The sequence below is a fragment of the Mchenga conophoros genome, linkage group LG2, assembly GCF_057382185.1.
Source record: "Mchenga conophoros isolate Kocher_MC1m ecotype Shallow Benthic linkage group LG2, M_conophoros_male_GT1.1, whole genome shotgun sequence".
Lineage (NCBI taxonomy): Eukaryota > Metazoa > Chordata > Actinopteri > Cichliformes > Cichlidae > Mchenga > Mchenga conophoros.
The window spans coordinates 8,253,767-8,397,945 of NC_140527.1; the positions used below are offsets into that span (position 1 = coordinate 8,253,767).

General features: G+C 39.2%; 3 protein-coding genes and 1 long non-coding RNA gene across 5 annotated transcripts; 1 reads left to right on the plus strand and 3 right to left on the minus strand.

Moving 5' to 3' along the window:
- Nucleotides 1-2,134: 2,134 nt before the first annotated feature.
- On the minus strand, nt 2,135-43,142 carry ankrd50 (ankyrin repeat domain 50). The gene is made up of 5 exons (XM_085285457.1): nt 42,846-43,142; nt 40,445-41,558; nt 23,614-23,846; nt 4,166-7,710; nt 2,135-3,877 (listed from the first exon to the last, which is right to left on the minus strand). Exons 2-4 carry the CDS (start codon nt 40,948-40,950, stop codon nt 4,169-4,171), a joined length of 4,281 nt encoding a protein of 1,426 aa, XP_085141583.1. The 5' UTR covers nt 40,951-41,558; nt 42,846-43,142; the 3' UTR covers nt 2,135-3,877; nt 4,166-4,168.
- A 1,882-nt stretch (nt 43,143-45,024) lies between these two features.
- On the minus strand, nt 45,025-48,828 carry LOC146581642 (uncharacterized). Of its 2 annotated transcripts, XR_014893685.1 has the most exons (5): nt 48,563-48,828; nt 48,078-48,141; nt 47,570-47,720; nt 47,113-47,198; nt 45,025-46,511 (listed from the first exon to the last, which is right to left on the minus strand). It is a non-coding gene; the product is annotated as an uncharacterized LOC146581642 (long non-coding RNA). The 2 variants fall into 2 exon arrangements; XR_014893683.1 differs by having other exon boundaries at nt 48,078-48,828.
- A 31,306-nt stretch (nt 48,829-80,134) lies between these two features.
- On the plus strand, nt 80,135-82,178 carry LOC146581643 (zinc finger MYM-type protein 1-like). Its single transcript, XM_085246969.1, has one exon. It carries the CDS (start codon nt 80,515-80,517, stop codon nt 82,045-82,047), a length of 1,533 nt encoding a protein of 510 aa, XP_085103095.1. The 5' UTR covers nt 80,135-80,514; the 3' UTR covers nt 82,048-82,178.
- Nucleotides 82,179-127,606: 45,428 nt separating this feature from the next.
- LOC146581644 (uncharacterized) lies at nt 127,607-130,566 on the minus strand. The gene is made up of 6 exons (XM_085249213.1): nt 130,515-130,566; nt 130,024-130,125; nt 129,163-129,906; nt 128,924-129,066; nt 128,423-128,538; nt 127,607-128,069 (listed from the first exon to the last, which is right to left on the minus strand). The coding sequence occupies exons 1-6, from the start codon at nt 130,564-130,566 to the stop codon at nt 127,943-127,945; spliced, it is 1,284 nt and encodes a 427-aa protein (XP_085105339.1). The 3' UTR covers nt 127,607-127,942.
- Between the last annotated feature and the right edge of the window lie 13,613 nt (nt 130,567-144,179).

Sequence of the window (144,179 nt, forward strand, 5' to 3'; positions counted from 1 at the left end):
AAATTCACCTTTATTTCAGGTCACAGTTTTAACAAAGCTCGCAGGCTAGTAGTTCCAGTCAATCTAATTTGAACGCCACTGAGATGAATGGCTCTGCATGGCTGCACTCGTGTCATTATAAAACTGGAGGGACATATTTAAATACCCCATTGTAAAATTTCTCCACAAGTCTGCCACTTGGCTGCTTCTTCACCAAATCATTTCTGGTACTCATCCCAAGATGCTGACTATTTATACTTGTACAGATGCCAGTTTCCCAGAACAACAGTTAACATTTGGAGAATAAAACTGGTCTGACATGATGTAGAGTCGTGCTTGAAGTCTGATTTAAATTGTTCAGCTATAGATTTGAACTTACACATTCTGTCCAAGAGTCAACGCAAATTCTTCGATGTGTTTACTCAAGTTAATTGATTAGTAAGAATGACTGTTTGGTGATGTTTACAAATTGTAATTTAGCATGTAATTAGTAATGTAATCCACGAAGCAAAATCTGGCACATACTCATTCATCTCTGCACAAAAAGAGGATTTGTTGAATGCATACAGTATTTTCTTTTCCAACAAAGCTTTGCTCTGGCTAAAGTCTCATAATCGAGAATACATCTGAAAATGCAGCCTTTATTTGTTTTGTCTCACTAAGCTTCGATCAACTGAAAAGGCTTTATCTTGAAAACCCTCTTCAAAGTGTATATTTTTGAAAATTGTATGCAGAAGTTGGAAAATACACAGATTAAAGCTCAACATATGTGATCACAAAGAAACTTGGAAGTAAGACACCAGCCGCACACACACACACACACACACACACACACACACACACACACACACACACCTGCCAAAAAGAAATCTTTTCAGTGTTTGCATTCTTGTGAGGATTGCTGATCTCAAGACAAGCTGGGAAATATGTTCCCCACAAGGACACGAGAATTAACAGCATTTTGTGATTCGACAGTCACCTTGAGCCAGCTTAGATCGAAGTACACGCAGGTTTCTGTGAAGCCAAACAAGAAAGCTTGTAGCTAAAGTGCTAAACAGAGATCACATTTACTTAAATGTGAATTCAGCACACACGTGGCTCTCAAAGGCATGCACTAGTTGAAGGCCATTGGGTTTAAAATACCTCTGGAACAAGCCAGCCACAACTGTCTCCATGTTGTGTATATTGTGAGGGAACTTGTTAGCGCTGTATCCAAAACAAGGGCATGGGTGGAGAGCAACCAGATGTGGCCACTGGCAGACGGTTCATGAGGAGATCCTCCAAGCTTGGACAGTGCACACTGCATGACATCAGTACCAGATGGTTCATTCATTAACACCCACCCTCTCAAAACATACAGAGAAGCCTGTGCTGAAGGTCCAAAAGTCTAAATGGCACTTGAACGGCTATTTGGTGCATTTTTTCATGACATTTTGGGTGGTGGCAGTTAAACCTAATTATTCAATAGAACCACTTTGTTCAGATTTAACTCTTTGGTTCAAAGTTAAGTCTTTTTGAAACACAGCTGAATGTTTTCACTGTATACTTTGCATCGATTTGGAATTTGAATAGGAGATAATTCACAATCACAGCCAAAATCCAGTAAAAGCACCCAGTTTCTTTATTGTGAAACTGCGTAAGATTAAATAAAAATGCTATTAAATCAAATCTTTCAGCTACTTCTGTTAGAGCTCTCTTTCAGTTTGCTTTTAACTCAAATGAACAGAGTGAAATGCAGGAGAGGGGGAGGCCGCGATAGCACTTGGCACACTTGTCTGCTCCACTTCAGCGTGATCCATGTGTTGCGATGCCTGCAGTGTCCTGGTTTGGCCCTCTATATCAAATGACCAACAGTGAAGTAGGTATTAACAGCACATGCTGTAGTTTCACAGCTCCAATACAAGAGAGAGAGAGAAAGGGAGAGAGGAAAAAGCTGTCAAAAGAATACAAGTACAAAAATATACGCATGGTGCAGATTTTTCAGGTTTTGGTACATCCCCATAAATCAAATCTCTTTCCTTTGGTGGCTTTTTTATTATCCATCTTGTTTTGGACCATTAACGGCCAACACAATCATTTCTGTCAGCATACTGGCCTCAACTATCTGGCACTGTTACTATAAAAGGATGCGAAATGAAATAAGCAAAAATGTCTGTTTCAGCAGTAAAGCAAATATGTTTATTAAGCACTTTAATATACATCAGAAAATTCCACTTCATAGAATACAGGAATTCTTTTTAAATGAAAGTTGAATGTACATTGGAAGCTATTTACAATCCAATCACTGACAGTCAAATCAAAGATGGCAGACAAAACACAGTCAAGACAAACAAGATAACTGCTTAATAAGACTATACAGTATGTTTTTCCAACACTGTTTCTAAACCCGGTCCTGCTTAGAATCCTTCTACCGTCCCTTCATGGCATACATTTGAGCTACTGTAGTACTGAAGAGCTGAGAGCTTTCACTAGGGCTTATAAGTGTTCGTGCATGCGATAGGCTTCTACTCCTCGATCCCAGTTCTTGGCAATATATCTCACCGTTAACATTATGAAAAGCCTGCAAAAAAATATGACACAGCCTGTAAACACTAACGCAGCTCTATAGAATTCATAAGAAACAGATGTTTCAGTTCCCTCAGTGTCACAGCTGAGCACCTCCTCCCCTCAGTCTCCCACAGGGGTAAGTCGTGTCCAACTGATCCTCAGTGTCTCACAGGGAGGAGGCGGGTTAGAATATACCCATTCAACTTTGGCTTTACAACTTTGCATTACAGACAATGTCACTAACAGCTAGTAGTTGTCTTAATGGCTGAAGCCTTTCTGAGTCTGTGTCATGCCCCTGAAAAATCCAGCCAGGAATTAACTGAAAATGAACCACATGACGATACGGAAACAAAGCTTGGATTTTGTTTCTTGCGATGCAGTAGGTTATACATGTAACTGTGCTGACAAATGTATTTTTAATCACTTGACATTGCTGCTTTTAGCACCAAAATGGATTATTTAAATATTTTTTTTAAATGCACACAAAACAGGACTCACAACAACAACAACCAAAAAAAAAAAAAAATCCCATAGGGACAAAATTATTATTATTTTTGTTTACATTTTCGATGAACCTCCCTCTTTCTTAGATATTTTAATAATGCACAAACTTACATAGCCAACAAATTGGGAGTTCAAAATGACTGCAGGCAACGTCTGAAAACACAGCACCATGATAGAATGTAATGCAAAACCAAAAAGTGGCTTTTTTTCCCCCAAAAATAAATACACTTTTATATACTTGTGATGAAAATAGCTATTGACACATCACACACAAAGTAAGTTTAACACGCTGCTCAAAGTTAACACAGATTATTTGGGGTCTCTAGAAAGGCAGACTATCAATGCGCTTACTTCATACCATGGCATCAGTTACTGTTATGTCCTCTGGTTTGTTACATTGTACTCGCAGTACATTGTTGTCAGTGTTTAAAAAGTAGAACAAACATTAATATAAAATAACAGGAAAAAGCATTGGTACGTTTTCTCAAACAGTTACTTAGATAAAACATGGATGGGATACGAGTGACTAGAACAAATGCATGTCTGTCATTTTACTCTTAAAAGTGCATACACTGTTTATTAAATAGCATTACATTAAATTAAGATGATAGTTTGCATGGATACATGGAGAAGGCTGTAACAGATGTAGGCACATTGAAGTATCAGTTCACATAAGCCTTAGGCAGAAAACAATCTTCCCTAGGTAACATTTTGAGGTCTCCCACTGATGAAAAGTTTAAAAAAAAAAGTTGTTTTTTTTTTTTTTTTTTTTTTTTAAATGCAGATGAAAACAGTTGCTTTGGCACATTCCCTCCGCCGTCTGCATGACGAATGGCATTCAAGACATCTGAAATGGCACAGGAATGATTTGGGTTAATGTTTTGCTTGGGAGGCTTTCTTCACGCAAGTCTGATTAAATAAAACTAATGGTGGTTCTATTCAGTGCATTCCGGTATCATCTATGTGCCCATTTTTTGCTCCTTTATTAGTCCTTAGACAAGCCAAAAGCATGTGTTGTTTGCTATGTGCCCTCACCTTTTCTTGATTTCAACATATAAACACATGGTTGCTGTATTACATTAAAATCACATGCTGGAATATTAAAAAAACAAAACAAAAACAAACTCTCTCTTACCAGCTATAATGGAGTCTCCTTTTTGTAGTTAAACCCATGGTCTGATCCTTCAATCTGCAGTTTCAGGGCTTGTTTAAGGCTTAGCTCCGTTTCCCCTATGGGATAGTTCTCTAGAACATCCTGGTGGCCCCTGTTTTGAACAGTCCGTGGAACTGATACCCTACCCAAGAAAACCTGATTACCCTGTAGATGATAGTTGGGGTTTGTCATTATCCCATTCCTCTTCTTCTCAGAACAGCTTTGCTGCTGTATGAAAAACTGATCCTGGCACTGTCCCCTTTCCTGCTGAACTGAACCACCAATCATGATCTTACAATGAGGATCTTTCACTGCGATGTTAGCTACCGATTTATTAATGGCAATTCTCTTGTCAAACTGGGTCATCTCATACTCCAGAACCTGACCTTGGGTTGAGCCACTGTTCTTGATTTTCTTCTTGTCTCCCAGTGTTGTTTTGCTGTTTGCTGTGCTATTTCCAGTTTTAGTTCCCTTTGTTGATTTAAGACCGGATTTCAGCTGAGACCAGTCAAAGTCACTGGATGGGGATGATGGCTGCTGACTAATGGACTTTGTCGTAGAGGACGGAGATACAATAGACTGTCTGCTCCGGCTGCGGGGCAGTGAGTGCTGCTGAATCTGTTCTGTAAATGTCAGTCCGTGAAAACTGTCAATGGGCACTGTCTGTGCTGTGGCTGTAGATGATGTGGTTCTCAAAGAGGAGTTTTTTGAACTCTTGAGAGAATTATTTGACAGGGAGGATTTCTGTCTATCTACAGTGGAATCAGGAGACTCTGACGGTGAACTGAAGGCATGAACAGGCCCGTTCTGTAGACCTCGTCCAGATGACTGCACATCTCCTGCCCCAGTGCTGCCAGAACTACTTGATTTGATGGTGAGGGACTGCATTTTACCAGTCACTGCCAATGGTGTTTTTTCTTCCATGGTATGCACTGGGGAGGGGTTGCAGCCATTTAGAGTTGTAGCTCCATATTTTTCTAGAAGTTTTATAATCATTGAATGGCCACCTTTTGCTGCTACTCTCATTGCCGTTCTTCCAAACTGATCAGCGTGGTTGGGGTCAGCACCGTTTTCAAGAAGTATTTGTACAACATCGATGTGACCCTCCTGGGCAGCTATGCCTAGTGCCGTTGCTCCCTGATTGCATGTGTGATCTACATGTGTGCCATTCTCTATCAAAAACTGCACGACTTTTGTATGGCCTTGCCATGCAGCAGACTGGAGGGCAGATCTTTTTTCATTGTCACAGGCATTCACATCAGCATGGTAGTTAATCAGCAGCCTCACCATTTCAATATGCCCTTGCCAGCAGGATACATGCAGGGCCGTTCTGCCCTCAGTGTCACAAGCTTCCACATTTGCGCCATTTTCAAGGAAATATTCTGTCATGGCCAGCTGATTTTCAAGTGCTAGTATGTAAAGCGTCGGGCGTCCGTCTGCATCTTTGTAATCTATATCAGCACCGTGGCTCAGCAGCAGTTCAACAATCTCCCTGTGACCTTCTAATGCAGCTACCCTGAGAGCATTCCTCCCATCATATCCCCTCTGGTCACTGCATGACTTGTGTTCCAGAAGAATTTGCACACAGTCATAATGTCCCTCTTGTGCAGCTAATATCAGCGGTATTCGACCATCATTATCTACCTCTGTGCAACGAGCACCTTGTTCAATAAGGGCATCGCAAACTTGCCGGTGGCCCTCAAATGAAGCCATGTGAAGCGGGGTCCAGCCTGCATCATCCCTGTGATTCTCATCAAGACCTCTGTCCAGCAGAGTTCTGACCACCTCCACATTACCCTGAGCAGATGCAATGCTCAGCACAGTCCTTCCCTCACTGTCAATACTATCAACAGCAGCCCCCCAAAAAAGTAGTGTGTTGACTACAGATGCATGGCCCATTGATGCAGCAGCCAGAAGAGGGGTGCGGCCATTGTTGTCTGTATGATCCACATCAGCCCCGCCTTCTAAAAGCAAGTCAACTACATCTACATGTCCTTCATAGCCAGCCACGAGGAGAGGAGTCATGCAGTCTTTGTCACAGTGGTCGACCTCTGCACCCCTGTCGATCAAAAGGCTCACAACAGATGCATGGCCTTTACTTGCAGGAACACAGAGAGCAGCGACTGAAAGGGCAGTCCTTCCATCAACGTCTTCATGATTAACTTCAGCTCCATGGTCCAACAGGTGCTCAACAATTTCTCTGTGTCCCATATAGGCTGCAGCAATAAGAGCTGTTCTTCCTTCATTGTCTGCTTTGTTGACCTCAGCGCCATGTTGAAGAAGGTTCAACACAATGTCTTCATGACCTCCCCAAGCAGCAGCTCTTAAAGCAGTTCTGCCATCGGCATCAGCACAGTCCACTTTGGCACCAGCATAAAGCAGAGCAGACACAACTTCTGAATGTCCACCCCATGCTGCTGAACGGAGAGCAGTCCACCCATCGTGATCTGTATGGTTTATGTTGGCCTCACAGCCAATAAGGCAGTTGACCACTTTAGTATGGCCCTGCCTTGCAGCAAGGGTAAGTGCCGTCTGTCCATTGTTATCTTCTAGCTCCATGTTTGCCCCTCTAGATATAAGCAAGTTGACAACATCAAGGTTTCCGCTGTATGCAGCATTACTCAGCAGAGTTTTTCCACCGGAGTCACACTGGTTTACAGATGCCCCATTGTCAAGTAGTGTCCTTATCGAATCCTCTCTTTCTAGGGCCTGTTGTACAATACATGAAGCATGATCATCCTCATTGTTTACGTGTGCACCAGCTTTGACCAGTAGCTGCAGAACCTCCTGTTCCTTTGGTATGGAGGTGCTCAAAGAGTCTTTAGCAGGAGTTCCATTCCAAACCATCCAAAGAGCCAGATTAAATGCTTCAATCTGTAGATTGGAGTTCACAAGATGCAATGCAAATTCCTGCACCTCAAGCGGCTTGAGCTGCTTTGCCCGGCAAGTATAACTCATTGCCAACATCCTATGTCCCTCTGCTGCATTGCACAAGTACTTTTGGGTGCAGTGCTTAACATCTAGTAGCCACTCTGCAAAACTGTAGTGAAAGAGGATTTTAGTGCTCCCAAGGCCATCGACCAATAATTTGGAGAGAATGTCCATCTTTTTCTGAAACTCTTCCATGGTCAGTGTCATGTTTTTGGTCCAGACTGCATGGTACAGTTCTTTGACTGTGAGTGGCCTACAAGTTGCAAGGATTACATTAAGAATTGGTTGTACTTTGGCAAACTGTTTTCTGACAAACAGTCTCTGGCAGAGCCACAGGTAGAGGCCATTAAGAGTGCCCGGGATGTCGCGGATCTCACGAAGCATGATAAAGTTTTCCACCACACCATCCAGGACACGTTCCAGGTAAAGGAAACAACCACTGCTCTTGATGTGAAGTTGGTTAAGCATCTCAGCTGTCTCCTTGGTTAGATGCTGCCTCAGGGCCTCCTCCTGATCCAGCCTGTGAAGGATGTACTGTTGCACGTCCTTGACGATGTAGGCCTTACGCAGATCATCAAGGCTGATTTTGCGGAATCCTGAAACAGAAGGGAAGGACATAAGATGAGACTGATGGCAAATTGAGCTAATAACTTACTCAGTATATTAAAAGATCCAAAAGATTAATTCAAGAATGACCTTTGCTGCATTATTTGCTAATGATGAGTAGAGTTATTCTCCCCACACTGGTCATGTCTGACCTTGAGATCCTGCCCTGTACTTAGTCACTGATCATGTACCTTTGGATAATTAGGTTAAGTCAATCTTATTTCCCAAGGTTCTTAAGATAATTAATAGTAAAGCCAGGTTGTTAAAGAAAATCCTTTCAGAGGAATTGAGAGCATAACCCCTCTAACTGCTGGAAACGGAGACAATCAGTGAGTGTCCACTCTCAGCTTAGCCCATGAAATACCAACAAAAACAAAATCATGTCAATTAGTGGCTTTAGTGTATTGGCTAAAACAGCTATTTCAGCTTAGATAGAGAGTGCCAGCATTAGGGAAAAATGTATAATAATTTAAGTATAAACATGGCTGAAACAATGAATACAGCGTAATAATAATAATAATAAAAAAAAAAAACAAGCTAGAAAGCCTTGAAGTAACAATGCAGATAACCATTTAAGAAACAAATCTCACATCCTGAGAGAAAACATAATTTATTTCAACACTGGAATCCACTACATTGGTGATTCAGCCCATTCATTAATTGCAGAGACTAATCAGCTAAAGCATATCTGCTGTAAAATGGAAGAGAGCAAGGGACACGTTATTTGCATGACTGTAACACATCAATGGTCTGTAAAACATTTCTCCAATGCCTTACTTATCATGCAACATGCTCCCACATTGACCTTTAGAAATCCTACTGGGGGGAAAAATAATCACAATCACTTAATGAATGATCTTTAATGGGAAATCCTCTCTGAGATGTGGAAAAATGGCTCCATAATGGCCTCTGCTAATGGGCATAAAGTGAACTTTCCTTCATGCTTAAACAATCTGTTCATGGTCTGTGTAGTCTGCAGCCTTGAGGGCAGTAGGAGCATTTTTGCATACTTTTATTTACAGTTCCCATGCTTCTCAGGGTTACTAGGACAGGAAAGAAAGTCACCAGGGTCTGTCTCAGTGTTGTTGACATACTGTTTTTTCCCCAACATCTAACAAGCCTCCTACTATGGGAACAACTATCTGGCACTTTCGCTCCCTAAACTGATGTGCTTCTTTGCCAGCCTGAGCATCAATTCATTAAAATAAAGATATTTTATCTTCAGATAAAACAGCTTAAAAGAAGAGAGCATTTAGAAAGGTTTACTAACAAGTTCAAAACTTTTATTCTCCATAGTGAAATGTGATTGCTTTGGTTATATAACATCTCTCCTCAGTATGAATCAGATTCTGTCACCAGGCCTGGAGCAGTCCTCTCTTCATCCGACTGCTATTGTGTGGGTAGAAAAGACAGTGAAATCTTATTCCACATAGGCCCAACGGTAACCACACACTTCCAGGCCAAATAGCAAACCTAATGACTTTAACAAGAATTCCCAAGCAGGCACTGATAGTTTGAACAGATCCTGGTAAACAGAAGGAGCAACAGGTTCCCTTTATCGCTGGCTTCTGTGTTGGTTTAAGATAAGCAGGTTCCTTCAAACAGTATCTCACAATAATTCCCTTTTACTCTGTCCTTGAGGCCCTTCGTCACATTTCAGCCTGTGAAAAACTGGTTACTTGGTGAAATTAAAACACTCACTTCGGATAATGGTTACACTTTATTGTAAGGTCTTTACTGTACAACCTAAAGCCCACTGAGAAGAGTGTTTTAATCAGTACTGTATAAATAAAACTGAATGAAAGAATTTAATCTATGATACAAGACAAATATTTACTTTGTATTTACTTTTTAAAAGGCACTACTTAAGTGTCATGAAACATCTTATGACTGAGATGCTAAGGAGTGAACAGTTACTGGGATTAAGACAGGACAGGATGAAATAGGATTCATGTAAGATTTCACCCAGAGATCTATTATACAAAAAAATCACGTTCCATTGTTCTTTACATTTGTCTGTATCGTTTTATTTCTTTAGTGATGTGGTGGCCTGTGGTAGATCTAAATGAAAAAGAGGAGACTAAGAATGCTTCTTAACTACAACAAAAATATATATATATACATCTAAGAGACTCAACAGCCAATCACACACTCCCCACATCTGTCTGCATACAGCATTATGTAGTATTAAGTCTACAATCTGGGACAGAATGAAAACCTGAGTAAGGAAAAAACCAAACTCCCATATAAAAAAATAATAAATATTATGAAAATATTAAATATGAACATGTAAACACAGGTTTATGTATGGGGCGGTTATGGGAATTCTTTACACTTTAACAAGCTTTAAAGTAATATTCCCCATCATTACAGCCACTGAAAGGCCCTAACCCACTTCTAGTATGCCACTGTTTTCAGTAACTGTGCACATTTTCCACACTCCCTTCAGCCTCTTCTCTCCAGCTCCATGACCTCCCGTATCAACTACCACTACTTCAGTCCTGGAGGAGTCACTGACATTACAAGAGCCAAATTCATGGCAAGCATGTGATGTAGCCATGTAAAAATCACTTCTGTTTCTGAGTACTTAGAGCAGTTGTGATGTCTTTATTTCATTCTTTGTTTACAAACCTTGGCTAAGTACTCATTTAAAAAGGCCTTTGTTATCATGACTCTGGGGTTACTTCAGGGTTTATATCAAAAAGATACAGACTTGACTGAAGGCACCACACGATCCTAATTCGCATTCCTGGTCTCTCTGTGTGCTCACAACTCCCCTGGCTGAAACTTCAAGCAGTAAAGATCAAATTTCAGCCCATCATGTTATCATCAGAGGCTCTCTCACTCATCCTTATATCTCATTTTGTCTAGCCTCTTGTTTCATGTCAGGTGTCCAGTGTGTGGGGGGTTTGTTTTCTTTTCCCCTCAGCTTGAAAGCTAATCTAACTGGTGTACATGCTTCCTTTCTCTTCTACTGTTCTGCTTTGCAGGCCAGTGCACAATCACAAGTGCTCCACTTGACACAAGCACAGTTTCAAATTTACATTTACAGTCTCTCTCGCTAACGACAGAGAGCTTATGTCTTGCGACTTTCTGATGCTCGGATGTCAGTGATGGGTCCTCCTACTTCTTCTGGACCAAATCCTTCTTTGGGCATTCTGGGTTTGCTCCAGCTGGAACAGGAAACCCACTAGCTTGGAAGGGGGAAAGAGGCCATGAAAGGGAAAAATAAGACAAAAAATGCTTCATGCTTTAAGAGACCTCAAAATGCATTTGTTTTTTTAGTTTTTTTATATCCATCGATATATCTCTATATCTATAGATAGATAGATAATAGATATAGAGATATATCTCTATCTATCTCTCTCCTCCCCGTGATGATTTCTTCTATTCACAGTGGGACTAAGAAAAACATTCAGTATGCATTACAGCCCAATTCTGGAGATGCTGCTCTATCATGAATATTTTCTCTGGGGAACAGAAGAAAAATGCTTCTGTGCCGTAGTTTATGATAAACTGTTTCTTCTACATTCCACGGTCGCTGACACACCAATTATGAAGATACAGTGAATAGGAAAGCTGGAGGAGGGAAGAGATCGAAATTTGACTGCAGCCACCATGAAATAAAGCACTTGCTCAGATAAGACAAAAAAACCTACAACAAGAAATAAAACAATAGACCTACTTAAGTGCCTTTGCTCACCAAAATTACATCTCCCTTCAGTCACATACTGAAAGATAGCCTACAGCTTCTACTTAAGTCATCAGCAGACATCACTTCAACTGTGAAGTCATGGCAATATTATTGCCCTACTCCTGCCGATAAAGCAATAAAACAACCGCAGGGGGAATGTCATCCAACCTGCATTTGATGACTGCGGTGTAACAGGAACTACTATTAAGTACTACACAAGAATGCATGAACTCTCATTGGCTACAAATACCCAGACGCCTTCCAAGAACCATTTTCTTTCTTTCCAAAACCCAGCAGTCATGAAGGCCTAGATTTTGCACCATTTTAAGTAGGTTACACAAACTGTAGCTGAGCATTGTGTGTGTGTGTGTGTTCAGTGTGTGTGTGTTCAGTGTGTGTGTGTTCAGTGTGTTCAGTGTGTGTGTGTGTGTGTTCAGTGTGTGTGTGTGTGTGTGTGTGTGTGTGTGTGTGTGTGTGTGTGTGTGTGTGTGTGTTCAGTGTGTGTGTGTGTGTGTGTTCAGTGTGTGTGTGTGTGTGTGTGTGTGTGTGTGTGTGTGTGTGTGTGTGTGTGTGGATGGTTCAGACCCAGAACAAAAGCGACTGCTAAACAAGCAACAAATGACACATTCATCAGGGTGAGGGATGCAGCTCCTGAGTGCAGGCCTCTGAGCCAGCTGCTGCTCGTTACAGAGCTGGATACCAGCCACAAGAGACAGGGTCTCGCGTACAAAAGAGTGACTGTTTGCTTTCTAGATTAATTTTTCAAATGACGAATGAGCCAGCGTGTGTGCGCGCATGTCTGTCAAAAAAACTTGAGGTCTAAGCTCATCAACTGGGACTGTGGAACGGCAGCTTCTCAGATTCAGCACGATCTTTCGCGAGACCCCATCTTAAGTCACTGGATCCATAAAGAAAACAGAAATCCAAGCCTCACTGCCCTCTCCTCAGGCTCTCCAGTAAACCCGCGCTCAACCAAACGTCTGTTCAACAGCTGCAGCGTTCCCAGCTCCAAAAAACACGAGAGAGCCAACCTCCTAAACACAAGTATGTGGAAGAGAGTGAGCTCCAATGGTCTGCAAACTCGAGTCCTATGCAAGTGTGCTACTCTTCAATCTTTGAAAAATACTGCTGAATTCTTTGTTTGATTGTTTACAGACTCCAATTTGGAGTTTAACAGTCAAAAGGCAACAACTCTTTCTGTTTTATTTTGGATAAATGTGGCTTATTCACAAGTGAGAACAGACTGAGGAGCTGAGATCTGAGAGGTTTCGGCTCAAATCTGGAGCTGATTTAACAGCGCAAAGATGCAAACAGTTGCCATGCTACGCGACCACCAGGCGAGACGCAGAAATGATTACACTTAACAATTAATTTAGGTTTGCTTGAGGCGAGGCACATGAAAACACTCCCGCCCGAACATGCCTCTGCTGACTTTCAAACGGGATGTGAAAGAGTTCCAGTCAAACCTGTTGTAGGGCAGCTGAAGAGGGCTGATGTGTTGGGGGTTGGGTTAACAGGAACATATTCACAACAAGGCCACCTGTGCAAAGAATACTACATCAATCATATAAAAATCTATGCAAAACACAGTAGAAATACTAGGTTTTTTTCCACTAACTCACAAAGAGCTTAGTTATTATTTTGAATGGCAGAAGCTCATTAAGATGGTGACAAGAGGCTGACTCAAAGCAGAGCACCTGTCTACCCCATATGAGATATCTACTCTAAGAGACTTGTCACTGCTATTACAGCTAGCTTCTTGCAGCTGCACAGATGGCTGCAAATTTCATTCATGCCAAAGATTCTAACAGAAACCCCAAACAACAGACATAAATCATAAAAAGTAGCATGACATTTGTTCCAAGTGCACATTTATCCATTACTCCATTAAACGTTCAGACTGTCACAGTGTCCACTGTGAGTCAAATGCTAGTGTTTTCGAGTTTTAGGGAATAGGGTGATGATCGGAGCACATCAGACAATATGAGCGAGGTGTAAACTAACTGTGGGAATTCTTTACTAGTTTTGGATGTCATACAATTCTCTCAAATATTTAAAAATTTTAAAATAAGTTGCCAAGTATACATTGGCGGTTATGAATATACCTTGGCCCCCAACCTAAATAAGGGCTGTTTGGAAGTGGATATGGAATTCCCATGGAATCTGTTCCAGACTAACTGTCACTGAATCATCAAATAGAACTGATTCTTTCTGAAGATGCAACGTTGTAGCTTTGCAATAATGGTAAGCTTCTGCAACTGACCTTCTGACCATGTTTTTGTTCATCATTACACGGGTTGACCTATGAGTAACCTCATTTGGCTCTACCGCCACATGTTTCCATTCACCTGCATAAAAACTGCTCAGACTAGCTTGACAGCAATCAAGTCAAATAATCCATTATCTAAGATCAACAAGTGTTGCCAGGTAGGCCTGGAAGCATTTTGGGAAGACTTCGCATGTACAGATTACAGATTCAGCATGAGGAAAGCTTTGACGGCTTGCTGCGGAATCAGGCACTTGCAAAGTCATTCTTGGCACACAAGTGAAGAGACAGTGTGGTATATTTAAAAGATAAAATATGTCTTTAGTTGCAGCAACACACTGAAAACCATCCCAGGAATTCTTGAAGGGTATTTTAATTAAGGCTTAATGTAAAAACCCTTCAATTAAATCAAAAACCAACAAGTCTTGCTCTGTGCCACCAAAAGAAATGTGAAAAAATGAAATAAAATCACAGGTTCATTAAAATCTGGCAGAGGCATGCCACATACCAAAGGGCATCACCTCAGGTAGGAAGAGGCCAGCCAGTTTTGTTCGCCGTGCTCACAGTCATGTGACTGCACTGCAGCACCCAAGGTGTTATAGATACAGACATGGTAGACCTGTAATTTGCCCGGCTGACAGACGGCATGGTGGTAAAATTACAGTATTCAACAGGGATTATGGTCTCCAGCTCATCCAAAGTGAGGCTCAACATGCAGCCTCACAGACGACAACTTAAACATGAATACGGACATAAATCAGTTTGTCCGTGTAAGCCAACTAAAGAAGAAGAAAAAAAAAAAAAGAGGGGTAAGCTTATTAATAGCATCTTGCTTGCTTTTGTTAGCCATGGTGACAGAGAATCTATAACGAAAACTAAAAAGAGAACAGAGTGAACTTTGTGTTTTAATAGTAGGAGGCATTTGCTGAACGTGATTTTGGTTTAGTGTTGAGCAATTTAGTCTCTGGTGAAGGCCGCAGCATGACCATAATATGTTGGAATCAATTATTAAATTCTTTTGACTATTAACTGTGGAAGTGCTTCTTCTTTCACTGCTGAAAAGTCTTGGCATTGTTAAGCTCCAAATTCATCTGTTGTTTGTGCAACCATATATCCAGTTGTCCAAACTGTGCCACAAAATGGCATTTTACTGTGGAGTCAGTAAGCAAAGCCGTTTTTGCCTCTCTTCGGGGAGCATTCCACAGCAGAAAAGAAATAAACTGTCCTCGCTGCTTTATGACTGTGTTTGTCTTGTCAGTTGGCCAGTAAGATCTTGCGGTCCCTCCAGAGAGGTCTTACATTTGACCAAAAAGAAACCTTACCAAAAAAAAACACATCTAGTGCGATGTTAAGAGTTTTGCTGACCTTTCTGTGAAGGGATTCAACCATAGGCCTCCAGACAAAGGGCTTCTTGAAGAAGTGCATGCACTTTAAAACAGAGCTGCTCTTTTCTTTTGTGGTCACTAGTGGTAAATTAGTTCAGCTTCTTGGCATGTTGGGTTAAGAAAGCTCCATTCATGGTGGACAGAACGAAGGTGGAAGATGTGGTTCAAGCCCTTGCTAGGGTGGTCTACCCTCACCCGAAAAAGACACAAATACAGGAAACAGAAACACAGTCCCACCCCAGAGTAGCACAATTTCCTGAAAGTGTAGCTTTTACTACACAATAGCTGTGAAATCTAATGACTTATCTATATGCAAGCAGTCCTGCAAATTACTCTTGGTTTTTTTTAAAACAAAAATCCTCACGAGCATGAGCAAATGTGTCACGTTGGGAAGGAAATGAGTAAACCCACCATCAAAATGTCTCAAAGGATGAGTGTCTTTTTAAAGCAGCCACACACTCCTGTAACATTCCTAAGACTAAGCTGGGGTATAACCGTATTAATTAAAGCTGTGATTCATAACCAAGACAAGCTTTTATGTGAAGTTTTGTGGTGGCTACTTTCCAAGTTTTGACTGGTAGGCCCCCCTTAACGCTGGCAACGTTGCTCCTTTTCACCCACTTGAAGAAGTAAAATCGGGAAAGGAGTTAAAATAATTATGTATTTTATTACAGTGGAAATCAATCTAATTGAAGTTGCTGTAACACTCCTGAGCAGGAATGTGCTTGTTTAAGGGGAGTCATTATGTTTCACAGCTTCAGGAGCACACTGATACTATATTATTATAACTACTGGCACTCCATGCCTTCTCCATCCTTCCTCATCCCTCGCTCATGTTGGCTTTTCACTCAAAATCCTAAATACAGCTTGCACGAGGTTTTGTTTTGCGTTTCCTTTAAAACAGGCTCTATCACAGTTACCTTCCTCCTTCTGTACTCGAGGATTATTCAGAAGATGCTTGCAGACAGAAGAAAAGATTTCGGTAGCAATTCTCTCCTCACTCTGATTATCTCAGATCTTAAAAACACATGCCTTGAGCTCTCCATAAGGTTGGCTGTTAGCCGGTAATACTTGAATTAAATAAAAAAAATAAGCTAAAATATGGACATTAGGTAGGAGTTATGATTTTTGAGTGCAGAAGCTTCAGCAGTAATCATCAGCAAATGAAATATTCAGCGTACAGCTCGAACATTGCACAGCCCTTTCTGGATGCTAATTGGTGGAGAGGTTTGCCTCACTGTTCCAGTGGGAGTCTTGCAGGACAGCAAGACTTCCATCCACAAGTACTGCCCATATATGTTTGTGCCAAGGTTGGCAAAAGAAAGGTAAACAGAGTGAATTGAAGTGACAGTATACAGGACCCAGATACACATGTATCTGAGACGCTGTGGCCTGTTAATCTTAAAAATTTTTGTTTGGTTCTTAACCAAAAATGTTTTATCTAAATTTTTTAAAGTTATTAGCAAAAAGTTAATGATGCAGTTCATTTCTGATAAATTATAAAACATAATTTTAAGCACTTTGTACCTAGAGAACAAACCAAGACTTTAGATTATCAGACTGAGGCAAAGTGTCTGCTAAAAATACCCCCCCATATCGTTTACAAGTAAGAGATGGCAGTGATTATTACCTTAGTCCAGTTGTATATATTTTTTCTATTTATAGCACCAGACTGGATTTACACTTTGATCTGATGAGTCAACCCTGTCTGCATTTTTGTGTCACTGTCAGGAATGTCGTCACCGTGCTACAACTGTGACCTTAAATGACTTGTTGGCTGGATGTCACACTTTCTGACTGGGAAGAAGAAGGGATTTTTACTTAAAGAAATGAAAAATGAAGCCTTGCTTTTCCAGAAGTAAATGTCAATATGAGCCATTCCCTAATATAAAAAAAAAAAAAAAAAAAATATTCATCAGCTGATCAGACACCTTCATGTAGTCCGTGCAGTACTCTCTCGAGCCCCCACACATACATGCCTGTTGAGAAACAGTGACTTTAAAAAGTATGAATCAAACAGTATTGTTCGGATAGGAGCCCTTACAGTCCAGTGATGCTTTCATGTGACAGACGGGAAAAAAAAAAAAAAAAAAAAAAAAAAAAAAAAATCACATGAGTCTGATTCAAATGCTATGTTGGAACTAGAGCTGGGCGATAGAACGATAACGATATGTATCGCGATATAACTTTTACTCGATAGAGAAATTAAGCTATCGCGATAGACCTCGCCGCTCTTGTCCTCTTAAAAAAACAAAACAAACAAAAAAAAAAAAAAAAGGTCAGCCAATCCAAATTAAGTAGCGCAGAGCCGAACCAATCACAGCCGCAGCGTCACGTCGCGTGACTTGTTACGTACAGCACAAGTGCCAAGCCGCACGTGTGTTTGTTTGGGAAGCAGCCAGCGGGTAATGGAGCCAGCGCCTAATGGAGGAAATGAGTGTGCCGACTAGAAAAATCAACCGAGCGTGACCGAAGAGAAAACAGATGATGGTTCCAACGCCGGAGAGATTGTCGAACGGAAGAGCCATAGAAGCTCCATAGTGTGAAGGTATTTCAGCTATTTCAAGTCTGACAAAAAACAGAGTAGCGTGCACTGTAAATTGTGCCGAAAGCAAGTCTGGAAATACAATAAACTGGTGCATGCGTCACACTGTGCGCCACGTTATTGTTTCGGTGAAATTAACTTCTACAATACTGTTACTGTTAATTCTACTCTCTGCAGTGTTTAAATGCTTACATATACACACAGTTACTGTCCGTCCACACATACGATTCGGTTCTGCTTCTATGCTGCAGCTTTGTTTACTTTTTCCCACCGAGGCTTCTAGACTTCTGATTGGCCAACATTTCTGCACGGTTAGGAATCTAGCGCCACCTGCTGCTTTGGCATGTTCATAGCAGCGTTTTCTTTCATTTCTCCCTTTATGTGTGGACGGGATTATTTTTTAAAATGAAAACGGAAAATCTCCGTTTTCAAAAATACCCGTGTACGTGTGGACGTAGCCTCAGTCTCTGACTGGAAGCGCTAATTCGTCATTCGGCTTTTGTCAGACTAAAGTAACTGTTAAAACTGTTTGAAAAGCTCAGCTATACAACAAGGAGAGATTGAGAATTTCCTTTTAGTTCTCAGTTTATTGGATATTGACAAAAGTTAGTCAGTTTTGTCTGTTCTTCTGTAAAACAAACTAAGATTTATTTTTAGAATTAATATTTTGTTTCTAAGTGGAATTGACAATTTAGTAGTCTGTTTCGTTTGTTCTATTTTGAAACTTAGACGCTTTAGCGGCTGCCTTTTGTGTAGTTTGCAATATTTGCCTTTATCTATCTGAAAAAGTCTCATGTTCCTTAAGTACATCTACCCTGTTGAACTTATTATGGGAAATAAATATTTAAATAAAAACAAGCTGCTGATTATTTCACATTTTACTTGTGAGCAACGGCACATTTAAATCTTACAAATATAGTTATTTGGCTTATATCGTGATAGATATCGTTATCGCCAGAAATGAAAAAAACATATCGTGATATGAAAAAATCTCATATCGCCCAGCTCTAGTTGGAACTATGATTTAAAAATGGGCTGTAAGTATTTCGATGAGACCAATAGCAAAAAAGATGGCAAGAGATTGAGGTTTGAGCTGAAAAAAATAAATACACACACACGCACACACAACGGGGGGGGGGGGGGGGGGGGGGGGTATTTAAACAGCCAACCCCCACCTTGCACCTTCATACAGCCCTCTTTTCTCTGTCCCTGCTCCACCTTCTGCTGGATGGCCTTGATAAATTGGCACAGATTCTACCCGGCTCCCAACCAAAATCGCTGCCTAAGTGTTTCCACTGCACTACCGCTACAATGCCCTTACAGTAGCACAGCTCAAAGAGAAGGTAAAGTCAGAAAAAGCAGGATTTTTTTTCGCTACAATTTGCATCTCAAGAGTGAAATTTTAGTCCAAGTCAAAGGTAACAAGTCCGACGCTTATTCGAATCGGAATGATCACATAACACGGGTCTGCCAGAGGGATACTGTGCAAAATTCTTGTACTCCTCACAAACTGACCACTCTTTGTTTGTGAGGCATTAGCCAAGCGGATGTGAGTGAGGCATTCTGCAGCAGAAGTCAGTATGCCTCCTTCCTGTTCGGTCTCTGAGGTGCTGAAAACTTCCCAAAGCACATTCCACTCAGAGATAGACACAAGGAATAACAGTTGAGCAAGAGACAAGGAACTCTGAGTTTTGCTCCTGGGGAATAAAGTCATCTCCTTAAAAAAAATTAAATGAGAAATTCCAGCTGAATGCACTTGCTGTGAGTCAGACTGAAGCAAATTTTGCAAAAATCAAAGGTAACAGAAAGCTTTGAGTTACTCACATAAAAGGAGTCTGAATTCTTTTAGTCATTTTAGAAATACAGGACCAAAATTCAGGTCCAGTGAGCTCCCTTCAAAACCTTGTGGTTAAAGGTCATTCCTCAAACTTTATCAGCACTGTATTTACAAAACCACAAAGTTCGCATTACCACAAACCAGAGTATACTGGGAAACTGACAACCTCCACTGCGACTAAAACGGACGCTCATATAAAATAGTAGTTTGCTTTGCAGCAAGCATGAAAGTGGACGCTTTTGGCAGGTCACTGCCATCTCTAAATTGTAAACAATATGCAAGATATTTTTAGGGGACACTTGGCCTCAGTCTGATACTCTAAAGTTCTTTGGTCTATTTTCAGTCCACTGCTGCATGAATAAGGAGCATTCATAGTGCCATATTAATAATAAGGTACAAAAGGCAATAGAATACACTGTGAGTGAGTGTGTGTGTGCAAGTCCACATCCGTCTAAGTGTGATGGGAAAAAAAGAAAAAGTCAGTCTTGTAGAAGAATTTCCAGCACTGGACTAAAAGCGGAAGACTGGATCCAGACAAAACAAAGACACTGCTAAAAGCATTAGATCAAGGCTTACTGTAGTTCTGCAGGAGGATTTCAGTGCATAGACTAGATAATACCTTTTATTTCAGTTCTTTAACTGTGGAATATGTTCATAGAAATAAAAAGACATCAGCAAGTCTAAACGGAAAGGAAAAACAAAACCAAATATGTCCTTCACTCCCTTCAAGCAGGGACATCACATCTCATATGTGAGGTTGGCACTCTTTTCAAAAGTAGATTAATCTTTTTGAACCAATTGCTTGGCAATTGGAGTAATAGCTCAACAAAAGCTTGGCCATCATCAAAGAGGCAGTAAAGAGAGAATGAGCTTCAAAAATGGAGAAAAAGAAGATAACTGCCACTTATCAGATTGTTCCACGATGAAACTCACCTCAAACCATATATTAAAAAAAAAACAAAACCAAAAACAACAGACAAGTACAAACAAAAGAGGTGCAACAAGCAGAAATAGAACAAACAAGTAAAAAACAAAACAAAATAAAAAAAAAAACATATACCAAAGACGAAAATGTTTTTTAAGACTATGTTCCCCTGCTGAGTCCGCTCTGAACATGAAGTGCACACCAGATAAAATCTCACTATTGAAATTAATGATTTGGGCCAGACACAAACTGCTGCCGAAAGAAAATCAAATATAAAACTTCTTCCATCTGTGTTGTCTGTGGACACAAAGTTTTGGAAAACGCTTTAAACTAAACTGATACCAATCCACACGGGTTCCTACACAGAACCTTTTAAGTTAGAGGAAAGCGTGGGTGGGCGTGTCTTTGAAATTATGAAGTGGGCAGCCTGCATCACGGTTGGTTTGTTGAATTACATGCACGATGCCCACGAACGACTCAAAGTGAGACTCTAGTGTCCTGAATTCCTGTTTCCACTCTTATACAAACAATGACTAAGAAACAAACTCACAATGGAGAAACTAGACCCATGGAGTGGTTGGAACTTTTGCACGGAAATAATGATCAAAATAGCTGACAATTCATTTTCTTGCAGGAGACCTACAGCGGGTTAAATAAGTACTAAATGTGTTACCAGTTTTCTAAGTTAATACAAAATGTGCTATTGAGATGAAATTCTCACCAGATGTCCCATCCAAGCCCCACAAGCAAAGAAATCAAACCATAGATGTCCATAAAATTAAGTGTAATAATGAGAAATGACAGTATTGAACACACTTACTGAAATGTATTTAATACTTTGTACAGAAGCCTTTGGTGATGCCTCCTGTATAGAGAAATTCTTCTCATGCATTGCTCAGGGGTGATTTTGGCCCATTCTTACACACATACCTGAAGGTTTCCTTGACCCCTTCTATGAACTTTTGTTCTTTCCATAGATTTTCAATTGGATTGAGAGCAGGTGTTTGACTCGGCCATTCTAGCAGCTTTATTGTCTTTCTCTGAAACCAACACAGTTTCCTCAGCTGTGTTTGGGATCATTGTTTTGGTGAAACATCCATCCTCGTTTAGTCTTCACCCTCCTGACGACAGCAGTTTCCTATTAGGAATGTCTCTGTATATGTTTTCTATTTATCCTTCCTTTAATTATATGACGCGTGCCATTGTCGTATGCTGGAAAACAGCCCCACACCATGATGGTCCCACCTCCAAACTTATTTACTTTTGGGATGTTATGCAGTGCCTTTTGAGCTTCTCAGCAAACTTTAAACTTGCTCCAACATGCTTTTTCTTTAGCAACAGTCTTGTGTAGCGAGCGTGCATACAGGCCATGGTGGTTGACTGCATTTCTTATTGTTTTCTTTAAAACAATTGTTCCTGCTGATTCCAACTCTTTGTGTAGCTCTCCACAAGTGGTCCTTGGCTCCTGGAAAGCTCATCTGATAATTCTTTTCACTCCTCTGTCTGAAATCATGCTGGGAGAACCTGGTCGTGGCCAGTTTATGGTGAAATGATATTCTTTCCACTCCTGGATTATGGCTCCAGCAGCGCTCACTGGAATCTTCAAGTGGTTTTGAAATTCTTCTGCAACCAATGCCATCAGTATCTGTTGCAAAAATAAGGTTGCAAGGTCTTGCAAGAGCTCACTGGTTTTACCCATCATGGGTTGTATATCTTTGGTAATGAGATACCTTTTTATAGGGACTGAACCAGCTGTTATTCATTAGCATTAAGTGGCAGGATTGCTTTCCAATTACTGATAGATTTCAGCTGCTGTCATGACTTTCTAGGTCTTTTTGCACCTCCATTTCTTCATATGTTCAACAGCTTTTCCCTGTGTCATGTCTCATTATTGCAAACAACTTAAAATATGGACAGTTATAGTTTGATTACTTTGCATGTGTGAATTGGATTGAGGGGTTACCAACATCTGGTGAAAATTTCATGTCAATAGCACCTTTAGAAATATAGTTACTAAGAAAACTGGTGACGCGTTCATGATTTACTTTACCTGCTGTATATATGAAAAGCATATTTTAAGAGTCCTGAAAACAACTTTGAGCGTGACCTCTTAATTCTAATTACACTGTTGCATTTAATTTGGAATATATACAGGAATACTATTTGTATTATCTAAAATGATAAGAGGCAAGCAACATAATCCACTGAAGACAAGCCAGAACATGAACAGACTGCCAAGCAAATTAATTTGCTGCTGGGACTAGATATTAAAGAAGGATGCTTGTTACCTGTCCTATTAATTTTATAGGATTTTAGGCGCACATTATATTGTTACCATGCATTTCTGTACATACTATGCACAGAGACCTAATCGCGATCATACCCGATCCAATATAAAATCAATAGAAATATCAGCACTACAAATAGAACTGCTTTTGGAGAATTTGATCATACAAACATAGGCATTTCATAATTTATGCAGGAACAAAAGGAAGAACGCATGTAGCTTGTTCATCCCCAAATCTGACCGCAAGCACCTCCTGAGGAGGGAGCAGCACAACTATTCAGACTGCTGGGATGTTGTGTAACAGTAAAAAAGGTAAAGTGAGGGCACTAGAAGCTCCCACATTCAATGGCTTTGGAAAGGTAGACGGGGGACACGCAGCAATGTGAGTCTGCAGAGGCAACTTCCTCCCACACAGTTAGGTTTTTGATTAATGTTATGCCAGCTCATCGCCACAGAGTAGGCTGCTGGCCTGACAAGGAGATAATAGCAGTGGGTATGGTACAGTGTCACAAGACAAGGAAAAGCTGCATCTCTTACAGAAGTCTGCAGTGGTGACTAATCCCTTCAGGCATGTCATAATGTTAGAAAGCATTCGAAGCAGTGACAAAAAAAAAAAAAAAAAAAAAAAAAAAAAAAAAAGAATGATGCTGCAGGCTTTGTTTGTAACTGCTGTATTTTTTTTGTCAAAATGTGTATTATTAAATCTGAAAAATGGTTGCCATCAAGCGGAACAAGCATACAGCAGTACTGACAATTGCAAGTACTTTCTCATACATCAAACTGTCTCTTTTCAGCAGCTCAGCTCAGTTGTAATAATGGTATCATAGTGATTTTGACAATGATGTATTGATTTTTAAAAAACTACATGTAACACCCTAAAGCTTTTGGAAAATTGCCTCTACACTTGGAGAACAGTTATCTTAACTGAGCAACGAGAAAAGTTGAACCATTTACCTGTGAACAGTTTGGTAATGGCTTTGTTCTGTCGTCGTGCGGAGCAGATGAGCAGCAGCCAAGGAGGCAGAAACTCATGGTGACTGGCCAGGAGCTCTGCAATGGTCCTGGGAGAACCTGGGGAGGACCTCTGTTCCCCCTCACCCAGCTGACTGCCTTCATCAATGGAGTCCACAAGCAGGAAGAGTGCCTGCTGAGGAGGCTTCACACTCAAGAGAGGCAGGAGTACACACCTGATGAAAAAGGATGAGACATGGAAGGAGAAAGAAAAAAAAAAAATCTGTTACAATGTTTTCATCTTTTTGATTTTGTTCAATTGATGACATAAATCATCTTCTTTCAGGGGTTGCCACTGCAGATTCTGGTCTCTAGCATACTCATCTGCATGTTCCCTTTCACTACTTCCATGAATCTTCTAATTTTCTGCTTCTTCTCCTGCCTAGCAGCTTCATATCAAACAGCCTTGGTACTCTACATATGTCCAAACCATGTTAAGCTTGCGTCTTTACCAGCTCCACCTGTGGTGTCCCTCCAATGTACACTAATGTAATGTTGTTGGCCACTCCCAGTAAAAGTCTTAAAATCTTCAGTTCTGCCACCTCCAGTTCGGCCTCCTGTCTTTTTGTAGCATGTATTTAAAGTCATGTACCTCCACTCTTTGCATCTTCCCTGTTACAACTGTCTCCCTCTCATTCACACACACATATTCTGTCTTGCCTCCACCGGCTTTCATTCCACTTCTCACTAGAGCATACCTCCAACACTCCAGACCATCTTCCACCTGCTCCCTACTCTGACTGCAGATCAGGGTCATCTACAAACATCCTAATCCATGTAGACTCTGTCCTGACATCATCTGTCAACCTATCTTGACATAAAGAGTAAAAAAAAACCCCCCCAAAAAAAAAAAAAAAAACTACCTAAACCTTGATAGGTCAGTGCATTGTCACTTTTATTTTTTTATGTTGGTTTAGCTAGCTAAATTCTATATTCACTCTTATTTACCCAGAAAGTGATGCATGTTTTTATTTCCCCTTCTAATGAGCTCAGATATTCATGCTTATGAAATAAAAACTGTTAGTAATAGTAATAAACATACTATTGACATTCTCTGCACAGCAAGTGCTTCGCTTCAAGATGAATACAAACAGTTGGTCTAATACAGTGAAACAGTGGCTTTACAAGGACACAAGAGTCACAACACAACCAATTTCAGTTAAACTGTTTAAATAGGGAGAGCAAAGGTGTTTAAGTACATCTCCATCCAGCTCAAATTGGATCCATTAACAGGCCTGCTACCGATGATCTGCGCTCAAAGAGAGATTTACAGATGATACAATCACTATAATTCGTCCGCCTACCACCCCCCCCAGTGAAAAAACGTTGCCCGACAACTAGATTTTCAGCTTTGAGATTATGCCAAAGATGCGGAAGGAGAAAAGTGTTTTGCAACTTTAACCACAACTAAACATGGATATTTTCTTCAAGTCGAATCTCAACTGCTCTCCCAATAACATTAAAATTGATGCCTGAACATTAACATCCATTAAAAAAAAAAAAAACAAAAACTGTAGCATTCAGTAAGAAAGCAAATGTGTATTTTAAGCATATGCCACATTAACCGTTTATGAAAGTCCAAATGTAAGTGAGGCATGATTCTGCTTCAAGGCTAATATGCAGATCACACGTAAATGTACACTGAACTAATTTTTGTTCGCAGGACTTCTGTTCCACTGTGACTGCAACTAGTTTGAATCCCCCATAAGATGTCTGCCTGGGGAAAATGTCATCTCCTAATACTCACAAAATTGCTTCCAGCTCAGCTGGCTGTGATAAAGGATCTGAGGATTTCATATTAGTGACATTTTACTCTGGGTCTAGGTTAATTAAACATTTAAAGGAGGTTGAACAAATTGATTACTCAACATAAAAACTTGACTCAAGAGTAGACGTGGCTGCGGGGCATTTGAGGATCTTTTAGGGTAGCTGCCGCGCAGATAAAAATCAGTCACCTTCCGGATGATGGGATGGTCTCTTTAACTACCACTCTTCTTTAATGGAACTGACATTGCTTGTAAGCGTTGTCATAAAACACCAAGACGCAATTTTAACAAGATGTTTTTTGGATGTTCAACAGCCTGTTACTAACCCTGCGGCTGCAAAGACATTCCCTTTTTGAGGTTCTACCATTCAAGACCTAAATTTTACTTCAATTTATTGTCCGTAATGAACATGAGTGCAGGAAAAGCCATGTTATTTGGGATGCAATTTCAGTCTAAAATACAAAAGACGCCACTTCTACAATTAATTCTTCTTGAATACTAAAAGAACTTCGACTAAAAAAAAAAAAATCCCCAAAACTCTGATAGAATAAAATAAATACCGTATTTCCCGGACTACAAAGCGCACCTGAATATTAGCCGCACAAGCTAAAATCAGGGGAAAATCCTGTTTTGTACATACATTAGCCGCACCTGACTAAAAGCCGCAGGTGTTTCAATGTTGACTTATCATATGTAAGAGAATATGCACAAAGGGAATTGTCAGGAAAGAGATGGCTGTTTGGAGACACACCCCTTTTATTAATATTTTGAAAAACAAGTTATGGGTACATATTTGCACATGTAGTACATAACAGTAACCTACAGCACACCAGAAAAATAGATTCGGACTACCTTTTAGGCTCAGGTGCAGTGACACGGCTTTAACAAGAAGAAAAGTCAGTCATTCACCATCTTTCTCTTCTTCCTGCGCTCTAAAACCACCAAAGTCCTCTTCTCCAATGTCGGAAACGAACTGGCTCAGGATGGCTTCGTCATCCACTCTCCGCTTCTCTCCTTCGTTGTCACTTTCAAAACCAAAGAAATCCTCGTTGTCAGTGTCAGAGTCGAACACCCTCAGAAGGGCCGTGGCGGTGTCCTCCTCTCCATCATGCAGCAGTCCAGCCCTTCAAAATCCATTGGTGATCGTGGATGTTTTCGCACTTTTCCACGCTGTCAGAATCCACCGGTGGAGTTGGGCATAACTTGCTTTTCGCAAGTTTATCGCCGCTCGTCATCCACGCCTCCCGCTGAATGCGTAGCGCTACTTTGAAGTTTGTTTTTCGTGCTACTTCGTACGGCACTACGTTGCCTGGCGGACGGATATGTGACTAACATACCACTCTTGAACCCCGATCCTTCCGCCAGGCAACGTAGTGCCGTACAACAGCGGAACAAACAAAACAAATCGTCTTACGATATCACAAAAATCATGGAAAATCCATAGAAAAGCCGCACCTGACTAAAAGCCGCAGGGTTCAAAGCTTGTGCAAAAAGTAGCGGCTTATAGCCCGACAATTACGGTACTTTTATGTTATACAGAAATCTGACAATATGGGACTCGTATAACACCCTAACTTCTAGTATTCAGGAAATTAAAAGCAAATCCAATGTCTATTCTATTCTATTGTTGTTTCGATAGCCCAAGGCAATCTCTTCAAAATATGTTCTTTTTTCTAAACAGACATAACCTCCAAATTACTGATGTTATAATTGGAAAAGTAGCAATCAATCATAATTAAAAAGCTGGAATTAAAAGTAATTTCTCTTTTAATTGGTCATTTCAGTACCAGATGAAATCCGTCCAAAGTCAACAATCAATAGTTATACATGTTTCTGTGAATCTTCAACTTTTGTTGAAGACTTTACAGAGAAATCTGAACTCTCAACAGCAAAAAACAAAAAAACGACAAAAAACAAAAAACAAAAAAACAAAACAAAACAGAGTTATGGTTTTATAACCTTCACACTCCAGTGTGATGCTGCTCAGCCTTTGAGAAACACAGTCAATCACTCCTTCTTATGGTCGCAGCCCGCACAGAACCTGCAGTGCCATCTGGGAGCCCTGCCAAAAGGAATGTCCATCCACAGGGGTGACTGTGTGTGTCAGTGTGTGAATAGTCATGTTTGAGGCCATGTTGCCTACTGAGACAATCAAATCCACAGCGACAGCAAGCGGTCGAAACAAAGAGCCATTCTTCTCTCACTATTCAGCTACTTTCGGGCTGTCAAAGAGTCAAAAGACAAGGACTGCAGACAAAGGAAACTTAGCGGGATGTGGGACATGGAGAGAAAATGAGCTCAGGAAAAGCTGATTTAGTTTGCCAGACAAACCTGCAGCATACCTGGACCAGAAAACCAAAAGTATTTAAGCTTCACATGGTGGTCTCTGACTTTTTTACCAACCTTTTAGTTCTTGTTCAAATCCTTAACATATGCCCAACCCAATGCCAATTGCCATTTAAGTCTAGAGCAAAAAGGAAAAGAAAAAGTAGAAGAGGGGGATGTGAAATGCACCTAACACAGTCACCATCTGTCATGTTGTATTCGCGACTGCGGCAGCCGTCACTCCCACCACAATGGTCAAAGCGAAGCTTCCAGTGAAGATGTCTGGGGCGACAAGGCAGCGCTGGGCACCGAGCCAGTGCCTTGTAAATTTACGCAGCTCATTTTAGAGAGCTAGCCCATACCCACACACTGTATGCACACCAAAACTATGATTAGAAAATAAGATCCATGCATGGCCTTGACACTGCTCTGTTAATTGAAGAATAACCAGCAGCGGAGTTTAGCTCTTAGCTTCAGACAGATCACAACACGGAGAGATACCGACAAAGCTTTCCTCCATAATGGCTTAAAAAGACAAAAGTTGAAGCGAGGCCTTTGCTTTTAAAAAACAAAGCAAAAAAAAACCCCTCTCTCTCTTCATTTAGTATTGAGTCAATTTGGAGGAAGCCTGCTTAGCATCTTTGCAAAGTCAAGACAATTTAATACCACAGAGCTCAATGACATCAGCTGACTCATACACCGGCTCATCCAAACTGAAAGGGACGACTATCTTGCAGATCGTTTGCTCACAGTTTCCTTTGCGATTCGTACATTATGAATTATATTACTGCAATCATCCCGTCGAAAGTAATCACACTGACAAGAACAATAAGAGTGACTGGTGCTGTGGGCAAAATGTTCTGAACAAAGAGGCTCACACACTTTAACTGTATTCTTCCCATTATGTTGGGATCGACCATATGGTCTTGTTTCCTGCTCAATCTGTTATCATCCAACTCCAGTTTCATCTGATTGGACATAAATTGCAATTCTATGGGTTTATTACAGACTTGGGGAAAACATTTATGCACTGAAAAAAGCTGGACTTTTAAGCTTTAACAAAAACAAAAAAATGTGGTCTGATCCAGAGTGGTTACACAGGAGCAGAACAGCACTTACGTAAGCTTTGGACTGGCATATTTACATTAATTTGAGTTGAGTTATTAGACAGATAATCCTCTGAGGATGTCAACCTTGCAGCAGAAAACTAGTTGCTTTTCAAAAATACTGAAATGGGCATGATAATCATTTGTTCAAAATGACTGAGCGGAGAATTAGGTGATGTTAAAAAAAAAATCCCTATTAAACTCAAACAACTGTATTTTGTTGGAGTGGAATATGAGCTTAAAACATGTCATGACATTTTTCTGATTAACGGCACCATTTTATTAACATCCCCCCTGACATAAAGCTACTCTGCACACACTTCTCGTTCTCTATGTGAGCTTGTAAGAAGCAAGTACGGCCCATGATTCAATAGCTTGCAGAACCTCATTTCGCATCAATAACTTATTCTCCTCATTTTCTGAATGACTTATCAGTCTCTTATGTCGTGGTGGATGAATTCTCTTCATTTCAACATTACTTCTGTCCGTTGAGGTTCACAGGCATTTAATCATAGTTCTTTTTAGCTACGAGACAGTTCATGATCAACTCCGCAAAAAAGCCCATCACCAATTTCGCTGCCCCTCGGCCACCTTGCTTGACAGGTGGTATGAGAAGTTTAAGCCAATAATGATGACATGAGGTAGCCTTTGTCAGTTGCAGTTGCCAACAACCGAGATGACAGTAAGCGTTTGGTTTTTGCCAAAGTGGTGCTTTGCCTTAAATTCAGACATCTCCACTTTGGTCTCATCTCTCCAAAGGACACAGCGGTCTATTAGTTTATTCAGATCCAGGTTGGCAAGCCTTAAAATGTGCTGCTATGCTGTTTTTTGAGAAAAGAGGCCTTCGCTTGACAACCTTTACAAGCAAGCCATCCTTGTTGACTCAATTTTTAATTGTGCCGTGATCAACTTTTAATATGCCAATTGAGGCCTGTAGTCTGTGAGACCCGATGCTTTTGGGGTTTACCTAAAGTTTGGACTGCATAGTCCAACCTTTAGATAAATCTGTTGGGGACATCCCCTCTTGGGAAGATTGTGGAATTGTGTTAAGACACATCTGAACTCTCCTGACCTGTAAATGGCACAATATCACACACGCTGATGATCAAGTAATCAAGTCCATTTGATTATCAGCACATGGCTACTACTTACTGATTCTATAGGAATTAAGAGAGTAAGGATATATTTAGTTTTCACAAGACTCTGCAGGACTGTATGTTGTTTCATGGACAGGGCTGAATTATAATAGATTTATAATTTCGATTTAAAAAAAAAAATTATGACAATTTATTATTTATCCCACCACTTTACTCCTGACTTGGGTATTTAAATTACTTCTTGATGGATTGCCATTCCAGGTCCCCAAAGGACACAGTCTGTTGACTTCGGTGATCCCTTCACTTTTATTCCAACACCACTTTGAGGTTGACATTTCCCGTTTGGAGTAAAAAGCCAACTAAGATGGCTGCTATTAACTTCGGTGATCCTTTGACTTTTCAAATAATGTCATCGTGAACCACATTAGCACACCCACACAAACATTTTGCTTAAAACGCACCACTCTGTTCATGTCTAGCCTGACAAAGCCACCAGTATGTTGCACTAAGTGCACCAGTATGGTACATTTAGTGCTGCCTAATCAGCAAAAAGACATTCGAGTTGTCTCTTAGAAAAAACAGTAAACGTGTAATCTAAATAGAGATACCCAACTGTAAAGCCTCTAAGATTGTGTTTACATCCTGTAAATATATTAAACAGATTTCTTACAAAATATCAATGTGTTCAGGACTAATTTATCTAAAATAGAAAAAAATACCACATCAAATAACAGAAACTGAAATTTTACACTCATCAGCCACAGCAAATAAACCACTGTCAAGAAAAGCAAACAACCTTATCGCCTCACAATCCAGTATTCAGCTAGAAAACCTTGGCATTCATGTGAATTCACTCATCCCAACAAATTCTTAGTGAGCATTCAATTTCCAGTGTTACTTTCAGAAGGAAAAAGGTGAGAGTTCAACAGCCTTTCAGAAGAGAGACATTATTTTTGTCAGGTGGAGGAATGAGCTAACTGTGGAAGTGTGACCTTGTCTAAATCTAAGGGTAACTAGCATCTTAACTGAAAACCCCAATCCACAAAGGCTCCAACCATCACAACTAAAAGGGATCAACTTCTGACAAATATTTCCATCCACAACCAGACAGACATATGACTACTGCCAGAACTGCAGGTAGACCTGGGGCTGGGTGACCAAATAATTTAAGTATCAGTTCTGCTTTGAATGATTATGGAAGTGGGAATAATGCGAAAATTATTACTGTCTTGCATTAAATTTTGCTATGAAGCACTTGCAGCAAATCAAGCGCACACCTTTCCTTTACAGCAGAGAAATTCAAACCCACACTAAACTCACTTGCTGCTTAGAGCAGCTTCAGCCAGGATGACGGAAAGCCTTCGGTCAACAAGACGCATCTACAGGACGTAAATCTCTCAAAGTTTCACAGTTAAAGCTGTAGGTGGGTTATTGGTTCCTTAGTGTCTCCAAACTGTTCAGGGTCTCTTACCCAATCCAACTTTCAGATGTCTGCACCAGCTCTCTAATATTCACCCACTGGCTGCTGAGCATGTCTCAAGCAGGCATCTGAGTCCACTGCCTCCTGGGGCTCTCTCTTCGCCTCATCTGCCCCCGCAGACATTCCCAGGTGGAAGCAGGCTGCCAACGACCGGCGGCTGCCCTTGCGAGGCAGACTTTAGAGTCAAAACAAAGCCTAGTTAGGGCCCAACTCCTCTTCTTGATGAACTTGTGTCCACCACCACCCTTTACATCTTAATTTATTAATTTTTCAATTGAATTATATATTTTTTAAAAGATTCCCTATAAAAAAAGATTTTTTAAAGGCAGTTTATGGACAACCATAAAACAATAACAGAAAAAGTATGACAAAATATGTGAGTATCATTTTTGACAGCTTAATGACAACTCTAAGACCGTAGCTGATCTGGTGTATTTCTTCTTTTATTTAGAGTAATTTGAGACAGCATTATTTTTTGAACATTGTATAGTGTTCACCACATTTGCAATAGGTGGGGGTTTATGTCAGGCTATAATGTGGGCATACAGCATGAAAAGCTGCACCTACTTGTGCCATTGGTAGAAAAATGAATTACTATATTGACGTCTTAAGTATCCGAGGATTTGGGAAAAGGGCTCCGACATCTCAGCCATGCTCCACTTCAGGCCACGCTTTAGCCTGTGGCATCAAAACAGGTGTATAAACCTTGAAGGCAGATTATCTGACATAACACAAAAGTAACAAAACAAAAATCATTTTAGAAAAGCCCTGTAAGTATTTGAAAAGTGTTCTCTTCAGCGGTTCTTTAAACCTGCTGGACAATGCAAGAATCTGATCTCTTCTTAATGGATTTGCACGATCAATTCTGCGCTGAATCCCTCAGCAGACAAATGCCTCCTGCTTGACCGAGAAATGGTGTGTTGGAGACTGCTTGGTCAGGGGGAAGTGAGAAGCATATGAAAAGAGATCCAAGTTGCTTTCATGCAAAAACAGCTACAGCTTTCAAAGGCAAGTCCGAAAAGAATCTTCTTAATAGACCATTGCTAAAGTGATAAAGATTAGATTAACTAAAATGTGAGTCTTATGACTTTTATTTTTTTATTTGAAAGCATCTCACGAGACTGATCACACACAATGACTACACTGTTCACTGTGTGAGAGTATTATAGTCAACTTATTACCCAAAGTAATTCCAATTGTAGTTGTTCAAAATGGACCAATTTCTTGGTAAATTATAATAAAACGGGATCTCCTCATTCAACGTTATGCATCTATATAATGATGCTCTTTAATGATTTGACAAAGTGTAAACACACTTCTTTCATTGCCACCATGCATACCTCCTCATACCATAACTATTCCAAATCCCCCCGAGCTCTTCCCAACCCAGACGAGGTGTGCATTCCTGGCCAGCTATCCAATACCGTCAAAGGAATCTGAAATTTTATCCTTTTTGGGCCCCCCTCCCCTCCCTCTTGTCCTCATCCAGTACTCTGCTGTGCTCCTGCTCTCTTCACACACAGATGTACACAGACCCACAGCTGGGTCCATGCAGCTTAAGCACACAAATACACACAATGGGAAGGATTTCAGCACTGACAGGTAAACCTTCAAGCAGAGGTTTTACCTGGATTCACAGATTTCTGGTAACAAAGGGCAGCAGAGTGATGCTGAAGCTTTCTGCTTTCTAAAAATAATCTCAATATTCGATTAAAGCCCCCGAGAAGTGCTCCAATGAGCAAAATTTGTCTTTGTTTTTGGTCCTTAGTTGTTTCGATGGGTTGAAAGTGGGTGTCCGTCAAGGTCATCGTAAGCTAAGGAGCTTGGAAAGACAAGCATCTGGACTTCTTTAAGTTTCTCGAATACACTTCAATAGAATAGAATAATCCTTTAATTGTCCCACAAGGGGAAATTTGGTTGTAACAGCAGCCAAAAAGACACATATACAAACAAACAGTACACAGGACACAGAACAGAAAGATACACAATTTTTCTTACATATTTACATTAAGGACAATGGTTACTATATACAGAGAGTACTGTACAGTTATTAAATTAAATAAAGATAACTACAGATAAGAGGTAAACCAGGTTGTAGTCCGAATCGGTTAATTAACTTATTGCAGTTTCAGCACAGATGTAAACATCTATGTTTGTTGGGAGCAGTTCTGATTGTACAGTCTGACAGCTGCAGGGAGGAAGGACCTGCGGAAACACTCCTTCATGCATCGAGGATGCAGCAGTCTGTCACTGAAGCAGCTCTGCAGTTCAGCAACATTTACATGCATGGGGTGGGAGACTCTGTCCATCAGAGATGTTATTTTGGCCAGAGTCCATCTGTCTCCCACCACCTGCACTGGGTCCAGGGTGCATCCCAGAACAGAGCTGGCCTTCCTGATGAGTTTATCCAACCTCTTCCTCTCAGCTGCCGATAAACCGCTGCTCCAACATACAACACTGTAAAAAAATGACAGATGCCACCACAGAGTCATAGAAGGTCTTTAAAAGCGCTCCCTGTACTCCAAATGACCTGAGCCGCCTCAGCATGTGGAGTCTGCTCTGACCCTTCCTGTAAAGAGCATCAGTGTTGTGGCTCCAGTCCAGTTTATTATTCAGGTGAACACCCAGGTACCTATAAGAGTCCACTATCTCAATGTCCACTCCCTGGATGTTCACCAGTGTCAGTGTGGTGGGTCTGCGTCTCCAGAGGTCCACCACCAACTCCTTGGTTTTCCCGGCGTTGATCAGCAGGTGGTTCTGCTGATACCAGTCAACAAAGTCCAGAGTCCACTGTCTGTACTCTGAGTCGTCCTCACCTGTGATGAGGCAGACTATGGCAGAGTCGTCAGAGAACTTCTGTAGGTGGCAGCGTGGGGAGTTGATGGAGAAGTGTGCAGTGTAGAGGGTGAAGAGGAACGGTGCCAGCACAGTTCCCTGTGGGGCCCCAGTACTGCAGACCAGCATGTCAGAGACACAGCCCTGTGTCCTCACATACTGTGGACGTTCTGTGAGGTAGTCCAGTATCCACTGGGACATGTGGTGGTCCCACATGTGGTAGGGCTTAAAAACTGGGACTCTCCACCAACTGCTCTTAGAACTGAAGAAGCTTCTCGGATGAGAGGTGAAACATCTTCAAGGAGACTTAAAGAAGTCCAGACACTTTTCTTCCAAGCTCCTTAGAATTCAAGTGGGTGGAACTCTGGTGGAAAAAGGTGATCTCATATTCATCTCTACCAATCAGGGTTCTGCAGCAAAATGCGATGACAGTTGTGGGATTGTTTGCTTAGGTTTCCAGACCATTATCAATCAAACGGGTTTAAAACACACCCACACAATCCGGATGAGCCACAGAAGACTTGTCCAGTTTGTTTTTAACCCTTTTCTTTAAACCATTCAAACACTAGAAAGTCTTAGAAGTTTGCTTGTATTGAATTTGAAAGTTTCAAATTGTAACTGACTCATCAAGTTTTCATCAAGTTTTCAGGGGCTTTAACCATTTAAGTAATATGTCAGGCAAACATTCAGCAAGTCTAGCTTTGAAAAAAGCTAGGATTTGCTGTTTTCCTCTGTTCCAAGCCCTAATAAATTAGAGACTTTTATTTAGACTGTGAGATCATATGGAGATTTAATCTTGGGTTCTACAAACATGATTTACATTTTCCACAATTATCCAATATTCTGTAGACTAAATGAACAATCAGAAAGGAGCTCCACTTCATGAATGAGTATAAACTTGCAGCAATGCTGACTGTGAGTGTGTGAGGGTAACAATTACATGAATCAGTTTTGTATATCCACATGCAGCATGTAGGCAGACATATCCACAAACAAATAAGCTCTAACAAAAAGTACACACATAGCCGGTGGTGTGGAGACAGACGTTGGCATTAGATTGCTGAGTCATCGGTGCAGCCACACCAGTGCTGCCATTTCTCCTCATCTGCTCTACTGGAGCTGATACGTCACACTGGGAGTCTTTTTTTGGTTTCTAAAATGTGGGCCTAATCTGCAGCGAGTTTTCCACAGCCGTGCACCACATGAAAGCCAGCGAGCTGCTTTCATTTAAGGTCCCTTAACCCCAATAAGCACGGCCGCCCAACGTGTAACAGTCAAAAAGTCAACACAAAGAGAAAAAAACACCGCAGAGCTCCCGCTTGGTTAGTTTTACTTCAGACTCGGGCAGCCAATATGGGTGAGGTCACAGTTTTACGTTAATTTTATATTATTTAAAGCTTTCTCTTGTTTAGGTAACAATCAGATCAGAGGCCTTCGCAAACGTCACTACATTTATCTCTCTGGCATAATCGGTCACATGTCAAGATGCTTAAAAAGGAAATCCCATTGTTGCAATACTGTCTAAAAAAAAATGACTAGGGAAAAAAAGGTTTAACAATATTCATGATCTCACCGGAGGCAAGAACAGCTGATCTAATTTTTCTTTAGCTTTGACTGATGTGACTATTTTTCCAGAGTATCAACAGTTGTTTGGAACAAAGCAACAAGCAAAATCTTTTACAAAGAACCGTCTGATGAAGCTGCCAGAAAATCAACATTTCTAACCATCTTTTAGGAAAATCTCAAAACTGCATCATCAATTTCTTCCACAGACAATTCTTCAGGGAATAAAACATTGCCAAGAAAGTTCAAATCTTTTTCACCAGTTAAAGCCACAGTCATTCATCATTTCTGAAGTCTGTGCCCTTTCTATAAAAATAGAAACTCATCCAGCTGCAATTCAAACTTAACTCCTGCTTACTGGATAATAGCCTTACAACAGATCCACATATAAGTCACACCTACACTAAAAGCCTGCTTTGTCCCATCAGGGAAAAAAAAAAAAAAAAAAAAAAAAGCAACTGTTGCCTGTCATTTGACCAACGCGACTGAGTTAATTCCACCTATTCGAAGCCAGCTCTTTTGTCCTGAAGGGAGAAAGTGACGCATGTTGGATGACAGGAGGCTGACTGGTTGTTTAAAAATCACAAACTGATTCAAACGGGAGGACTCCAGTCAAAACATGGCAGTGGCCTTTGATAGCGCTAAGACACAGACTACAGAAGAAGCGATAAAGACAGAGGAATGTGCTTTGGCTTTGTCTGGAAGTCGAATCTTTGATGATACACTGCAACTCAAGTGTCAAAGCCTTTAGATAGCTCTGACGGCAAGCAGTGAATGTACCAAAGTTTATTTTATGAAGTTTATTGTCTGAACAAGACACACGCTGGCACTGGCAGACTTGAAGCACACAAAGGGCAAATTAAAAGGTGAAACTGCCTTTTGATGCAGGCATGAATTAAAAAAGACTTTATAGAAAGTCTGGCTAAAAGAACTAAAGTCATGATAATAATCTATTAAAGGATTTTTTTGTTAATGTTACGATTAAGGCCACAGATTTTTCTTTTTTTTACTGACCTTCGGATTATTTCCTTTCTATTATTTTAGGCCAAAAAAACTCAGAAAAAGCATTTCAGATGTTTTTGTCTATCCAACATACAAAAAATTAAAAATAAAAAAACAGGATTTGAGAAACTTGAAAGCATAAATTCCCATGTAGATTTCTGAATTATTGCTTTTCTGTGCCTCTTTCCTGTATTGCCTCCACTGCTCTCTGTTTCACCACTTGCTCCTTTGCAAACTTTACAGAGCAGTTGACAGACAGGTTAACTCATTCACTGCCAGCCATTTTCAAATCAGGTAACTCCCCACTGCCAGGGTTTTTGAGCATTTTTACTCATTTTTGAAGAGCCACAGAAAACTGTGTGTTATGATCATATAAACGCTGAACCTACCAAAATGAAGAACAGACTCTCTTCTTTCATCCAAAAAAAAAAAAAAAGCTTGTTTCTACCATTTTCCATTCTTTAGTAATCAGCTGTAGAAGAGAGGTGGGTTCCACCAAAAATGCCTGTTTTGACCAAAAAAAGGGAGAAAACGTGCTTTTTGTGAAAAATACATTTCAAGCAGAAAAGTGCCTTTGACACTAATATTTCTTGCTTTGTGACACCTCTAACATATAAAATAGTTTTTCACTTCTATAAAACAGAAATAACACTGAGAAAGGTTATGTTTTATCAAAACAATTTATTTACAAATATATGAAAAAATAAAATGTACATACGTATTCTAGCCCCTCCCATTGAAAAACGTAATTGACGTCTATAGACGTCAATGGCAGTCAACGTAAGTTTTTCAATTGACGTCTATAGACGTCAATGGTAGTGAATGAGTTAAGATGGAAATTCATCCGATTGAGCAAATTGGACTTAAGAGCGGGGGAAACAAGGAAAACCTCCATCGACTGCTCTTTTCCGTCATCGTCGAATCACCGTTTGCTGTTGAATCGGTAAAGTTACAAACAACTGCAAAGAAATGAACAAAACTTGTTGTGTGCCAGCGTGAAATGCCTCCAAAGTCCTGACCTTTCGTCATTAGCACTCTCCGTGCTCCACACGCAGGTTTACGGATGCACTGCTGACATCTGATCTAGTAAACATGAACTAACATCAAAACTGAACTGATCTGTCCTTTAACAGAGATACTGGACCGACAGATAAGTATCCAATCAATGAATCAATGAGTAGATAATCAGGTAAATTTTAAGAACTTGCTTTAATTCTGTTTATTCACTTGATTGCCATTTATTGTTAATTTAATCATCATGTCCACAGGACCCATCTTAAAATGCAAGATTGTTCTAGTGATACTTAAAAATTAACTCTACTTTGAAGATATTCTTCATTTAAATAGTACATTTGCTTCTTATTATTAAAGTCACTGCTCATGCTACATCTGTTTGTAACCTGTCAGCAATAAAACACTGAAATTAAGGATTACAACATAAAAATGTGCAGGGATTTATTAAAATGTCCAAATTTTGGTTAGTTGTGGTATCGGAGTGGAAGTAAGTGGACGTAAACCCATGTAAACCCATTGTATTAACACAGTGCTGGTGATTACTACCAAAACTGACTTGTTTGTCTTTGACTAGGCCAAAGAATTTTGCAGGGCCTCTTGCACTCACTCACTAGGTAATGTTTAAAATCACAGCTGGAAGGCAGGGGAGGAGGAGGAGGGGGTCAACAGCTCCTCAAAAAAAAAAAAAAAAAAAAACGTGTTAAACAAGACCCTTAACTAAATGAAACTTGTGTGACTTTTATTGCAATAAATGTGAACCCAAAGGTAGTTGAATCAAAACAAGATGTGAATCCCTGTGTAAACGTTAGTCCTGATGTAAATTACTACTCATAGAATAACACTGTTCCACGTCCTTCTTTGTTTTGTACTTTTCTAAATGCCACTGCCAGATGCAATCTTGACTTCCTGAATCCAGATAGCATCTCGATCAGCAGGGGATCTGTTCAGATTTTTGTGTACAACAGCGCCTGGGATGCTTTTACACCTGAGATGGCGATAAGGCATTTACTCAACTGTTTATGTGGCTGATGAACACAACAGTCAGAGATAATAAGCCTTGTGCCTTTGTTGTCTGCAGATTTAAAGCCTGAGGTCTCGAGTGTTACAGAATATTTGCTTAACGAGGCTGGGTTCAGTGAAGTGTCCGCAAAAGGCCCTCAACATTCAGAGTGACACAGAGCAGAGCTGAAGTGAAAAATCTGTCCCTGTTGGGTTCAGTCTATTTTTCAATGTTTCTATGATAACCTGTGTTTTACCTCAGAGGGGCAAACTGAAGTCTGAATCATTGGTGGAAGCCTTGTGATTACAAGACGATGACAAGACAAGCATTCCCTTAGGAATGAGTGGGTTTAAAAAAAAAAAAAAAAAAAAAAGTGGGTTAGGTTGACTCTGGTGAGTAATTGAAAAATGATTTACCTTACTGAACATTTGACCTACTTTTCTTCCTGTGTGTGATGCTGAGATGGTACAATAAGCATCACCAGATGGCCAGATGAGAAACGTGAGCGTGTGTGTACAGTGCTGCATTCCAGCCTGTGTTGCATAGACGGCCTGACCTATACTGTGTAGACAAGTCGTGCAAGTAACGCACACACGCAGCTCCGTTTAAAGCCCCCGTCTGCAATAACAGTCCATCTTGATCGTATTACATGTCCGGGCAGGGTGCTCGAATCCCACAAGCCTACTGTACTTCAGCCTTACATGTGCACTTCATCATCTTGCACAGTGTTGGACTGACCCAGGTGAACCTAACAATCACAGTTCAGTTCACCCAGGTCAGTGAGTCAGTGCTACTTCAAAGCTTCTTTCTCATGAGTCTCTCACCTCGTGAGCTAAGCTACAACTTAAAAATATCTGACCTTTCCTGAATCCGAAGCCAAGCAGGGACAGTCCCACCCAGCATGTCGCACGGGGGGGACAGACAAAACCATGACAAGAAATAACTGGAGAGGCTACTGGGGCGGAGCTATGTCATGAGTGTGTGCAGGGAAAAAAAAAATAAACGGGGGGAGGTGCATCAGGGTCAGGAGGTGGAGAGGGTAGGTTTGGGGGGGATGGGCTGACTGCACTTTACATTTCTAGTCAAACCAAATTCCTAGATTTCCGTTACTACCTGAAACACCGTTTTTTTAACCATTTCTTTTTTTTTTAAACTTAAAGTTGCAAGAAGATATGAAGAAACACTTAATAGGCAGATTTATATTTTCCAAAAAGGAATCATAATTCAGGTAATTTTGTGCAGTGCTGCAATAGGTAGCTGTTTCAGTAAGATATATAACTGCATCAGTTTATTTTTTTTAATGAATCAACAGGAAAAAACTGATAGAGACTGAAAAACAGGATGGTGGTGTACATGTCTAATCATCCAGTATTTAACAATGAGATAAAAGCTGACAAAAACAGATAATAGTCACATTGGGCAAGCTGCAAAATTTGCTTTTATTATCAATGTTGACTAATTGATTAAGCAAAGAATGAGGTCCTGTCGACATGGATTAGTTATCCGTCTCACTATAAAGAGGTGCTAATCTGTGAAATCATCTGCTTGCAGTCATACTTTAACTGTGTGAGTGTGCGTGTCTTTACCTCTTGAAAGCCTCTGTGGGGTTCCTCTCGCACTCTCCAGGCTGCAAAGTGTTCTGCACAGCCGGATCGCGCACCTTTTCCTCATATCCTGGCAGTAGCCCACTGCGGCAAATCTGAGCCACCAGACCTCGGATGAAACCGCCGACGCACAGCGTGTCCGAGTCATCTGCCCGGCAGAAGTGGAAAGCCAGGCTTTGCTGGTGTAGACCGCGGTGGGTTCCCTGGGCTGATGTGGGCCATAACAGCTCTGTACACAGTGCAGTTTTCCCACTCCCTGGCCCTCCCACCAGCAACACACCCCAGGAGCTACCCGACTTTGCAGATCCTGCTGTGAGGGTGCCAGGGTTGGACGCACTACCACCAGGTGCCAACGGGGGCTGTTTACTGGGAGTGCTGATTACTCCACTGAGGTTGTTGGTTTTCTCCTGGAGGCAATGCTGGATCTTATGGAATACCCACTCCCGGCAGTAAAAGCGCTTCCCTTTCAGCAAACTGGTTTGGGCCATTTTGATCTAGTGCTGCTGTTCCACCTATTCCTCCTCTTCAGGTTCCCTTCATTACGCCCCTTCACATTTTCATCTCCAACAAAGGCTGGCTTTAAATTCGAACATCCATTTTGTCAGGTGCAAAAGAAGGATGCACTTTAGATGTCCTTGGTTTTAAGAAGCAGCGAGAGTGAAGGCAAGCTGGGTGAAAAGTAGAGAAAAAAGCAGAGTCGCTGTGGATGGCAGGAAAAGCAACTGAGCTATGAAGCGTTAGAGAAAATGTAGGTCAAACTGAAAAAAGGAAGTTTAAAATTGAGGTTTAAACCATAGATTTTCCACCAACTTTTTCCATAGCTTCCCCACTGGTTGAACTAAGTGCTCCTTGTTATTATGAATGTGTTGCCTTAGCATGGCGCTGGGCATGGCAGGGCACTCGGCTCTTGAGTGCATCCACTGGCAAACTCAAGCCACCGCTGCTTGATAGAATTAGCCATGGAAGTTACTGATATATTTCCACTGATGCATTTCAGATGCCACCGACCAAAAGGGTGTTTCCATTACATTAACATGGAATAGACTGCCAGTGCTGAATGGCTTTCTCCAATAACACACTAAGCCTGCCTCCTTCCCTGGAAAACAGAAACAAAATGAGAAGACACAAATTTAAAAAAAAATCATCAATATGTCCTAATTAGTCAAGTAAGCAGTTGATGAGACATAGTTTACTCTCCTAGAAGCAGGCAGTGGAAAACACAAGTGCGTAATTTATTTACACATCTACTGCCCTAAAGAGTCTCCATATAAGCTGAAGCAGTTTGACACCATTTATCATCATGCACAGTACTTTTACAGATATTTTCCAGCCTACAAAGAAGAGTGAACTCTATTTAGTGAGCTACAAGAGGTGGGCAAGCTGGTTTTTCGGTGCTTTCATCCTCCACATCCCACATCACTGCCTGCCTGCCCTGCAACTAAATTCTTGGCAGGGGTTCGTCCAGTTTCTCTAGTCTATCCACTGATCCCCTCTTCCTTCCTATGTGGCTTTAAATCCCAAACAGTCCACATCCGTCCTGAACTGTGAGGGGGAATAAAGTCCAAGTAACAGGACCCCCTTTCCTGCACGTACAAAGGTCGTTAACATGGGCGTAAATGTAACATAACCGCTTTTTTCTAAGGTTTTGCAGCAATGATTAAACTTTAGAGGGCAAAAAGGCCCATTGAAGCTCTCACCGAGAAGATTCTGGCACTTTGGTGGTCAGCTGCACTTTAACCATCTTCCTATTTAGTTGTTCATCATCGCTGTTGTTTCTATACTGGACCAAATGCAAATATTCCCCAGTCTCCCCAGCCAAGAAATCACACGCTTACACACACCCAGAGGCTTACACGCACACGTGCGCGCGCACACACGTAGTCTTGCTGGTTACTTTGTAACACTGCCAAATAACAAGGGTTTACACGGGCTGCTATGCATTTCCACATTTCTGTTTTTCTAAGGCGCTCCCCGCCGTCAACACAAAGCCTTCCAAATAAGTGTTCAATAAATCAAACCTTAGCTGTCTTAAGACGGAAGGCGACCAAAAAAACAAACAAAAAAATACATCCATCAGAGAAAACGACATAAATTCACTTCAGCTGACTGGAAAGGAAGCGCAAGTCTTTTGTATAGCAGACAAACCTCACCCATTTCTAATGGGATACAATTTACACCTATGGGGGCTTTTAAAAAATGACTAGACCGGCGAACAACTGCATTTATTAAGAAGGAAAAAATCATATAAAGGCTAACTGAAGACGGTCATGTTCCTACAGCCCACCAGAACTGTTCCTTCAACTTCAATTGAGCCAATTGTGGAGCGTTTCTCTGTCTTCGCTAGTTTTAAATGTCTCACAGTCCCAAACGGTTTTCCTCTCACCTCTTTCCGATTCCTCTCGCTGTTTTAGGGGGGGTAAAGGGGATTGCCGTGTCCGTAGTCTACACCCTTTCTGTCCAAACCAAAGGCTCCGAATAAACCACACGACCGTTGCTCCCGGCGTAATTCAAAGCCCAATTTTGTGCATTTGAGCAACGTTCACGTCTTTCTTTGAATCGCTCCTTTCTGTCGGTGTCGGCTCCTCCTGCTGCCCCTACACAGCTCCACAGTGAGCAGACTGACTCTCCGCCTCCTAACACTCTACATTTCTCCCCACTGCATGCAGAACACACGCTAATGAGTGGCGCAAAGCTTTTTGGGATTTGTAGTTTTCAACCTTTGGTCGCTCTTCATTGTGTACAAACAGGTGGTTCAATATAAAAGCGGAATAACAACTGCAGATGAATTATTTTCTCATGGAACAGTTATTTCGCTTTAAAGCCAGGGTGTCAAACATGTGGCCCGGGGGCCAAAACGAACGGTACAAACCGGTACAATAATGTCATTACAAAGACTGGTTCTGCTCATATCCAATCCAGTTTTTCAATATAATGTACTTCCTGTTGTGGAGATGCTAATTATACTAGACAGGTATGAACACTTTCATTTTATGACAGGTGAGCACACCTGTCAGGTTAAGATCCCAATGTTTTTCTTTGATTTATAGTTTATATCTTATTTGTTCATTCAATCTCCACTTATCTCTTCTCTTACACAATGTCAATCTTACATTTACTGTTTTTAACTAACTTTAGTGTTTACTTTTATTTGTTTTTAATCATTGTTTTAAATATAAAAAAAATCTCTCACATTGTATAAGGCCCTCACCGAGTGCCTGTGGTACTTTTATTTAACTGTGTTGATCACCAAGTTGTTTTAATTATAAAGAGATAAAATATGCACCTTACTTGAAAAAAATGAATAACTGAATTTTGTTTGTACATAGATAGATAGATAGATAGATAGATAGATAGATAGATAGATAGATAGATAGATAGATAGATAGATAGATAGATAGATGCATGGGATGGAGGAACTGTCAATCATGAATGACATAACATTGACTAAGATTTATAGTTTGCTTTTCACTCACACTATCGCCATTGCAACCGATAGCAGCAAAGTTGTACATGCACATGATGATGTCTGAAAATATTTCATTACTTGAACATGAGAAAAATGACCCTGCTTTGATTCTGCCTAAGGCTTTTTAATTAAGGACACTGCAACATTTGCATACTTTTTATGAATGAAGTGCAGCCACTGATGTTGAGCAGAAGATTAGCTGTGAACTCACAGTAAATCAACGATGCCTTATACCTGGCTGAATTATGGCTCCAAGGTCTTTATCTGGGGAGTATATGAGAATGTCTTTATAATTACATTATACCGTCTATATATAATCAATCTCAGGTTTTTCCTTTCATTAGAAAGCTATTAACTGTGATGTACTTCCTGCTTCATGGCTGACACACCAGATGCTGTCATTGTTAGAGAGCAGAAGGCAGGTGCGTGCTTTAGAATTAGGTCTTCCTTTTGACTCTGATGAGGCATCTAAATTTGGCAGCACCAGAGTAATGACAGGAAAAAAGACTGAGTGTGCTCACACCAAAGACAAAATATTCAGTCACTGCATGTGACAAAATGGAAAAGGGCTACACAATAAACAATTTAATGACTGAATTCTCCGATGATTAAATTGTAGTTCACCTGTGTGCAGACCTTCCCCATTTTAGTCTCTGAGTGATTGTTTTTGATTTGTGAACAAACCAACTAAATGGCTGCATGTGTTTTATAATTCATGAGAAATTCACTGATGAGCAACACCAGCTGATTTGTGTGTGTTTCGACCAAAGCTGCACAAAGAAATTCTGTTTGTTACATAAGCCACTTTAGAAATGAAATCCGTAAGCGATCAAGATGCAGCAGAAATGAGTTTCCCAAAAGTTTTTTTTCTTCCTTCCAGCAGGGATGCACACGGGGCTTTCACGCTGATACTTTTTCATCTAACTGGAGGCTGCTGATCTCACAACTTATTTATCACTCCCTGAAGAATAACTTCAGGGACTTTTACTGTGAGGTGTAGCTGCAGTAGGTTGTAATAGCTGACAGTGTGTTGCCGGCTGAAGCTGACTGTGCTCAAATGAAGATAATTCAGCACTGAAAAAAATATGTTGTTGGATTTACTTAATTCAATGGTGGACATTTGTTGCACACAGATGTTTTGCTTCGGCAGCAACTTAAACAATTGAGTTAAATTAACACAATTTATTCATGTTCAATAAACCTGTGCAATTTGTGTTGATAAAATGTGACTTAAACATGTTTTGATGAAGTAATTTGAGCTCTTGGAATATTTTAATCCTTCACAATTTTCTCACGTTATCCCAACACGATTCAATAACTTTTACCCAATACTACTTGGTCACTTAAATACTACATGTTATCTTCAAATTACATTTTGCTATTATATTCTAGTATCAAATACACAATTTTCAAATGGAGGCCTTATAACAGATTGTATTGTTCTCTTCCAAGATGGTTGCTGGCATCCACCAGTAACCTTTCAAAACAAAATGTCTAATTTCACTGCATTGACAGTAGGTAAAGAATTAAACTGACATTACTCCTCCACTGAATCTATATAAATCAACAGTTAAATAATGTCAGTTCTTCCGTGTTCTCTGGAATCAATCACAGTAAAGAAATTAGACTGTTTCTTTTGAAAAATGTTGGGAAAGAACAAATCAAAACATTCTATTTAAGGCCTCTGACATCAAGATTCAGTTAAACAACAATTATAACTAAACAATTTGAGGTAATGTTAGTTTCCATTAACATTAAATTAGGTTACTGAATTGGCAAACACCTTCCTATTAACACCTCCCATTTTACCCCAATAACTAAAGAAATTAGCACTTGCAGGTCAAAACCTTTATTCAAGAGACGCAAAAATAACATTGATACAGTGACTGTCAAAAATTACAGCACTGATCATACTGTGACATCTTGGTTCAAAACAGCACACTTAGAAATATTCAACGTTCTTTACTTCAACTGAATGAAATTGAAAATACCATTTCACACGACCCATATGGGATATTTAGACTGTATAACTGTTCACGCTACATCTCTTCACTAGTAAAAGAAAGAAAAAATACAAAGACAAATTTAAAAATGCTGCCAAACAGACAAACAGAACTTGTACAGAGCAAAAGGAAAAACAAACAACAAAAAAAACGGCTTGTCCTCATGGCAGTTGCAGAGTATATAAAAATGAACCCTGCGATCTGTTCCTGGAATTGAGCTTCAAAAATGCAGCAGAACAAGTGTGAGATTTAAATGTCCTCTCACCTAGAGCTGGTCACCTCACATGCATAACAGTGAGCTTCGTTGCAGGAGCAGTTTTGTCTTAGTTGTGAGCTTTTCTTGAGAGCTGAGTTGCATCCAACTCCATTACCACCCTTTGAATCACCTCAAAAGTGTAGCAGAGTTGTGATGGGTAACTCATGTTGAAGGAATAAAAAAGGTCCAAACAGCATGGCTACTGCAAAGGTCACATTATCCAGATCTTGAAGAACAACATCAGAAAAGTCATTGCCTGGCGCATCTCTGGAGACAGATGTTCATTGTGGTTTTCTCAATCTGTGCAGTGGCCTCAGTCAAGTCCTGGTTAAACACAAAACATTTCTTTAAGATTCCTTTTTAAACTCATCTCTTTTGAATCTACCAGTTCTAATGTTAGAGTAATTTAAACCAATGCAAGCAACATAGTAAATAGCTATAGCCAAAGAGTGGCCTGCCATGCTGCCATTCATGGTCTAACAGAGTTTCTAAGAGAGGGTGAAAAACATAATAATTTCAAATGCTTTACATTAGTTTTTGTTAGAAAGACACCGGCCCATCAGAAATCCAGGTTATGTCACTCAGAAGATGTTAGAATTTAGACTTTCAGCCCCACAATTTGGTTAGCTGTTGGTCAGTTGGTCTTTTTTTTTTTTTTCAAACAAAAGCTAATGTAAATATTGGGGGGATTTTTCTTTGTTCACTAGAATGACAAATTTAAAGTTTTTTCACACTGATGTGACCCCTAATACAGGGGTGGGGGTGGGGCCTCAAGGGCCGGCGGCCGAGTTCACTACCAGGCCTCATGTGAACTTCAAATTATTAAAGAGGACTACTGGTCCTAACCAGTCCAATGAGGATCAAGTGGATAACTAAATGCATTTTTAAATGTTGCAAAGCCACAATCTACTCATAAAACACTCACCATGAACTCCTGCACCAAGATGTTGCAATTGTCTTTCACACAGATGCGGAGCACTTTGATGAGGGACTCCGAGCATTAATGTCATCCTAAAGTATTATAACAAAGAAAACAGAGATTTGTGAACTTTTCAGTAGCACAGAAGAAAATGATCCCAGACAAAAACTCTTGACTTTTTAAACCAGTCAACATGCAACACCAGCATCTACAAAGCAATATCAAAAGTTCCTGTTTGACATCAACTTTATGGATATATCGTTTCCAGAACATTTATTTTTTAAAAAAGATAAATTTTTCTCAGTGGGCCAGTAAATGCATGACGAAAATTATGGCATCCTTTTAGTGGAATCAGTACTCACAGGTAATAGTTGACGGTTTCAATGGATGTAGCATAAAAATCTTTTACTGACCTAATGCAATACATATACACTTTGTAGTTAAAGAATTTTAAAGTTCTTACTGTCATAATGGCAGCTACATCCATTAGCTTTGTGCCCTGTTCCCCCGATCACTTTGCAAACACTTTCAGCAGACTGCCAGAGAGAAACTCAGCTCCGTCAGAAACCTTGACTGTATGCATGGTTGGGATGCACTGGAATGCTGCATTTCATCTGAAATGACATAAAATTATTTTGAAATAACAGCAGGCACTGTGCTTGGTTAATCAGTAATGTTTTGTTGAATAAAAACTGTGTTTCCAGATCTTATGGGATTAAAAAAATCCAAAGATGTTTATTTCTGATTTGCAACCCAACAACCCACAAGTTACAACCTCATTTCAGTTCAAGTGTGCATTAATGCGAGTCCAGTAATCACCTTTCTGGCAATACATACAGGTATAAGATAAACCTATGGCAGATTTTGGATCTCTCAGTTGTATTAATAGGGTGAGTATGCATGCACCTAATAATTATAAAAAACCTATTATAATTAAGTTACAGAAACGAAAATAGAATATACTTTCTTACCATAACACCTTGAACCCACAATCCATCAGCTGACTCCTGGTGAAATGCAGAATAGAGGTCGTCTCTCAATATGCAGCAAAAAAAAACAAAAACAAAAAGAAAAGGACAGCAGGTGAGGGCAGGAGGGGTAGGGATGTAAGCTAGCATAATGCCGCTGATGATATTAGCTAAAGCTGTTCAATGTCCAAAATCTCACTAACACCACGGTGCAGTAAATACACAATGTAACTGAAGAGTCAGTTGGCAAATCTATTCACACAGAAAACCAAATTATGTTATGAGTGCCTCGTAATTAGGTTTAATGTGATATTACGGCTCTTGTGCCAAAGACAAATTCAAATGAAAAAGCGCCAATTCTTTGACAACAGATAAAACAGCAAATAAGCTAACGGCTCTTTTTTAGCATGTTACATGGCGACACTCTAGACGTTTAACTACATTTGGCTGAAATATGGTAAAAATTAATTCAAAAAATCAAGACATACCAAAAACGTAGAGTTGGCTGCTCGACTTGACTGAGATGGATGCCTTTTTTAAACCAGGATCCAAAGCCCGCGAGATGAAATCACGCGTGGTTTCACGAGATTTAACGTTGCTATCTTATTAACTTACTTCACCTGAACATGATATGAACAATTTAATACACCCTTTCTGCATATCATGTAGTTTTTACACTATATAGTTACATTTAACTTTAAAACATGAGGCAATTGTGTTAAATACATGCAAGATGCTTACATAAATCCAAGAGATGGCCAGTCCCTTTTTTTCAGTGAGTCTTGTGCTAAAGTGAAGTTCCACTTCAGATCAAATTTTCTATACTCGCATAACAGCCTTTTTCTTCATGGTAAGGTATTACAGAAATGATTGCTTGGGGATAGGCTCAAGGCTGGGTTCAAGACAGACAGGAAGAAAAAGACAGGAGCTAGGATTGGTGGTTAAAATAAAGCAAAACAAGACATGATATAGATTCAGACACAAAACAAGTAAAAATTAAAAAAAAGTCTGAGGATACGCAATAATAGAAAAAGTTTGAAAGGTGTAACCTCTACACTGTCCCAAACCTTATATAATTAAATTAAGCAAAGTGTGATGATGTGGGTGGCACAGCAGCACAGTGGTTTGGTGGTCACCAGTGTTACCTGGTTCTAGGTAACCCAGTGTAACCCAGAAGTTCCTGGGTTTAAGTCCATCTGCCTGTGTGGAGTTAGCATGTTCTTCCTGTGCAGTTTCTCTCCGGAAATGCTGGTTTCCTCCTGCAGTCCAAAGACGTGCATTTTGGCTGACTTCTAGTGAATTAGGGCGACCTGTCTAAGCTATGCGCTGCCCAGTGGCAGCTAACATAGGCTCCAGCACCCTTGCAACCCTGAACCAGATAAGCAGAAGAGGACTGATGATTCGTGCGATGATGTCAAAACTGTAGACTCAATATGATGGGAAACTCCAAACGATGTTGGGGCAATCAAGTCAGGACATTGTTCACACTTGACAGTTTTCAAATGATGCGCAAAATAGGTAATAATTCTGTTGTCACTACTGGAAATACTGTACTCACTAGTGAATGCAGGAGGCATGACATTGTGAATCCACTGAGTATACCTGTGCTATTCTCACAGTGACACCGCTTGGGCTTTGCAGGTTCAAGGCTTTAATGTCTTAACAATTGCTTTCTCCCAACAAAAACCAAAAAAGTGAATGATTAACTAATAATTAATTAATCAGATGACTTAATGATTAATCTGAACAGACTACATTGCACACAAACAGAGTGATGAGATCATGATGCCATATGGATAGCATCTTAGAAGGTATACTATTAAAGAATAACTAAAAACATTAATAGGCTTAACTCTGAAAAGGTTCTCTAAAACTACAAAGCACAAAGTTCCACAAATACATTAGCTGCATCCACTGGAATATTGTTGGAAAATGATCTTTGTCATAGCTTTATCTCTTACACAAAATGATTATTCCATCCAGATAAAGGCAGTTTTGGAAAAAAATACTTAACAAGTATAGGAAATATCCCATCTTTAGAGAAACAAAACACTTTCTCTACATCTACCAGCTGCTTCAGTTTTTTGTTCTTTCAGATAGCCTGTTGTTGGTGTTACCACCCAGAGCAGGAAACATGGACGTGCCCCCTTTGGATGCAGAGAGGAGATAAGCAAATCCATATATTGAACTCCCCTCCAGAGTAATCACAAACACTCATCTACCTTACATGATACTCAGTCTGCTAATGCTGCCCCTCAGCAAATAAACAAGAAGAAGACAGGAGGCAGATAAATGACTCAGGTTTTCCATTTTACATCTTACTTTGGGCGATTATAGGGCTGAAACTAATGATGCTTTCCATTAATCTATAAACAACTTTTTTAAAAAAAAAATTGTTCATCACTGTCCAAAATTCAAAGGTAGTCACTTCAAACACAGTAATTAAATAAATATTTCATCAGAATTGTTCAGCACAACGGCTATAATCCATAGTAAAAACCTTTTTTGTTGTTGCATAACAGAAAAGCTGTATTTTTTCTGAACTCCGGCCCATTTATCTTTTTCTTTTAAGTCTTTTTGTTCACCGCTTCTTTTAAGTTGTTAATTCCAAGGAAAAATCATTTAACCCTTGTATGGTGTTCGGGTCTGTGAGACCCGTTTTCACTTTTTTTCAAAAGAAAAATGAAACAATTAATTATTTTTTCAACCTGAAATTCATTGGAATTGAAATTCAGCACTCAGTAAATCTCTGCTTTGGTTTTAATAACTCTGCATGTGGTTGCATTATAATGTACATGCAAAACTCTTGCATGACAATAATCAGCAGTTTAGCATGATTATAAAAAGTTTAATTACACACACTAAAGTAGGTTAAAGATATATCTTATATTTATGTATACTGAAGCACCAAACATTTGTCATATTCTTTAAGGTCACTTATATATTAAATGGATTCTTGTATAAAATACTGTACAGCAAAAGCAGGTGAACTGGATATTGTGAAACACCCTGTAGATTATAAAGCTGCAAATAAAGCCAAGCTGACTGGGACGTGTTCCACATCAACTCCTGTAATGTCATACTGAAAGATCTGATTCATCTCAGCTTGAGAGTGACAGTGGACAGGGGGCTCCTCTACGAGTCTGAAAAAACAAAGAAAAAAAACACAGCTTGGAAGAATAAAGTATATGAACAACTTGATGCCCTGAGAAAAACACAAAAGTACAATAGGTGCCAATTGTGCACAATCTACGCCTTTAATACTTTGACAGAATGATGAAGCCAACAACATCATGTTAGATAGTGACAATGGTTAACATTATGCACTAAATATCAACAGGACATTGTCATTGTGAATATTTTAGCATGCTAACTTTAGGATGTACCTCAAAGCTAGAGACTTGTTTGTGTCAAAATTTGGAATGCATATTGTCACCTGGCACTAGAATTTGTTACACACCTTAGATATTACAAAGTAAACCTTAGTCCTGAAGTAGCTTAGACATATTTTCTTATGCACAGTGAGTGTCAGGATAATGTGTGTAGTTCTAAGAGTGCAAAACACTAGTACTCTCCAATCTGCCTGCCATTCCAGGATCAGCAGGAGCCAAGTTACAAGCTCACTCCTCCCCTTAGGAAAACTGCAAAGCTGCATGCCGTTTATTCAGGTTTTTTTTCACACTGTGCTCCTATCCACACTCCCCAATCTGCCAAATTCAGATAATTACGGCTATTTTTTGTCTTTCTGTCAACTAAATATCAACCAGTCCAAGTCATAGTCCTCAGGAGGCCAGACCAACTTGAGCTGCCATAATTGTTCCCACTTTTGTGTATACTCACGATTATTCTCCACCTTGTTATTAAGAACACGATGACGCATGTTTGGTGATTGGGGCTTGGCTAGAGAGCGTTAGGTTTGCTTTAGAAAATTGAGTTGGAGTGGTCCGTTGATTTTCTGTTTTTGTGTCTTTTCCTCTCTGGAGAAACAACTTATCTATAAATTCTGGTTATTGTGGTGTTTTGCATGTTTGACCGAAATGGTGTCAGGGGGAGGATGTCAGGAGAATCTGGCCTAGATAATGTCAGAACCTGTCCTTTCTCATATGCGGTACACAACAGGAGATTATCCAATTCAAATGGGTTCTCACTAATGGAAATAGCAATGCTCTCTTTGGTTTAACCACTCACTAGCCCTGAATACACACAATTGGATTCTATACTAGGGAACAGGCAGGTTAAAGGCTATTTAATGATTCTTTAAATATTAAACAATGTTAAACAGAGAGAAAAACTCCACCAGATGTGCCTGAAAATGTAAGCATCACAATTACAAAATGTCTGCAGTGTAAAATATTTAAATACATCAGTACTACAGCAGAAAAATGCGAATGTGTGTGTGCATACATATGAGAGATAAATGTGTGTGCCCTGGCAGGGTATTTTGTTTGCTGACTTATAACTGACACCGCAATGAGGACAATAGAAATTACTACTGGGGCAGGGGGCCCTTTTTAAAAATGCCCGTACACGTCCCTGCAGAACAAATACTGTGTAATATTTATGGCCATGATTTCTACACAATGACAAGCAAAATCAATACTTCACCACCCAGAATGATAATGTGGCAATAATGAACAATGAGGATGCTGACCGTGATAACTCATGCAACAGCACTCCACTCAGTCTCTGAATAGAGGCTGAGTAAAACATAATTGGCAATCATGGAACCCGAAGCTACAGGCCTGTAAGCGCTAATTTGCAATCACAGGATGGGGCAACGCTGGTACTCCAAGAGTATTCGGGGTGTGTGCGTTTGTGTGTGTGTGCTCATGAGTCACAAACTGCTGAAATAATTTGAATGCATGATCAATTTCTGTTACTTTGAGCGATAATAAGCTGTACGAGGAAAGATTAAACCTGGCATGTACCTTGGTAGCATTCGCAGCCAATTAGTGTGTCCATTTATTTATAGAATAATATTTCATTTAAATGATTGGTGGTGGCACACACTCGATTCATAAAAGAGTGTTCATCTTTCCTTTTATACAATACGTCTTTGTGTAGCACCAGACAAGAAAATTCAGTGGGAAAAATCAATCTTACTTAAACCATTTTTGTTGGTAATACGAGTCCCTAAAATGGCTTATCGATAAAGAGTGAAAAGAAGAAAAGAAACAGCATTATTCTCAGCTCGCCTCAACTTTGACAAAAAAAGAATCCTTTGTCAGTCTTTGATATCGGCCCTCAGTGGCAATTTTATTTTTATAGTTCACGTAAACTGAATGTGCTTAACTTAAAAGATAAAAACATAAAAATGTGACTTAAATTAATATGAAGTACAAGATTAATTTGTACAAATAAATAAGTTAAGATACATACACACTAACAGGGCTATTAAGTGTAAGACTGTGGGTACAAAAAGGTTTTAGAATTGTTTTTGAATATAGACTTGCCTTACTGACCTCAGATCAGCAGGCTGTTTGGAGGAGAAATACAAATTCATCATACATTCACTGAAATGTGTTCTAAATGCATTTTGCAATTATTGCATGTCGGATTCTGTTTTTCACAAAGCTCCAGCATTGTGTTACATCTGGTTTGTGTTACATCCAAAAGTTGTTTCAACATGTGTTCACTGGATTGTTTTGCCAATTCCTGTTGATATCTTGTTTAGTTTGAGAAGATCACTCATTTGCTTGAAAATTCATCCAAAACACACCAAACTTATGAAAAGATGATGGAGTCCAAAGTTATCAGATAAACCGCTAGCGCTAACTAGCAGGGACAGTCCCTGCTAGTTAGCGCCAAGCAAAATGCTACAGATACAAAATATTACACCAAGCTAAAAAAAACCCCAAATGATACTCTTCAAAATGCAGCTTTCAGAATAAAAAACTGCACAGTAACCTGTGTTATTTGTCAAATAATGTTATTACAAATGCTGTACCAACATCACAATTGGGTTGAGAGGTTTACTTCAGTCACTTGAATTACCTGATGCAGCATCTAGCAAACAGCATTTGATATCAGTCTGTTACCATCTTCCCTCTGCAGGTCAAAGACAAGGAACATCCTTCAAAGCTGGAAAATGAAGCTGACACGTATGTGAAAATACCTGCAGTTCCTCTATTGTACACTTGGGTTGGCTCCAAAAGTGAATCAGTCCACGTAGACTCCTTGTCAACCCTTTCACACACTATTCAAAAGCTGTTTTCTTGTATTTGTGTCAGTGTTGCACATAAACCACTACACTGGACACTGATGTGTCACTCCATACCCTGCCACCCACTGGTCAGCCAGCTGTCCACCTAAGTGGACATGTAAAAAAAACTCTTTGAAAAGTACATGTTTTAAAAGTTCAAATGTTTTTTTTTCATGCTAAAGATGAATAAAAACACTTGAGAAAAAACCCAGATTTAGGTTGTCATAATTCATGCATGAAAGGGTTAAAATACCAAGTCTGCGTAATTAAAAAGTATATATAAACCCTGTGACAAAATGGTTGTTCTCTATAGACAGTTTCCCTCTTCATAACAACTCTGAATGTGATGTTTGTTTAACTCATCCACCTGGCCAATTGAGGTGTTATTATTATTATTATTATTATTATTATTATTATTATTGTTCCATCCCTTTCCTTCCGTTTATCTAGGGCTGTGTCGTGGAGACAGCAGCTTAAGCCCAGACCTCCCTCTCCCCAGCCACCTCCTCCAGATTGTCCATGAGTGAGACATTCCCGGACACCTTACCTAGGAGGCACTGTGCAGGCATCCTTGTGAGATGCCCAAACAACCTCAACTGGCTCATCAACTGGCAATGTGGAGCAGTAGCAGCTCTACTCTGAGCTGGTCCTGGATGGAACAACTCCTCACCTTATCTATAAGGGAAAGGCCAACCACCCTTCGGAGAAAGCTCGTTTCTTTTGCTTGTACGATCTCGTTCTTTCGTTCACTACCGAAAACTCATGACAATAGCTCAGGGTAGGGACATAGATCGACCAGTGAATCGACAGCTGTGGTTTTACGCTCAGCTCTCTCTTCACCACAACGGACTGTTACAACGTCCGGCATCACTGCAGCAGCAGCAACAATCCATCTGTTGATCTCCCCTCACTCATGAACAAGACCCAGAGATACTTAGACTCTTCCACTCCGTCACTTGGCTACGCCCAGAAATTCTATCCATAAAAATTATGAACAGAATCGGAAAACATATTTAGGCTTCCTGTGTGTCTGTGCACAAAAAACCATCAATAATGTTCATATCTCCACTCGTCAGAAGTGATGTACAAAGCCACAATTTTCCTCTTCCTGGCACACAAAGTGAAAACAAGCAGCTATGTGCACAGTGTCGAGATAACTGAAGAACCATTGTAAGAACTAAGAGCATAACTGTGACTGTAATGAAATAACTGACTTTAATACAGTACATTACTGCAGTACTGAAAAATGTAATGTTATTACATTAATAGTAACCACCAGCACAGGTGTGCTGCTACATCCACTTTGCAAGAAATAAATCCAAAAGGTGAGTTTCCCTGAAAGGCCCTGAATAATCTCACAATAGACAAGAAATCTGACACCGACAGGTAATGTTAGTACAGAAGAGCTTAACATGGATATCCGTTTGTAAGGTCTGAATGATGTTGATAATTAGCAGCTTGAGTGATATAGCAAACACAGACTGGAAATATGCTTATGCATTAGCACCAAATCTGATACTGTTGATGTTTGTTGTTTCCAGAAAATGCATAAGATGTAATAACTCTTTTTTCTTTTAGTTTTGCTGCTTTTAGCCTCCAAAAAAAGTTTTTTTTTTTTATCAGACTACGTTCTTGCTTTCAAATAATGGATTCACACTGAAAAAAAGAAATTGGGTGGTTGTTACATTGTATGAAATTCAACAACTTAATTTGTTCTTGTTGAGATGACATAATAGGATCTAGTAAGAGTGGTTAGTTGCCTGGACTCATGAAATTCCCACGATCAGACGAGATTTCAAACTGTAGGAAAATCACTGGAGTTATAAGAGGCAGACAACTACACACACACAGCAACAAAGTCCTGGGTTCAAATCCACAATCTGGCTAGTTTGCAGTGGGTTCCCCTGAGTACTCTGGTTTCCTTCTACAGTTAAAAGTCATGCAGTTATTAAAGTTAGGTTAATTGGTGAGTCTAAATTACCCATAAGTGTAAATGGTTGTTTGTCTCTATGTGATAGACTGGTGAGCTGTCCAGGGTGTACCGTGCTTCTTACCCTATCACTTCTTGGTTATGCCCCAACCCCCCTGCGAGCCAGATAAAAATATGAGGATGGAAGTTGTTGTAAATCCATTCAATTTTTATGTTAACCAGACTCTAGACTTGTTGAACATTATGTAATATGTAGACAACATGTAGTATTTAAGTGACCAAGTAGTTTTGGGGTAAAAGTTATTGAATAGTGTTGGACTAAAGTGACACATTCGTGTAGGACTAAAATATTCCAAGAGCTCAGCTTACTTCATCTAAACATGTTTCAATCATGTTTTATTGAAATGCACAGGTTTATTGAATATGAATAAGTTGTGTTGATTTTACTCAGTTGATTAATTTCCTGCCAAAGCAAAACAATTGTGTGCACCACTGTCCACTATTGAATTAAGTAAATCCAACATGTTCTTTGTGTCTTGCTTTGGTTGCTGCAAACATGGTGAAGATGGTACATTACAAAAAGAAGAGCCCAAAGCTTTTTGGGGTGAATATAGTTTTTCTTTTTTCTCTGTCAGATTGGACAAGTCGTCCATGCTCACTGTCCTCAGGCTTATACACAAACAGCTGACAGGCAAACTGCATGATTCAGATGAGTGACCCCTCAGAAAACGAGAGAGCACACATAGCAGTTTCAAGGCTACTGAGCTGCATGACATTTGAAAGCGGAAAATTATGTTATGTTTCACAGCACAGCGTTCCTCAGATCAGAGGGATATGGTGATAAATATGTCAGTAGCTTGGTAGCATACTTAGGTATTTTTTTGAGGTGGAAATTGCGGTATGTCTGCTAAGAAGAGGAGATCAAAATTAAAATGTCATCTTTTGAATCTTTTCCAGTTGTAATGCTTTAGGGCTTGCAGATTGCATTGCAGAAACATCCATCTTACATTTATTAAGCTCATCTTAAAATCTTTCTTGTTCTTCGCATTAAATTTTTGACATTTTGTGGAAAGTTTTTTAACCTCAGTTTATATTCACACCATACAACAATGAGAAGGATATGCTTTTATAAGAAAAAAACCCCAAGATAAAATAATTACTGCAAAATGTATTTAAGTAAAGGACAGACTGAGCTGAATAATTACTGAAGCTGTTGTGACTGAACATCTGGCATCTTCACCAAGCTAATGAAGCTAATTGATTTAATTGGAGTCAAAGGTCAAACTGAAGCAGAGCTGAGAAAAATCTACCTTCAGCACAGAAGATAGCAAAAGGAAAAGTTGGCACGCAAAGAAACCAACCTGTCCTGATATATTAAGCTTTCGTGTTTATTTTCTAAATTTTAACATTACACCAAAAGACTTCCCTTTGATGCAAGAAAACATAAAACCATTAAGCCAGATTGCTTTTATTGACTTTATTTCATCTATATGGGTCATGAACTCGTGTGCATCTACTCTGGTTTATGCTCCTTTGCTACGGGCTTGTCCAGCCCAGCAGACTGAAACTAACAACAACTCTCTGAAATATTTATGTCTCCAGAGACTATCTAAGGGTGTGTGTGTGTCTGTGTGGGTCTGTGTGTGTGTGTGTTTAGAAGTGGCACAATAAACTTCCCAGCTCTGTGTACCCTGCATAAAAGAAAAGGTTTTTCCTTGTTTTTTCCCTTTGCCTGCAGGCTGTTTCCTTCTTTGTCACTGTCAGCATTACCTCAAATTCACACAGTTATTAAGGTTGTCAGGTACATAAATCAGTCCTTATACCATTTTGTCACAGGCATTCAAAAAAAACCTTTAGTGTTTGTAGTTTAGGGGTTATTTTAAATAAGAAAAACAAAATGCATTCGGAAGTTTTTTCTTTTGTTACTTTTTTTTTTTTTTTTTTTAGATATTTCCATATTAGTATATAATTTTCATCAAATTCTCCAGAATGATGGCTGCTATCTGAACATAGCTTCTTCAACAATGCTTCACAGTTGACCTAGAAACACAAGCAGTTTGGCTCTGATTACCAGATCCACTTTGTAAGAATTAAAGGCCCTGAAAAATCCCACAATAGACAAGAAATCTGACACGACAGGTGATGTTAGTACAGAAGAGCTTAACATGGATATCAATTTGTAAGGTCTGAATGATGCTTATAATTAGCAGCTCGAGTGATTCAGTAAACACAGACTGGAAATATACATTAGCACCAAATATTATTCTGTTGATGTTTATTGTTTCCAGAAAATGCACAAGCTGTAATAACTCTGTTGATCCCCTAATTGCCAGCAGGCTAAAATCTTTGATTCATTGAAAACTAGGGGGAATTTCATTCCAAACCATGACCTTTTGAAGCTTTAAATGGAAAACAATGGTGTGGTGACATTAAATGTGAGTAATTACCATGATAAACATTAGAGGTGTTTAACATTGCCACTGGAAGCATGTTAGCATGCTAGCATAATAGCAGCTAAGAGCACCATGCAATGCTTCCTTATAAAGTCATCTCTAATGTTGTGTTTGTTATGCCTTATTGTGACTATTTGGGATGATGCTAACAAATAATTAAACAAAACAACTAAATGACGAAGCCAATCAATTTAATTATATAAAGAAGGAGGGTGCTAATCAAAATGAATAAATTAATTTAACCGCCGTCTTCACCAACCTGCCAAAAGGACCTTGGCTGCTCTGAGGTGATGATATTACTGCAGTTTCCGTTTCATTGTAAATTCATAACTCCTCATTCTTAATTTATTCCAAAACAACAGGAATACGTACCTACATGTTATTTCCTGAAATCTGGGACATGGAAATCGACTTGCGAACACTGTAAAACAGCTCATACAGTTTGTGCATCATTAATGACAAATATGATGAAGGAGACAATAGAGGTGGGTGAGCTGTGTGATGTTTGTTTCTCTACCTCTGCACAGGACTGGGTTTAAAAATATCATCTGGTTGTGCTTCTGTTACATAACCACTACCACAGCAACAGCCATCCTTTTTTTCCCCTCCTCAGTTCTGAATTCTGAGGCGTTAGCTCTAAATATGACCGCCGAGCACTCGGTGAGCTAAAGACGGTTATTAAATGATTCATTTAATAATAAATGTTTTTTTTATGTACAAAATATGAGTAGAAAATAGAATAAATGACTCAAATATACTGAAGACATTGAAGTCATTCCATCGTTTCTTCACTGCATATTTAGTGGAGTCATGCTGCTTGAGATTGCATTCCTCTAGAATGGCAGTTTTCTCCCTGCAGATGGAACAGGAGGCATTCAAATTAAACTCCATAGTGTCTACCCATTCCTTAAGGAGAGCTCGGAGCAATGTGGTCTCAGAAGTGTCATTGCTGTAGTGTTTATGTTAACAAGTAGCTGAATCCAATGCAGCCCTGAGTAATGAAATGCCTATTTGTTTCCTCTTTTTGCAGTCATGCCAGGAAACACAAAAGAAGACTTCAAATTAAGAGGCTGCGTAAAAAAAAAATGGTGGAAATGTAAAATGTTAATTTCAAACGCTTACTTTTGATATTTGATATTTATTTCAGTGGTGGTTAGAATACCATCATGTTTACTTTTTCTTCCTCCTAGCGTTTTTCCCGCTCGGTTGCAGGGTCCGCTTTTCTGCAAAGTCGTCTCCACTTGGGTCGGTCAAGGGCGTCGGTCAGATCGGCTTCGATCTTCTTCACGTCGTCCTTGATTCGGTCCATCCATCTCCGCTTTGGTCTGCCTCTAGGTCGACGTCCTTGGGGGCTGAGCCGCAGTGCTGTTCTCACTACTGAGTTCCCATCGCTCCGTACCACATGTCCGTACCACCGCAGCCTCGCTTCTTGCATCTAATCTGTGATTGGCGCGATTCCCATCCTCTTTCTAACGTCGGTGTTCATGACGTGGTCCCATCGTGTCAGGCCTAGGCACCATCGCAGCATCCGCATTTCCATCGTGTGAAGGGCTTGTTCGTGCTTTGCGGTGGCTGGCCAGCACTCGGATCCATAGAGGGCGACGGGGCGCACTACACTCTTGTAGATCTTTGACTTGAGGCGATTGGGGATTCTTCGGTCACACAGGACGCCGGTGACTTGGCGCCATTTCATCCACGCTGCGTTGATCCTGGCTCGTACATCTAGTAGGATATCGCCGTCATTGCTGATCATCGATCCGAGGTATTTGAAATGAGGTACTTTCGCCAGATCTTCTCCATCGACGCTGATCGTGCCGTCGGTCTGGGGGCCAGCCTCTAAGTATTCGGTCTTGTTGGTGTTGAGCCTCAGGCCGAAGTCAGCTAGGCGAGTCTTCCACTGCTGCGTTTGGTATTGCAGTTCTATTCGCGATTCATCGGCCAGGAAGACATCGTCGGCGTAGAGAAGTGTCCAGGGATGGGGTGACTGGAGATCCGCCGTCGCAGTGTCCATGCAAAGGATGAAGAGCAGCGGGGAGAGTGCCGAGCCTTGGTGGACGCCCACATTGATGTTAAAGGGCGGCGATGTTCCCACTGGGCTTCTGACCACGCTGGTGACTTGTCGGTAGAGGAGCTTTGTCCAGTTGACGCAGGCTTCAGGAACTCCATGTGATCACAGGGAGTGCCAGATGAGGTCGTGTGGGACACGGTCAAACGCCTTTTCCAAGTCGAGGAAGGCCATGTGGATGGTCTTGGACTTCTCTCGGTGCTTCTCCAAAAGCAGGCGGGCAGCATGGATGGCGTCCGTCGTGCCACGCCCCCTGATGAAGCCACATTGGTTGGGCGTTAAGTTGACGATTTCTCGCATCCTGGCGTCGATGATCCGTTCGAAAACCTTCATGGTATGGCTTAGGAGTCGGATCGGGCGGTAGTTGGAGCATTCAGCCACATCGCCTTTCCCTTTCCAGATGGGCACCGTTATGCTGGTTGACCAGGCTGCTGGGACGGTCCCGTCTCTGATGATGCTATTGAACAGGCTGGCGAGGACTAAGGCGCCTTGGCGCCCGAGCAGCTTCCAGACTTCGGCTGGTATGTCGTCTGGTCCGGTCGCTTTGCCATTCTTCATATTTTTAACGGCTGTTTCCACTTCCTTGATGGTGATTGGCGGGACAGGTCCTGGGACGGGCGGGGCACTGTGGATTGGCTGGTGAGGGAACTCCACGTTGCAGATATCGGAGAAATACTCGCTCCAGCGATTGAGGATGTTTACAAAAAGGGGAAACCTAATGAAGCACAGAGGCTCTACAGCAGCAAAACTGAACAGTTTTAACAGAAAATCGCGTTGTTGGGTGTTTCCTGCAGCTTTCTTCAATGCCATTAGGTGCAGTCTTGGAGAGCAGTTGCGAGTCGGACAAATACACGAGCCAGGTTTGTGCAATGGGCACTTTACGCCCAAATCTGTGCGCAAACTGTATTCCTTTGTAAGTAAATGCAAACAGACAGCGCAGTTTGTTTGTTTGTGACTGTCAATTGGGGGAAAAAAAGCTTAATTAAAAAGGATTTTGTGAAATTAAAGAAATTAAACAAAGTTTGCCTTGGATTTGTTGACTTTCACTCAGAGTTTCCTTCTGTATTTAGAGAGGAGCTGCGCTGTGGGATTTTATGACCCTAACAGTGGTTGTTCAAAATGCAGTTTATGTTTGCAGACGCCATAAAGACAATTACAGCAAAGCTTCTCTAGGCTTTCCTCTTTACACTTTCCTGTTTGTCTGATCTTTTACATAACTGCAGAACACATCTTTAAATAGATGAATCTAAAGTGGAGAGGGGTGTGACACAGGAATATGAAAACTGTGACTAGGATGTCGGTCACAGAGGCCTAGAGATCAGTCCTGCAATGTAAGGACAGGACACTAAAAAACAAAACAAAACACATTTTTAAGGTTGTGTGACTACAAATGTGCCCATTTTGATAAGATTAAAAGGGATTATTTGATTTCTACAACAAACTGTAGGTAAGTGTATTTGTAAAAGTAACATTTCCTATATATATTTCTTATAATAAATATATATCTAGCTATAGTGGGTTTTCTTCCAGAAAACAGTGGAGAGTCTATATGTCATCAAATACAAAACAGAGTAAGGTAAAATAGGAATTTTACTCCTGAATTTTGAGGTTTTACTGTTTCCTCATTTATTAAAATTGAATGAAAAGCATTCGTGGTGTCACAGTGGTTAGCACTGTTGTCTCACAGCCAGACGGTCCTGGGCCTGCGGTCAAAGGTATGCATGTTAGGCCAAATGATAATTCTAAGTTGACAATAAATCTTTCACTACAAATATAAAACATCTGTGTTGTTCCAAAAATTTTTTTACTCTGTGTCAAAGATGAAAAATAACTTAAACAAATCATTTTTGTACACATGCCATCAAACCCTGGCTTGGTTGCTTTGGTCATGGCTACAAATAACACATGGTTGTTTTTTTTGGTGGGAGGGGCATATGCTCTGCAGTGACCTTGCAACAAATGGCTCAATTATCCAAGGTACCAGCAGACTTCATGCATTCTCTGGTTAACCCCGCGCTGTCACACACAGTCACACTCACTCAAGTGTGCAATGGCCAAGGTTCAAAGGTCACTGCACTCTGAGCAGAGGCTCTGAACTTTTCTTCTCTCTCTTCCACATGGACTAATTTGGTGACTTAATGACCAGTGCCTTGCAGAAAGAGTTGACTTGCATAAAGCTAAAAGTGGTGCTGCAGTAAAACTTCTCATAAATGAATAAGTGTATAGAAGCCATAAAATGCATCATAAATGCTCACCGCTTGAAAAAGAAAATAGAAAAGAAAGCTTGGGTGAAACGAGGACTTCTTTATATGGAAGCTGGTCTTGGTTCTGTGACAGTCAGGGACAGTGACGACTGTCATCAAACTGTGGGTAAACCAAAATCTCTTTCAAAAGTCCTGCAAGAAGAGAGTGTGAGATGGAACGTGAAATGAAAATCAATCACAAATGCAGTTGCTGTTAAAAAAATCCCCCCGGCCTGTCTCTCTTTCACGATTTCTTCTGATCTTTTTCTCACAACACTTTGATCATTCCTGGTTGCCCTGCAGTTTTTTGTGAATAATGTGTTTTCTATTGGCAATACACCTCACTTTATCATAAACGGTTCATTGTTATGCTAATTCCACCTTTAAAGTCACAATACAATAAACTCAGTTTTAGTTCCAAGAGCAGTGCAAATGAACGTAGCGCATAGGACTTACGAGTGAACCTCAAAGTAATTATGTGTACATCCTTGAGGAACAATAAGATGTTTCCGAGCAGCAGGAGGAACATGTTAGCACCATTTTTTTTGAGATTTACTCAGTTAGCACGCTTAACTCACAGCAAAAAAGTCAAAACTTTGTGGGGCCTCTTTCAAACAGTCCAAAGATTTGCATTTTAGAGTAACTGGTAAGTTAGGCACTGCTGGCAATGTTAAACAGCTAAAGCTTTGAGTCATCAGTGTGGCTATAAATATGCTATATAAATGTCAGTCCCCCTTGAGACGTATGAATGACTAGTGATTATAATATACAAAATAAATCAAATGCAAACCTCATTTTACACATTTAAAAACATGATTGATTTTTTTCCATTACAAAATTATCACCAGAGAGCTTAAAGTTTTTTACAAACCACAAATAAGTTTCACTCCCTAAACAGTACAATCACAATACGTTAGAGGGTTACCTGAGGGACTAGTTCCTGAATCCTTACAGGTACAATTACCCTTCTACAATTATTTTCAGAGAGTGCAAGTCACGCTAGGAAATTAAAAAAACATTTAGACAAACAAAAACAAAATCTCTTTTACCGTTTTCCATATGGAGGTAATTTAAGGTAAACTGGAGACATGAGATTAGTCCCATCTCATTTCCCGCAGAGCTGAAGTTAATGCTAAGGATTTTTTCTTTCAAGTCGTGACTCACCCACAAGCTGTGGGAGTTTTGAAAGTGTTGCCAGGAGGTCATCGAGTAAAAAATTAAATTATTAACTGAACATCTCATTAAAATAGCTTTCCTGAAACCCCCTGCTAACCACAGAATCTAACGTCTGCTTTTAAAGATTCAGTGTGTGGTAGGACTTGACTTAAGCGGTCAAAGAAGTGCAGGAGACTGATGCTGTCCAGTGTAGCAAGTGATTTATTCACCATTTTGTGACCCAAACAATATTTACAAAGAAATAAAGAAACACAACTCCAAATTAACTCAGTTCAAATAAACATAACTCAACTTAAATCAACGGAAATTAAAGTCAAACTGCACACAGCTCCACTGACCGGAACCTCTTTTTTTCCTCAAACACCTGAGTTCTTCAGCTTAAATAGTCCCCTTAACCAAACAATTTCTCCTCTGGACTATTTCATTCAGTAGGTTGGTAAGATGAACATGATTATATTCAAACCTCTACTACTCCTCTTTACTGGCAACATAAACTCTGTGGTGTAATCAATACATATTACAACAATAAATCTATTTCTTCATAAACCCTCTAAACTCAACTTTATTAAATTATAAGAGTTCTTCTCCTTCTGCACTTGGTCTCTTCCTGTGACCTCAGATGAACCCAGAAGCTATAAAGCAGGAAGTAAAACTACATTTCCTCCTTTTGTTTCTGGGAGACAGGTAGGTAAGGTAAGTTCTAAACAATACAAATTAACAGTTGAAATAAAGAACATGTTAACTTAACAAACTTGTAGGGATTGATTTAAACCAAGATGCTATATTATATAATCTGTAAAACTGCAAAACATAAACAAACCCGGGATAGTAGATGTTTGCCTATTGCAGACTACATATAAAATATGGTTAAATCAAAACAAGAATGTTAACTAAGAATATAGACAAATGGTCTTCTCACCCACTTTGTCACACAGTGATATGGCAGCTGTTTGAGCATCACTGCTGCAATAAAGTAATATACAGTAGTCATAAAAAAACAGTAATGTCTGGAATAGACCAATAACATGAGGAAGAAGAACCTTGAGTATTTGTTTTGTTGCTTAGAAGGTTATGCTGCATCGTATCCGAATATTTTGAAGAAGCTTTCTCTGAGTCTGTGGACTTAGAGTATATACTGACTTAAAAGTGTTCAATCAAAGAGACTACGGCTTGCTGGCTGGTTGTTAAACAATTTGCTTTGTTTAAGATTGTGGTCCAAATTTAGAAGGTTTTTCATCAAATGAATTTGTTGTTTCCTGAAAAAATGCATTTCCATATGTTCCCAGTGGCATCACTGCAAGCTAAAGGTGCAGTAATTACTTTGAAAATGACATTTGACCGAGACCTTAGTGAGTGGGAAGTATCTCATAGACAATCATACAATCTACTTCTTTTTGCAGCCAGAGGTGTCTCCTCCTGATGGCTGTTAAACATGATACTTCTACACTGGCTCCAGTTTTCAGACAACATTTGTGTTTTGCATACAGTTTCTGGTAAAATCGCCCTTCTCCAATCAATTTAATAAAGTGAGAAAGTGTCAGTGAAAGATAATTTATAGACTCTGACTTCAGGGGAGGCCCATGGAAACAAGGTGTCCAGCAAGCTCATCTCATCCTCAAGTGGTAAAATTTCATAAATGACTGCTTGAATGGTTTAAAGTGAGAGTTCCATCTTCATTTTCATTCAGACCAGAAACAACAAAAATAGTTATTGGCAAAACATTGTGCACTCAAAGTTCATGTTGAAGTCAGCAAGTCTGTGATGCTTTAAACTAAAGCTTTCTGTTCTGATCAGCTGTCTGTGGAAACTCCAAACTCTGTTTGCTCTAAAGGTGAACTTTTCTGCTTTGTACAGTTGGAGACAGCACGCTTTCTTTTTGAAACTCTGACATCTTCACATTCTGAGCGATGGAGTTGGATAAATCCCATATCCCATTTTTGCAGCAACCCTCCCCCAAAATTCACAAATACAGTGTGCATCATGTTTTTTGTTTTGTTTTTCATGTGCTAGTAAAATTATTAGCAGCAACTGTAACTTGAAAGTGCAATATGAACAGGGTTCTAATGCCTTGAGAAAAACACAAATAATCTACAACATTCACAAGCTGTTCACCTATTTTCTTTCTATCTGTCTCTGTATTCCTCTTCTCTCCCTTTCTGAGCGTGCTCTAGCGATCCTCCAATGCATTTCAGGGAAGATTGCTCTGTCAACCTCTTTAAAGGTGGCGATTCACAGCGTGCCACTTCCTTCCCCTTCACAACCAATATGCAATTATTGCCTAAAGTGGGCTCTATGCTGTAGCAGGTGCTGGAAATAGTGTTTTGCAGGAATGCTATCCAGTCAGACATTAACTTTTTTCCTCTTGCTATTATGGACCCTTTATGTAAATGCAGCATAATATCTATGCAGATATGATGATTGACACAGATTTAAAAGCTTGTGAATTGACATTGTTGATGACCTAAGGAAAATGAACACAAAAAGAGAGCATAGCCTTTCTTCCTCCAATGCCGGTGCAGGGGAAATAATAAATGGGAAAGAAGCAGAAAACTCACTGTTAACTCTGTTTTGGTGCAACACGGGCCCACAACCACCTACACCCAGCATTAATTCAAAGAGAAGATTTTTTTTTTTACATCCGAGTAACACCCCAAAAAGTTTCTGTTCAGAAAAGAAAATTTGTCATTCCTTTAGTTTCTCTCCAAAGTGACGTTTTTCTTTTCTGACTGTGATGCTGAGCTGAATTTGATCTTATCATAACACTTTCTAATAAGAAAACTAGCCATATTAATTTATAACAAAAAAAATCACTATTCCTTCTTATTTTTTATTATTATATTTTCTTAATTGCATTTGTTGCAAAATGGCTGCACTAAATGAAACAAATTTACTAACTAGTAGAGAGAATTAACACTATACAAGAGAAGTTTTTGCATTGTAATAATCAATAAATATCAATTCACATGCATTTAAATCTGTGTCATTCGTCATAAAAGTAATTTTAAACACAGTGATACTGTGCAGCTGGGCTTGCGTAAGCCAGGTGTGCAGTGAATTCACTATTCTACTACAACTATGTCTCTTCTGCTCGTCTCTTGCTTTGCCTCTGCAATTTAAGACACACAGATATATATTTTTTCATCTTTATAACTGCTACATTCCTCTATAACTGCTACAGTCTGCTGCCTACTCTGTGAGAAAACTTTACATCTGTGCCTGCATACTGCCTACTTTGAACTCTAAGAATAAACAACATCGCAATCATTACAGTTTAGAAAATCTTACATCATTTGAGAAAAAAACTGAACAAGATTACAGACTTGCAGTCCTGAAATATAACAAACATATAAATACAAAAAATACAACAAAACTAAAACTTGAGGAACTGGCTTTAAATAACTTAAAAAAAAAAAAAATCCTAAACTGGCCTTTAGTGCAGCTTTGCAGTAAACCCACTCACTGAAACAGATTATTTCAGCTCTTCTCCCTCTGAGCTGGTTTCTAATTGGCTGCCTCTTGCAAACAAAATGTTCAAGCTAGAAGTTTAGCGAAATCTGAAGTCTGAACTTTGGGCTAACAGGGATTACTTGGATGACTTCATTATTTGAAATGTAGGAAAGGTTTAATACAAGAATCCATCGTTGTAACACCATATGGCAGAGAATGAGGAAAAGCAGGATAGGTTTGTTTTAAGGAAACGGTACCCTATTTACACACACAGCAGACACAAAGCACATTGACATTTGTCAGCTATAGTATTTGTGTCCAGCTGTATTTATCTCCTTTGAGCTTTGTTCTTACTCTGTGATTTCCAAAAAATGTGGCTCTTCAGCAGCTATTTTTTTTGCTGTGTTCATTAGGTTGTCACCAGGTTTTTCATGTCTGAGGCTCAGTGCTGAGCACGCAGTGGGGTTAATCAGCTTGTTTGCTGAACATAGCTGTATGCTGCAGCTGGAAGCTGAGCGAAGAGACTGACCCCTGCAGTGACTATGGCTTAAAACCAAAACAAACTATGAGATGAAAGTTAATGAAAATTCTTTGTGGGTTTCTCGCCTAAAGTGAGCTCTTTTACAACACACAGCATATTTTCATTACCATTCAGTATTAAAAAGGGATTTAACCTCAGGCCATCTGTGTATGTTCATACACATCTGAATCTCAGACTCGGGATTCTTGCACTTCCATGCGTGCAGGACAGAAAAAAAGAGAAAAAGTGTTTTCAGGGTGCAAGTGATATTTTACTTCAGTAAGTACAATATATTCCTAAGAATCATGTTGAATGTGTACCACGATTGTAGTCCAACGTACAGTACCATCATTTACATGTACCCATCTGGCTGTGCTACAATACGTTTCCTTTGTATACAGTTTAAATGAACAATGCTGTGTTCAGAGATGCAGAGCGTCTGCAGGGGCTTTTCTATCACATGTTTATCTTGTCTTGGACAGTGACACCAGCCACCGACACTGGCGTTTTGTGTTGTGCATACACAGTGGCTTTGAGACACAACTTATATAAAGATTGCTTCTTGTTAAATTGTGAAAAGCTGCTTCTTGTTAGAGGAGAGAAAAGCTTCCCTCAAGCTGAATTGTAGAGAGCTCACGGAGTGCCCAGATGGCAGAGCCTGTGTGAATGTTGAGCAGTGGAAGTGCTGAAAAATTGCCAAGCAAGCTATGAATTTGAATGATAGATGTTGTTCATCATCAGTTCAACCAGAATACAGACTAAATATCTTCGGTGCAAAAGGAAAACCGCTAATGTCTCAAAAGGACATTCAGGTTTTCATTTGATCCTTTGATAGGAACCGGCACAATAAACATAATTTGAGGCTGGACTTTCAAAAGCTGGCAACATTTAATAAACTTACATAAGTATAAAAAAAATAAAAACTTAATTAGTGTTAGGCCATGATAAACAGATAGCTGATTCATTCCTGTGCCCATCAATGCATATTAAAGCACAGTTTTTTGTTTGTTGACACCAATGGTGCCGTTGAGCAGTGTTGCAATACTGCAATGCTTTTTATTTATTTTTTTCCTTTCTATATTTATATGGAAATATAACATTTCAGTCTACTGTGAATATACTGTACTTTTACACAGTTCTTATAAATACAATGTTTTCATATACATAGCATAACATAAAAATGCTAAACCCACTCTTTTCCCCACTTTTATTTTGATTTCCAGCTCAAATGCTTAAAAAAACCCTCTTATCTGTAGTAGCAGGAACACCAGAGAGGTTGTCCATGCATACAAACATGTGATATAAGTAATACAGTACACATTGCTGGAAATGCAGAGGGCAGCTTAAAAATGGATCCTGAGCAGTAAATGGAAGCAGAGTGAGCGAAAGAGCAGATTCCCACAATGATTTTGTTGAATTCCATCTTACATCACACAAATATTCAAGTTTTTCTTTCTTTCTTTCTTTCTTTCTTTCTTTCTTTCTTTCTTTCTTTCTTTAATGTATTTCTTGAAGATATATAGATATTTTAGACCTTTTGCTTAATATAAACAGGCTCATATGAATCCAATGCATCTTCCAATTTTTCTTGAGCTTGTGCAGGTTTTCTTACAGCATAAAAAGCAGCAAAGTGTCTAAAAATTGAAGATACTCAACCAAATAATGTGATCTAAACAGTTCAGAATTTCTTTTAATCTGTTAAATTATTTAATTAGACAAACACAACAGCAGCTGCACTCCGCTGTGACATTATTTCTGAGTAGTGTGCAAATTTTCTTTCCTGGTGTTTTCTCGCTCTTTGCAGATGCAAATGACATTTCCAAGATGAACAATCTAAACAAAGTAATGTGTGTTTTCCAGTTAACACATTCATTTATAAATTTAATTGTGATGTTTATCTCCTTCACATTCAACCTCATTTATATTTGGTTCCCAAAGAATTTTGTGTAATTACCAGGCAACCATCCTTTCTTCCTAGTCTTGAAAAGATTGCCTATTTTAATTGTCGTGGGATTGAGCCATTACATTATATCTATTGTCACTGTGTAAAAGAAATGCACAATACATTTTTGTACAACATATAAAATATTGTATGTCCAAAGTAACCATTAATCTGCCATTGTAGAACTTGAGTGCAAATTTCTTACATTTTACTTTTAGATAAATATTTTAAGTATATTTCCATAATGTTTTCTTTGTTATTAATCTTCCCTCTTCCATTTCACCCTTTCATTTGAATCTGCTATTATGAAATAGCTCACAAATGTGCTAGAAAACATGGAAGTCAGAGTGAGTGAGCAGTCTGCGGAGTGAAAATCCATCGTGTTCCTCAGCACCATCTGGTGAAGTATTCTGGAGACCTGTGGGTGATATGTATGCATGCGTGCATGCGTGCGAGTGTGTGAGTGAATTGTGTGTGTGTCGTACATGTCAAGTGTGAGTCTGTGTGTTTGTGCAGGAAGCGAAACCAGGACATATGGCCTGTGAACCTTATATCAGAACAGGGAAAGCAGGAGGGAGAGAGGATGTGAGCAGTGATGGTGAAGCTGTTAAACCCCCCACATCTAAAAAGTAGGTCTCCATGAGCAATGGAACAACAAGGTGTTCCTCAAATCACACCCTCAATTTCTTCTTTAGATTGGATTAATATGACCTTATAAAGGCCTATTTATCTTTTGAACAAATTGAACAAGTAAATCAAAGCAAGCCCAAATACCATGAATCAAAGCAAACCACAAGCAAGCTGAACATCAAATTCTGTAAGTACAAAAGAAATTTTTCACTGAAAGAAAACTTTATCCATCTTGGACCATCTACATTTGAGAATGATTCATGCATTGAAGGAACTGCACTGAGCTCTCATTCTCTGCCACATAACACCTTCATACTTGGGAATGGCTGCAAGGTCAAAATCAAAGTTTTTATATTCTTCTGTTATGTACAGTGATTTCATCGCAATTTCATCAAGGCATGGCATTTGGGGCTGTGAATCTAAGTTCCCTCTTGGTATCATATATAAGTCAACTAACCTGCTGCCATTGAATGAAATACTGCAACTCCCTGTATATTGCTGCACTCTTTGTCGACTGCAAATACTTCAAAACATAGCCATTAAATTCTACTCCTTTCCTCAAGATTTACTAGCTAACAGTGTAATATAGAGTAGATTTTAAACAACTAATATTCGTTTTTAAACTTCCAGGCATTCACTCACTCCACATCATATCAATTTTATCATCGATGTTCATGTGATACAAAAAGGTTTCCACAGGACTATATGCAGTTCTATGAAAAACTATATGAAAAAAGTACACACTTCCATAGGAATTAAGCATGTAACTCAGGTGCTGCTAACGAATTGCACTTGATATATATGTTATAAAAGCAGAGGTTTTGGCAGTTTGATGGTATATGTTAACACAATGGTGCAATTTTCCCATGAGTGAGCATCCCAGCAAATTCCCCTTACTGTGCAAGGATGTGCAATGCTTAAAGAAACTAAAAAACCCCAAACCTACATCTCAGACTCCTCAGTTCTCATGTTACCATGTTAATGACAGAACAGGTTAGTTAAAACTAAACTCAACATATCAGCACAAATACTTCATACTAACTGTTAAGCATGGTGGTGGAGGGGAGCTGATTTGGACCTGGGTGCCTTGCAGTCAATGAATTGACTATGATCGCCTTTGTATATCAGATTAGAGACTGATGAAGTCATAGGAAAAATGACTTCTTCAAGTTATTGCAGCCAAATTTGCTTCTACAAGCTACTGAAGCTACTGGTCTGTGCTTAGTTTTTCACATAGAGTCATGTGTAAGCTCTTTTTCACATGACTATAATAAATGATATTTTGCCTGCAGATCACTGAGGTCATTCTCCCAATAATTCACATCAGTTCCCCCAATAACTGAGAAACCGTTCTCTGTTAATGTGCACAGGCTCTGGAAGAGTCTGCCATCCCACATAAAGTCCCCTCCAACAGTTGACCATTCAGAAGAATATAATTAATCATGTGCTCCTTACTATGTGTTCTAACAAAGCAAAAAGACAACGGCTATAACACTGTTAAACCTAATCTCTGTGTACAGAGTGGAATCTGTGTGCGATGTGAAAGATATGCGACTCAGGTCTGCATTTTGAGGCCAGTCTCTCAAACAGAACCAGAAATCAACTAAGCAAATGTGTTACATGTCATGTGGAGCACAAAGCCCACAAAGGTGCATTTAATTTGAACCAACGCGCCAGGCAACAAGCAACAACTACTACTAGCAACAAACAAGAATGAGACACGGGGCAGACTGCTCTCTCTAAATCACAGCCCTTTTAAGCCAGCTGCTGTAATTAGCGCTGGAGCCTGACTGGAACACCAGTCCAATCTGCGATGGTGGAAAGCTGAACAAAGTCGAAGGATCCATGATGGAAATCAAAATGTGGAACATACTAATCAGCATACAAAACAGACAGGGTTAAAAGCACAAAAAGGCAAAGGAGCTCTGCCACAGCAAGTGCCATAATACATTATATTTTTACTGCGTATCTGTTCCAGTTTTATGTCAATTTTCTTTTTTTTCTTTTTTCCCCTTTCAGCTGTTTTAAATTTTTAGGTTTTGTATACATTTGGAAAGTGCTCTGGGTCAGCCCCTGTTGTTTTTAAATGTGTATAAGTAAAAACGATTGGACCTGATGTGACTTATTATGAGAATATCATGCCATTGTGTCAGTGTCACTGTTGCCTCTGAGATATGCACCCAGTGTCCTTTAGCTTCTTTGACATTTAGAAGTGTTTCTTGTTTATGTCCAGTAGGGGTGGTAGAGGAATAGGTCACAGCTGGTACTGGTGCCCAGGCTGCTTGGTTTCCAACCCTTTAGTTTCATTTTGCTTTACTTAGTTTTAGGGATCAAAATTAATCGGTTTGCTTTAGGAAAACTTGGATGAAAACACAAACTGCCATAATAATAATAATAATAATAATAATAATACATTTTATTTATGAGCGCCTTTCAAGTCACCCAAGGACACTTTACAATAGGATAAAACACTTAGTAAAATAATGGCAGAATAAGAACAATAAAACAAAAGCACAAGATAGAGAACCAATGTTTCTTATTTCTGGGGGCAGAGAGTTCCACAGCCTGGGAGCAGATCAGCTGAAAGCTCTGCTTCCCATGGTGGTGAGGCAGAAGGAAGGCACAGCAAGCTGGATAGAAGAAGAAGATCGAAGTGAACGGGCAGAACAGGTAGTGGTTAACAGGTCAGAAAGGTAAGGAGGAGCGAGGTTATGAATGGCCTTGAAGGTGAGCAGAAGAAGTTTGAAAATTATCCGGAATTTCACAGGGAGCCAGTGAAGTTCCTGAAGAACAGGGGTGATGTGCTGGTAGGAGGGGGTTCTGGTGATAATGCGAGCAGCAGAGTTCTGAACCAGTTGAAGCTTATGGAGGGATTTATGGGGGAGACCATGGAGAAGAGAATTGCAGTAGTCAATACGGGAGGTAACAAGACTGTGGACAACAATGGACGTAGACTGGGTGGAAAGAGAAGGAAGCAATCTGTTAATGTTGCGTAGATGGGAGTAGGCAGAACGGGTGAGATTATTGATGTGAGATTTATAGGAAAGTGAACTGTCTAGGATGACACCAAGGCTCTTAACCTGAGGAGAAGGGAAAACTGTGGAGTTATCGAGTAAGAAATGGTTCGCCTTCAGAAGGTTGGATTTGGTGCCAATAAGGAGGATCTCAGTTTTATCCTCATTGAGCTTTAGAAAATTAGAGGTAAACCAGGATTTTAACTCGGATAGACATTTTGAAAGGGAGGAAGGTGGGAGGGAGGAATCAGGTTTGCAAGAGAGATATAACTGGGTGTCATCAGCAAAACAGCGAAACTGAAGATCAAATTTGCAGAAAATGGTACCTAGAGGGAGGATGTATATTATGAAGAGAAGAGGGCCTAAAACTGAGCCTTGAGGTACACCAGAGGTGACGGTGAATAGACGAGAGCGGAATGATCTTAGTTGAATAAACTGGGAACGGTCGAGGAGATATGATTGAAACCAGGCGAGGGGTGTGTCAGAGATGCCGAGAAAGGAAAGTCTGCTTAGAAGTACAGAGTGAGAAATGGTGTCGAAGGCTGAACTCAGATCTAAAAGGACGAGAATGGTGAGAAGACCAGAGTCAGCTCCGATCAGAAGATCGTTAGTGACTTTAAGTAAAGCAGTTTCTGTACTGTGACATGAGCGAAAACCAGATTGAAATTTCTCATAGATATTATTATTAACCAGGTGTAAATGAAGTTGAGCTGCAACCACTTTTTCGAGTATCTTAGAAATGAAGGGTAAATTGGAAATCGGATGGAGGTTGTTAAAGTTGTTAGGATCTAAAGAAGGTTTTTTCAGTATAGGAGAGACTAGATCAGTCTTGAATAAGGAGGGAACGATACCGGTGGTGAGAGAAGAGTGAATGATAGCAGAGATGAGTGGGAGTAAAGAAGAGAGGCAGGATTTCACAAGCCCCGTGGGCATGGGGTCAAGATGACATGTGGCAGGCTTTGATTTACATATGAACTCGGAAATATCGGATAAATCAGGAAGATGAAAAGTGGAAAACGTCTCAAAAAGGAGAAAAGGTTCTGTAGAGGGCATACATACAACATTTGATCTGAGTTGCTGGTGGAAGTTATTGATTTTCGTAGTCAAGAACAGCATCAAGGAGTTGCAGGTTTCAGAGGAATAGAAGTGCGGTGGTAAAGCATTGGGGGGTTGAATTAGTTTGTTGAGAACTGAAAACAGAGTCCTTGCATTACCCTCATAAGAACTGATAATACCAGAGGAGAAGCTTTGTTTGGCCTTGTTGATGGAGTCTTTATACTGAAGTACGTGGTATTTATAGATTTCTGAATCAACAGTTGCCATAACATCACAGTGCAACTAAATAAAGGGAAACCGTGACAAAAAAGGCTTTTAATTCATGCTCATATTGCTGCTAGAAAAGGTCTGTTCACATTTCTTGTTTCATTTGCAAAAATGAAATGTCACTTAATTCAAAATGTCATCAACAAAAGCCCACATTAAAATTACTTGCATTAAATTGACAACTCAAAATAAATCAGCAAAACAGATTAAATGAAAATATCCTTGTTGCATTGTTGCTCTAATGCACCACTTAACTCATGTGAACAGCTGTTTTCAGTAACATTTTAATAAAATTTATCCTAATACATTTGCTTACGAGTAATGTGTTTTATATTGTATAATGGAACTATAATACCAATGAATGGCATTCGTACTTGGATTCATGCTTTTGTCTGTCTGATGACACTTTGTCACATGAGTGCAGAGTGAGAGGTCATCTGAATGTAGGAGTCCTCCGTCACAAGTATTAAAATGGTGATACATAAGAAATGAAGCCAGCATTTTGCCAGCACTCCACCACATCCTAGTGGTATGTGAAGTATGTGGGCTGATTTATAATGCCTCTATTATATGACTGCATCGCAAGAGGCATGAGACGTCAGTGTGACAGTACGAGCAATCGCCATCCTACAATCCGTAACTCAGCAGACTGTGAACAAAAAGGAAAAGATAACAACATAATGACTTTATGACTGAGAAACTGCAGAAAACAAAGCTGGTAAAAGCCTTAAAGGGGAATCTGACAACTAGTTTCAGTTACATCACACAAATTATGTCAATAAGAGAATGAAAACATTAAAAAAAAAATACACAAATATGCAATTTTCATTACATTTTAGAACCTTGGTGCACATTTGTTTAGCCACATGGCACCAATAGAAAAATATTTTCTTTTTTTTTTTTTTTTTCTAGAGACATTAAATAACCAAAAATATCACTGGATGACATAACCATCATATTTCACATGGCAGTCTGTTTGCTGTGGGCTGCCATTAATCAGTCTACCCTCCATAATTCGAAGAAGGAAGGTCTGTCTGAGAATGTCAAGTATTTCGGTGGGAGAACAGACTCATTGGCAGATAAGACCAGCTGAGGAATGTTTAACTGGCTAATGTAAAGCGACAAAAAGGGGAAAAGGAACGCATGAAACACCATCTTTTTATAAATCAGACCCACCTACACACATGCACAGGCATACACAGACACACACAAGCACACATGCGATGAAACATGACTTATGGAGCTCTCTGCTGTCACAACAAACAGAGCAGCGGGTGACCCGTGGAGTCAGGAGGCGTTTCTGGAATCAGCTGTCTTAGTGTAAAAACAGTCTCCTGCTGTTTGTACAATTGGGTCATTCCCAAACTTGGCAGGCTGAATGGAAAGACATGCAGAGAGCTGGGAATTTCCAGATGACCATCTCCACCCTCTTTTGAATTTTTTTTAACTTCTAATGGCGAATAATATTATCTATCCAGAATTAATGTGCTACACTTACACATTGCTGATGCACAGACAATTTCTGTACCCAAGCAGATGCTTCCTGCTGCCCTGAGCGGAGCGAGGAGCTGGCAAGAGACACAAATCAATATTTTTTTCTAAAAAATGTATTTAACGGTGCACTTAACAAAAGGACAAATTCTTGTTTATAGAAATGACCTGTCCAAGTAGCTGCAGGCAGGCAGAGAGCTGATAGAAAACACAGCCCGCTGAGCTGCTGGACATTGAGCTGCTTCACTGGAGCAGTTAGTGGGAAATGGTTTGCTCAAGGGCTGCTGGACTTACGTGATCTGATTTTCTTCAGGGAATACAAACCAATGCTTTTAAACCTCTACCGAGTGTTCAGATGATAAACCTACATATCCATGTATATGACCCGTGATAATCATTTATTAATGGAAAAATACATTAATTACAACCATCTGCTACTGCTAATACCAACAACAAATCGAACTAATTTTACAGCCGTCTAGACTGTTGAAATCATCTTTCTGCTCTTGAAATTTTGCCACAGTTTTATATATAGTGCCAATTCACAACAAAATCTATCTCAAAGTGCTTTGTATGATTAGGTGAACAATTTCGTGGAGAGAATGATAACAATCAGGCGATCCTCTGCGAGAAAGCACTTGGAGACTGTGGGAGGCAAGAACTCCCTTTTTAAGAGGAAGAAGTCTCCAGCAGAGTGGCAAGAAAGGTACACTGTTAAATATTGTAGGAACAACAATTAAACCAGTAGTCTGAGAGCAAAGTGCTCTGTTGGGGTGATACTATGAGGTAAGGAGTGACCCCCTTCACATTACCTAATAATATTTTCCACTGTATAAAGATATCACTGTAGCTTTAAGAGATCTTGTTGCTGTGTGATAGCTGGCAGTGTAAACCAGGTCATAGCAACAGTTTTAATGCACCAAACAGGATCATTATGGCTGGTAAAGAGCCTTCCCCTCAGCTCCCCTGCCCTCCCGTAGACATCAAGTCAACTGTGTCATTGGCCTGCTAATGGGAGGGATCACGCTTGGCTGTATAACAAGAGCAGGACAAGCTGTCAGTGGTCCTCTGACAGGTGCAGCTTTCCCAGAATGCCCTGCGGCCATGCCGCAGAGCGCCACCGAAGCCCCTAAATCTCCGGCTGCTCTCTGCTGACGAGCCAAACGCGTCCATCTCCCACAGACAGAAGTAATTAGGTTTTCACCCGAGCCTTACGCAGCAAACTGGGAGAATACTCTGCTGCTGTCTCACTCTCTCTTCCTCGCTCCCACTCTTCCTTTCTTTCACTGCCAATCAAACTAACTCCAGCTTTCTCAATTAACGACATTTTTGTGCATGTTTGTGTTCGTGAAACACAACGAGGAACAGACAGAAAGCCTGAGAAAATGAACGATGCTCAAAACTCCCACAGCTATTAATGATTTGTTATAATAACCACCAAACCATCTCATCCAGTAAACAAGTGTGGGTGTAGAGGCCTTGTCATTCATACAAGCCCGCTGAGCAAACACGTCATCTCACCAACAGCTATTTATTTACATAATACAGTTATATAAGGAATACAAATGCCTAATGCAGGACTGCAAGGGCTAATCAGACCACATGCAATACTCTGGAGTTTCAGTGTGACTGATATCACCACCTTTGCTCCTTGTCAACTAAGTATGTATGTTTTTAAATCCAAAGTATGCTGCAGTTATCTTCTGAGTTATTTTTAAGCACTATTGTGTCTCCTAGAAACTATGTTTATTCATCAGAAGTAAATTTAGCAATCAGTTTTGCTTCCTGAATGTGTGTGTGTGTGTGTGTGTGTGTGTGTGTGTGTGTGTGTGTGTGTGTGTATATATATATATATATATATATATATATATATATATATATATATTAGGGGGGGGAACGATATTCGTATCGATATTGAACCGTTCGATACAGTGCTTTCGGTTCGGTATGCATATGTATCGAACAATACAACATTTGTAATTTATTTTATCAACTTTCCTTCTGACGATGCTGTCTGTGTTGAGCGCTCAGTGAATCTGCGTTCGACTACTCCGCCTAGGCTGCACTGTCGAGCGCAGATCCATTGACCGCTCAACACAGACAGCATAGACAGAAGGAAGAGCGCAGGGCACCTCCCCCACCCTCATTCAGATCTGGCGTTTGGAATTATTTTGGTTTTCATGTGACGTATGACCCTGAAGGTAAGCGAGTCATGGACTAAAGTAAAACAGTATGTTGGATGTGCCATGTAATGCTCAATTACATGGGTGGGAACTAGTGTGTTAGCGCAGTTAGCTCGTTAACGTGTTGGCCGTCTAGCCCCATGCACGGAGCGATCGGCGGTAGCTCGTTAACGGAGATTTGCCGTGTTGTGGTGTTAAGGTCATTTCAACGAGATTAACCTGAAAGCACTAGTGGGAACACAACGAATATGACTGCACATTTACGCCGACATCATCCTAGTGCAAAGACAAAAACAACAAGCATGCTACTAACTTTAGCCGAGTCATTTAGACAGCTGTTTAATATGCTGCTGAGAATATAGCCCAGAAGAAGCGGATAGTATAGCTTTTATTTTGGAAAGAGCCATTTCTCTGTAATAAACTCTCTTTTCCAAAGATGAGTGATTCCTCAATCAGATACAGGGCTTGCAATATCGCTAGCCCGACATCCTGGGGCTAGCGATTTTTTTCAGTCGGGCTACCAAAATCTATCTCTTCCCTGCCCGTCGGGCTATTGTAGGAAGAAAAATATATGTCAATGCTTTTGCATTCTTTCAGAAATGTAGCTGGGTAATTATGTCATTGGCATCGGTGAGCCACTGTCAATATGTGACATATTGAAATCGCGTTTGAATTTGCGCTTGTTTTTTTGCTTTCACTTTGCAATCGTGCGAACTGTGTATAGAGAGCGACAGCACTGATCTGTGAGTGATGAAAATTTGTGCACCAATTCCTCTGACATCGTCTTATTAATTGTTAGCTTACTATGCAAACATGACAAGTGAAATCTCCTGCAGCAAGCTTAAACATGTGAGAGGTTGATCGCGCAGAGAATCGCTCAGCTTATGTGAGTGCGTGTGTAAAAGCAGCAGGATATATATTTGACTACGATGACCTGGATGACTGAGAACCTTCACAGACAGATATATATTTTAGTTCTGCTGAGCCAAATAAGACAGGTCAGGGTGAAGAAGTGACAGCCAAAGAAAAGCTTACCACAAAACGGAGAAGTTATGACAAATCAGACTATAAGGCAAAAAGAAAGTGCAGCTTTATGGTTTCATGGACAAAAGAATTTCTGTGGCTGCAATATGATGAGCTAAATAACCAGGGCTGCACATAAGTGGTCCGCAGGTGCGCATTCGCTGTCAAAATAAAAAACACGCACAAAGGTTAGGGTTAAATTTAAAAACTGTACTTTTGAGTTAAAATATATATTTATAATTTTAATAAATGACAAATTAAAAAGGCATGAACATTTTTTTGTATCAAAAAAATATCGAACCGTGACACCAAAGTATCGAACCGAACCGAACCGTGAATTTTGTGTATCGTTGCACCCCTAATATATATATATATATATATATATATCAGTGGCGGCTGGCCCATAGGGGGCGCTCGGGCTCCGCCCCCCCAAATGTGGAGGAGTAAAAATATATATTTTTAAAAAATTCATCAATGATAGTTTTACTATGTGTGTGCCCATATACAGCCAGGCGTATTTTAACATTTTCACCAGCTGACTCATTAAAGTTCAACCAACAAACGGTGTTTTTCTTCTTCTGGGGCGCTCGTCAAAGCGCCCTTGATATGCAGCGAAATAGCCTATCATTAAATGGTTGCCAGGGGAAAATAATAAATATTTGACCTATCAGCGTCGCTGAATTAAATGGTTTGGGGGCGCTTAAAATTGCGCCCCTGCAGAAAACGCGCGAAGATTTGCTGTTCTAGAATTTTACCTCAGTCAGTAGCCTAAGTGAGCTATAAGGTCAGAGAGAGACGATGGCAGCGGTATTGTTAACGGTTGAGGCACAGCCTCCCCCAAATTCGGTTAGATCGCTTCTAACCTACCCTTTTGCCAGAAGGACAATGGCAGAAAAACTGCAAGTTAAAGAGTTGGGACCTGACAAGCCCGAAATTCAACTAACCCAGGCAACGAAGGAGAAGTCAAAAGCATACAACAGGACTTTTTGTCGGAGTTGGTTCCAGCGCAAGTCGTGGCTGACAGGCTGTGGAACAGCTAATGCACTTTTTTGTTTCCCGTGCATACTGTTCAAAAGTGACAAGTGTGATTTGACGTGGACACAATCTGGACAAACCGACTTAAAGCACCTCTCCGAACGAATCAAGAAACATGAAAGCTCACGAGTTCATATGGACAACAGTGTAAAGCTAGCTGTGCTAGGGAAAACTAGCATAGCGGCGCAGCTAGATGATGGACATCGGATTGCTTTAAGAAGGCACAACGAAGAGGTAGATAAAAACCGTCATATTTTATCTAAAATCATCGATTGTATTAAGTTTTGTGGTGCTTTTGAGCTAGCAATGCGGGGACATGATGAAAGTGATTCCTCAGACAATCCAGGGATTTTTAGAGGTTTAGTCGACTTGATGGCATCAATTGATCACGACTTGAGGCAACACCTTGAAAATGCTACTGTATTTAAAGGCACCTCGAAAACAGTCCAGAACGAGATCCTGGATTGCATGTTGGCAGTTCTGAGAGAAAGGATCGTGGAAGAAGTAAAGGCAGCGAAGTTTTTAGCCATTCAAGCTGATGAAACCACTGACATTTCTACACACTGTCAGTTAGTCATGGTGCTAAGATACATTGACCAACGAAACCGTATTCAAGAGCGTTTTTTTGAATTCATCAAGCTACCCAATGCTTGTGCAGATGCAATAGCCAGTGCCTTATCGGAGAGGCTGCGCTTCATCCTCCCCCAGGGACAAGAGAGAAAGTTGATCGCCCAGGCCTACGATGGGGCCGCTGTAATGAGGGGTACCACTGGAGGAGTGCAGCGTAAGATACAGGACATTTATGCTAACGCTCACTACGTACATTGTTATGCCCATCAGTTAAACCTGGTAATGCAACAAGCAACCTCCCACATCCCTCAAATCAGTCACTTTTTTTCCGACATAGCAGGATTCGCTTCTTTTTTTACTAAATCGAGCAAGAGGACTGCAGTGCTTGACGAGGTGGTGGCGCACCGACTTCCAAGTGCATCGGCAACCCGTTGGAACTTCAACAGTCGTGCTGTGAATACAGTGTATGAACATAAAGACGATCTGGTGAGGTGTTTTCAGACCATCCGTAACAGTGAAGGATTTGATGCCCCTACAAAGAGAGATGCCGGTGGTTTCGTGAGAATGCTGGAAGACGAAGCTTTCTGTTTTTTCCTGGCCTTGTTTCACAAGATAATGCCACATGTAGACATGCTGTATAACCACCTACAGAAGAGAAACATCGATTCTGTCACCATCGCAGGGATCACCCAGACATTCATCAGCCGCATGCAGGCTATCAGGTAGGCATAAAAGCATAAATATGTAACCTAGAATAAATGTTAATTATCTATGCATAGATTCTATCAAATTCTCTGCATATATTCTGTGTTCTGTGACTTAAATGTTTAATGGAATTCAGATAATTTTGATTTATATCAGCCTTTGAAGTAATTTTATGAAAAATATTTGATTAAGAGGGTCTTGGGTCGATTTGTGGCTATTTTCAAATTTCGATTACATGCCATTTGCACAGTGTTGAATGGAATATAGCGAAAGTCTGCAAAAAAAAGTTTGGTCACATTTACTGTTAAAATTTCAGTATGACTTCCGGAAATTAGCTTCAGTGGCTAAGCTAGCGATAAACTTACGCTATTAATCCTAGGGTCGATTTGTGCCCCATTGAAACCCTTTATAAACGCTATTTTTCACTGCAGGATTTATACCGTTAACATCTGGGTGATGGCTTAGGTTTCGTTTTTGTTTTGGAGAAGAGGCCTTAGAATTGTAATTTTTTTATTTGTCCACCGGGTGGTGCCCTTGCTCCACATTTGACCCGGGGCTGGAAAACAGCGGGCTGCTTAAAGAGACCTGCGGGAAATGACGCCTCTTTTCCGGCGTGCTGCAGCGGCTTCGCCCGCTGATCGTGCGGGAGCATTTTTGGGTCCCTAGGACCATGAGAGGGTGCTCTTTTTTTTTTAGTCAACAGGAAATGACGTATTTGTTGTCACGTGGTATCGGACGTGTGGGCTGGAAAAAGCAGTCCCCGGTGATCGTGCCCCGGTGATCGTCGCGACTTAGCCCGGCAACATGCACTTATTTCGGCCTAGAGGAGGAGCATTTGCCGCCTGGAGACCATTTTCTGGTCCTGAAAAAAAAAATAAAAGGCGATCGAAATGACTGTTTGTGCCAATCTTTAGTCCATCTAAAGGCCTAATTATAATAACAATCAAATATTACTTCAAATGTTTTTTTGGGAAAATATTTAGTTTTTTAGTTTTTTTTTTAGTTTTTTTGTAATTTAAAGGGTTAAAACAACGAAAATATAATTAAAACTTTATATGAATATTTCAGGGAGAAGTAGGTCTAAAAGATTGGCTAATTTAAAGTGGAAAAAAATATTAATATATAAATTTTTTATAGCGCTTTTTTGGGCGTGGTCGATTTGTGGCTCTAAGACCAATAGTGTATGCATTTTTCTAGGACCCTCCAGGGGTTAAGTATATTTGATGAAGTATATTCCCAGTAATGATTTGATGTAGCCTATACCATAGGCTATTTCCTGAAATTATGGCCAGGGCCTTTATTTACTTGCACTGGTTTTCCCCCAGCCATTAAACCAGGTCCGGTTATTAATTAAATCCGGTAATTCCCGGTAATTAGAACACAACCTTTGTTTGGTTTGTGTTTGGTTAATATATCCCTATTCAGTTTTCAGAAGCCATTAATGAAACTTATGTATTGGATCAGGGAGGCACTTCCTAATCTGGTTGTGGATGAGGAGTACAGGGGACCTGTTCAAGACCCACCCACAAAGAGACGGAGAACATTGGGGGAAGACAGGCAACACCATTTGGCACTGGAGGTAAGCACTAGCTGCTTGGTCTGATTTAAATCGGATCATCAGATAAAATCTAATGACGATGCTGTCAGATGTCATTTGATATAGTGGTCATGACTGTTTTGTTTTGTTATGGACAGATTTTTTTTTTCAGAATAATGATTAACATGAGACATGTGCCAAAGTCTTACCACTGAATCTAACTCTTACCAATTATATATTATTGGATAGGTGTGCGACACCATTATGAGCCATGCCAAGGAGAGGTTTTCTTTCACCAAGCACCTTGTCAGCGCCACTCTGTTGCAAGGAGACTTGTTCCAACAACACAGCAAAAATTTTCCAGATGCAGCACTACAAACCACAGTGGAAGCCTATCCCTCATTGGACAAAGCCAGACTTAAAACAGAACTGTCCCTGATCTACGACAACGAGGAGTTTCAGAGTTGTAGTGGTGCGCTGGCGCTCTATCAGGTTCTGATGGAAAACAACCTTCAAGACACATTCACCGAAACTGTAACTCTTCTTAACATCCTCATCACCACACCAATGACAACATCAGAATCGGAGAGGTGTTTCTCTACTTTAAAGAGGATAAAAACTTTCCTGAGAAACAATATGGCTCAGGATCGGCTCAACGCTCTGGCTATGCTGTCCATAGAGAAAAAACTCACACAAGAACTTCCTGATTTCAACACCAGGGTCATCGAGAAATTTGCCACTCAGAAAGACAGACGAGCAAAGTTCTTGTACAAATAAGAACCCTTAACCATATTTACTCTCTTTCTCCATCCCTCTCTCTTTCTCTCTTTAGCCCACCCCCCCAATCAGTTTACAGTTGTTGTTTTCAATAGTTATTTTTCATTCATTCAAAAAAAAAAAAAAAAAATCTGTTCATGTTCATTTTTACAAATCTATACAAATGGCCAGAATATGGTTGTTCATTTTAAATTTAAATTAAAATTGTGTTGTTTGATGTACTCATTAAATGGGTCATTTTAGTCGATATCATAAAAATTGCCCCCCCTGAGATTTTTTTCAGGAGCCGCCACTGATATATATATATATATATATATATATATATATATATATTAGGGGTGCAACGATATTCGTATCGGTACGCATATGTATCGAACAATACAACATTTGTAATTTCTTTTATCAACTTTCCTTCTGACGATGCTGTCTGTGTTGAGCGCTCAGTGAATCTGCGTTCGACTCCTCCGCCTAGGCTGCACTGTCGAGCGCAGATCCACTGAGCGCTCAACACAGACAGCATAGTCAGGAGGAAGAGCGCAGGGCAAGCTAGCGAGACAGAAGTTAAGCTCTCCTTGCAAGATGGACCTCCCCCACCCTCATTCAGATCTGGCGTTTGGAATTATTTTGGTTTTCATGTGACGTATGACCCTGAAGGTAAGCGAGTCATGGACTAAAGTAAAACAGTATGTTGGATGTGCCATGCAATGCTTAATTACATTGGTGTGAACTAGTGTGTTAGCGCAGTTAGCTCGTTAACGTGTTGGCCGTCTAGCCCCATGCACGGGGCGATCGGCGGTAGCTCGTTAACGGAGATTTGCCGTGTTGTGGCGTTAAGGTCATTTCAACGAGATTAACCTGAAAGCACTAGTGGGAACACAACGAATATGACTGCACATTTACGCCGACATCATCCTAGTGCAAAGACAAAAACAACAAGCATGCTACTAACTTTAGCCGAGTCATTTAGACAGCTGTTAGCACGTGATTCTCCTTATGCTGCTGAGAATATAGCCCAGAAGAAGTGGATAGTATAGCTTTTATTTTGGAAAGAGCCATTTCTCTGTAATAAACTCTCTTTTCCAAAGATGAGTGATTCCTCAATCAGATACAGGGCTTGCAAAATCGCTAGCCCGACGTCCCGGAGCTAGCGATCTTTCCACACTGTAAAAACTGTGATTGGGGTTAATTAGAATCTAATAGGAGAGTAATAGTAATTATTACTCAGTAAAAACGTGTATGAGTAGTTTTAATCAAATCTAAGCAAAATTCAACAATTTTGAGATGTTCAGTTATTTAAATTTACACAGTTTTGTTTGGGGTAAATTCAGCAATGGTTTGTTGAGTAGATTTAAAAAAAATGTTTGAGTACTAAAAAAATTTAAGAAATCTAATAGATTTAACTGATGAAAGCATTTTCATTTTAATCATTGTACACTTCCGCCCATAATCCTTTGTGCCACGTGCAGGACACACGCGCTTCATGAGTGGACGTCTCCATTTTGTCAGAGGTAAGACTTCTTAATTTGTTCAAATATAAGACACGGTTTAAACAATAACGTATATCGGTTTTGAGTAAAGGTTTTAAACAGTATGATACGTCGAAATTTTATTAATAATCATCACTGTAATGATAGTATCGTATTTTTACACAAATGGCAGTTAGTGGACTGCTAGCACAAGGTCACTTTCCAAGCCTTCACGACTGTGTTACTGAACAGCTTTAACTAACCACATGTTTTACCGTATTAAAAAATATCAACGGTATATTCCGATGAGTTTTAACGTCTTTCATCCACGTTTAAAAGTTCATGAAAAGGTTTTGCGGTCAGTTGTGAGTGATTTTGTCAGCCACAGTCAGTTTTTCGAACTCCAGTTTCCAATAATGGCGGCCGCTACTAAGTTTTAAAATTACTCATACTAATCTTTCTGGGTCACAAAATAAACTTTTAACATATTTTCAGGCGCGAAAGTAGCTGTGTAAACATCAAATATCTGCTCGGTTTATCAAGATATCGCATGTTTGCAAAAGTGCTTTGACGTTTTCGGAGCATCTGCTACCCACCAGCTCGATAGCAAGCCGGGAGCTCGAGGGTCACTGAAGCCGCTGAGAACGGCACAACTCCCGGCACATCATTTTCAGATCACCGCGGGGTTTCGCTACTCAGTTTAAACGTAATGTATAAGTCACTTAGACAACCTAAAAATGTTATTGTTTGGTTTTTTTCAGTGTTTTATTTGTTCGTGAGTAAATCGGTTTGGCTGAGATTAAAGTTATTAGATTAGATTAGATAAAATAAAACTTTATTAATCCCCCGGGTGGGTTCCTCCTTGGTTTTTACACAGCTGACTAAACGTCAAAAATGATAATGTTGCTTTCCTTTCAGGTAATGGAAGATCCCTCAACTTAAATTCACCTGATCAGCATGGGATTGAAGTTGCAGGCTATCATAGCCAAGGTATTTTCCACAGACATTTCAGCTTGGAATTTTATTTAAAGAATTTTTTTGTCAAATTTCATTTGCATGGTGCACAGCTCCACTAATTTGTTTGCATGTTTTTGTCAGTGCAAGAGGACGCCAGGACGTCACTGATATAATTAACAACACAATTATGGGTTTCATGTTTTAATTGTATTTTAAATACATGTCTATTCTTAGTAAAAAAAACAAACAAAAAACAAACAAAAAAACACAAGTACAGGTATTGCTGGGTTTTTGTTTTGTCCCAAGAAGGAAAAACCCTTTCTGACGAACATAAACTAAATTAGATAAAAAAAACTAAATGACTAAATTAATGTAATTTACTAAAACGACACATTTAAAGATTGAACCTGTCAAGCATGTTGACAATACCTTTGTGTTGACTGTCAGCACCCAGGCATGTGCATTAACATCAGCTAATTATCGCACATAATGCTCCATGTGATGATAATTTGATATTTAACAGTTTTTTTTAATACTGCCAATTCTCACAGTTTTGTCTTAATAAATGGTCACTTATCTGATGGTAATTTTTGGAATTCTTGCTCATTTTCAGTCACCAAGCAATCCTAGCAATAACATAACCAGAAATCTGGTTATTCAGTGCTTGATGGTGTACCTTGGGGAGTCCATTGATCAACTGATCAAAGAGTACAGTGTAAGTGTTGAAGTAGAAACATTATTCTGTTTTTGTTATTCATATGTGTTTGTCAAGTTTCAAATAATTTGAGGCATTATCATGTTTTATTTGTCATTCAGCTACAGGATGTGTCCAGGAAATATTTCATGTGTGCAACTACAGTCAGAAAACCCATGTGTTTGTTGTTTCAGGATGCTGATGAGGATGGTGTGTCACAAGATCTTTCTGAACAGAGGATGAAAATCTACAAAATCAAGGCTGTTGGATCTGAGGAGGATGACATTGGCATTGTGCTGGAGGGTGTGAGAGTTATGCCTGCTCTGGGCAATTTTCCAAGAGCATGCGCAATGCTGGTTGGATTGACATATGCAGTCGATCTTGCCTATCCCAAAGAGCTAAAATACACCTTGGAAGTATTCCAGAAACTTTTCCTTGAACTGGATTGTGCTAAGCTCTCACCAAAAGTGAACAGCCTCAAGAACAAGTTATTGGCTTAAACGAGGACTCTGAAAGAATGAAAGGGAAGTAAGCTCACTGAAAACCTTTGGTTTGTCTTTGTTAGATGCAGCTATCTTTTCAGTTTTTAAGTTAATTTCATCTTATTCATATCTTACCCAAATGACCTGCAATGTGTCAGGCTGTATTTGTGCTCTTCATTTTAATTTTGTTTTTTATTACCTACAAGTTTCTTAGGAATATTCTGTTTGAAAGGCAGCAAATTGGAGGAATCACTAGTGAAGCTTTTCTTTGTTTATAGTGTATGTTACTATAAAACATTGGTTTAAAACAACTTTAAAATTTAACAGAAGTGCAGTCCTGTAGCTGTAGAAATGTTACTTCCTCTTACATGTGTCTTAGATTTTCTCAGGTTAAACATCCAAATTGGGATAAAAGGTTGATTTACATTATTGATATTCCATGTACATGAGTGAAAAACCTTTGTTCTACAGTTATATTGAGTGATTCAATTTAACAAAAGATTGACAAACTAAAGTTTTTGTTAGTCAATCATAAATAAGTAACAGAGATAAAGGAAACAGTAAAGGATATTCAAATTTCAGGTTCATGTTGATATTACAGTCTAAAGATTAATTTCTTTTTTACAAAACTGGTTTACATTCATGCAGTTTATGTTGCTGTTGCTCTGTACACAAAGCTGTGTGATAAACTGTTTATGACACTAAAACAAATTTACAGCAGAGGAATGTATTTAGGAGATCAGGAGATTGTTGATGAGAATTCAGTGTATACGAGCAGAAAAATGTTATATTATAAATTACTGTGTTTTATTTTCCACAATAAAACAAATTACTGTTTTGATGTTTTCTTTGTGAAATTGATTCATTTTACTCAGAAAATAAGTAAAATTCATTTCATTTTCTCTTATTATTCAGTCATTATTTTTAAGGTTTATTTGGAAAATTATTGAATCCAATTTGAGTTTTACTGAAAAAACAAGAAGATTTCATTTCTTTGTAATGGATATTTTAGGAAGTTTTTACTAAACCTTTGCCAGATAGTTAGTAAATTCAAAGTAATTTTTCTCAGAGACTTATTTCATATCAATTATTTTTTTTGGTAAAGTTGGGCAATTTCAACCTTCAGTTTGAGATTTTGACCCTAAATCCAACACACATTTACAGTTTAATTCTATTAATATCTACTTTTGTTTTCTATTTGAATTTAATTAACATTTTCTCTACATTTTACATAAATCTTTTGAAATTAAAATCTACTTAATTATTTCAAGTGTCACTTTGTTGCCATAACTTTTTTAAGTAACCTCTAGTCACAGTTTTTACAGTGCAGTCGGGCTACAAAAATCTCTGCCCTGCCCGTCGGGCTATTGTAGGAAAAATATATGTCAATGCTTTTGCATTCTTTCAGAAATGTAGCTGGGTAATTATGTCATTGGCATCGGTGAGCCACTGTCAATATGTGACATATTGAAATCGCGTTTGAATTTGCGCTTGTTTTTTTGCTTTCACTTTGCAATCATGCGAACTGTGTATAGAGAGCGACAGTACTGATCTGTGAGTGATGATAATTTGTGCACCAATTCCTCTGACATCGTCTTATTAATTGTTAGCTTACTATGCAAACATGACAAGTGAAATCTCCCGCAGCAAGCTTAAACATGTGAGAGGTTGATCGCGCAGAGAATCGCTCAGCTTATGTGAGTCCGTGTGTAAAAGTAGCAGTATATATATTTTAGTTCTGCTGAGCCAAATAAGACAGGTCAGGGTGAAGAAGTGACAGCCAAAGAAAAGCTTACCACAAAACGGAAAAGTTATGACAAATCAGACTATAAGGCAAAAAGAAAGTGCAGCTTTATGGTTTCATGGACAAAAGAATTTCTGTGGCTGCAATATGACGAGCTAAATAACCAGGGCTGCACATAAGTGGTCCGCAGGTGCGCATTCGCTGTCAAAATAAAAAACACGCACAAGGGTTAGGGTTAAATTTAAAAACTGTACTTTTGAGTTAAAATATATATTTATAATTTTAATAAATGACAAATTAAAAAGGCATGAACATTTTTTTGTATCGAAAAAATATCGAACCGTGACACCAAAGTATCGAACCGAACCGAATCGTGAATTTTGTGTATCGTTGCACCCCTAATATATATATATACATATGTGTGTGTGTGTGTGTGTGTATAAACAAAAGGTCAAAATCACTTTGATAATTACGCTAAGTTGTATGGAAAACACAGGGAGAATGTGAGGACTTCATATGCAGATTCAAAAACAAAAATACTAAAACAAAACAAAAACTGCTGCCTTAAGTTATACAAATTATACCAAATTATCGGGTCTTATGCTTCACTTCACTCTTGACTAATTTATCCAAGCCTTATGTGTTAAAATTAATTATGCTGTAGCTTCTGTTAACTCGCACTGAATTGCACTTTACCAATGCTCTCTTGAAAAATGTGTCTTTTTCAATTATGTTGATAGCAAATAGTCATAATGGTGACATTATGTCCTTGTCAAAAACTATCTGTTGTTATAAATCAGAAGCATGAGTGGAATAAATGTTAAATGGTTATAGTGCACAAAATTATGTTTATAGCCTTTTTTTTTTTGCATGAAATTGGGACAACACATGAGAAACATAACTCACTTATCATAGTTTGTGGATTACCTTGAGTGACAGTCTTCATCTGAGAAGGGAAATGCATCATAATGCTTAAAAAAATTAAAATAATAGAGCCTGCAGTGTCTAAAAAGTGAAGCAAATGTAAAGTCCCTGAAATCTGCATTATTTCTGCTGGGCAGCAAGGGGCAATTCCTCTGTCCAGTGGTATAGAAGTCTTTTAGAAAACAAAACTACATTTTATTTCATTAATAACCCCAGTAAACATTTTCCTAATAGGTTCAACTGTTTTAAGTCTAATTTGACACAGTACTGATACAGCATAATGTTCTCTTTGTGGATTATGGTCCCATTTAGGCTAAAAGAGGCAATAAAGCAGGGCACTGTGTGATAGACGAGTCACTACCGACCTTACCTCGGAACAAAAAGTAACCTCCATCCTCAAATAAAGTGAAAACATAATAGAAAATGTCCTGGTGATTCTATACTTTCACAGTTTCATGATTGACTTGTTTTTGTTGCTTTTTGAGGATAGCGGGTGGAGTTGAGGGGATTGTATACAGGTGTTTGTCTTCATAAGTTATGTCTAATCAATCAATCAATCAATCAATCAATCAATCAATCAATCAATCAATCAATCAATCAGTTTTCCACAGATGGCCTGCAATGTTCTTGAGACACTCAAGCAATAAAGCAGAAATACAATCTGGAAACTCCATGGGCCCACCCACTTCAGTTTTTTATTTGCAAAGTTAAAAATGTGTTAAGTTTGATATTGTTGCCTGCAGACTGCAAATCAATTGTCTTTCTGAATCCACTGCTAAAGTGACATTAAGCCTCCCTAAAATGAAATGAAATCAAGTCTAGCCAGTCATTTCCCATTGTACAAAGACATTTCCTGAGTATAAGTTGAGTATCCTTTGCACTCACATCCTCTAAACATAAAACAGCAGCTTTGTGCATAGCAACTAAAAACAAATTAATTGCTGAAAAGTGACCTCAGAAATATTTCATGTTGATTTTTTTGGACTGCTTCTCTTGACTTTGGTTCATCAAGCACAAAGTTTTGTGCATGGTTTTATTATGGATTAGGGAGAGTCTTTTTGTTGGATACAAGTTTGTGTTTATGTTTCATTTCCTCTTTCTGTTTGTGTGCTTTTATATTTACAGCTTATCTTTGTTTTGCAAATCCATGAACCCACTAGGCTGATGCTACAAAGGAAAGTGTGCTGAGGATGGTCAAGACAGTTCCTGCAAAACAGTTTACGTTCTGACATACTTTCCTAAACACTGGAGAGAGAAAACAAGTGTTCTGTCCCTTTGCTTTTCAGGACCACTCGACATAAGTAGGGCAACGGGAAGTGATACGACATTTTTCAAAAGGATATTTGGAACACACGCACTTATAGGCCAAAAGTAATTCTTTTGGTTCTGCTGCTGAAAAATCTGAAATGATGTATCTAGCTATGTGTATTTTCTAGGCTGGGACTGCACACCAGATTCACAGCGAGTCTGCCACAAAGTGGGAACAAATTTATCTTGGCATTCACTTCCTGGCTACAGCAGAACAAGTCTTCAGTGCATCTTCTATAGCTGTCTGGGAGTTTCTCCATGATGACAAAAACTGATTTTATCTATTCTTAGTCTGTTTTGTGTGTGAGTGTGTCACATATATATAAATATATATTGGTGTAGAGTAAAGAAGAAAACTGTCAGTTGGCTGAGGTGGTTGTCCTTCCAAACTTGTGAAGAAACTTGTTTTTCCTGTCTTAAAACGTTTTATTCACTCAATATTGATGTAATAAGATATTCTGCACACATGGTGTCAGTGGCCAGTGAAAACTTCAGGAAACTTCTCAGGAAGAAAAACATCTTATTTAGATCCATAAACCTAGGAGTTTATCTGGTGGGTTCTGAAAGGTTGTCAAGAGTCCAAGGACAGCAGGAGTTTGTGAAACTGTGCCATGAGCATCTGAGAGAGTGGAGTTAAAAAAGTACCAGAAAAAAACAAAACCAAACATGATGCAAGTATGTTTGGTTTAGTAATATAATAATGATAAATGAACAACATTAAACACACAAAGTAAATGTTGTGGGAAAGCCTGAACATTTGCATAAATGTCTTAGTGCTAAAAAAATCTCCAACCATATAATATTTTGATGTTAACCATTTCTAAATTTAGTCAAATGAACATTATTGTTAATTGCTGGCCATAAATTAGTGCTCACTGGCTTTACTGGGGTAGCAACTAAACACAAGACATGAACACCTTCATTAGGTAAACCTGCTCAATTGTTCATTAATCCAAAATCTAATTAGCCAATCACATGGCTGTAACTTGAAATAACCATCAGGTCGGGGAAGAAAGGTGATTTAACTAAATTGGGCATGGTCTGCTGGACAAGTTGCTCTGAGTGTTTGAAAACTACTTCAGTTTTCAGGAAGGAATCCAGGTATGCAGCAACTGGCTGTTCTCTTAGTGAAAATACCTTGTTGATGCCAGCAATCAGAGGAGAATCCTCAGACTACTTCAAGGTGACAGTAACTCAAATAACCACTTGTTACAACCAAGGTATGCAGGAGAGCATCTCTGAATGCACAATACATTTAACACTGAAGCAGATTGGCTACAGCAGCTTAAGGCCAGGGCATTGGTAAATTGCATTTGTATCAAACAAATCTGCAGCAGCTGTGTGATGCTATCATGTCTATAATCTAAAATCAGAGACTAAAATCTCTGAGGAATGTTTCCAGCACCTTGTTGAATCTATGCCATGAAGAATTACGGGATCTCTGTAGGGAAAAGGGAGCCAAACCTAGTCCTATCAAGGTGCACTTAATAAAGTAGTCAACGCAAGGTTAATTTATTGAGCTAATGACTCAATCAGCTGATTGAAAAAGCAATTACTTTGTTGTTTGTGATTTAAAAAAATAAATTAAAGAAAAATAGCTTTTCAGATTGAATAGCGACAACGTAAACAGCATTTCAGTATTTTTCAATTTTGCATAGAAATGAACCATTGCCTGCACTTCAGGATCATAAATCTTCTTCTATTTTTTTTCTTTTGTAGATAAAAAAATAGATAGTTATTCAAATCTGATGTTAGGAATATCTGATCTGACCATAATCTTACACAAAAATGCCACAGACTTTTTCTCTAACCTTGAAAGGCTGTTGTAGAGGAGAAAGATTTCTTCTTTTTTTTTACCGGAGCAGTCATAGAGATGTAAATAATGTGTGGAAAGAAGGTGTGGTTTGCTAGGAACAGGCCAGATCTGCCAGCTGACAGCCTCCATTATAGAGACGGGGCTGCAGACTGGGGTTAACTCATGCAGATCAAGCTGATGTGACGCACCAGCAGCTGCTTTTTCATTCACTGACTGCTCAGTGCAGCAGGGTTTAACCTCAATCTGTGCAGTGCTGAGGCTCAGCATGTATAAAAAGCAGCTATTGGGATTACTGTTTTTGTTGTCATTTTTTTAAACATATGTAAATATATATATTATGTCTTTACAAACTGAGCAGGTATTGATCATTTCTTTGTCCATTATTGGGGCTCATTCACAAATCTATACTGTAAAAGTCTATGCAAATATTTTAAACAAAACTCCAGAAGTCAGCAACGCTTTCTTTATTTGAATTTATTAGTAAATTACTAACACATTTGCAGTTGAAAGTTGAAACCATGGTGTATTAACATTTCTTAAAAGCTTATAATTTCTAAAAGCTTAACATACAAAAAACCCTGGTTTAATATCCCAATTTTTAATGTCTGTTCAGCAACTGAAGTGACTCTCATCTTGGGCTAACGTAGGTTACATTTGTTTTTCTCCTGGTCTGTTATTCTCTTCTGGCCTGGTCTCTGGGGACATGATATTCACCATCTTGGCAATTTTAGCCAACAACATTATTATACCATCATCACTTTCAAGAAATCTCCTCAGAATGTGCTCCTTTCCTGTCTTCCACCTCAGACACTATTCATCTGCTTTGTCCACGATACACCTTTAGGCATATGTATTTCCTTTTTTAGTGGAATTGGAGCATGGCAGCAGGCTGATGGCAAATGGAGGATGATTTTGATCCACTAACACACAGAGAGTGGTGAGAAGAAAATTGGCCTGTGTGCACATTTCATATACTGATGGCGATTTTGCATGCACTTTTAATTTGAGTGCAATGTAAGTATAGCCCAGTTTACCAAAAAGTTGGGACACATGTAAATGATTTTCAGCCTATATTTATTTTGGAAAAACACTTTTCTTTTCTTTTTAAATTTTAATATAAGCTATTTTTGAATTTGATACCAGAAACACTTCACAAAAGTTGTGTCATGGTCCCTGTGCCCCGCTGGTCGATCCTCTATTGGGCAATATGTTTGTGGTTTGTTTGCTCTCTCTCATTCTCTCTCTCGCTGCGGCGACGCTCATTGCGGGCTCCCGCTGCTGGCCCACACACCTGCTCATCACCGCACCGGCCGCTGAGCCCAGCTGATTACTGCACTACTTAGATGGCGAGTCTGCACTAGTCTTCGCTGGATCGTGAGCTATCAGCGTCAGTTAAACTTGTGTATCTGCCAACCTGTATTTTGAGAATCTTTTGTAATTATCCCGCTAACCCGATATTTTGTGTTTAGATCGTTTTTTTGGAACCCGATTCTGAGAGGAGTGATTGAGGAGGAACATTTGTACAGAAAGTGTGGAGCACCCTTCTCCCAACCCTGTTTCCCACGGACCCTGGCGACCCAGACCCGTTTCCCCTGCACGTTGTATATAGCCACTTGGTGAATGTGTTCACTGTAAATAAACGCACTGTTCTTCGCTTAAAGGAATACCCTGGCCTGCGCCTGAGTCTCTTTCGGAAACCTTATCAAGTTGTGTGTATCAAAGACTGCGTAGACAAATATTCCAGCAACATATTAGTAATGTTTCTTGGTGCAAAGATCCAAAGACTTTGAGGTTTTCTACAGTACATACAGAAATATTAATACAAAAACTGACATAAATAAATAACATAAGACCAAGAAGCAAAACACACATGAGAAAGGGACAAACCAACAACCTGACAAACTACAAAGGGAGACTGTGATATACAGGATACATAGAAGAGTAGTTACGGCAGGGTGGAAATAGCTGGGGAAAGTGCAATCATCTCAAGATTGCTGGGAGACACAACTTTGTCTTCTTGTCCTTTTGTTTTCTTGTCCTTCTAGTGAACCTGTTACTAACAATGACCAGTCACAATTATGGAAAAGTGTATCGACTGTAGAGCAGATGAATTTTACAATGGGAGGTGAAACTGTACTATAGAGGAAATATGAAGAGGTTAAACACACAATACAGACAGAAAGCACTATGTACAAAATCCAATGGAAGGGAGTTTCAGTGAATCCAAGTCCCCGATCCTTCCCAAGTCTCCCGAACAGAATCTCTCGGAACACCACTTTCCTAGGCACAGGATGAGGCACATTAGAAACCTTCATAGAGTTAACAGAAACAGACTTACAGAGAGGCGAGGTGAAGACTGCCGCGGTTAGACAATACTCAGGCTGGCTGGAACAACGGGCTAGGGTTTCAGCCGGGAGACATGGAAGACATTATGGATGCGAATATTCCACAACCGTTTTAGATGAACAGAAACCGGGTTGATAAGGGAGTCGATTTCAAAAGGTCCAATGAAGCTTGGAGAGACTTTTAAGCCAGCTGCTTGTTCTGCTCTTTAGTGCATGGCTGATATCCCAAGGATGATTCACAAGGTGAGAGACCAGTAGCTGATGAGGTGTGAGAATTGTGAGCATATTTAGCCCAGCTCTTTACAGCTCTTGGTTCATCTCTCACGAAACATTTGGTTAGTGATGAGTTGGGCTGTCTCCAAGGCAGACAGAAGCTTGGGAAGAGCCATGAATTGAGGTGCTTTGAAGAAGCAGTCAACAATGGTTAGAATGATGGTATTATCTGCAGACTGTGGGAGGCCAGTGATGAAGTCCAAGGAGATATGCTACCAGGGATGAAAGGGCCCCAAACCTGGAATTTGAAGCATCCACCTCCACAACAAACTGTTGGGTAGTGTCAGGCTGGTACAGTGGTGAGCTGGTCCTTAAGAGTGTTGAAAGCTTTCTGGGCAGCTTCGTTCCACAAGAATGGTACCTTGGAAGAAGTCAAAGTAATGAGTGGAAGAGCAACTTTGCCATAACTTTGAATCCAAAAAATTGGCAAACCCCAGGAAGTGGTGAAAGTGCCTCCTGGAGGTCGGTGTGGGCCAGTCCAAAACCACCTAGATCTTTCCTGGGTCTGCCGTGATGTGTCCTTTCTCCACTATGTGACCTACCAAGGAGATGGCGTTGGTGTGGAATACAAAAAGAGCTTATTTTCTAGGCGACGTGGGAGAACCATTCCGTCGTGTGACTCGTGGTTATAATAAAAATACCATTTTTATTTTGTATTTTTGATATGAGTCAGAATTTTGAGTTCATCATTTTGGCTTGACGTCAGTATTTTTATTTTTTTGTCACAGACAGCTTTTTCTTGTGACTCATGTGAACCCTGCAGCATGGTAATGCACTGTGATGGTGACAAAGGCCTTTTGAATCACCTGGGACGATGTGGGTACAGACAGTCCTAACAACCCCACAGCTTTTAGACTGTGCTGAGTGGAGTGGAGGCAGGTTGACAGGATAGGATAACTTGCTGGTTGTAGCAGAAAAACAAAAGAAATAAATACAATGTCAATATTTATGTTAAAAAAAGCACTCTTATCCTCATCTATGCTGCGTCAGTTCTTCTGTTTACTCCAAATAAACAACTATTTCTGATTGTGGAGCAGCTGCATTTCAAGTAAAATCAGTCCATGCAAGAGGCTTTTGCCAAAGTTGGGTGTTAGACAGTAAAATACTCTTGAATTAAGACTAAGCTTTGGTAGGCTAATGAGCGTGGTGTGGGTGAGTCATTACTCTTTCATGTCTATTTATGCAGATTGCAATTGGTCTCACCCATCTCTGTGATCCATATTTCAATGCCTTAGATAGTATAATTGCAGGCTATGCTGTTTCTATTTCTGAGGCCTCTTTGGACTGTGAATGCCCAAAGAGAATACAGGAAACTGTGTTTGAACTGCAGGACCTGAGTGAATGGAGAATACAGCTGAACGCAGATCTATGCAAAGCAATGTAAACATGCAGTACATTAAAACCACAGGTGGTAATCAACAACTAAGAGATATGAGCACGAAACTCTGTCTGAGTTTTAACTCCTCAGCATGCAGCAGCACAATTATTTTAAGCCGTACCACCTTGGAATCATTTTCTGCAGCTTTAAGTGTTATATGAGCACATGTGGTGGAGATGGACTCCCACACAGTGGAGTGAACAGACCTCTGTCTTCATACTAAATACAGCTCTGATGGAAAATCTGTGTCAAAACGAGAAACAGTACAGTTTATACAGTAGAGCTCAGCAATTTGTCTGTTGGACATCCATCAGAAATTGTTTCCCTGACTAAACTAATGGTGGTGCAGCCAGGGCTGGTTTCAGCCTGAATTATTAAGGCCAGCTTGTAGAGAGAGAAAAAACCTAGCGAATTTAGAGACATAGCACAATCTCTGGTTCGAGGCCAGAGAAATCTCTGGTCTCTGAGAATCATACACAAGAAAAATAAGTGTACTTCACCATTGTTTCATTACTTACATAATATACACAAGGTTTTTGGATGTTTTTTTTTTTTGTCTTTTCGCAAGCACTGGGTCAGTGTTTGCAGCGTTAGCAATCATTCTGTGCCAGACCTGGAGTGCCTGGGAGAAGATGACGACCAAAGAGGTTATCTCCCTGTTGCTCCGACACTAGCACCTTCACCTCTCCGGGGCAGCGAGCCTCTCCTCGCCTGATCTGTACAGAGGCAGCTACTTCCATAGGCTTTTCTCCTTTTCCTGATTATGCCTCCACATCTCCTCTGCCCTCCGTCCTCCTGCCCGTGACGTGGAAATGAATTTTAGTATGGCATGTTGAGGAATGTATCAGTTCCTAAAATGCATCTAGAGGAGAGGAGAGGCTTAAAATCGGGTCGTATCTTTTCCAGAAGCATTTTTACCTTCAACATATAAAAGTGAGATGACACAATGATGACATGAGGACGGCTCTTGAAACAAGCCATTCTTTTAATTCATAAGTTGATGTCCAACATTTCTGGCCTTCAGCGTTTCTCTGTGTTTGATTTAAAAAAGTTAAAATATCTTGTCACACTGACTGCGAATCAAGGTTGTCATACTTTGTCAAATTCCTACACTTCTCCCTCCTTGTGTTCTTTCTTTGTATCACACGCACACTTTCTTTTCCTCTCCACATTCCGATCAAACACTTGTTTGATAGCACAAGAGGAGAGACAATCACACATCTAGATATTCTTTTTAAACAGCCTGACAAAATAATAGATGCCACAAACGTAGAAGCTTGAAGTCAGATTAAAAAAAAACAACCCACAGCCACGAGATAACCGGAGCTGCTGCAACATGCAACCAATCTCGCTGCACCACCTTTTCATACACCAATTCAAGGCAATGTTGTGACACGCCACAAGCAGATGGTTCTTTTAAGAGGACGATGTGATGGAACAGTAGTCTGTGTGGTGATTAGATCACTTGGATTTCACCTCTGTGTGTTTGTTTTGTCTCCTGCACATGAGATTACATCTGTGAGGAGACACAGTTCTTTATTGTGCAGCCCCAGAGAGAAAGTCTGGGGCCACATGTGAAAGAGCAAAGTACTGTTTAGTTGTAGTAACAAGTGATAAAAGTAGCTGTGCATTATCAACTGTGCAGATCTCGAAACACCTGGCTGCTTGTTACCTGTCGAAGAATCTCTTCTCATAAAAGCATAAAACCCAAAGTGTTTATGAGTCGTTACTAACACCGTGCATTATACCTGAAAGAAACAACAGAAGAAATAAACACATTACACCGTCAAAGCTGAGCCGTGTTTGTGGTGGAAGTTGTAAATGTATTAGCAGTGGATAAAACTGCTTCCATTGCTTATCTGAAGTTTTGCTAAATCAATCTTTTGTCAGCTTTTACACTATTTTAGTGATTCAGTTCATAACATGGTGTCTTGCAAGCAATATAAACTTTGCTCACAAAGTCATCACATGGAACTGCCAACACATGGCTTTGAAAGCTCTGTGTAAAAACTGGTAAATGGGTTTTAAACAGGAGTACAGCATTTTGTGAAAATAGATGCACTGAAATAGTTTCAAAAAGTACTCCTTAAGGCTGGAGCCCAGCCCAGCTGTCATAGAGTGAGAGGCAGGGTAGAGCCTGGACAGGTCACCAAACCATTCACACTGTGGCCAAGTTAGAATCACCTAATTAGAATATCTTTTGATTGCACTGCCAAACTGGAGGACAGAGTTAGAGCGGGTCATCTACTAATTGGAAGGTTGGTGGTTCGATCCCTGCTCCATTCTGCATGCCAAAGATCCCTGAGCAAGCTACTAACTTCAGCCTGTGTGAATGTAAGACAGAAACACATTTAAGTATAGAGAATGAGCGTGTTGTATAAAGCTCTTGGAGTGCTCAGGTAGAGTGGAAAAAGTGCTATGTAAGAACCAGTCTATTTACCATACAGACACAGGACTCCACACAAAAAGCCTCCAACCTGAATCAAAACCCAGGACTTTTTCTGAGCTGGTATTACTAGCTACTTGCATCTAAAATCACTATATAGAATTTAAAAGTACAGTGTTCACAGTCAGTTTGACAGTAACTTTGAAGCTTAAACATAAGTAGCCTGAGGGATGGCTACTATGAGGAAGACTGGAAGCTTTACCAGCAGGACACATCATCAGTTGTGTGCCTCAGCTTTGCAGGATGTTTCGGCCTTTTATCATAAATTATTCTGCCAATTTTATTTTTCTGAATTCTTGGAATCTAGTCCGTGAAATTTCATCACAGGTTTTATGTGAGACAGATCTTTCAATTTGAACAGGAGCCATTTGAAGAGGCTTTCTGCAACTGCGATCTGTATAATTTGTCTTTAAAAAAAAAACAATCAGCTGTGTGTTTTTAATCTGTAAGAAAACAGCTAACACTTTAGCATGAGAACCAATTTACAGTTAAATTTAGCAAAAAGCATCAATTTAGTCGGCTGGTCCTTTAGTTTGTTTCTAATTTTTCTTCATATACCCACATTAATCCTTTTTACTGCAAACATATCTAGGTTCAAGGTTGTGCGGGGACATTGGGAACAGGTTGCCAGATCATCAAATTGCTAATACAGAGAAAGGGAATTCATGCTCATACCACCCTCTATCTCTAAATGCTTCAGACAGTGGTCCTCCATGTGTCTTTGGTGGAGACACACAAAGAACACACAATCTACACCCAAGAGGTGCAAACCTAGAACCTTGTTATTGTTGTGCTAACCACTGTACCACCATAACAACCCCAAAGCACTCCCTGCCAAGGATGGGTAGTGAACTTTTAGTGGGTACTGACTGATTTACATCTGCACTACTAAGTACCAATTTACACTAAATCTATTGTTGCTAAACTTTGGTACTAGAACATAATGGGGTTTAAGCAAGAAAACAAGGGACATCAACACATCTGATCTGAAAGTTCATTACAACACTTACCGACCTGAAGATTGTACTGTTTTTGAGTGGCTGTAACCCAAATTCCCCTCAAGACCTGCAGTTAGCACACCTGCATATGAACCAAAGGATGGACCAAAGGATGATTACGTTTTTAAAATCCTTAGTGAAACATTGCTAGCTTCCTCAACGTTTTCTTCAGGTAATTAATTAAACGTATTTTTACAGTGGCTTCTCTGAAATTTGAGACAATATGTCCACAATGTTAATACATAACCATAACCGAGAATGACATTACTATTTAGTACTGTAGTATACCAAAACTGACAGTAATGTCAGTTTCACAGACTTTTCCAGACAGCGACAAAAGCTGCTGGTGTGGTGTAGAAAATGTTGTAAATACATAAAAAGTTTTAGTATTGATTCAAATGCGAAATGCACTCAACCCTACTTTGGACCAATCAGACTGTCCATCTGTAATTTTAAGGGCAACAAGCAGTCAAAAGAATGGTGGAGCTTTTAATACAATTTGTGTATATATATATATCTACTTTGAAATTTATTCAGACTGTCAGTGAAACACGTGAAACCCATTTAGGGGGCCAGAGAGGTCAGCAGTTAATTGCAGGTGCAAACAGTTATTAACTCCACTAAATTGACCTGCAAATGAAGTCACAGTGTGTTTTCATTCATGTGGGAGTTATTCCATAAATCCGATACCATCAGCTAGGCTGTCAGACACAGGGAAATTGACATTCAAGCACTTATCCTGTTATTGTCTCCATTCACTGGCACTTTTTGTATTTTGCATTGTGGTCACTCAGCCCCACCCATCCATTAAAGGTTAAAACAAAAGAACGGACCATTATTTACACAAGCGTGGTAATTCTGGCTGAACTCCTACTTTTATATTAGAGCATATTTTTTGAGGACTCTTTGTTCACTGCAGGAAATAAGTCTCTTCTCCTTTTCTGTGTTTAATTCACAATTATACCCAAGACTTTATTCATGCTGACCTTAAGAGTCACTTCTAAAAAAAAAGGGAAAAAGAAAATTTAAAATGTCTCTATTTTAAGAGTCTGCTCCTTGATACATTATAGCCCAATAATTCATTCCCACTAACTAAAATGGCCTTACAGTTGCTGCTTAAGGCAGAATGCACCCAGGTGAGTTTTAGCTATATCCAAGGGGTTGCTCAGCCAGTGGAAAAAGTAGCACATAAAACTTCTCGAGCAGATGTTTGTCACAGAGTTTAATATATTTTTTTATTCCTTCCTTTATGAAAGGACCACATGACCCCCTCAGCAACCAAAAATAATCTCCATATCCATTGAGAGGATTATAATGATATATCTACCAGAATGTGAGACATCTAATGAAGACTGAAAATTTTGTTTAGGTAATACTGACCCTACTCACTGATTATTTTCATCTTGCTTTTGCTGCAGCTGCTGTCAGGACGTTGATTAGTAGTATTTGTAATAAGTATGTTGAGACACGCCCACACAATGCTGGACAGCTTTTCTTGTGGGGGTTTGAAGAGAGCCTGTCTGAGCGTGTATTAACTGTTTTGATGTTTTATGTTTCAGTCCCACTCGAATAAAAATAGCACAGTAACCTTGTTGTATCCAAAAAGAAAAAAAAAATGCAGTTACATCATGATTACCATGATGTGTAAACCAATTACAAATAGTTGCCATGACAAATATTTCCAAAAGCAAGGCAAGTGTATAGGTCACCTTCTGGGAGGCAACCTGTCTCCAAACAATTGCGATCCAAGTTGGACTGCAGTCACTTTCTGACAGGAAGAGGTTTGCAAATAATTGTGATCTAATTTACAAATGCAGACACAGTGTCAGTCAATCTGAGCACAACTTTTCTTTGATGCAGCTCTTTGCAATATGGGAATCAGCTGATTGCTGACTGGTTTTATTCTAGTTAAATTTCTAAAATCAATTTGTAGTTCATTCACTGTCTTACAGCAGGACACTGATTTGTGGATTCATTTTGTAATGTATGTTTTAAATCTATGAGGTCCTGGCTGAACTCTGAATGTAAGCAGTTAACGAGAATTTCTGTGTACGTAAACACAACTGATTTGTGATTTTTGCTGATTTATTTATTTATAATCACAGTTAATTGTTGTTTTAAATTGCAAACTGATAGCAGAATCACTCTTGTCTTTTTGCCATATTATTGTCATCTTGATGAACTAAAGTCTGTCTGAAGATGCCAGGTGACTGCACGTCATCACAGACCTGTTTGCCGTTTCTGAACAAGATTGGAAATTCATATCACACTCTCACAATAATTTTGGTTTCCAGCCACTGTTTTCCAAAGTGTGACTGTAGCATTGGAGAGTAAGTGTGAACTGCCAAATACCACATCCAACATCTTAATCACACACAGAGCAACACATTCAGCTAAGGTAGGTGAGAGTTCACTCAATTACAACCACGCATGCACTGACCGCATCCCATCAGGCATGCAATCTTCAGCCGTCAGTCACATTCTGTATGCTTAATGACACAAAGCTTCAGAGTAAATCAGCTTAAATGGACCCCGGACAGTTAGGCCAGAAGTAAACGTCTAAACCTAAATTCTCTGTCCAAACAGGGATCCTTTAACAAAGCATGACCACAAACACAATGAACCTTTTCATGGAAGACTCTCTGGCCTGTCATAGCAAGAAAAAGCAGAGGTGGAACTAATAACATTATGTGTCACAGACAGGCAGTGTGAACTGTACCAACACTCTGCAATGACACATAAAGCAGTAGCCAATAATATTGTTAATAAATGCTTTATGATTTTTATTCCTGCTGCATGTTTAAAAGGGCAGTCGTTGGTGAATGGATGTTGTAAAGGTCATAAACACTAACCTCTCCATTTTTAATTATTAGAATATATTTCATACCAAACTTATTTGTGTTAAAGTATTCATTTTTCAAAGTAAAGACTTTTAGCCAAAGGTTAGGGTAACATATATTGGCTAGCTCAGGGTCACCCTTGTTTTTTTCAGACAAAAGCAGGAACCTCCAATCATTCGAGGTTCTGTCTGTTACCTGCTCAAAAGCAAATTTAGCTTTAGTTTTTTTGAACAAAATAGTTTTTTCATGTTTTCTTGATCCTTGTCATCTATTGTTACTTTTTATAAAAACAGCAAAATAACAATAACAATTATATATAAAAATGTAAAAAGTGTACCCTTTATCAAGCAAATATTGTATTCCATAAATTCAGTCAGTATCCCAAAATGGCTTTCCGGTGGACCTACATGAATTTCTTCAGGCCAGTCAGTGGAAATCAGGCTAGTCATAAACACTGACTTCAAAGTATCTGACTAGTCATCAGTGGCCTGGAGCATTTAACACTTTAGTGGTCTTTCATAATTTGTAAAGTACACAGTGCTCCCATACCCAGTTTATGACAACAAAACTATCAATGGTGAATACATGAAACTTTTCATGGGGGGGGGCTTGTTTAAGATTCTAAGAAGTAGAATGGGAGGGAGAGCCTTCAGTTTTCAGGCCCCTCTTCTGTGGAACCAGCTTCCAGTTTGGATTCGGGAGACAGACACTATCTCTACTTTTAAGATTAGGCTTAAAACTTTCCTTTTTGCTAAAGCATATAGTTAGGGCTGGACCAGGTGACCCTGAATCCTCCCTTTGTTATGCTGCAATAGATGTAGGCTGCCGGGGGATTCCCATGATGCATTGAGTTTTTCCTTTCCAGTCACCTTTCTCACTCACTATGTATTAATAGACCTCTCTGCATTGAATCATATCTGTTATTAACCTCTGTCTCTCTTCCACAGCATGTCTTTATCCTGTCTTCCTTCTCTCACCCCAACCGGTCGCAGCAGATGGCCGCCCCTCCCTGAGCCTGGTTCTGCCGGAGGTTTCTTCCTGTTAAAAGGGAGTTTTTCCTTCCCACTGTCGCCAAAGTGCTTGCTCATAGGGGGTCATATGATTGTTGGGTTTTTCTCTGTATCTATGAAGGGCCTTGAGGAGACTTTTGTTGTGATTTGGCGCTATATAAATAAAATTGAATTGAATTGAATTGAATTTCTAGAGATAATGTGGTAAAAGTTGAAGATTTACTCATTCAACTACTTTACTCAAGTAAAAATGAAGAAGTTCTGACTGAAAGTATAAAAGTACAAAGTAATCCTTTGGAGGACATTTCTAACAGCTATTTGTGCAAAGCTAACTGGGCCTTGTGGTGGATTAATTTAATATTAATAGATGAGAATATAAACTTTATTTCAAGTTTCAAAATTTGGTGTGACTTTGCATCCACACTAAAACTGAAAAATGAGTACAGTCAGGGGCTAAAGTGGGATTTGGCAACTCGAGGCAACTAAGATGAGTTGTAGTGGTGCACCATGGGGAAAAGATAGTTGAAAAGTTAATTTACTTCAATTTGTTTTGCAGGATGTTTCAAAATTTGAAAAGCATCACATCCTCTCTTTAAAATAAACACTAAGATAATATAAAATGTTACTAAAGACTTACAGGAGCCAGGTGTTCAGGGGTTTAGTTGGACCTAACTTTCGATGGATCTCAGCATATCCAGGCAGCACGATCACCTCTGCTGATGATTCTGTGTGGTTTAAATGTCACTGTTCTTTGTCCCTGTTTACACCAGCTGCCAGACCTGCAAGTACTTCAGCAGAAAGGGGAAGATCTTGATACCAAACAAGGTTTAATGCTGAGCACAACTCTTTCATCAAAGGGAATGATGCCGTTGCCTAGGAAACGGGACTGGATTCATGTGTGATATTTGCCAAATGTGCTAGTATGAGTACCTGAAAGGAATGCTCCTATAAATAAATGCCTGCATATATGGCACATTTTTAAAGTCACATGCACAAGTTACAAGATTTTTTTTTTTAAAAAAAGTCTTGTGATACCTTCCAATAAAACTCTGTTTAAGAACTTTGAAGAAAATTTGGAAAAATAACCAAAAAAAAAAAAGTTAATATCCTCCCTAACGATACACTGAATGAATGAAGTAACAGTCTTTTTATCTGAGGCTATTATATAACTTGTGTTTACATTCAATATTTTATTTATGAGTCTCTTTGAAATAGCCACAGGATATAATCTGTATTACCACCGTAACAATAAACATTGTCTTCTGCCTCTGGCAAAACAGAGTTTTTATTTACTGTTATTTGTACTGATTGCCACAAGACATTGCTTCTTTTTTTAAAATTTTGTTTTATCTTTTATATATTACCGAGCCAGTCCTTCTGGAATAACAACACTATATCTTTGAGTGTGCACTATTTTCTTTCAGTGACACAAAACAGGAGCCTCCACCTCCACAGAGTGTGGCTGGAGGGCTTTGTAACCCATTTCCACTTAAAGCTACTTGATTTTGAGCAGCACTTAATGTAGCGAACCCTCCACATGAACACACAAACAGAATGAGTGATGGTATGGGGCATGGATTGGAACTGGGGTAACTCAGCTGCCACATTATTCTGATAGTAAATAGCATCAAAAAAAGATGACAGCACCCATCCCCTTTGGGGTCGCGTCAGGAAGGGCATCTCATATTTAAATATGCAGAGCGATCCACTATGGCGACCCCTTGTGGCAAGGGAGCAGCTGATGGAAGCTTCTTTTTATTTGAGAGCGCTATGAAGGGGTGATCAGTTACTCTTTCGATGCTTTGAATAACGTGTTTTAACAGGGCAGTGGATTAGAGATTCATATGTGTGCATTAAAGCTGAGCAAGCGTTGGGAGAGCTGCATAATATTTATCCCAGTGGGATCGATAGGAGAGTTCATCTAGCATGCTTCATGTGGTAAGGGAAACTGAAGATCATGCAGGAAACCTATGCAAGCTTGGGGGCGACAACACACAAATTCTCATAAGTAGATCTGAACCCTGATTCCTATTGCTGCCAGGAAATTCGGCATGAAGACTGGAAGCAAAATGTAATAATATCTCCAAAGCTCACTGATTATCATGTATTGCTTGAGTTTACCAAAAGCTCAAAGCAATCATCATCAGTTCAGAGAGGGGCGTCACTAAACAAGATTCAAAATGCAGTCTGTTGAGTATTAGAGACGCTCGTACTGGTGAATCTTTTATGGAAATGAGAGTGGAATTAATCTTCTTTTAAATTTCTGAGACAAAACTGGACCTTTAATTAGAACTTCATGCTTCATTATTAAACTTTTCTTAGTCTGACCAGCACTAGCCACTACTTTAGAAATTAAAATTAATTAATGATGTGAGTATTTTTAAATTTTAATTACCACACAGAGGTTTTTCCACCTGACAAGCAAATATCTGCGATAAAAGAGTTCTAATGGGTGTTTTCAGGTGTAAGAAGGTGACAGACAGCAAAAGAGCTAACATCCAATTATCCTAGTAATGACAGATACGTTTTTGAAACCAACACTTCACATGTTTGCTGTCAGTTAATCAGTCAGCAAATATTAACAAACTAATAATGTTAAGAATATATAGGAAAGTACAGTTTTCCTTCCAAGATCTCTGAAATCCATTTATTATTATAAGCAAATTCAAAACTATGTGCTTCAGCAGACAGACTTGTTCACTTCCCATGATTCACTCTTCACCAACTGATTAAACTGGACAGGTACTTAAGCATTAGACATGAAGCAGAGAATATACATTTTCCACAGCGCAGTTATCTCAGACAGGACCTGCCTGCTGCAAATCAGCAGACTGAATGGACTCGGGCAGTTTTAACTGAGTTGTTTAGTGTCTTCAGACCAGCGATTTAATCCTGGTGTTGGTTTCAAAGGCTTCGGTGGATGCCGAGCACGCTGATTCCACCTTCCACTTTCAGAAAAGGAGAAACTCAAGTGAGCTTTAATTACAAGTGATTATCATTCATAGACTGGTGAGTCCCTGGAGATCAGGGTTATTGAATCTGTACTCCAAAGCAAAGGTGAATTTTAAATGGACTGCATTAGTTCTAAATAAAGAAAAAAACATAATCAGTGGCTGGAATCCAAGTAGATTGTACTGTTGGATTTTTGTGTTTAAGTTGAGTTTTAAAATGAAAATACATTTTTTATTTGTGTTTTCTGTTCAGATATCATAATTTGTCTGATCAGAGAGAAACCATCATTTTCTTATAATGAATAACTCAATCCAAGACAAATAATCCTGTGTAGGTTGGGAAATAACACATTTGAGACTGTCGCACTTTTGTTTTTCTTTTGACTCTTATGTTATTTCAGTAGTTCATTATTTCTGCATTGAGAGATGGAGAAAAATGTGCATTTTATTATCTTTATTATTGGGATGTGCTGAGATGACAGAGCTGCATTTAAGAATGAGAAAAGCGTTTAAACACTCACTCATTTATGCTCATTTATGTTGAGGAGAAATCAGCTCCACAAAGCCATCATCTTATTTTGAATCTTTCTTTCTTCTCGGTAGTCACGCAGAAAAGCCATTTATTGCATAAAACACTATCTGAAATAACCTTTTAATTGACAATTTTCTGAGATAAGCATCACAATCTGGTTTCACACATTTGGAGAATTAAGAAGCGAATATGATTGTGTCAATAAAACGTGGATTTTACACTGAACGTCAACAGTTGTTTGCTGGTTTTGCATTGCAAAACTGTGACACTGATCAACATCAGGAGATAATCAGCGGTAACCACAAGCTACTGGAGTACAGATAACAGACACTGAGTGCCAGTCACATCATACTGGAAAAAGACCAGGACAGAGTGGTCAACAGCACCTGGACTTTTTGTGCCAGATGAAAAGAGCTCACCTCATTGGGATTCCACTTTCTCACAGCAGTACATTGCGCAAGAGTGCTGCCTGACCATACAAATTACATCATACATGACCCCTTCCACCCTCACCCTGCTGGTGAGATCTGCAGCATCCACAGCAAAACAGCCAAAATATGCAACAGCTTCTAAAATATACTAAATCTAAAATACTGAAGGATTTTTTTATGTTGGCACGATGCATGTCTGAGTGAACGCATTGTGATGTCTAATTTTGAGGTCTATTTTTTTCTTTTTAATTAATTTATTTTATTTTATTTTATGGGATAAATCTAACTGATCTGCAAATGAAAATCACAGGCATAAGTGTAAAAGTATCAGCTCTGCAGGACTCAAACTGCTGTCTCTTATGTAAGCAAAAAGCACCTGATTCCTAGTGTTGACGTACACTCACAAGCCATTTTATTGGATGCACCTGTAATGTTCATTAACATGGTTATCTAATCAGCCAATCACCCGCCAGCAATTCAGTGCATTTAGACCTGCAGACAAGGTTGGGACAGCCTGCCAAAGTTCAAACCAAGAAAGAAGTGCATTCAAATGGCTTCCAGTGTGGTTTGGATAATAAACTACAAATACTGACAAACTAATAAATTAAAAATACAATTGTTTCTTAATGTCTAGTTTTGTCTATTATGTCTGTGTCTATTTTTGCTTCAACGTAAAACATTTTCACCCTGATGGCAGGCTTTTTCTTTCAGGTAAGTATCAGTTCCTGTCCCAAGAGAGTGAGACGAGCAGATAAAACAGCTCACACATGTAAAATCAGCACCTCACATCCATAACGAAACAACCTGTGTTCAGTAAAACCAACGCACGAAGCATACAGAGTACGAGGCAGAGACAGCTTATGAATAAATTATTCAGCTAGCTTTTTTTTTTCACTTCAGTCCTACTGACAACCACCCTTTGATGTAGCTTTACATCTGCTTTAGCTATATGATTTGATATAAGGCTTTTGAAGTAGGTTTAAATTTGTGTTTTTCCTATGACTGATGGTCAGCCAACCTGCATCTGTATTTTGAGTGACAGCCTAATGGATATTTACAATGTACAGATAATATTTTTAAGCTGTACTTTCCATGGTTACACCACTAATTACACTCTTGGAAGGAACACACATACCCATAATTGAGCTTGACATGAACAAGGTGCTCTCAGGCTTTAATAATGTAGCAGTATTGCACCTGAATAATGGGGCCGTTAATTTGAAGCACAGTGATCCTTCAGTCTCTCCAACATTCCCTTTGGTTCTCCATCTCTGGATGCTTAAAGCCTTTGGGGTGTTAGTGTTCTTAATAATGGTTCAATGGTGTAGCTGAGCATTGATCCAGCTGACACATCTGTCAACAGTTGACAACTTCCCACTATGTTTCCTGTTATTTATTTATTTTGGGGAGTAAGATGCGATATGCTCTATATGTGTCTGACTCTGTGAGCGGCTTCATTCACACTGCATCTAAAAATGTCTCCTTCAAATGATGCAGATGTGCGCTCTATAATCAGTGTATATGAACCAAATCCCAGCTGTTGAGAAAGTGTGTTTCACGCAGATGGGTGACAAATTAAAAGAAATGTTAATGCTCTGCTTTAAGTCTGCATTTTGACAGCTTGGCAACACATTGATATTCTTCGAGGGTAAAGTGTTGGCCCAACATCTGAGTTGGACTTGATGTGTTAATTTTTGGTTTGTTGTCACCTGTCTATATATTTGAATTCCTCCATCAGACTCAGAATGATGGACGAGTTTTATCACAATCATGAAGAGTCATTTGATGCAGTGGGTTAAACAGTTGAATACTTCCAATGAAATTAATATTCTTGCTTGAAATGCCTGTCCCACAAAACCATTCAGAAAGTTTAATCATGTTTGTTATTGCAATAATCCAGGAATGAAATATGCAATCAGTGAAATCAACATTTTCCAATTTTGGAGATGTGACAAAAAACTTTCCCTGTTATGTTAATGAAAACTGCATTTACTTTTTCAAAATCATTTTTATTTCTACACAATGGACGTTCCTTTGGGTCTTTAATTTGTTGTTTTTCCACAGAAAAAGAAGTCTCTTAGTTCTCAGCCATTCTCAGTCCATCATTATTATTGTTCCAAATTAAAAAGACGAGGTATGCGGTACGTATCCAGTCCTTTTATTACTCTCTCTTCTCTCTCTCGTCTTTCTGTTATAGACACCTAATTGGTCGTGGTGTCAGGTTTGCTCACCCTCCTCCATGATACCTGCCTGGTGGGCATACTTCTGGATTAACAGCAGACGGAGGTCAGCACATAATCACCCTGATGAATATGGAGGAGGGCCTTTGAGGGTTTACATGGGAGGACTGCCAAAAATGATAACGACCCCTCCTAAAGTATCTCCTCAGGGACCCATACGCTCTCATCTCAAGGTTGTAACTAAAACAGAGGAAGTGCCTATGGGGGAGGGTGGCTCGGGAGTTCTTTGCTTCTTCGGTTGTGAGCTAAAGTGATTTACACAAATAGTCTCGTGTAGTCTGATGTATGTGACATCATCTACAAATGAAATCTTAAATGAGTTTTGGGAGGGAACTGAAATGTCATGCACGGAACGTTTTTGCAGACACAAATTCTAGTCATGTTGAATTCTGATATCTTTGGTACTTTAATGGAGGCTTAACACCACTTTGTGTGTTTTCCTCTTGCAGCAGCAGCAACCTGTTTCACCCATCACAACTCTGAAGGTTAATTGATGCAATTTTTATTATTATTCCGTTCTTTCCGCAACAATTTGTCAATATTAAAAGGAACAAATCACAAGAGCAGACATGTTGAAGTAATCTAATAGTTTTCTGAAGCAGTCAGTCACAGCTTTTGGCTTTAAAAGTGATATTGCAAAACATTTATTTGCAGGTTGCCTCTTCTATGCTTGGAAAAATCTGTCAAAATCCATTTTCATTCATTTCTGTCTTCATCTTGCAATCCTTTTCTTTGTTCACTGTGATTGTGTCATTTCCCCTTTCAGACTTAAGACTGTACAACCTAAAGTCAGGTCATTCCCTCTTTTAAATATAGCACAAACCCTTCTAACATCCAGTTGTTGTAATGAAACTGGGTACAGTTGCTGCAGTCTTGATACCTAGAGAGCACCTATAATATGAGTTCTTACTAATGTGGCCAGCCCAAAGAGTAGCAATTTGACATATTTGTCTTATTCCATATCAGGTTTTTCCATTTATTTCTCTGCGAAAAATTTTATTTTATTATTTATTATCTCTTTCAGTAACCACCCATGCTTGTAGCTACACTGAAACTGTCATATTTCTAGTCACACAGATGTGATGCACTTTAATCACCGTGAAAAGTAAAAGGCTGTACTCTGTCCCTTAGATTAAATATGAAGAACAGACACATCGAGAAATGACATGTCGAGAAAAAACGGGCATCTGAACTCCTCCAAACTAAATTGGTCCAAGTTTTGATGAAATGTGCAACATTGCTGCAGTTTTGGAAACAGAATGTTGGCAGCGAATCTGAATCCGCAAACAGGCGGAGGAAAAAAAATGACTTTCCTATTTTCCTGTTTTCAATTTCAAATTTTTTTTATTGATTTATTTATTGGCATTTGTACAGCCAAACACCCCCTATAAACCTAGAAATTAAAATTAGTTGCAGTCTCGATTTATTTTTTGCATTTCTGGCAGGAAGACCAACAAACGTTGGAATGGCTGTTTGAGTCTCGATTTTTAGATATTAAAGTTTAAAAACTTTCTAAAGTTTGCAAAAGTTTTGATTTTCTGTTTATGAATTTTGTCTCGGATACATAAAGCCACAATAAGTCACTGGCCACTTTATTAGGCACACTTGCTGGTACCAGGTTGCACCCACTTTTTAGTTCAAAACTGCCAGAAATCTTTGTGGTTTTAATTCAACAAGATGCTGGACACAATCCTCTGAGATTTTGGTCCATATTGAGACGATCACATCACAATAACAATGCAGATTTTTTTAGCTGCTCATCCATGTTGCAAATCTCCCATTCTGCCACGTCCCAAAGATGCTCTACTGGATTGAGATCTGGTGATTGTGAAGGCCATATGAGTACAGTGACCTCACTGTCATGTCGGGACAGGTTTGAGATGATGCGAGCTGTGTGATATGGTGTGTTGTCCTGCTATAAGCAGCAATTAAAAGATGTGTACACTGTGTTATAAAGGAATGGATTCGGTCAGTAGCATTTGCAAGGAAGGCTGAGTTGGTACAGATGGGCCACACCATTACATCATCCCCAGCCTGACCTGTAGATAGAAAGTCAAATAGACCTTGTTGTTAATTGTAGTCTCAGTTTCTTGTTCTTTGCTGACAGATTAGCATTTGGTGTGGTCTTCTGCACATCTGCTTCAAGGCTCAACATGTTTGGATACTCTTCTGCATACCTCTGTTGTAACGAGTGATTATTTGAGTTGATGCTGCCAGCAGCACGACATCATTCTGTGTCACAGTGCTGGGTCTTTAGCAGTAATGTCCAAATTTATCGATTTTCTAGTGGGTTTATGTTTTCTATTTGATTCTTAGCTTGTTAACTGATCACTTTTTCATATTTATCTGTTTAGTTGTTGATTCTCATTTCCTGTTTTATCTTTGGTAATTCTGCATGTTATCTCATATTGTGTCCTGTGTGTTAGTTTTACTTCCTCCCCTGACCAATTGGATTGGTTGTCTATGCTTGTGCTTGTCTGCCCCAGCTCCCTCCACTTGGTACCTTGTTGTATATGCAGTTTTTTGTTTCATCATACTCTTTCTCTGTTTGTTTCCTGAACTACTGACTTTGTTACTCTTTATTTTGGGAGGGTTTGTGTTTGGTTTGGGTTTGTGTTTTGGGATTTTAATCAGTCACATAAATAGCTTACCTTCTGTTATTGAACTGTTTTTTGTTTCCTGTTCTCATGCTGTCCTACCATGGAAGCACAGCATGAGTAGAGGTCTCTTTTTTTCCTCTTGTACTTTCCCATTGTTGTGTATATTTCAGTGTTTTTATGTAACGCTACCGATCTCCAACTTGTATCCCCATGTAATGTCTGTGTTGTGTCTGTAAGGTCGGGGGGGGGGGGGGGGGGTCTCATTTCACTGCAGGGCAACCTGCATGTGGCGAATAAAGCTTTGATTGCTTGATTGAACTCTGCCTCTTAATTTTTCTGCTTTTGAGCCCTCACTTCAACACTCACTCTTTGTTGCCCATTAAGACAGTCTGATGCTTGATTTGAACTTCAGCAGGTGTCTTGACCATGTCCGCATCCCTAAAGCAACTGGATAGTGTAGTGGTAATACTACACACCTTTGGAGTAGGAGTTGCAAGTTTAATTACCGTCTGGTATCTAGTAAGGGTCTTGGCTAGACCCCCCCCCCCCCCCCCCCCCCGCTAAAAAACTAAGCCATGGAATGGTGCGGCTACATCTGCAGCCTGTCTGCAGCTCGGACACAAGCATTTCACTACAAGTTGTACTCTGTGTGATTGTGTACGTGACAAATAAATCTTGTTTGATGTTAAAGACATGTAGCTAGGTGAGTAGCTCAGTTGCTGACCAGGTATACCTAATGAACTGGCCAGTAAGTATATTTAGTATGCTACTTTCTTTCTCTAATTTCAATCTGCCCTAAAAGTTTTCAACTTTTTCATCCATTTTTTGTGTCTGGAAAATCACACTTTTATGTTCACTATTCTATGTTATTAAAACTCCTTATCTGTTGTTACCCACAATAAATGCTACGCGGGTTCGGTTTAACAAGCCAAGCTTTTCTATGTAAATCTGGATCTCAATTAGTGTGAGCTTTCTTTCAGTGAGGCACAGTTTACAATATTCTGTGTCCTGTCCCAGGCACATTAAGTCATAGGTTTGTCATTCATTAATGATAATGATCATGTAAGCGCTGATTAGTGTGTTACACTGCAAACTATCAGAGCTATGTCATGGAAACGGCAAGAGCAGCTGTTGTTAACTAAACTGGAATCAAAACTAAACAATAAATAACAAACCACTGTAACAAACTCATGAATATGGTTACTAACTTCATAATCACGATAATGGCAATCATGATACATTGATGACTGTTTTGTTTTTGCATTGAGGCGTGCATTCGTTTGTCTTTTCTCCTGGTGATTCATAAGCAATCAATGCAGAAAATAAATGGTTCTTCATTAATGAATTCATGCTGGTTCATGTACACTGACTGTAAAATGTACACTTATTGATGAAAAGTGCTTCACTCAACTCATTAAAACACTAGAGATAGTTAAGTTAAAATCCTTCTCCATATTTATTACCCAGCTCAGTAAAGGCAAATGTTAGAGAGTCACAAAGGAATAATGTTTCACAATCAATGGGCTCAAGGCTGCTGTTGACATCATTAAAATTTAACAGTGCGTTTTGCATTCATCCCAAGAAGCATTTCTTTTCTTATGAGTAAAAGTATAAATCTTGCTAATCTTAGTTCGTCATATTTATAGCATTGACATTATGCCGCAAAAAGTCATGAGCCATCAACCTGCAATACTACACAGTAAAGCTGTTCCTTTTGCCAAAATCATCTGCATTAATATGGATTTCTCATAAAACATCAAACTAAAGGCCACTACACCAGCTTTTTCCTTCATTTCCTTACTTTCACTTAAAAAGAAGGATTAAATTATAGATGGCAGCAGAACTGAGTATAATAAAATATTTATAGTTAAATATGTGAATACACCGCGCAGTTGAGCGAGATTCCTCCGACTGTCTTCTAGGTGGTCCTGGCCTATGCTTACAGACAACTGGCTGGCATGGGAGCACCATCAGCTATAATAGCTCTAACCTCTATAATCTGACTCACTCTTGTCACTTTTTATCAACTGTCTTTAGTGTTTGTCTTTACTGTCTTGTGTGTACTCCCTCTTTGTCACATACCTTGAGTCAGTATGCAATAAATGGGTGGGATTTGCTTAAATTAAAGATAAGAAAGCTAGCAAGTGAACACCTGGACCAGTTTATAGCTTGTAAAGCCCAGGTGAGGGGCATCAGCCAGCATCTCTCCCATATCATGCAATTATCAGCAAGCGCAGGCAAGGGCCGCTTCCAACACAGCACGAGGGGCATCGCAGATGGCTGAAAGTAATAAAAAAATAAGAAGCAAAAATGAAAACAAGTTATGCTTTGGGGAAATTAGACCTGTAGCATACGTGGTTTCTAAATGCACTATTTTCAAGAGCCCTGACATCACTCTAGTTTTATTTGGCTCTATATAAATAATTAAATTTTATCATAATACAGCAAAATTGGACTGAAAAGTTGTGCTCCATCTGCTTGTAAGAAGCATCAAAGCCCCGCCATCTAAAATTCTGTTAAATACTTGATACTGATAGAATAAAGGAACACTTTGGTCCATTTTAAGAGTTAGTTCATCCCCCTTTTTCCCCAGTAGCAGCTCCAGCAGCACCAGCACCACCCAATCCCTGGCCATCAAGCTGTCCCTTCAGTCTCTGATTGAAGTTTGTGCCCATGTATCTTTAAGAAAAAAAAATCATCAACCATGAAAATGTAAATACTTTTAGGTTTCACAGCATGAACTCATGCCCAGTTCCCCTACCTCACTGTGTTGTATGAACAACCAGACAAATATTAACTGGGGAATACTGCACAGTTTGCAGACTAGATAGCTAATTAGTTGCTCGGCTGAAGCACATTAAACAGCATGTAAACACAGATACAAATGTCACTTGAGTCCAGTTTGTCTCTCATTCTCTGCTGTGTAGGCACTGTGGCAGCCTGCCAGCTGCTGTCCATCAAAGACAGGCAGGCACACCTGTATAACCCACTGAAATGAAGAGACATTTCAGATTTTTTCAAACCCCCATTCTTTCTTTCTGCGATTATAAAAAAAAAAGCAATACATTTTAAAGACACTTAGAAAGAACCTTTGATTGTTAAAAGGGATAAATGTGATTCAAGTTTAAGTTTAAGAAAGAAACTTTTACAAATAGATAAGGATCGACAGCCCATCATATCATCGAGGCAAATCATTGTGTTATCGTACACAGATAGCAGAAGAAGAGATGTCAAAAAGTCCTCTCCTCTCTTTTCTGAAGTGTCTGCTTCTCATTAGCTCATGAATTATAGAGCCTAATTAATATGGGCAGTGTAGGGTGTGACAGGCTGAAGGACGGCGTCTCTCAGCCGCAGTCATTTCCCCTTATCTCCATCAGACACTCAGCAGCTTCACTCTCCTCTTTCACAGCCTCTTTTTAGTTTCGATGGGAGATGCATATGACAGCATGGTAACGGTCACTGGGGTCGCAACTTGCTGCATTAAAAAAAATAAAAAAACATAATCAGCTCTCGGTGTGATGCCATTTGCCGTTACTTTCCATCATGTGAGTGTGTTTTTATTTTTGTGATATTACTAACAAGATAGCGTTCATTATTCATTCAGGAGTTGAGGAGATTAGGAAATTCAGTCCAGCTGCTAAAAATAGACCCGTGTTTTCTGTCAGTTGAATTCTGATCTCTTTCCTGAGTGTATGAGTTCAGTTACAGTCTGAGATTCTCCAAGTTGTCAAGAGACATATTGGAGCATGACAGATCAAGGAAGCAGATAAAAAATAAAAATAAAAAAGGCAGTAGGGGAGGTTAAATGCCTTGTTAACTAGTCATGTGTCCACCCTCAGATAAAACCAATTCCCAGATCAGCGCTTTGTTGTGTTGAGGCTCTCATCTCTTTAACATGTTGCAGTGCTGTGTCCCCTGTTTTTGATCAGATCAGCAATGAAACAAGTGATTAAATTGCTGTTTTAATGCTCTGAAACATTTTATTCCTACTAGTATTACTACTTTAAGCTAAGAAACATCAATAGTACACATTATTGAGTCTTGTTTTATACACGGTATATTTACTTATCTGTAAATCTGTCCATAATTATAACATCTGTATAACTATGTTTTTAATTACATGATCAACACTTTAGTTGAAACAGTCTTCCATTTTCACTCCACTGTTTTAGCCCATCAACAACTCTACAAAACAAAACAACAGAAATGGGGGCAGTGTGGTGTCAAACTGGGTTAATGGCTTTACAATAGAGAAGTGGTTAAAATTTGGAGAAAGTCTATGAAAATACTTCTCCTTTTTAGCATTTGTCAGCAATAGGTTACACAGTCAATTAAACGAATGGTTATAAAAAAAAATAATAAAGTTACTGCAAGCAGATCCGAGTTATAAAGATTATAAAAGAAGAATATGGTGAGCTTAGTTTTGGCCATTGGCCTGTTGGCTGCTGCCAGTTTGGGGCTTTTTTAATTACCTTATATGAATGAAAGGGTGGAGTGCTAATTTACTAGCTAATGCTAGTTATCTTGGGCAACGAGCTACATCATAAGCTTTGCAGGGACAACACAAGACACATAGCAGCTAATTTATGGTTAGTAATGGATAAGTAATGGATACTGAAACACTAGAATTTCACTCACTGAAGCCGACGCAGTTCTTGGATTGTCTGTACTACACAGCAACCCACAGTATTAGTCAGATGAGCTGTTAGAAATACTCCAAAAGGAACATGCATAAACAAACTGACATCCAGTGTTATGATTCACAGCAGTGCAGGTAAGGCCCTGCAGACACTGACAGGCTACTACTGTTTGTGTCCAGACACCAGGTGGATGAGTTATGAAAAAAAATCACCACATTCAGTGTTGTTATGAAGAGGAGATATTCTTCTTAGCATCAAACTGGTTTTAGTAGCAGGCTGTAAATATTTCTGGTTTTGCTGTTGAAGTTAGACACTGGAGTTTACTGTTTTTTCGATAGAATAAAACCCACCTTTAACAGTACTGTTGTCCTTTTCTATCTTTTGACTGCTTCGCTCTATTAAGGATTTAATCACACTTTATGTGTCCAGTATTAAAGCTGCCTAAGTGATTAAAATCACAGTTTCCACCATTACAACTCTCCCGTAGTTTGTCATGTTACTGTTTATTCACTGTTTATGAATGTTAAAAACATATTGAAATCAACTGAAAAAAACAATCATCTTCTCAGTGTCTTCATTTGTGCACATAACTGTGAGCTGAATCACAATTATTATTATCTTCAATAGTAATTTTACTATAATCCCTTTCGCACTCATTTTAACAACAAGCAACAGCGGGATGAATAGCATCAGTAACAGATAACAGTCTTACAGATTATACCACTGTTTAGTAACATGAGCTAATCTTTACACAATCAAGATGACCGAACTCTAAATTCATCTTAGGGCCATCATGTAGATGATGGATTTGTATTTTTGCTTGCACATATTACACTCTATACTTGATGCTATGATATGTGGCATTTTCGCTCCTCTGATTTTTACTGCTGCACTGCTTTTTTCATGTGTTTAAAATGTCACACTTTTTTTTTCTCTTTTAATGGAAATGGATCCCTGAAGCCGCTGGGAAAATGAGGAATTTGAAATTTAAAAAATGGAAATGGAATCACACCTGTTGATATTCATTCTTATCTGAAGTGTCTCACCATTATAGCTTGAAGGAGCCATTAAAGCAGACTCATGTTGTCAAATCAAATCACAAATCAAATCACTTTTTATTGTCACATCACATGTGCAGGCACACTGGCACAGCACATGCGAGTGAAATTCTTGTGTGCGAGCCCCACAAGCAACAGCTTAAGTTAATGCTATATGTAACACAAACATGAGATAACTGCACTGTAAAGGGCCGTAAAACAACAGGTAGCAGATTTTTGTTTCCAAAAAAAATTGAAGTCTAATACTAAATCCTAAAGCTGATAAGGAGGTCCGGTTTAGTTTCTGTTAGCATTTAATGTCTTTTGCCAAAAAGGATAAAAAAGGAATACATTTCTTTAGTTAAAAATAAATAAATAATATAAAATATCAGAGAGCACACTGGCTCATGCTTTCTGGCATTGTCCCTTATTGACCAATTTCTGGTTCAAAATATTTGATTGGTACTCTAAAGCTTATTGGATCTCCATTTCACCCAATCCAGAAATTGCAGATTTTGGCTGCGTACGTTCCAGAACTATCCCTGCGACTGTGCAGGTGCCAATTGATCTCGGAATGATGATTGCGAAAAGACTTATCCTAAAGGAATGGAAGTCCGCTGTTCCTCCCACCTTCAGTGTCTGGCTCAATGACATGTTATCAGTCATTCAAATGGAAAAAGTTTGATACCTACAAACATCTGCAGCAAATGTTTTCTCAAAATCCTGGACTCCGTTTTGTAATTACCTTGAGAAAGCTCACGTTATATGAGCATGTACCATGGTACTGCAATTTCTCTGTTTATTAAATTAATTCATTATGGATAGTGGTAGTTTCTAATTTTCTAATGTTTCTTTGTTTTTTTTGTCTTTCTCTATTGATTATTATTATTATTATTATTGTGCTATTTCTTATAATTATTAGATAAATAAAAAAATTTTCCAAGGTGCTGCAGGCATAAGCCAAAAAGTTAGCATTGTTACACCAACTGATGTCCTAAAACAGAAAAAAGACCTTAAGGGATTTTTATTAGCAAATCAATTTGTCTTAAAGTCTTTCTTTTTTTTTTTGCTTTGACGGCACACTCTACATTAGTGTTTTTAATGGCCAAGAACCTTTGGCTCAATAAAGTCTGTAATAAAGTTATTCATCCACATAAGCAAATCCAAACAGCAGACTTAAAGGTGGAATTTGGTCACAAAATTACTTGTCTACCACATGAAGCCACCGCACCACTCTTTGTTCATTTTGGCAGGAATTTCAGTTGTACATGCAGTCTGTAGGCTCAACTAACAAAAATGCTAATGGGCAGTTGAAGATCACATTTCAAGATCTTGGGGTGGAAGTATAAAACAATGACCTTGGCATTTTTTAATAGTGGAAAAATCCATGGATATATCAAGAGCGCTGGATGTGGCATTATCTGCAACAGGAAAATCGCTTCAGGCCCAAAAGGCAGTTTGGTTTTACTAAGCTTTTCTCTTTGCAAAACCTTATATGAGCCTAGATTTGAATAATGTTTTAGTTCTTCAGTGTCAGCATGTGATGCAAAGCCTATAACCAGAGTGAGAACTCATGAGTAGGTGCATGAAGGGACACAAATGTACATGTGCAATGGTCTGCAAACCCAGATGATGTGAGTGCTGTATTCAGTTCCCTCTAATGCATTTACTGAAAAATGCTTTTTCCCTGCATCATCACAAGAAGGGCATTGAGATAGAGCAGCAGCAATTCTAAGTGGTGGCTCTGTATCAGGTCTCTTGATACATTTGGGCAGTGTTGGGAAGGTTACTTTTAAAATGTATTCCACTACAGATTACAGAATACATGCCCCAAAATGTATTTTGTAACGTATTCCGTTACGTTACTCAATGAGAGTAATGTATTCTGAATACTTTGGATTACATGATATATTATGCTTTTTACAACTACATGAATGTACTATTGCTGTGTGATTTATTATGATTAGTGAAGGTCTGCGGCTCCGAACCGTAGTAAAGGGACCTCTGGCTAATATGTCATGTTCCGTGTCGGGCTCGTAGCTGAAAAATAGCTTTACTTTGTTGTGTGGGTCAGGTTTTAGAGAGAGGATTTGAAAGGCTGCTCCAACAGGAACTTCTTGTTCCTGAGGAAAACACGAACACGGTGTACAGTCGAGTCTTAATAGCTTACTTACAACTGGGCTCGTCAGGCACTCTTCTTGGCTGCAGTGGTTATTATTATATTTACATGCTTCCAGCTCCCGTTTCTGCTCGATGATAACTCATACTTTTCCACTCTCCTTTTTCTCCCTCCTCACGCTCACAGACACATAACAGGTATGGCAATCCATTCTCTTTTTTTTTTTTTTTTCTTTTTTTTTTTTTGCCTGTCCCGTTTGGCTCTTTTGCCATCAGAATTATTGTCTAAAGGCGAAGAAAGATGCCCAACGGATTTACTTTACCAAATTGACCATCCCAGCCTTGCCGTAATGGTCCATTTGATTCACCTTTTATTGTCTATTTTATTTTCACTTGCTGAATACAGGACAGGCTTGACTGGGGGAAAGAAAGAGGGAAAGAAAAACAGCTGAGAAGAGGGACGGGGGAGAAGGGCAAAAAACAAAAACCAACAGAATAAGCAGAGAGGGCATGAAGCAGGTATGGAGGAGATCAAAACTCCAGACATCCAGAGGCCCCCAGAACACAAGAGACCAAGGAAGACCAACAGAGGGGCAGCCGCGCCACTGTCCCAGAAAGAGCTGAGGAGAGTCCCAGATGAGGGGTCACTCAGCAGCCGCGGAGCAGAAGCCAGGGGGGGGGTTGCGCCCGTGAGCTCCGCCGGCAGCCAGCTGTGCCTGAGTGACCGAGCCCCAGGCCGAGAGGCCGGGGGCACCCCACCTCCGAAGTGGCCCGAGCGAGCCCCAGGCTCCAGGCCCCGATAAGCGGCCGCCAAGGAGTGAGCCGGTATGTACCTGGACACCCATCCCCGGACACAAAGAACCACCAACGCACCGATGTCTGAGGAAGTCCGCCACTGGCAGGGGAAGTGGTGGTAGGGGGAGATAGGCCTCCAAACCTTGGAGGGCCTGAGATGTCCCCAGAGAGTTGGCGTCTGATACCCAACCTGACATATAGACACAGACATACAGGCACACACAGATACAAACATCCATTCCCACCCTCATGCTCTCATATGCACTTACTCCACACTCAACCAACGTGGAGACAGACATAAAGAGACGCTGTACACACGATCACACTCCCCAAGCGTACTCTACGAACCGGGCCTAGGTGCCCTTGCCCCGGAGGGGGGAACTGCACCCAGACCCAGTTACCCTTTTCCCTGCGGTAGGGAGAAGCAGACCGCCCCGACTCCGCAGCAGCAGGGAGGCCCCACATTCCAGACCCCAGTCGGACGGCCAACTCCTCCTCCTAGCCCCCCCGCTCCAGCAGGCCGCAGAGAACGGGGGTGAGAGAACACTCCAAACCGCAATCCATTCTCCCTGCAGCACGGACAACACTGCCCATGAGGCTACATTCTTTAGGGCTGCCTGTAACATTCTGCCTATCCAGTCGTTAAGTCTGACGTCACTAGCCGTGTCTGGGCCTAAACTCCGCTGCAGGTCCATATATCAAACGATCACTATGGCATTACTGAGAGTTGAAAAACTGTCTAAAGTCTTTCATCTTTAATAAAATGATCAGCGTTCTGCTCTATCAGGTGTAACAATTGAGTTTAACATCCAGGCATCCATGAAAACAGAATTTATGACATTTAACGGAGTTAGAAGTTAGCAGGAAGCTATCTAAATACAATATAGCATGTCCTGACTGCGGGGTTTTGGAAACAAATTAAAACGTACAGCTCTGTTATCACTTCCAACATAAATGAAGACAGAAAACTAAACAGCAGTGACGTTTGCAGGGTTACTGAAGTTTGGCTAGCTGGTATATAATGATGTGCTACGTGATCGCTAGCGACACAGCTATGTTAGCATAATATAAACAAGCTAACTTTATTTCCACTCAATAAAAGTTAACGTGAGTGTTCTCGGTGGTCAGGAACAAATGCAATCGCATGGCAGGATGCTGTAAAAGGACCAAACTTCAGCCAGGAGAACAACTGAGATAATCCATCCACAATACGAGGTTAGTTAGATCCTAAGGTTTTAAACACTGAGCTTAAGTAAATGATTAGCGGTAATAAAAGCAGAGGGAGGTTAACAGTGACACTGACTGTTTTAGGAGCTTTTTGAGATTAAATAGAAGAAAATACAAAACATTAAACATGTTAACACCACAAAAACCATATTAAACGCAGACTACTTTAGGCCTGGAAGTAGGATTCGTCATGTCATTACTTAACGACCGGATTAGCTTAGCACAACAACAACAACAACAACAAAAAAGCGCTCTCTCACCCAGGGAACACACAGAGAGAGAGCGTCACCCTGTAACCATGGAAACCGTAACGCTGCCGCCTGGAACAACAGAAAATAGCTGTCAAACAAAACCCAAACAGTCCTGACCCGCGACAATAGGAAACAGGAAAATACAGCTGTGTAATCCATTTATTTCAACAATGTAACTGTATTCTAAATACCACCTTTTTAAATGACAACTGTAACGGAATACAGTTACTCATATTTTGTATTTTAAATACGTAACGGCGGTACATGTATTCCGTTACTCCCCAACACTGCATTTGGGCATTCTACAGTACTTAAGGGCCATCGTAGTGTCCTGACACAATCATGGTGCATCATACATAATGCTGCTGTTTTTGCTATCTTTTACTGACCTTGTAAAGGTTTAGTTCAGTTTCGTTTTATTACATTCATTTGTCATGGTCTATGCACAGAAAGTCTTACTCTCATTATCCTCATTTTACAATCTTAAGTGTAGCTATTAGCTAATTTCAGGCATGCATGCATACAAAATACATTTCCACAGCATATGAAAGGATTTTTAATACGATTTTTGTTATTGTGCTTGGCTAATTTTGTGGCAAATCAACCTGATAAATAATACATTCGTAAAGTGCAATTGCCAAATAGTGCCTTTTCCAACAGCAGGGGACAGAAGCAGCATGCACCTGGTGATAGGCCGCCTCCCGCCAGATGGACTGTGAAATTTTCTTGTGATCAATTTAAACCTCAGCAAGAGGCTGCAACTACCAATTTCTCCTAGTCGTAAGGAGGTTGTTGTTAGTCTGAATTTCTTTAAACCTACATTCTCCATCCTATAGTTTTCCAGTCCTATAGAAGTCACAGGGGAAAATGTCTTTATGTCTTGACCTCTGTTAACCCACTTGCCTGCCATGTTTATGTCCTCAGTCACTCATTTGGATCATATTGAATGAATGGAAGAATTTTTAGATCTTTGTCATTGAGGAAGCAGTTTCGGACTCAGACCCGCTCCTCATGTTGCATCTAGGGTTTTTATAAACCTAACAAAAATCTTTTAAATGCTAATCTTGAGGCTTTGAAATAAAATGTAAGAAACAACAGGTGACATGACAGTAGCTACATCCATTTTTTATACAGCAGAGGTAGAGTGGAGAGTCGTATACAAACAGGTGTAGTAGCTAACATGACTCGCTAATTTGCTGCCATAGAGACCTGACGTTTTATGGTAAGTGTTAAGTAGTGCAGATAATGCACCAGAGTGAAAGTCTCCAACTTAGTCAGCAATATGTTGCTAGTTTTTCCCAGACACTACCACACTATACAGGCTGTATGCCCTGTTTGGTAGAATGTTACCCGTTTTACAAGCTAGAGGTTAAAAGTATGAACTGCACAAAAGTGGGCTCACTTTATAATGTTGTCGGATGCACTTGGAAAAGTAGCCTCATCCTTCTAAATACATTAGATCTTTAGACTAATGCACACGCATCACCCTCTTAACTATTTAAAAGCCCTTTTTTCTGTGAGTTTAACCAGACCAACATGTCTGGAAGAGGCTTCTTTGATCTTTATTTTTAGTCACATGGCCAAAAGCGTAACCGCACCACTCGGCTACATCCCGGGGGGGAGCCAGATCTCACCACTCCACCACAGACGGTTTGGATCAGACTCATCTCTGGGGGGGAATGAAAAGGCTTAGTCCAATTAATGGTTGAGATGCCCCCTTCAAGAGCAGCTGCACTACATGTAGCCACCACCACACCCAAAATGAGCCACATGCCAAAGTGTGGTGTCTCAGCGTGCTAAATATATCTGCAAATTGTGCTGTTCGTATTAATATACTCTTTTCTCTGATGTTGTGTTATGCAACAAGTAGCCTGTAGCTGTAGAGAGCATTGTCAGCATTTGGCATCATTATGTGTCAGTGAATCGTCGTCTGTTCAGGTTATACCAGGGCAACATACGGGGGTGGACACAGTAAAAGCTACAGCACAGCAATAACAGCTACCCTTTCCTCCACAGTGTTTTGTTTCTGTTACACTAATTTATTTTTGTTTCACTTTTTAGAATGTAAGGCATTTATTTGAGTTCCATGAAGTGCTACCCTCCCTCTCCCCAACAATGTTTAATTTAAAATTTATGCCAGATGTCTTGTGAGGTCTTTTTTTTTTAACTGAAGTTTCTTGAACATTTGAAAATGGAGTAGGGTGGGGGGTGTATTTCTTTAAAAAATGGAACCTAACTATTTAAAACAATGACAAACCACCAAAGTTCTCTACTTTTCCATGAAATTACAACAAAACAAAGACCAAAAAAGCCACATTTGTTTTAGGAGTTTTACAGTTTGACAGTTTAAATATTCACTGGAGTTTATAAGCATCATCTCAGTGGTCTGACTGTTCTTGAACAAGGAAATATAAGTCTAAAATTTATGTAAAGCATTCTTGGTTCTAGGTTTCGACCATAATGTTTCCCTCACAATGTGGACATATTGTACACATAGTTAACCATGCAAAGCCATTTCCATGTCATCTTTAACCTGCTTATTAATTATTGTATCTGAACCTCAGTGATGTATTTTTTTTATGCAACACACAAAAACTTTCTTTTATGTTGTTACTTATGTTATATGAAGACTAATTTTGTTAGTGAATGTACTGTAAGCATTCAAAAGATAGATGATGGCAAAAACAAATCATTTTTTCCACATTTTTATTGCCAGTCATTTACCTCTTATACAACATAGTGATGTCTGTAATGGGAAAACATGTAATCATTATTTATAACATTAAACACATAACATGTATCGCAACAACATGTAAGTCTGCTTTTAATGATGATTTTTATGTAAATTAAGTAAAAAATCAACAATGTAAAATAGTGTATGACTTCTTTTCTGGCCCTGAACTCCAAGTTCACTTAATATGTAAATGTTTAACAACAATTCAAGAAAAAAAAAGTTATTCTAATACCAGCTGTATGTAATTTAATCACACAGAACAACAGCTATGCCGAAACAGAGAAGAAAAAAAATTAAGTAATTTTTACTTCCCCGCTAAATAGATAAAGTCCTAAAATCATCTATCTTATTATATGTCACAGTTCTAATTATTTGTGATGTTGGCTCTAGATAAATAAAAAAGGAAGTGAAATTGATGATCAGAGTTTACTTCTTAAAAAGCCATGCACCATGCAGTTTAAACATTGCCTGTATGTGTCCTTCCACAGTTAAAAGTTCAGTTAACTGATTACTGTAAATTGGCCGTAAGTCTACTTGGTTGTCTGTCTCCCTGTTAGCGCTATGATATTCTGCCAGCTTGTCAACTGTGATAGCTTGTAGGGCCCCAGTGACCAGAGTCAGGAAAGCAAATATGAATGTGGATAGATGGAAGATTTGGCTGATGGAAAATAAAATGCAGTGGACGAAATGTAAAAATACCTCTCACCACTGACTTCTTTTGTGGCTCTCAAGTCCAAAACTCTTGCCTTCCATTTGTAAATTAAATTGTAATTAATTTGTAATTTATTCATTTTGAAAATTTTAAAACAATAATGATAATAGTCTGAAAATGTCAATTATCTTAAATGCTATTAATTTACATTTTAAATTACATTTTGACTAAGATGTGACACAGAAAATATGCAGTATTTAGCCAAAATAAACAAGAATGTGTTTTTTCATATTAACCAGTCCAAAACTCTTTTTTTTTTTTTATCAGTTCTGGGCAAAAACAAAACTCTTTGGAACAGATGAATATGGTAAGTTAAAATCATCAGGATTTGGCTTCAAAGACAATACTTAGGGTAATTAATTGCTCATTTTCTCCAATATTAGAAGCATTTTGTGTCAGAGTGATGCTGAAAAACTATTCCATGGATTTGTTACTTCCAGGCTGGATTATTGCTATTTTTCTTTACCCTACAAAATAAAGGACATAGAGGCTACTGTCATTGTGATTTGGTGCCATATAAATAAAACTGAATTGAAATGAACTTGTGTGGGTGTTTTTTATGATGACAGAGCCAAAAATCTGGAATATTGTCTATTAATAAACTTAAGAACCCCAGTCCAAACCTTTAGTTAACACTGTAAGTCATGTTGATCTTATTTCTCACAAATATAATTTTGTGCTGCGAAACAGCCATCGTCATTCCATGATCCTTTATCAGTTGAAACATATTCTCCACAGTCCTGGCTTTTGAAGTCATTAGGCTGCCCAGGCTGCCAGTATCTGATGAATAAGGTAAGAGAGAGAAATCATTTTCTCCACTTTGTCGCTATAAGAAACAAATTCACTCCTACATTGTGATTGTTTGGTGCCTCAGTCTGTCTTTTTAATTTAACTCTCATTTGCAAAAGTAGAAATAATGCTGTGCACTTCTGCATTCATCCTTTCCTTACATTTCCTGTTGCTGAATTGTTGGATAGATATTAAAGTTTTTGGCAGAGTTCAGTTCAACAACAGAATACAAGACTGATCTTTGTACAGTCAAGTTGTATATAAAAGTTTGATAAATGAACCTTACATTTAGAAAATGTGTAAAGTTAGATCCTTTTTGTTCAGGTTTGTGTATTTAAACTCACTCTATGGTAATAGGGGTCCCATCCACCCAGGTCCAAACCCCCTCTGTAAGTGTGTCAGTGAGGCCAATCCAAGCATTTTGCCTCTCGCTCTTGTCCAGTAATTCGTTGACAAAAAGCTGTTAGAGTCGCACAAACAAAAGACTGATGACATTACTGTTAGGGGGTGATCTTGATCTAAATTGGAATATATAATAAATGGACTGGTACAGACAATTTCTACACATTTCAGTTTTGTAAAAAAAAAATTTGAATGACCCGTAGAGCCACGATGACAGTCATTTGTCTTTGGGATAGAGACTCATGTCTCCAACAAGATGGATTATAACAGCATTAATGATCCTTTAATTTTTTGTTTTAGTTCCATCACCTAATGGAGTTCTTGCAACACTGCAGTCATCTTTAACTGTACATGCAAACCTTAGCAACCCAGTACAAAGATGGAAAAAATTCTTGCAATCATTGGCAACGTTTAGCGATTCTAATTCTGCCTTTGTTTATTACCTGTTCCTCAGCGCTGTCTATGACAAGTAGATCTGCACCTTCAGCGATGCAGGCTTTTCTGCTTTCTGTCCAGTTTTTCTTCAAGGTTGAGACAAAATAACAGCTTATGTCAAACCTTCTCCAGTGGGCCTGACAAGGAATGCCTGCAAATTCATCACATGGAAAAAATATCCAAAAGATGAAGAATACCACAATGGAGATAATTTTAGTAAATTTAAGCTGTAACATAGGAAGCATACCGCTTAGTTTAGTGGTCATCCTTTTGACTTTCGATTGTAACTCTTCTCTAGCTGTAGTCAAGCGACTGTAGTTGGTTTGTAATTGTTCCTTTTCCTTCCTCAAAGTATTATACCTGGTTTGAAGTTGCTCTTTGTCTTTCCGCAGGGTGTTATAGCTCTGGTCAGTTTGATGTTTGTTTCTATTCAGACTATTGTAGCTTCTTTGTAACTGGTCTTTCTCCCTCTTTAACACAGTGTAATTACCTTCTAGCTGGACTTCTTTTACTCTCAGTGCAGTAAAAAGAACGCTTAATGCATCCTTTTCTCTTTGGAGGTTATTGTAGCTGGTTTGTAGCTGCTCTGCAGTTGCTGTCAGATTATTGTGATTAGTCTGTAAGCCCTCAAGCTTCCTCTGCATGTGAGTGTAGTTTGTCTCGAATTGATCTCTCTCTTGTTTTAAGTTGATGAAATTTGTTTGTAGCCGGTCCTTCTCATTTTTCACATTGCTGAAATTGGCCTCCAGCTCATCTCGTTTAGTAATCAAATAACTGTAATAGTGCTGCAGCTCATCTTTGTCTTTTGTGTGGTTGCTCAGTATGATCTTTAACTGTCTAGTCTCCTTACTCAAAGCATCATAACTGATCTTCAGTCTGTCCCTCTCTGCAGTCAGGTTGTCATTATCATTTTGGAGTTTCTCCTTATTTTGAGTGAGTGTATTGTGATATGGCTGTGTTTGGTCTTCTGATTTAGGATGGATGATCTCATCTGTGAAATTTAAAAAATAAAAATAATATTTTGCCGGATTCAATTGATTATCATGAACTGGATGTAAAAGCAACAAAAAAGGGGTTTATTTTTATTGAATAAAACTAAACAACTTACAGAATATAAATTGACTTATGTTACTGCACAACAGGACAGCACACAGTAATCCGAGGCTCACAGTGACACCTCTGAGGATCTGGTTTCTTCTGCGAAAATTCACTGTTTTGTAAATAAGAAAACAGACATTTTTCAAATTAAACTACAAACAAATATATCATTAGACAAGTAAAATTGGTTTAAAAAGTCTTTAGAGACTTTAACTTAAGTTTTAGAATTTTTGAATCCATTTAAAAATCTTTAAAACATGCTTTACCGTGTAATTATGTATTACTGAGCATAGACCAGCATGATATTGGTCCTTTTATGAATTAAACAAGAAATTTATTATTCAATAAGGTGTTCGCAAACCAAAGGTGTCTTAAGCAATGAAATACACACACACAAAAGTGTGACGTTATTCAGTTTGAAATTTAAGCTGAAAAACAGGTTTGCATTTTATTTTGTCTACCCACTAGTTCTGTCTGCGGGTTTTGGGGGTGATACTGTACCTTGAGTGATGAGATTGCCGTCCATATATAATAAGGTGTCATCAATTTCCATTGTGTCCATTAATGTTCTGGATTTTTTTCTGTTCAGGTAAGACCTTTGTAGGTTTGGAAATGAAAAACAGTCCTTAAGTTTTCCAGAAGTGCTGATTTTACACTAAACTATACTAACATTCATAAACATTTTTTAACGTTCTAGAGAAAGTTCACATTCAATTATCTAAACATTAAATAGTTTTTAAACCTGCACTTACCTCGCACTTAGCTAAATACGCACAATAACAGTGAATTCAAAAAAGATTCTGCCACTGACCAATAAAAAATGAATGTTAACTCAGTATTATTTATTGTAGTGAAAAAGGGATGTCCCACATCATCAAGCACTTGACATAAACTGATTGGTTGAAAACGAAACTATGCAAAATCCACTGGATGTCTACATTCCCACATTCAAAGTACTTCCCACTCAGACTTAATAGAAATAGCTAAGGTTAAATACCACGAAGTAGTGACTGGGATTTTTTTCTCTTTGACTGACCTGATCGTTTTCAGACTTCCACCTTCTGTGATTTCTGTTCCCTTTTCCCACAGATTAAGTTCTCACAGAGGTTAAATAACTGAGAGTGTGAATGTGCTGAGAAACAAGAAATAAATAGAAATGGAAAACTGCTCACATATTCTGTCCACATTTCCCATCAATATTATGTGACAGAGACATATATACAGGAACTCAGGGCAAAGTTGTACATATTTGTAAGTAAGAGATCAAAGAAAACTGTATGGTAAATTCTGGATTAGCTTGCTAGGTTTTTTAGCTAGCTTGCTAGTATTACAGTAATAAGTAGATATTTTATTATATATACATAGTATTTTCCCTCTCCTAGTTTAACATTAGTACAGTGGCTAATTACACCTAAAAGTTAAGTTGGTTTACAAATTTAAAAACACATTTTTTAAATCAAATTTGTGCTAGTTTAATTCTATCAAGCACAGAATTAAATCAAAAACCATTGTTTTAATAAATTCACATTTTAAAAATGTCATTTTAGTCAGAGAGCTTTGCATAAGTGTTGATTACCTTTACAGAAATTTTAAAAAAATATTATTGTAATTACGTGTACTCAGCAGCAGTGGCAGCACAAACCTTACATTGGGTGGTCTATGTTCTGGACAAAGACCACTGATGCTGTGCCTGGAATCTGCTGCAGCCACTCTTCTAGTTTCAGGATTACAGCTCCTAATGCCTAATGGTCCTATTACCACTGGGACTACTTTGGACTTTACTTTCCACATCTGCACTATTTTCCATTACTCCTTCTTCCTGATGTTGCTTTCCACTTACATTACCACATCATCCTATCTTTGTAATGTATTTGCGGCTTGCGTGGGTGGAACTGCTGATTCTGGACTTGCAAGATTCTGTTTACTCACCTGCAAGATTTGCCTGCTTTGCTCCATGGAGATCACCGTTCACAGCCAGACTAAATTCTGCTTGTCTGTACGGTCAGCAGCCTGACTCTGGTAAACACCTCACTTAGGTTTCTTAGCTGCCCGTCACCACTACCTCCAAGCTAACCTAACAGCTTGTCAGAATCAGAAAAGCAGATGAATGAAAAACAGCCTTCAATACACCACTCAGCCACTACTAATATCTGGTTATGCCATTCATAGCAAACGCTGTTTAAAGGTGTCATAAACAATGTCTTAAGAGCTTTCCCTGCCTGTCTCATTCTCTATTTTTTATTCTTCTCTAAGGACCTCAAGGAGCACTCCATAAATGCACGGCAGATACTGTTAAGAATTTGGGGGAATTAACTGTTCGCGAAGGTTGAAAAATGTGAATTTCATTCTAAATCTGTCACATTTTTGGCAACATTGGTGAGAATTGGCAGGTGAAGACAGATCATTCCATGATTCCACATCAGATGAAACATATTGGTTTTGGAATTCATTGGGCTGTCCAGGCTGTACCAGTGCCTGATCAACAAGGTAAGAAAGAAACCATCTTCTCCTCTTTAAGAAAACCTTCTGACCTCTGATTGGTTTTGTAACTTTTGGTTTGTCTTTTTTCATTTAAGCTTTATTTGCAATAGTAGAAACAGTACGAGTTCTGCTATCATCCACCCCCATCACCACCTCTGCATGTTTTTAAATGCATCAAACAGGACATGAATTTTAATGCAGTGTCAGGGCTCTGTGTGCGGGCAGGCAGAGATGAGGATCCAAATGCAGGACTCAAACACAGAATTGAAACTCAAAAAACCTCAGCTTTATTGCTGGCAGAAAAACAAACATGGAGTGAGGATGGAACACTGAGACCAAGGACACACAGGCATAATTCTGAGGGTACGACGCGACACTGAGCATGGGAAAACACAGGGCTTATATACACAGGGTAGTAACGGGGGAATCGGCAACAGGAGGGAGACACAGCTGGGAGAGATCAGGGCTAACGAGACGGGGGAGCTAAGCTGCACACACTAACATAAGACAAAGACTTTCACAATAAAACAGGAAACATGAATTACAAAACAAGCATGCAGACTTTACACTGAGAGACAGACAGAATGACACATGGAATCTGAACTAAACTAAACGTGAGATATAACTGAGAACAAATCCTTAAGCACGGATAAACAGAAACAATAATAATCATCATCATCACTACGAGAAGAAAACAATCCATGAAGCAGAAATAAACCAAAACATAATAAACTCAAAATACTGGGTCCAACGGACCCAGAACCGTGACATGCAGTGAAAGTCTCTGTGGATGCAGTTGTGTAAGCTCTGAATTTGAAAGTGTATTCAATCACTTCTAGATCTGGTTCAACAAGATTTCCTGTTGCTGAATTTTTGGATCAATATTAAATAGATTTAGGCAGTTTAGTTTTACACAGGGTCTCTATCATCAAAATATAAGACTGATCCTTTGTGTCCTTATTTTCCACCTTCAAGCAGTTTTAGTTTAGGATGAATCATGGTTAATTTTATGTTAATAAAGAATTGAAAAAATAAAAAATCATATGGAACAGTAAAGACAAGTTCTGTAAATTACACTCTATTATATTTAGGAAATCTGTAAAGTTATAGCAGCGGTGATGACATGAGAACCTTTTTGTTTGTATTTGTACAAAATACAAACAAATACAAAATTTAAACTTTTTCAATTCAAATGGTGACTGCGTCCCATTGACCACTGTAAGACTGTCAGTGAGGCCAGTCCAGGCATTTTGCCTTTGACACCTGTCCAGTAATCCACTGACAAACAGCTGTTAGAGTTGCACAAATAGAAGTCCAGTTGATATATTTACTAAGACTTATATAAAAATTGAAACATTTAACAGTGGGAGAAAGAGGGCACGGCAATTAGCCATTGTAGAAGGTCCTGAGTTTGGGACCAGGGCTCTTCGCTGTGGAGTTTGTATGTTCTCCCTGTTTTTGCACGTGTTCTCTGTGTACTCTGGCTTCCTTCTGCAATCAAGACACATGCAATTGTTGTGGTTAGAACTAGTGATTATAAATTGCCCATAGATTTGAATCTGAATGGTTGTCTGTCTCTCTGTTTTTAGTCTTGTGTCAGACTGGTGACCTGTTGAGGGTGTACCCTGCCTCTCTTGAGTCCAGCCATCAGGTCAGAAAGGGAACATGGCAGTTCAGGGGGGCAGCAAAGGGGAAACAACTCAACAGTAGACACAGAGTTGGATCTGGTCAGATGGTCAATGGCAGAGATGGAGCAACTCTGGGTCCTGACCGGGTGGCCAGTGATCGAGACACAGCAGCTCCGATAAGAAATTGATGGCTGAGGAAATGAGACTCCCTCGGATGCAAAATGAACAGCCAGCGGCTCAGCCTCACAAGGGACTAGCTTGAAGGCCAGTGATGGATTCACCCATGAGGCCAAGGAGGCAGCCAGTGATGACTGACTGGGCACCTTAGGAAGCTTGAAGGAGAGTGATGGAAGTGAATGAGACCCTCTGGAGGTTCCAAAGGAAGCTGACTCTTAGTGGGCTAACGTTGGCTAAAGCCACAGGACACCTCTGGTTTGGCTAAAGGCTGGCATCGGGGCAGGTGACTGGACACTTCTGGTGGCTTGACGGGGGGATGACAACTGTAGTGGAGGCAGGACCCTCTCTGAAGACTGGCAACAAAGGAGATGGAACTCCTCTGGCTCAGGTCTCTCAGGTAGTGAGGGATTTATGGTGTCCAATTCTGCTGCTTCCTGCTATCCCAAATTCAGTGGTGTCAAAATGACTACAATAAACTTGAACTTAATGTTTGTATGTCTGATAACTTACACAATCTTTCTCCAAAAGATCTGAGCACAAAGAGAAAAAGATAAGGTTTCTTCAAAGGTAAGTGGAGAAATGCAATGCAGAAAAGACTGACGCATGCATGATCATCCACACGTAAAGCATACTGTATATACACACGCAGGATAGGAGAGAGACGAGGCAGAGAGTACAGAGAAATTGCAGGTTCACATAGCGAGGACAATGACAACATCCATTGTTTATTTATAGTCACTGTGTGGTACTGGAGCCTTTTTTTGATGTAGGATCATAAATGCCAGCACAAAATTTAACTACAATCGATCTAAAGTGAGTGACTTCCTCCTACACCAACTTGAGCACTTTAGCAAAAAAAGATATTTGTATTAAAATGCATACTGGTAATTAAACAGGAACAAAACTTTTTCTTTGTGACTTTTTTGACTTTGTGTTCTTATAAAATTCACAAGCAATACTTTGAAATTAGACTTAATTTGCATGCTTTTTGACCTCCTAGAGTTTTGAATTTCTTTCATTATCACAGCACATTTCTCATCCAAAGACCCTGATGCACAAGTTCTTACTGAACAAGTCCCAAGTTTAATCTGAGAACAATGTCAATGCTTCATTAAAAACAAGCCATTTGCAGGCGATCTGCATTCCTCAAAATTTTGTGCAGCTTCAGCCCAGATACAGCTCCAGTGGCAGCTGTTACAAACTACTAGAAAAAAAGATTTGGAGAAACGTGACCACAAAAATAAAAAGTGCCATTTGTCAAAATTTTTAAAATGACAGAGACGGCTGTCAAGCTGACATGTGCCAGGAGTCCCAGCAGCTGATGTTTTGATTTTTCTCACTGCTGCATTAGACATTGTCGGGAAAAGACAGGCTGTCAGGCCAGCTGTGCTGTTTTTATGTATTGATCCCTCTCTCCATGTGGAACACTTAGCTCCGTCTCTTTACTGTTGTAGGAAACAGAGTGCTGAGTATTTCTCTGGCTCAGACTGAACTGATTGAACGCCTTCGCAGAAAAGCACTGAGTGCTGAATTAATACTTTGCTGAGGTTATCTTCAGGACTGTAGGTACATTCAGTAGATTGCGGATACATCACTTGCAATAACAAAATTATATGTATATTATAATCATAATATTCATATAATAACTTAAATGCTTCTTTTATAATTATCAGATGGATTATATGTAGTTTTTTCCTGTTTTATCCCATAAAAGAAGCTTTTATTTATTTTTTAAACTATTTTTCTTATTCCATTTACATTCTTTAAATTGTTTGGTAAGCTGCCCAAGTTTGCATTAATCTACACTGATCTGACAACCAGATGGATCTCATGAGGAAATGTCCCAATATGCCATCAGCTCCCACCCATCCAAGACAAATCTGGGAAGTTAAAAGATGAATGAAGGCACAGGAAGGTTGGCAAAATTAGTTATGTTTAATCTTCCAGAATCTATTATTTCCAATCTCCAAAATCCAATTAAATACGGCTGCTGGATTTGGTGGCTCTTTCCTTTGTGAACTCAACAATTAATTACCCTGAGCCTGATTCTGTCAGAAGTTTCTTCCTGTTAAGAAAAAGTTTTCACTCTCAACGAGAGTGATCAAATGATTTTCATAGGTAATGACTGTTGCTTTGAAGTGATGCTATATGAAGGCAGTTGTACTGCTCTGCATCTACTGCGGTCTGTAGATTCTGTAGTCAATAACAAAAATATTAATTGAATTTGTTCAAAATCATGACTGTTTATAAATGTTTAGATATTTCTATGGTGTTTGGAGGACCATCAACATATCAAGATATATCAACTAACACAAAATCAGAAATCCATGCCTTTAATCCATGCTGCACTATGAACCAACTCAAGAAAAAAAAGATTCATTGCTTCAGCGATAAATTTTTACCTTGTCAAACTACACTCATATTTAAACTCCTTGTAAAGAATTTTGGCTAAGACAGCAAAATCGTTGATGCATTTAGATTACAAACAAATCAAAAACACCACCATGTACCAAAACACCCATAAAACACTGCCACATAAAAGCTCGGGGCCTATATGCTTGCAAACAGCAGCAGTGCAGCAGTCTGAAAGAGTAGGCAGCCAAGACCATATAGATCTTGGCAAACTGACAAATTAACTGTTCCCCATTGAGTGTGCTTTACAATCATTCATGATCATAATTCTTAATCATATCATTTACTCTACAAATTGAAATATTTTAACAGCCTCAATGAACTATAGCCTCGTGTCAGATCATTGCAGAACATTGCAAAAAAGAAATCAAAAGCAGAGCTTTTCTTATTGAAGAAGTCACTTGGATGAGTGACTAAACGTTTCTCCCACAAGAAACGCTACGTCCAGATGAACAAATTCAACTTTTGGAGAGCTTTTCTTATGTTATAATTTATACTCAAGGACAGGTTCTAATATACACTGACCGGTAGCATTAATGTTTAACAGCAAACACTCAGCCGTGATTGATGGGGATGAATATGCGACTATTGTAGCAGTTGTTAATCATCCATCATTTTTAAAAATGTGCTTTATATGATTTAGCAGGTAAATCACAAAGCAAAAATAGAACATATGCATTTGGGAAAGTTAGATTAAACCTTAGCAACGAAAAGAGAAACATATTTTTAAAAGTATAACTTAAATGATTAATTGATTTTTAAAATAGTTGTGGTTGTGCTTGGCTCCAGGAAAAGCTGTAAAAAATGAAATGAAAGTAATAAAACAGAAAAGGGATGTGAAATACGCCTATGATTCTTCCCAGCCTTTTTTTCCCTACACGGAATTCTTTTTTTAGAGATAGAAAAATTTCTTTCATCTTATCTTTCTTAAAGGCTCATGTAAAACATCGTGCAAAAGCTTTGCATAAAGATTTTTATGAATGATCAGCCAAGGATACTGTAAGATTGTGCCTTTTTTGAAGTCAAGACATCACTAAGAATTTAGATGTGATCAATACTGTGAAAAACATCTTTATCTGTTTTATGTAATATTTTCTTGTGTTATGCAGCTGTGTGCAGATAAACTCTGTCAACCTTGGGTAGCCTCATCTGTAGTGTCACATGTATGATTTGGTTTAATCAAGTTTACATGTTTGATTTTTCTCATGTGAACTTGCTTAATTTCGACTTCCTTTTATTCAATGTTTCAATCGGGTAACTTTTGTCCTGAACCCTGATGGACTACATAGTACGTAGTAGGGACCAATCATTGTGCTTTAAAGCATAACCAGTAAAAGGCGAAAGAACTGTTGTCGACAGCAGTCACTGTACCCTCCAGTCAAACACCTCTAACTGTTTTTCAGTTACTTCAATATCTGAGTCAGAAGTTAATGAGATGGGCTTTGTTCTTCCAATCCTTTAACTTGGGGGTTGTCTCATTAAGAGAAAGAGAAAGAAAAACATAGTGGCAGATACATTGACACGTGACACGCCCTTGTATATAAGTTATGCCTAGCTACAGTTGCACATCTATTATATTCCAATATTTCTGCTTTTTGTATTTTTGAAGCCTATATTATGCTTTCCAAATAGTCCACTGGGGTCCGACGGTGTCTTAGTGATGTAAAGTTTGTTATCATTTGCTGACTGGAAGGTCCGTGCAGACCTGCCTGTTGTTTTGTGTCCAACTGGACTTGTCAGCAAAGAACTCTCACCAAATACTGGTCTAACTGGCAAACTTTAAACACACTTCAAAGTATAACATCAGCCAATGGGTCTCCAGCTGTTCATGCCCAAAACAGAGTATAATAAAGGTTTAAAAAATGCATCCACAGGATCCAACGTTGCCGGATCATTGAGACTGGGAAGTAGGGAAGTACTGGGATGTGTATTTTATGATACAAAGGATATTTGTTGTAAATGTAAATGTGATATTTATAAATAATATTGGGTTGAGAATGTTGATTACAAAAATTGGACTGTGTTCAGATTGAAAAATGATTTGCTTTGTATCTTTATGTTCTGGGTTATGAGGTGGGTCTCCGCTCTCAAGGAGAGGTGTGATCGTCCATTGGCCTCTAGATCCACATTTTGTGCCTTTTTATATCAGAGTTTTTTATTTGGAATAAAGTTTGGGTTGACTGCTCACCCACAAATATAGGCATCAACAGTCAGCCTCTCTCTTTTCAGGTCACTTTGACTGAACTTAATTTTTTAATTTACTTAAAGAGCACACGTCCACACATCTAAATGTTACACACATGACATTTAAACTGGTTACACATTTAGCTTTTGACTCTTAGATAACTTCATTTATTGTTATGTGCGGTCTCCGTGTTTTGTCTTTCCCTTTAAGCCTGGATTTATTGAATTCCTGTGCTAAGGTGTCACAAACATGACTGAAAAATGGAGCTAATATTCTAAAAATTTACATGAAAGTGTGTAAAAACAATATAATAAACTAAACTATGTACACAAAGTTCCCCATTATTTCCTGTACTAGAATAGTTGCTACAGCTCAAAACAGTCATTCCAAAAGCAGAACTAAAAGGGAAACTGGTGTGGCAGTAGTTAATGAGAGTTTCACACGGTGGATGTCAGCACTTCCTGTCTTAGATTATTTAAGGCTAAGGTGCTGATTTAAACACATTTACTGGATTTTTTATTTTTATTTTTTTGCCCATTATAAGATAAGACACATTATCCTGGAAACATAATAAACGAAAAATAGATTAGCACAAGCATTTGCATACATAACACTGTGTATATGTACGTGTTATGGGGACATATGGTACGTTGCACACAGAAACGTAATCAAAATATAAGATTAGAGGATATCTTGAGCAGAGCAACATGCAGCCAACAGATTTTGCTGACTTTAATCTAAGTTGTTAGCTTTTTTCAGTAATGATTCAACCCAAAAGGTAATTAATAATTAATCAATAATAATTAATGCATGTCTACTGATTACGTACTTTTATATTCATGCAAATATTTACAGCGGGTAAAATAAGTATTGAACACCGTTTTCTAAGTAAATATATTTATAAAGGTGCTATTAACATGAAATTCTTAAACCATAGACATCCATAAATTATGTGTAATAATGAGAAATGACACAGCGAAAAGGTTTTTGAGCACGCTTTCTGAAATATTACTTTAGATCAAGAAAGATGAATGAGGGTCCCTGAGTACTTGGACGGTTACAGTTACATTTTTCATTTATTTGGTATCTGAAAAAGTGGAGCAACATATAAAACAGCATTCTTAAACAGAAAATACAATACTTTCGTTAAAAGTAAAAAAAAAGGAAAAAAAAGAAAAAACGTACCATCGTCCAAATACCCAAGTACCTGAGTAATTATTAGAAATCTACTGATGAAAATAATGAAAGATGAAGTTTGTATTTAATGCAGGTATGTTTTAGATCTGTTAGTTTGTGAACTTGGGGGGAATCTCTCACATTTGACAAATGAAAGAAGTCGAGTGGAACCCGAGAAGGAAGAAAAGTGCACTGTTAGATGGCTGAACAATAACCTTGGCTCACATCGCCTCTGGGCATAAAGACCTGGCATACAACTCCTAAAAAAAGTCATAGTAGAGGCAGAGATAGGGGTGTTTTTTCTGTCTTCCTTCACCTCCAGGTGTTCACTGCACTTCAGGGAGCAGCTGAGAGTCTGATTCAGCGGTCACGTTGCTGCTCTGTTAGATGCTCCTTGCTTCGGGTCTCTGGGACCACACTGGCTTGTTTACCACATTCCTCTGGCAGCCAGGTCGAGTTTGACTGACACCTGTGGCCAGTGAGTCACAGGTACAGGCCCAGTCTCAACCCTTCCCAAATACCCACCAGCTATCAGCAGCCAGCCGCACTCACAAAGACAGATTCTGAAGGCAGTAAGTTTATCCGACATTTAACTATTCAGCCTCCCATTCCTCCCATCGATCTTTGTTCCTTCCTTACTTCACCTTCATTATCTCTTCGTTGGACTTCCTCCCCATTTGAAAGAGTTTTTCACTCTTTTCCTATCGTTGCAAACATAGAAAAACTCACTGAGTTTTCAAAGTTTGAGGTCAGCAGGTATTAATAGCATTTTCTAAATCATTTGTCATAGCTGGAAAAGCACAGATGTTACTACTGACTCACCAAAATAACTTTTTGCTGAGGCTTGAATTCAAATAGGGTAAAAGCCATGACCTGAAAGCCTGTACTGCTGCCATTTATAAACTACAAACACAGCGTTTACAATAATATTTTGTTAAGAAAAATAAAAAGAACATGCATAATATTCCCAGTCTCTCATTTTCCTCTTCGGACAATTAATCATTTATAGTAATACAAACAGTTTAGCATGTTAAAATTAAATCCCCATTCTGCTTAGCACCACTTTCTCAGCTGTGCCATTTAACTTCAATATTTAATGTGAAATAATGTCAGAATGAAAAGCAGAAAATGCTGTGGACTGAATGATGGACTGTAAGTTCTAACTGTGAATGATGCGTGACGGTCATCTGAGGGTTGATGTGTTCACACAAGAGTGAGGCGGCTCCATCATCTGTAAAGCCAACAAACCATGCACGTAATTTCTTCAGAAATCTCTTCATAGTGAGGCTTTCCAAGTGAAGGACGCTGCATAGAGCAGACTGATGCATAACTGCAATTCAAAAAGTTGAAATAGGATGGTGCTTGCCATTTTTGCAGGTAACGGACACTTTTTGTAGATCATTAAGAAATAACATTAGTCATGGGTAAGCTAAGAAAATACAAAATACAGATTTTAAATGATCATGAAAAAAACAATGAAAGCCTACAATGTGAAAAAGTAAATAAACCCAGTAACTTTTGTTGTGCCACCCTTGGTCACAGGATCTGCAAGCAGTCATTTTTGATAACTGGCAATGAGTGTTTCAGATTGCTGTGGATTCATTTTAGCCCACTCTTCTGTGTAGAATTGTTTTAATTCAGCCACATTGGAGGTTGTCTGAGCATGTGTAAGTCTAAGGAGCTTGGAAAGAAAGCGTGCATTTTGGGCCATGTGTATTTTAATTTGTGATCGGTGGGACTGATGTTAACGTGGTCATGTTACCGTGATTCTATTGGCTCAAATGATTAATGCAAATCGGCCAATAGAAGCTGAAGTTAATGCCCCTTTAGAATTTAAAGTCACAGAGATTGATTTCACTGTGCAAAAACAAGACCCATTATGCATCCATGTGGGTAGTTTTTCAAAACAACTATTCAAAAACAAGCATTTTTAGACATGTAAATAAAATTAAATCTTTTATGCTGCTCTATACCTAAGAAATTTCATTGGGTTATATGCTATGAAATACAAAAAAAAAGTTAGCCAAGGAAAAAAATCTTATTTCCATGTTCCATCCTCGGATACTTTGAAAAAGTAGCATCTTTCGTAACATTTATTGCAGTAATATTTATATTGACGAAGTCTCAAAAGTTTTAGTGTTATTTTAAACCCAAGGTTGTTTATATAGAGTTTGTAATTGCAGAGACATACTCATTTTGGGAAGGTCATTTTCGAGCAGGAACAGGTCCAGACTTTGACTAGCCCATTTCAAAACATGACTTTTATTTAATTTTTAGCCATGCTGAAGTAATGAATCTCAGGTGGTTGGTGTGTTTGAAGGAGGAACATGTGGCCCAGTTTAGCCACACACCTGATTATGACCAATTATCAAATTGCTTCTTTTTCAGCTGCTGCTAGTTTGATGTGTGAAGACAAGATAACAAATGCCATAAAGTGGCTTACGATGTTGTTGCAGAAGAAACATCACCGAAGAAAATAGCCAGTAATAAGTGTAATATACACAGAGTCCTTTGGGGTGTTCTTAGTGGAGGCGAATCCTTTAGGCTACTTCAGTAAACATACCACTGTCACGATGTGAAAACACTGCATTCTGAGTTAGTTATGCACTTACACGAGAACACAACCCGAGGATTTTTAGTCACACACAAGCTGAGGGAGGCGAGGACTCACAAGTCAGCATCACTTAGTCAACACTCATCTGTCCACCACCCGCATTATCCTGAGGGAGAGATGAGGTGGAGGTGGAGTGGGGGGATTTGGTTGAATGATGCAGGTGACCTGTCTTCCCACATGCAGAAGCCTCAGGGAGATCCAATAAAAATCTCCCACTCATCAACAAGGCCACTGTTCCCAAGAATCCGATCGTGTTTTTGTGTAAACACCCTGAAAGCAGCTCCTTTAATTATATGGAAAAAAGCCAGAGATTAGTGCGCTGACAGTTACCTCAATGGAGCTAATTGTGAGTCATTTCTCAGAACAGAAGTGCTGTAAATGACTACTTTGGCTTGTGCCCCAAGTATGTCCATTAAAAGGCGCTCTGAACTGGTTTTACTAATGGAGGAATAATCTGGCAGTGATATTGGTCTCAAAGAATAACAGCATTCTCTTACACTGTAAAGAAAAGGAAAACCTGAATCTACTGAATCTGTCAAACTCAAAATTGTTTGTTTGAGTGGGAATATTAAAGCTTTATTAGATTAGAAATGTGCTAATGATTACAACATTTTAAGAGACAGACCTGAAGTTCTATGAATAATGTAATCGCAGGCACTTTTTAAGAATAAAAGCAACAGAACAAATGTATTTTTATTTCATTTCTGTGGCCTTGAGATAGCATACACAAAGTAAAGCACACTTCAACATCAGACAGTGTCATAGAAAAGAGCAAACAAAAAGTAAAGAAATACATTACTTGCTACTTTTAAAGAAAGGACATGTATTACATCACTTGATTGCATCCTGCAGAAAGTAATGAACTACTCTATAATTCATAAATATCACTTCTACATCATGGGCTGAAATACACTGTCAGATAATTAGCAGTTAAAGATATAAACCTTAGGTTACTTGCCCACACACTGACACGATCCCACAAAATTTTTCTTTCAATGTTTAAGTATGACAGCATCGCCAAGCGCAAAGCTGAAAACCAGTCCAAAGAGCACTTCACAGAGATCAACGTGGCAATTCTACTGTAGAAACAGTCACGGATAGAAATGGAGGTTCATATGCCAGAAGTCTGACTGCTTCTGTTATCTGTTGAAGGCTTGGTCTGGCTGCTTGGCTGGGGTTAGTATACATTTAGTTTAACATCATTCTGGGTTCTTTGCTGGTGGCTTTGTGTTAGCTTGTCACCTTTGTAGATGCTTGGAAAGAGTCAATGGTCTGTTTCTGGAATTGGATAGCTTTTCCTGGCCTGAGCATAGTTTGTCCTTCTTAAAATATATATGGTCAAGTAGCTGACTTTGGCCACATCTGCATCCTCATCGCCCCGGACCTCTCTGCAGCCTTCGTCACCATTTCTCACACCATGTTTCTCTGCAGCCTAACCAACTATCTTGGTCTCACCGATACAGTACTCTCCTGGTTTCAGTCATACCACTCCA

What these genes read in the sequence shown, in the direction of transcription:
- LOC146581644 (XM_085249213.1), bottom strand. Translation starts at nt 130,566, where the DNA reads ATGGAAATTGATGACACCTTATTATATATGGACGGCAATCTCATCACT. An exon ending in CGGCAATCTCATCACTCAAG is followed by an intron (nt 130,126 to 130,514) that starts GTACAGTATCAC and finishes TTTACAAAACAG; the next exon opens with TGAATTTTCGCAGAAGAAAC. An exon ending in GATGACCACTAAACTAAGCG is followed by an intron (nt 129,067 to 129,162) that starts GTATGCTTCCTA and finishes ATGAATTTGCAG; the next exon opens with GCATTCCTTGTCAGGCCCAC.
- ankrd50 (XM_085285457.1), bottom strand. Translation starts at nt 40,950, where the DNA reads ATGGCCCAAACCAGTTTGCTGAAAGGGAAGCGCTTTTACTGCCGGGAG. An exon ending in CCCACAGAGGCTTTCAAGAG is followed by an intron (nt 23,847 to 40,444) that starts GTAAAGACACGC and finishes CTTTTTCATCAG; the next exon opens with GTGTGTACTCCTGCCTCTCT. An exon ending in CATTACCAAACTGTTCACAG is followed by an intron (nt 7,711 to 23,613) that starts GTAAATGGTTCA and finishes CTTCTGTTTCAG; the next exon opens with GATTCCGCAAAATCAGCCTT.
- LOC146581643 (XM_085246969.1), top strand. Translation starts at nt 80,515, where the DNA reads ATGGCAGCGGTATTGTTAACGGTTGAGGCACAGCCTCCCCCAAATTCG.